General features: G+C 41.3%; 3 protein-coding genes across 3 annotated transcripts; 2 read left to right on the top strand and 1 right to left on the bottom strand.

Moving 5' to 3' along the window:
* Nucleotides 1-10,159: 10,159 nt before the first annotated feature.
* LOC111586628 (tripartite motif-containing protein 16-like) lies at nt 10,160-14,092 on the bottom strand. Its single transcript, XM_023296389.3, has one exon. The coding sequence runs from the start codon at nt 14,052-14,054 to the stop codon at nt 12,348-12,350; it is 1,707 nt and encodes a 568-aa protein (XP_023152157.2). The 5' UTR covers nt 14,055-14,092; the 3' UTR covers nt 10,160-12,347.
* A 37,744-nt stretch (nt 14,093-51,836) lies between these two features.
* Nucleotides 51,837-122,385, top strand: cntn2 (contactin 2). The gene is made up of 23 exons (XM_023264001.3): nt 51,837-52,123; nt 80,335-80,426; nt 87,974-88,115; nt 92,418-92,590; nt 92,758-92,853; nt 93,039-93,251; nt 95,074-95,176; nt 95,420-95,601; nt 95,736-95,872; nt 96,672-96,801; nt 97,117-97,267; nt 99,526-99,653; nt 102,079-102,254; nt 105,221-105,341; nt 106,372-106,530; nt 106,663-106,812; nt 107,842-107,912; nt 110,127-110,358; nt 111,684-111,799; nt 112,460-112,646; nt 114,429-114,541; nt 115,277-115,445; nt 117,806-122,385. Exons 1-23 carry the CDS (start codon nt 51,852-51,854, stop codon nt 117,913-117,915), a joined length of 3,423 nt encoding a protein of 1,140 aa, XP_023119769.3. The 5' UTR covers nt 51,837-51,851; the 3' UTR covers nt 117,916-122,385.
* A 7,745-nt stretch (nt 122,386-130,130) lies between these two features.
* chia.1 (chitinase, acidic.1) lies at nt 130,131-138,067 on the top strand. Its single transcript, XM_023264010.3, has 11 exons — nt 130,131-130,259; nt 131,422-131,451; nt 131,544-131,748; nt 134,505-134,561; nt 134,674-134,839; nt 135,498-135,622; nt 135,714-135,837; nt 135,922-136,104; nt 136,410-136,526; nt 136,639-136,765; nt 137,590-138,067. Exons 1-11 carry the CDS (start codon nt 130,241-130,243, stop codon nt 137,796-137,798), a joined length of 1,362 nt encoding a protein of 453 aa, XP_023119778.1. The 5' UTR covers nt 130,131-130,240; the 3' UTR covers nt 137,799-138,067.
* The last annotated feature ends 6,112 nt before the right edge of the window (nt 138,068-144,179 follow it).

Below are 144,179 nucleotides of genomic sequence, written 5' to 3'. Positions count from 1 at the left end.
TGTTCTGATGTATTTTATCAGATCCAGCTGATGTTCTGCTGCGTGTTCTGATGTATTTTAACAGATCCAGCTGATGTTCTGCTGCGTGTTGTTCTGATGTATTTTATCAGATCCAGCTGATGTTCTGCTGCGTGTTGTTCTGATGTATTTTATCAGATCCAGCTGATGTTCTGCTGCGTGTTGTTCTGATGTATTTTATCAGATCCAGCTAATGTTCTACTGCGTGTTGTTCTGATGTATTTTAACAGATCCAGCTGATGTTCTGCTGCGTGTTGTTCTGATGTATTTTATCAGATCCAGCTGATGTTCTGCTGCATGTTGTTCTGATATATTTTATCAGATCCAGCTGATGTTCTGCTGCGTGTTGTTCTGATGTATTTTATCAGATCCAGCTGGTGTTCTGCTGCGTGTTGTTCTGATGTATTTTAACAGATCCAGCTAATGTTCTACTGCGTGTTGTTCTGATATATTTTATCAGATCCAGCTAATGTTCTGCTGCATGTTCTGATGTATTTTATCAGATCCAGCTGGTGTTCTGCTGCGTGTTGTTCTGATGTATTTTATCAGATCCAGCTGATGTTCTGCTGCGTGTTGTTCTGATGTATTTCATCAGATCCAGCTGATGTTCTGCTGCGTGTTGTTCTGATGTATTTCATCAGATCCAGATAATGTTCTGCTGCGTGTTGTTCTGATGTATTTTAACAGATCCAGCTAATGTTCTACTGCGTGTTGTTCTGATGTATTTTATCAGATCCAGCTGATGTTCTGCTGCATGTTGTTCTGATGTATTTTATCAGATCCAGCTGATGTTCTGTTGCGTGTTCTGATGTATTTTATCAGATCCAGCTGATGTTCTGCTGCGTGTTGTTCTGATGGGAGGCTGCTGAGGGTCTGAGTGTTTCTGAGAACAAACCCGAGTTAAACCTGAAGTTCTGCTCTGGATCTGTTCCACTGAACTCAGACTAACACACAGAAGCGGATGAGCTTCTATGTTGTGGGTTTTCTTGGTGAGACATTAATTAGTTTTGTGGCTTGTTATTAACCAGGCAGCCTGTGTTAAGTTGTGATTATCCCCAGTTGACATGGATGTGTTTCCTGAACAATCACCAGGTGTTAAACACCTGACAGGATGACAAAGATCTATGTGGATGAATCGGGATGTTTATCAGACTGATCAATGGCATGATGAGTCAGACTGTGGTCTCTAATTTTATTTCTGGATTCCATCGTTTCCTCTCAGCGTTCATAAAAAATATGTTTTTTGTTTTTTTTTTTATTGCGACCAGCACATTTCTTTTTACTGTCTGCGGATGTTATTTACATGGATACAGACTTTATTAAGTAGTGATGCTGACATTTTTCGTCAGGTTTTCTTTATCTAGTATCTTTATTTCACACACAGCCACATCTGGTCAGGACGAATCTGAGGACGAAACATCTGGAGACAGAAACTATCAACAGTTCACCTGATTAAACTGGAACAGGTCGGAATCGCCAGAGTTCTTCACATTTTTATACTTAAAAATACTTACTTCGAATATTAAAGCAATTTTGTTCACACTGAGATCATGAGCTCTCAGTGTGATGCGTCTACTTCCTCTAAATAAAACAAACATGTCTTCGCTGTTGTCACAGTACGTGGTGCAGCGTTTGGGACAGAGAAGTGACGTCAAGTCGCCACAAGATATGACTTTGACTTCCGGTTCTGCCGGCAGCTTCCAAATGGGAAAGGCTTTTTCTCTTGTTTAAACCTTAAAATTTGTAAAAACGCAGCGTTTTTTTCTTTCTCTACTTTTTGTTTTTCAAATTTAATTTTTAGATGAAAAAACAGATCGATTATTTGTTTTTTCTCATTTTATTTTGAAACGGAAAAACGAATGAGCGAACCATACACGGATTCATAAGGGTGTCCATGCTCCACTGTCCATCAATGGGGTTTGTGTGGAGCGAGTGGCCTCCTTCAAGTTCCTGGGGACTCATTTATCTGAGGACCTCACCTGGACAGTCAACACAGCAGCACTGGTTAAAAAGGCACAGCAGAGACTCCACTTCCTCCGAGTGCTGAGGAGGAACCACCTGGAGGAGAGACTGCAGGTGTCCTTCTATCAGGCCACCATAGAGTCTGTACTGACCTACTGTGTGACTGTCTGGTTCTGCAGAGGGTTATCAGGACAGCAGAGAGAATCATCGGCTGTCCTCTGCCCCATCTGGAGAACATCACGACCTCCTGCTGCATCAGCAGAGGGAAAAAGATCTGGGCAGACAGAACACACCCTGGCCAGAAGCTGTTCAGTCTGCTGCCATCAGGAAGAGACTGAGATCCTAAAAATGCAGGACAAACAGGGTCAGGAACAGTTTCTATTCATGGTCCCTCAGACTCCTGAACTCCAAGCACCTGTCTACCTGAATGCACAATGTCACTGCTTTCATGCAGTTCCATAACATATTTATCCTAGGCTACTGGTTCTTATTCCATTTTTTCATCTACCTCCCATATTGCAAATATCTGGCCTCCTTTGCACATGTTGGCATTTTTAATATTGTTTTGTTATATATGTACATTTGATTCTATTATTTAATGCTGATATTTTATTACTTATTGCTTGTTGTTATGCACCATCCAGTGGAAGCTATTTATATTTTCATCATGCCATGTATGAAGACAATAAAGCCATTCTAATTCTAATTCTAATTCTGGAAGGACTATCTGACCAAGAAGGAGATGATGGAGATGACCTGGCCTCCACAGTCACCTGACCTAAACCCAGTCCAGATGGTTTGGGATGAGATGGACCACAGAGTGAAGGCAAAAGTACCAACAAGTGCTCAGCATCTCTGGAACTCCTTCAAGACTGTTGGAAACCATTTCAGGTTCTACCTCATGAAGCTCATCCAGAGAATGCCAAGAGTGTTCAAAACAAAGAATCTAAAATATAAAACATGTTTTGACTCATTTCACACTTTCTTGTTTACTACATAATTCCAGATGTGTTCATTCATAGTTTTGATGCCTTCAGTGAGAATCTACAATGGAAATAGTCATGAAAATAAAGAAAAAACATTAAATGAGAAGGTGTGTCCAAACTTTAGCCTGGTAGTGTATGTAGTACATGCTGTTTTTGGTTGAGAACTGATAGAGATATCAACCAGCTATCACTGTCGTAATGTTGAAGCTTCCCTGTTGAGGTATTGATCTAGAGTTTGGGATTTCCTGCTTCTTTTTGTGCATGCACATGACACCCCACACAGTCCCACCAATGGTGTCATGATCCACTGATATAAGGTAGGGATAACGGGTCAAGATATGGAGCAATGCACCTTTTTTTTCTTAGACATGATGTGCAGATAATGAAGAAAACGTCTGCCGACACTGACTTCTTTCCCGTAAAAATACATTACAAAGAAGACCAGCATCGGCCACTAATTTCCCAAGTGCAGAGTCCTCTCCTACATTAACATCTCAGAACTAAAATAGAATTGAATAAATGTGGACTGTTTCAATGGATGTGGACTATTATGTAGTATTTATGTGTTTGCACTTTCAAGGAGCAGATCTCCATCTCGTTATACATTGTGTAATGACAAAGGCATTCTATTCTATTATAACTTGAGAACCTGATGTAGCTTCATTACATCTTGTTGTACCACTAACAAGGATCTCTTTCCAGTCAGAAATGTTACATGTTTGTCGGTAATGCTATGTGAAATTACTGGTTGGAAGAAAGAGATTTACATGCAACTCAGAAGTAAGAAAAAAAGCTGTTAAACACTACTCTGAACTATGCAAGCCTGTGTACAGAGCTAAACCACTGAGCTGACAGCCAGACTCGGGAGAGTGGTCGGGGCTTTGTAGGAGGTGTACGACATGGCTTGAAGGGATTTTCATGTACAGGTTCCAGGTTCCAGATCCGTGGAGGGTGTTCAGAGGTGTGAGCCAAGATCTGGACAGGATGAGTTTGTGAAGGAGGTCCATGCAGAGAGTAGCACGAAGAACTAAACCGAGTTTATACAACACAGGTTAGCAAGGGCAGGACAAGAACGAGAGCGGAGTAACAGCGTTACTGCTTCCAAGAGGCTCAGGAAAGCGATGGAGACAGATTTGTATACAATAATCAGTTTATTTACAAAACAAAAACCGGATGACTGAAACCGGAAATAATCAAACAAGAGCTCACAGAAACAAAGAGCTCAATACAGTCTCTAGGGGCTGGCGGACTAAACTACACTGACTTCGTCAGGGAACTAACCCATGGCAGGTAAGACCTGAGCAGGTAAGCGGAAATTAAAATAGGGTTAGGGTTAGGGTTAGGGTTAGGGTTAGAGTGATGAAGAACACTCGGAGGTGCTTGATCTTGCGGGTCTCTCCGTTGGGGATCGTCCACACACAGATGCCGATGATCACGAACATGTTGAAGGCGGCGCTGCCAATGATGGTTCCTGGACCGAGCTGACCGGCCTCAAAGTTATGACCACACACCTCTATAACAGGGAAATAATGTAGTAACTCAAATACATGGATTCAGTAGAGTGACTACACTCATAGAACAAGATAATCTCAGGGAGAACTATACTAACCTGAACCAGAGAATAACTAGGAAGCACAGGAATGTCAGACTGAAATATTTTCACAAGTAATAAAGCAAAGTATGACTTACTATTGGCAGATACTAGGAACCAGAAACAGAGCAACAAACCAGAACTAAGCTGGCAGAATACCATAGAGCAAGTGCGAGGCCACCAGTAACTACTGTGCAAAATATAAAACAAGAAAAGTACAAAGAGCTAAAGTGGCGAACCAGACAATAATTCAGAAGAGTTACGACGAACTCACTATGAACAACATTTACCAAAACAGTACTATTTACCAGAACTTGTCTGAACGTGCACAGACTGTGACTTAGCTGAGGAAAAGGGCAGGAAGGGGCTGGAGAACAAAGGGGTTGGCACGAGGTGGAATGACTGAGGCTGTGACGGCAGGCGTGCAGAGGAGATACCTCTGACTAGAGGTGGGTAGGTGATCCAGGTGAGTGTCCAGAGGGAAAACATGGTGGACTATGGCGGACAGTCGGAAGGGAAGGTCCAGGTGTACAGGAACGGTAGTGCTCGGACAGGTGGCAGTTCAGACATGGGAAAACAGAGACAAAGGTTACTGAGAGGTTTCAGGAAAAGGCGGCTGGATAGAATGAGTCCGAACTGACTGTCATTCAACTATCCAGCATTGAGTGATGAGAGGCATCCGCTTTTATTGTAGGAGACTGAACTGCTGATTGGCTCTGGTCCACCTGCATGTACTTCTGCTGATTACTGATTACAGAGTGCCATTACCTGCCGCCACAGCCTTCATGCCAAGCACACCTAATAAGGGAAACAGAAGGGGAAGGGGAGAAAAAGAGTCCTACACAGAGCCTGCTGCTGCAGGCCTGACAAACAGAGGCCTGAGTAGACTAACTGTTGTTTGTTCAGTGGTTAGTCAGCCTTTCTCACCATCAACAATGATGAGAAAGGTGACATAAACTTTCAGTGTAATAAATAAAACATTTCAAAAAACCTACAGATGTCATGACAGATAAACCTGTGTGTGCTGTATGTTTGAAACATCTGTCTGTGAGATCTCTGTAGCACAGATATTTTACTGTTCCATTAAACATGATCTACCCCTCTCCTCCAGTGAAAATCAATGAGCGTACATCCACAGCCTGTTCTACCAGTAGACCTTGTACACCACTTTGAGTAATGGTGAGCACCACTTTGATCTGTCTGTGGCCAAGTACATCTACAAATCAAGGAGCTTGCACTTTAACCCATCTACATAATGTCTACAAGGCTTTATTATGAAAGTTTGATTTCTTGCATATTCCTCTTAAAAGCTGCTACATCCCCAGACCCCACACTGCAAATTTTTTTTAGTGGCCTTTCATGTGGCAAAGTAGCCAGACCAAAATTTTATAGTCTATTGATTTATCCCTTGCACCCTGGGATGAAGTGGATTACTTCATTCCCATTAAACTGCCATGACCGCTGGATTCATTTTACACAGACGACACACACAAAACCAGCACAAAGATGAAGAAGCACTCACATTGTAAAGCTAGTTGTGCCTATGATAGAGCTGCAGAGAGAGCAGGAGGGAGTGGTTGCTTTCGTGGTGACATGTTTTATTGAAGATGGCTTGATCCATTCTGCCTTGACCCCCTCAAGGCTGGTAAATATTAATGTCTTGACCCTCCGTCGCGACGGTTCCCGCCATCTCTTACATCAGTGTGTAAAAGCCATTAGCAACCCGATACATGGACTGGCAGTGGAGAGGACGAACGCAGCCATAGCTCAGCATCTCAGAGGAAATTTTGACAAATTATTACATCATCCTTCATACAAGGAACTCAGGTTTCTGCAGGACCTGAGGAAAGGGTTGAAAAATAAATGAAGACTGCTCTGTGATCCAAGTGGACAATAGATGGCAGGGATGTCTTTTTCTTGTGTCAAATGTTTCTGTAATTATCTCCTGGATGGCCAGAACATTATTTAACCTTTTGGCAAAGAATCTTGAAGCATCTTGTATTTTCCTCCTCTGATGTGTAGATATCATCTAGGAGCTGGCTGGTCATTATGCACTCAGCAACTATTGTAAAGCTCACCAAGGTGTTACCAATGTGTCCCATCTGAGTGGAACCTTTTCACCTTCAAATATTAAGGTAAGGCAACTTTGTCTATGTTGCAGATAAAGTCGTTCAAACAAAGTGAAGACTACAGGTATAACTATGCTTCTATAGAGGTGCTTGTTCGATAGGACAGAATCTCTGAAAATGTGTACACATTCAAAGATATGGGGGAGCCTTTCACTCTACCTTTGAACATGGCAGTTCAATAGAGTGCAAATACATAAATACTATATAATAAAAAGTCCACGTCCATTGAAACAGTCCACATTTATTCAATTCTGTTTTAGTTCTGTGATATTTATGTTATTACTGGGGATCTTAATGTAGGTGAGGTTTCTGTGTTAGTACATTCATTCATTTATTTGCTCACTAACTAGTTTGCTCAGTAATCAGACTGTGGGAAATCCATAGGCATATATAATATAAAAAAAAAAAAAGTATCTGCTTTACACATTGAAGCTTGAATGTTTATGTGTACTAACATTGTCATTTGTCATGTGCTATTAAATATATGTTGACAGACCAAATTACCTTCTAAATGAAATTCTGGTTTAGAACTAGAATGTTATCAGAGTTATTCCATATCACCCGCTTTGGATAATGAATATACCAAATATCCTGCCCTAAAATAAACATCAGAGGATCATCAACGTTATTGGAATACATGATATGGGAACCACAAATGTCTGCACAATGTTTTGTGACGATGGTTCAAATAGATGTTTTACAGTTAATGGAATAAGGAAACATTTTGTCTGACTTTGGTGGTACAGGAAAAGAGAGAAGCTCCAACAAGTCATTAGAAACATTAGTAACAACTCATAGGTTGGCCCATAAAGTAGTTGTTTAGATATTTTACTTTTAACCACAAATGTCAGCCAGGTGAAAATTCAGAGGCTCATCGAGTCTGGTGTAAATTCATGATGTAGTTGTTGTAAATATGTTTCAAGTTGATTAGAGGATGTCAGAAAAATCTATGGCTATGTTGGGCCATTTCACGATTGCTAGGTGACAGGAGAAGCAGATTAGGTCAGAAATAAGGTGTGATGAAAATTAGAAGTCCTCTATAGGCCAGACTATCTCATTTAACATCACATAGTTCAGCCTTTACACAGAGATCGCATCCTTCCAAGGGGGTAGCTCATCAACATGACTCACCCCTTCTGGTACTTACCTAATACAATTTTTAAAATCCTCTTTCCTACAGGAAACTTCTGAACAGCAACCTGCCGCACTAAAAATGTTCCAGTTGTTCTGAGATTTTTCTGCAATGAAAAACAAAGTGTTGTGAAACACAGTGTTGGACGAACAGTCTTTTCTCCTGGTGGTCACAAATGCTGTGGCATCTCCAGTGGGAAACGTTACCATAACACTGACAGATGCTCTGCAGTCAAGGCAAGCTTCACACCACTTACCCAATCAGATCAGCTACCTGTCCTGGGACACACACTCCAAACACACGACCGGAGGGACCTCTGATTTAATCTGGTGAAGTGCTAAGGTCGACACCTCCATTTCATTCCAGATATGAATCTTTTTTAGACAGAATCTCTTTAGACTCATTGGAACAGGGGGCAAGGTAACTGCCAAAATCTTGTTTCTGCTCCATCTCCCTGTCCTGAAAATATTATTTATGACCTGCTAATTCACTAAATGCATCTGGATTTATGTCCTGCACTGAAAACCATATTCAGAATGAGCTGACTCACACTACCCATTGTTATTGGATTGAATGGACTTTCCATGGGGAGATGAATGTCCCATGTAGGATTTTTTTTCTCAAAAAGCTATTGTCTGGAAGCCAAACAACTTACCTCAGCCAGATATTCTCTAGAAGGACAAATGACATCTATGAATTTATTACCAGAGTTAAACCTGCCATGTGACACACACAGGAATCTGGCTGAGGTGATCCCAGCCAATACACAGCATGTAATGAAGACACTGTAGATAGTGTGTGAGTGGTGCAACTGTCTTTTTGATGTGTACAGTTTCTCTCAAACACAAGGATGACATGCATGTGATCTCAGGTTAGTTCTGTGATATCCAAATCCAGAATATGTGAACCAACAAATTCTGTTCATTTTAAAAGTTGAGTTACTGGACCAAAAACAGTCCCTTCAAAAGGTATTCAGAACCCTTCACTTCTTGCAGTTTGTAGATTTAACTTTAAATTCACAATTTCTACTATGTCAAATCAATCTACACAAAATAACAATTAATGAGCTCAACTATGGGATGTGTGTAGGCCTTGACTGGAGTTCACCTGTGACAAACTATGTGGACTGGATATAGTTTAGAGAGGCCCACACTTGTAAAAATAAAGACAACAACACCTCTAGTACTTCTGAGATAAAGATTGGTTGTAAAGAGAAGCTGGCATCAGTGGAAGGAAGAGGCTTGTGTGAATGAGCAGTGTCGAAGGCCGGAGCAGCAAAGATCTGTGATGAGTTCACGAAATGTTTGTTAAAGAGTGAAGTCATGCATGATTTATCAGTGACAATTATGTCACCAAATTTCATGGATAGAGGCAGCAGGGGAGAAGTAATTTTGTTTTCCATAGACTTGACTGTTTTCCAAAACTTCTTGGGGTAGGAGCCACAACTTGAGAATTTCTCCGTGAATTGGTTGATTTTGGCTGTCCTGATTACCTGCATGGTTTTATTCCTGCATTGTCTAAAGGCAGTGAGTCTACAGCAGACTGGGAGGTCCTGGCTCTCCATCATAGGGCATTTTTCTGATGGATCAAGTCAGCCAGATCAGGGAAGGACCAGGGGCTGTGTCGATTCTTGGTCCTGAATCTTTTCATGGGGCCATGTTTATTGGTAATTTTGAATGAGTCTTTAAAATAAGACCGGACATCATCAATAGATGGAATTAAGTTAATTCTGTACCAGTTCACAGCTGCCATGTCATGTAGAAAGGCCTGAACATCATATATTCAGTACTGTTTTGTGAATGTGAAATTTTGATTTCTGAAAACTTACTTGAAAGGGTTACCATGGAAATTTTTCAATGAAGCAAAAATTGACATTTTATATAATTGCTTTATGATTATTATTTCTATTTTTTTTTTTTTTTAAACCATAGATTGAGAGTGTTGGAAATGAACCTTCTGCTTATGAGGTATTTAATTTTAGGAACGTACCAAACTTTATGATATCAAAAGAAGTGCAGAATATTTGTATTTATTGTGTTTTTATTATTTATTAGATTTTTACTGCATCTATTACTTCATTTTATTGTTATTGGAACATGTATTGTGTTATTGCATGGTCTAATGTTGCAGCTGGAATGATATAACGTATTTAGACAAGCTTATTCAAATGTAGCATTACATAATGTCATATTTTAAAAACAGAGGGCTCCCTTCTTTGATTGAAGCACAGATGTCACCATGAAGTGAAGCTGCTGACCCTTAAAGGAGAAATCAGATCAAACTGTTCAGTACAATTAGATTACAGCAAGTTCTGGCAAAATGAGACACTTTGTGATACAACTGAAGGAACATTAACCCCTTTAATACAGTTACAGGAGAAAACAATATCAAATATAGAATAATCATTTCAGTGTATAATTGGAGCCTCAATGATAGAACCCAGAATGAATTCTCTGTTCATTTATTGTTGTGTATTTGCAGATTAACATGAAGCTGAATCACAAGTTTGTCGACAGTTCAGAAGCAAAACAAAACATACCAACAAAATAAAAAAAAAACACCAGGTCAGAATATTAAATGACTACTGTCTACAATAAAATGTCATTAATTTCAATGAGATCAGAAAATCCACAATAAAATACAACAGACTCTGTACATATATCCCTGTGAAAGAGAACTGAAGCTGATTTTTCCTTCACCTCAGCTGGTTCCATAAACGCATCGCTAACATGAGATTGAAGAAACATAACCTCAAATTAAAGCAACGACCAGATTCAGAAGGACATTAAAAGTCATCTGCAGTTACATTTTCATCCAACTCTTAAGTTGCAAAATAGTTTCTGAGAAGGTAAAATGTGAAAACAGGGAAATATGTACAATAAAATGCAAAGAATAAAATGTGAATTCAATGATTTCATGTTTAATGTTTAAGTATTTCACCTGTAAAAACTGTGTCACTCTGTTTTTTCTTAACTTTTAGGTGATAAATTCACACAAAACCTTAAACATCGACTCAAATCCATTCAGACAAACTGGTTCATCAACAATAATCTCAGCTGTCACACATGAAACGATGGATTACAGGACCTCAGTTAATGATTATTTAATGCTGATTATTCTCTCTGTGAATCATTTTGACCATAAAATGTCAGAAAATACTAAAACAAATAAATATTTGAATCCCCCACAGCTCAACAATTAAACAGTTTCAATCTAAAACACACAAAACATTCTTGTCAAATATGACAAATAAAATCATCAAATGCTTCAGAAGCTGAAAGCAGATTTTAAAATGACTAAAACATTTAAGAATCAATCAGTTCTGTCGTCATCTCACTGATTACAGTTTTTCTCAGTTGCTTGGTACATCTCTCAGATCAGAATTGAAATTCTCTAAACTACTTGTTCAATCTCCACATTATTGTGTCACTTGTGAACATCAAAAAAGCAGTTTCTCATTTCTTTGAACAAGTTGCAAATGCTTTGGTTCATCCATGCAGATGATTCTATACAATTCTCTGCTGTTTTCTACATTATCAGTTACTTTTGTCATGTTGATCTAAATGTATTCTAATGGGTCTCTGTTGAATAATCTTACCCTCCACAACATTTAGGCATTAGCTCATCGTTTAAGTCTTTACATGCAAAATGGTTGAACAAGTTGTCATAATATGTGAAGGATGTTTCTATACATTTCCATTAGACTTTTTTCTAAATCTGTCCTGAACTGTTAAATTGCTCCCAGGTGAATCTTGACTTTCTCCAACAAAGGGAAATGTGTGAAAGGTTAGGATTTTCTGAAATCACTCAAAGACACAAGAGAAGATATTCATGATGAGGATGAGAATTTGTGTCCCAACAGACAGGAACATCAGGAGGTGTAGGAAGACTGCACTGGAATTCCTACAGCACTGCATGTACAGTTTTCCCTGAGGAGATTGTCCTATGTTCACATTTCTACTTTTGTTTTTACTTTGTGCTATGCAGCTGTTTTCCTTTCTGTATCACAATGATGTGGTCTGTCAACAGATTACAGCACAAACAGTAAAAGCTTAAATGTGAACCTTGTCCAGTCTCTTACAATCAATCTCCCACATAAACTAAGGTGTAACTTACAATTTACAGTAACTGTCATCAAAACTTTATCCATAGTTTCCATCAGAACATCCCTCCAGAGAACACTGTTATAATGACAACATGACTCAGCAATCTGACTGTCTGATCCACACAATGACACCAGGACTGGTCATTCTGATGCCGCTGACATGTTCATTGATACAGATATTTACTTTTTACAGATGAACTAAGGATTCTGAGCCAGAGACCGGCTTTAGCAGGTAATCCATGGTGTTTTGCTATTTGTACGAACTGTTTTGAGAAATGCACTTACTGTTTTGCAAATGTGGAGGATGATTCGAGAAATGTACCAAAGCGACTGAGAAAAACTGTAATGCTGCAACTGCAGAAATGAACTGTAGATCATAAACTTAAATCAGAACATGAACCGACCCTCAGACGCTGGAATTACTCTATCTGAGTTTTAGGAACTCAGCAGTGGCTCCAGAGCTGAACAACCAACCTCCATCACTGAAAAGATAAACTCCAGCATGTAGCGGCTCAGTGAATGTGGTCTGGACTCTGTGGAGGAGAGTCATGGTTTCAGAGATGCTGTAGAAAGACAGAATACCTGCTCTGTGATCCAGATAAACTCCGATTCTGGACGACCGAGGACCAGAGACGGGAGTTTTAGTGTTGTTGTATGAAAATTTATACCTGTTGGGGCCACAACGCAAAGACCAAGATCTGTCATTTCTTCCAAATTCACATTTATCCGAGTTTCCTTTTCTGCAGATATTCTTGTATGCGACCGCTACAACAACTCCTAATCCACTCCACTCCACCTCCCAGTAACAGCGTCCAGTCAGACTCTCTCTACTCAAGACCTGCCAGCTTCCAGTGAATCGGTCTGGATGATCAGGATAACGTTGTTTTTGTTCCCTTAAAGTTGCTTTTCTGTTCCCCGCAGACAGTAACACATATCTGTGTGCTGTGTTTGGATCCAGAGTGATTTCTGTTGAATATTTTAAGAATTCATCTCTAGTCTTTGGTTCTGGTTGTGGTTCTGACAGTAAAACATCTGGCTGAGTGATTGTCAGTGAGATGTTTGTCCAGGTTTCCTTCAGAACATCCTGTAGTTTACCTCTGAGCTCTTTCACAGCTGCTGTCACGTCCTCTAAGTGTCTCTGAGGATGGATGTTGATGCTGGATGAGTGTGTGGACTCACTGAGTGCTGACACTGAGGGGTAGTTGTGGAGAAACTGCCTGTGATCTGGTGTATCTGAGAGCTGCTTCAGCTCAGTGTCTTTCCTCTTCAGATCTCTGATCTCCTTCTCCAGCTTCTCCTTAACTTCTTTGACTCGACTCTCTTCAGTCTTCTGCTGGGATCTGATCTGCTGCTCTACATCTTGGCCTCTTTTCTTAATGAGATGCATCATCTCGGTGAACATCTCCTTACTGCCCTCCACTGTTTTATCAGCAGAGACCCTGATGTCCTCCAGCTCCTGTTGAAGCAGCTTCACATCTTTCTGTCTGTCCTGGATTCTCTGCTGGATGTTTAGTCGACTCACCTCCAGCTCCTTCTGCTTCTTCATCCTTTCCACTGCTGCTGGGACTATTTTGTGGCCTTTATGTTCATCCATTGCACAGAGAAAACAGATCAACTGCTGATCATTGCCACAGAAAATCTCCATCATCTTATCATGACGAGAGCAGATGTTCTCCTGGAGGTTCTTGGAGGGCTCCACCAGCTGGTGTTTCTTTAATGGAGGTGAATCATAGTGAGGTTGGAGGTGATTTTCACAATAAGAAGCCAAACAGACCAGACAGGACTTGACAGCCTTCATCTTCCACCCAGTGCAGACATCACAGGCCACATCTTCAGGTCCAGCATAGCAGTGATCAGCAGCAGCAGCAGCAGCTTGGAGTCCAGTCTTCTTCAGCTCCTCCACTAACTCTGCTAACAGGATGTTTTTCTGCAGATCAGGCCTCCGCTTAAAAGTCTTCCTGCACTGAGGGCAGCTGTAGATTCTCTTCCCACCCTCTCCATCCCAGTGTGTTTTAATACAGTCCATGCAGTAGCTGTGTCCACAGGAAGTAGTGACCGGATCCTTCAGTAGATCCAAACAGATGGAACAAGAGATTTTCTCTGAATTTGGCTGATCTCTTTGCTGCGCCATTTCTCCTCTTGCTCACACTGAGTTTCACTTCCTCATACATGAAACTAGTCTGAGCTCTGATCTACAAATCATGTGTTCCTGCAGTGAACCTATCAGCTCTTCCAGCCGTCTTCAGAGTGCAGATCTGAAGGGGACGAACCAGGAAATGTGTGGTCACAGTGGAGCTGCTGTGGTTGTAGAGCAGGAAGTAGAAATAGGTTATCAGGTTGAAGATGATTCCAGGAAGAGCAGAGAGAAGCTGAGTGTTAACATTTTTACAGCAGAGCTCATTTCTCATTCAACCCTCAGACGGCATTTTAAAAAACTTACATTTCCTCAGCCATAAAAAAAATGCTTGTCAAAAACACAGTGATGAAAATATTAAATGTTCACATTATTATGACACTGGGGGAGTCGCTTTTTTTTAACTGACATCGATTATGATCACAACTGACAAATTCAACCCTTTAAATGCCAGTTTGTTTACGTTATTTCACTGTTATTTATAATGAAAACAAATATGACTTATTTTTAATATAATCAGTGGTAAATTATAAATTCTGTCTTTTGATTATCACAATCAGGAATATATCAAAGATTACTGACATTGAATCTGATGCTTTATTAACAAACAGTCTCAGGAACTTCAAGACATAAAAACTGAAATATTTTTTTTAGAAGTATTTGACTCTGTCAGGCTGGCTGCTGCCAGGCCCAGATAGTGCTCCTCCCTCTCTCTGCCTTTTTTTCCCTCTCAGGTTGGTTCAGTGGCAGCAGCAGGTGTTCCTCATCCGTGATCATCATCAGCTGGTGCAGGAGCAGCTGGGGAGCTGCCAATCAAGCCCTCCTTCACTACAATATAAGCAGACACCACTCACCTCTCAGTGCTGGATTGTGACACAGCCAGTAGCTACACACTGCTTGTTATTCTAGCCTCAGTACCTTCTGGAGACTCTTTAGTAATCCTGTTTGTCCTCCTTCGTTCCAGTTTGGGTCCAACTGCTTCTGCTTCATTCCCTCTGTGTTCTACCACCACCTCCATTTCCAGTTTCGAGCCTGGATTCTCTCACCTGAGCCGTTTTCCTCACACCTGGTGTCCATCTTCAGTAACCTGCTGCTGCCTCCTGCCATTCTCCATCTGGGCTCCAAGCAAGCAGCCAAGAACCACCTGCCAGATATGCTAGATCCCAGTCCGAGCACCTCGCTTATGTTTCTCTGTGAGTTACAGTTTAGTTGTTTATTCTTCCTAGTGTTATTGTGTGGTACGTTTGTAGAATCAGCAGTTTCAGTGATTTTTTTTTTTCCTCCCCCCCCAAGCTTAATGTGATTAGCTTCGCTTTGAGTTTTGTGTGGGTTCTGTTATCATAGTATTTAGAGTTTGAACTTTCTTGCCTGGGTGTTACCCACCATGAGTCAGTGCTAGTTTGTCTTCCTCACCTCTAGTGGTCACTAGTATTTACCTGAAATTAATGATTTCTTTCTGCCTTGAGTGTTTCCTGTTGTACTTCCTAGTCTTGCGACTTGTAGTTCTTTTTGTTCAAGACTTTGCAAATAAACCTTTTTACTTGAATTTTGAATCTGTCTCTTCCTTTTCCTGTGCCTGAGTCACTTTGAATTTGTAACAGACTCTGATCACAGTCTGGGATATGTCAGTGAGCAACATATTTAGTTTGATCAATTATTATTTTGTGCAGCTTCAGATTTGATGAAAAAAAAAATCACTTGAGACCTTAAGGACAATAGAAGTAATAATAGTACTAATTAAAGCTGCAAGCATCGTTGAATGGACCCTCGCACACACAGGTCGGGAGGTGGTGCATGTGGAGGTATGGCAGAAATTTCAAGGAGTTGACACTTAGCTGACCAATGCCAAGGATTGTTCTAGCAATGGTATGTGTAAATATAATGGCTACAACTTCCTGTTACCAATAGATGGTGCTATGACTGACTCATTTTAACATTAATAGTACATCAAAGTGTAAAACATGTCCTTCCCTGTTTTCAGGAGGTGGTGCTATGACTGTGAGCTAATAAATATTAGCATATAGATGTGACCAGGGTAGGACTCTGATCAAACATGTAAAGTTTGAGGCAGATTGGAGCATGTTCAGGCTAGTTAGACAGCATTTCCTGTTTCATTGTGAAGGCTCAAAGTTCATGCTGTCACCATGGCCACGCCCTTTGACTGCTGTGGAAGATATTGATAAATTTTCATCATTAAGTTCTGTTGTATGAACTGGCCATATCTGAGGTGTCTTGGAGTTAACCGTGAAAATTAGCAAAAATAACAAATGTTCCAGGGGTCACTGTGGAGCCATTTTTCCACACATATGCACAAGTCCAAATAAAATATGTAATTTGTCGGCAATTCTGGTGTGAGTACAAATTTTCTTTTGAGCATGTTTAGGCCTCAAAAATGTGATTGTTTTGGGTGAGAAATGATTCATTTCATTCCAACAGGGTCCTACACACTGTCAGTGCTTGGCCCCCAAAAATCAAACCAGAGACAGGACTTAAAGGAGAAATCTGACAAAACTATTCAGTATGATTAGATTATAGTAAGTTTGGATGAAATTAGACACTTTCTGATACAACTGAAGAAACACAAACACCTTTAATACAATTTACAGGTGAGTCACCTGTGAGTCACCCTGGAAATAACTTATTTCCATGGCTTGTTTTATTACTTACATGACTTACTCATGACATTACTGAACAAGAAAAGCACTCAGAGAGCAGTACTCCTCCAAGGCTGCTCAGTCCTTGTATGATTTCCGACAGATGAAAAATATCGTGGTCCTCAGCGGTGGGTTTGTAGTAGGATCACAATCATGTGATCATGTAGTGTTCACTTGTTGTCATGGTTACAGTGACGCTGTGCCACTATCTGGCAATGATACAGAAATCTTTAACAAATCCATGGATCCAGACTATAAGCTGCATCACTGCCAAAATCTAATCACTTGGTCCTGGTGTCATTTCTGACCTTCCCTGAAAATTTCATCCAGATCTGTTATTCTGTTTTTGAGTAATGTTGCCAAAAGGCAGACAGATGGATTCACAGAAGGGCAATCCTTTTTTTTCTTAAACAGCACAGATTTCAGTAACTTCTCCCTTAGTTCTGCCCCTAGTTCTGCTGCTATAGGCCTAGGCTGCTGGAGGACCTCTGTGGATGCACTGAGCCCTTCTCTATCTACCATTATATACAATGGTATACCATAAATATATGTTCCATTATTGCATTACACTCACTCTGTTTCTCCCTGTATCCTTTCTCCGAGTGTCCCCGGTCCCAGAGCTGGATGCTTCAGATCTGTGGTGGTTCTCCCACCAACTGGCCTAATCTCCATCTGTGGGATGCTGCTGCTGCTGACCTTCTTCCAGTCCACTGCTTCCAGCTGCCCATTTCCATCAATGTACTCTGCATCACCCTCGCTTTACTTGATTTGCTCGTCTACTTAATGTTTGAATGTTACTACCAGCTATATATGTAGTATATTTAATGCCAGAGCCATACATCATAACAGTAAACTATGAATCAGTTTCCATGTTAGCTTCTACTTTGTATGTATTATGTCTTATCATGCATGTATCCAACTGTATGTTATATGTTCCTTGTTCCCCACCTCACCCTTCCCCCATCACTCTACCTCTCTACCCCTCTACCCCTCTATCCCTCTATCCCTCTACCTCTATCCCTCTACCGCTACCTCTCTACCTCTATCCCTCTATCTGTATCCCTCTATCTCTATCCCTCTACCTCTATTCCTCTACCGCTACCTCTCTACCTCTATCCCTCTATCTGTATCCCTCTATCTCTACCCCTCTACCTCTATCCCTCTATCTCTACCCCTCTACCTCTATCCCTCTATCTCTATCCCTCTACCTCTATCCCTCTATCTGTATCCCTCTATCTCTATCCCTCTACCTCTATTCCTCTACCGCTACCTCTCTACCTCTATCCCTCTATCTGTATCCCTCTATCTCTACCCCTCTACCTCTATCCCTCTATCTCTACCCCTCTACCTCTATCCCTCTATCTCTACCCCTCTACCTCTATCCCTCTACCTCTATCCCTCTACCTCTATCCCTCTACCTCTATCCCTCTACCTCTATCCCTCTACCTCTATCCCTCTATCTCTATCCCTCTACCTCTATCCCTCTACCTCTATCCCTCTACCTCTATCCCTCTATCTCTACCCCTCTACCTCTATCCCTCTATCTCTATCCCTCTACCTCTATCCCTCTATCTGTATCCCTCTATCTCTATCCCTCTACCTCTATCCCTCTACCGCTACCTCTCTACCTCTATCCCTCTATCTGTATCCCTCTATCTCTATCCCTCTACCTCTATCCCTCTATCTCTATCCCTCTACCTCTATCCCTCTACCTCTATCCCTCTACCTCTATCCCTCTATTTCTACCCCTCTACCTCTATCCCTCTATCTCTATCCCTCTACCTCTATCCCTCTACCTCTATCCCTCTACCTCTATCCATCTATCTCTACCTCTCTACCTCTTCTGTCCCTCTCAACCCTCCTTCCAGCAGCAGATGGGTCCCCCCACATAAAGAGCCGGGTTCTGCCTGAGGTTTTTTTTTTCCTGTTAAAAGGGTGTTTTCCTTGCCACTGTCTCCTTAGGGCTGCTCTGGGAGTTCAGGCATATGGGTTCTGTAAAGCGTCTTGAGACAATTTGACTGTAATTGGTGCTATATAAATAAAATTGAATTGAACTTCTCTCAGATAGTAAAGCTGGCCTAGTGACTCTTCAGTCCAATGTCTGCGACAGTTCTGTCTTGTTCTGAGAGCAGCTCTGAGGCAGCACACAGCATTAATGGATGAAAGTCAGTAAAAACTGACTTGAAAAAACATGGCAAAGGCTTTGCTGTGCTGAAACATAAAACACGTTTATGTACCCAGTTCAGATTTATCATAATGAGAACAAACCAGCACTCTGTGAGTCTCAGTTGGTTTAGGTTTTGGGAGAAAAGGCCGCTTTCTGCCTCTACAGTGTGCTTTGCTGTCATTCCACCATGTCCTGTTATTTCTTTAATCTGTGGAATGTTTGTATTAATCTCAGTTTTCACAGTGGGTCATTCATCTATGCTTTATTTCTCAGTCAATTAGCTGACTTGTGTCATCCATTTGTTTAAAATTCACTAAATCTCTGTCCACCTCAGTCCAGGGAGACACTTCATCCAGAGTTACTAAACCTGATTAGCACAGACAGGGCTGCTTCCTGGTTATGAATGCATCTGTCCACCTTTTAGCCATCAATCTGTGTTATTTGTCTTCTGATGTTACTTTGTCACAGAGAAAACAATAAAACATCTAACATCCCAGCATGTAATGCCACTAATGCTCATCTGTCATGGTGGGGAGTTATTTAAAGGTGGAGCGGTGGCAGCACTAGCAGGGTTGAAATGCACTAAGCCGCCAAAGGCTCAGTCTGTCAGGACTAAATTATTCATGTTGTAAAGATGTCTGGTCAAAGACAGAAGGAGAGAGGTGAGACAGGCTGGCCAGGAAAACCTACTGTACATCTGAGATTTGCACTGGGAGAAGTGTGGATCTGGAGTTCAGACTTTAAAGAAGCTAAAGAGCAGCATGTGTTCAGTCATAGAAATTTAGATTTAGAGTCAATGTAACTTTAAACATCGTTAACTCACAGAACTGTAGTCAGTGTCCTACATTTCACATTGAATTTTTTATTCAGTTCAGTTCTCTTTAAGTGCCAGATCATAATATGGGTCTTATCAAGGTCAAGACCTCACAGTATGATATACAGAAACCCTATAATTCCCCCATTGGCAACACTATATTTCCTTTTCCATTTTATTTAAGAAAACAAAAGGAGACATGCACGGGTTCATTGCATGTCACTGAATGACAAAATATATATGCACAATGTTAAATGTCAGTAGTAGCTGTAGTTTGCTGTTTGTTTTTCTACTCTGGCAACATAAATCTTCATTAAAGGTTTTATGTTTACATTTAGACAACTACAGCATTTGTTTTAATGGAGGAATGTTGATTATTAAAACAGATAAAATGTGAAACCCTAACCTTATTTCAACTCCACCATGCAGCGTCACTCCAACCTTCAGAGGATTAAAACAGATCAACTGTATTCAGTAGTGATGGAGGTGAGTCAGCCTTGTCAGGGAAAAAGAGAACACGTCGCATCCAGATGTTCTCAAAGCTTCTTATTTAAAGAACCATGGAGAGAAATACATTCTTACATTTCACATTTCTTTATGAGGATGGTTTCACAGTTTCATGGTTTCATTTGTTTGTCTTCATGTTGTCCTTGTTTTACTTTTCAACACTTTCTGTCTTCATGCCTTCTGTTCTTTCAGTTTCATTTACATGGCAGTCACTGTTGCATCCAATGCTTTGCTGCTTCAGCAATTCCTCCAGTGTGATTGATTAAAGGTTCATTTACTCCAAACGAAGCCAAATATAAAGTATAAAACAAGGAGACAGGAACAGATTATTATGTCCAATGAAACACGGACGATGACTGTGTGCTTAAGGGGGCTTTATTAACGCCCTCCAAGGACTGGTGCACTGAACACATACACCTTTTCAAAACCCCGGGCACTTTTTAGCCGTCACACTGTCGTGACTCTCACACACCACAGCCTATGGTGGTATGGTGGTATGCCACATTTAACACCCTCTTTTTAAGGGTCCAAACAACTGCAGTAAGGCTAAGAACAAATAAATGTACAAACCATTAAGGCCTGAACGGCCAACCTGACTGGAAAAACTGGGTAGACTGCCGGCTTACCTGCATAGCCTTATGGTTATTCTGCCACATGACAGGCTATGCACTAAACTAAGGTTTAAAAGTCTGTAACATATTCTCTGAGGTAAGGAGGCCTCTGGCAGATCCGGACAGGACGGGTCCTGGCTGCAGAGGTTTGGCCGGCATAATGTCCAGCCGGGGTCTCAGCCTGTGTGCTCAGAGGGTCCTAGTCCCCATCTGTGTGGCTCAAATCAGTTGCAGCTACCTGGTCCGAGGCTGGCGGTGGCGCCACCTTTCTGAGGTGGCTGGCATGCCAGCGTGAGCCGTCGGCCAGGCAGAAGGTAGCTGGTCCCAAGTTCTGTAACCTGCTGTGGTGCAGACCAGAATGAGAGCAGCTTGTGGGACCGACTGGGTGGCCGGATTTGGACCCAGTCCGATACGGTGAGTGTGGGATGTTTCACACGCTGCTTCCTGTTGAACTGCTGCTTCATGCTGCATTGTCACTTTGTCGCTTTATCACCTGGGGAGGGGAGGGCGTCACTGCTGGAGTTTCTCCCACTGGAGGGTGTAGACTGGGCCTATTCAATTGGCGGCCCGCGGGCCACATCCGGCCCGCGGACCCCTCACAACTGGCCCACCCCCCAGTGACCCCTTTCCAACCATCTAAAGCAGCCGTATTCAACTAGCGGCCCGCGGGCCACATGCGGCCCGAAAGCAACCCTCGAGACGACAAGTTCTTACAAAAATTCCAACATTATTGCGAACATTGAATGCAACACTTGCCGTAACCTAGCAACTAACCCACAATGCATTGCGTTGAGGAGACGTGTTTGAAAAGTTAACATTAGCAGTTCTATACAGGCGAAAATAGCAGCATGTCTTTTTCTATCCTGAAATGACAAATCGGCGAGGAAAACCGTCGGTTTAATCCTGCGTGGACTGACAAGTATTTATTTATTTACCACCAAGTCCGAACGCCAAACCAATGCGTTTACTCTGCAACGAGTGCTTTGCAGCGCTGAAAGATTATCATGTCCGAAGACACCACATTGAAAAACATGCTGCGTTTCGGACAAACTTTCCCGAGGGATGTCATGAGAGAGCGGCTATAATTCAGAGTTTGACTGCATCTTACAACCGGAGCTGTACTACAATGAAGCGGACCTGCACAGCTCAGGAAAGGGCCACGAAAAAGAGGCCGTTCACAGACTCAGAAACTGTGAAGGACTGCATGTTGGCTGTCGTGGATGAAGTTTTAACGGACGATAAAGTTAAGACGAGTGTGACATCTGCTATCAAACAGGTCTGACACGTCAAACATTCTCGCCACAGATGTCTTCGAGACATGGTAAGTGCAACAAAGCAGCGTGCTGTAGCAGACACTAAAGATAGTTTTATGTATTTATGTGACTATTTTATGTTCACTTATTAGAAGTTTAATATTTAAGAAATACATTTTGTTTTGACAGTTATTTCACTTAGTTGCACTTTATTATGCACTTTGATGTCAGCTTTATTTCATTTCAAAGGGATAGTAACTATCACTGTGCCCACTGTTTATTTTTTTTGATTATATGCACTGAAGATGTGACTGTCTCAGATGAGACCAAATATGGACAGGGACACACTCTGTTTTTTGTTATTTCCAAAGAAGAAAAATGTCTCAAGTTCTGAAAAGTTACTGTTAACCAAGTTACTTTTTAATGCACTTTGAGATGTAACCAAAACAAAAGATGGTGTTTCTAATCTACACTTAGTTTTTATGTTCATATGCACCTTAACATGTGCTTATATTTACCTATCAAAATGTGTTGAAGTTGTGTGTTTGAATGTAAAATTTAAAGAAGCAGTATTTCAGCACAGGTTTAGTTTAAGTACTGCTCTTCTATTATGTTTATGTCCTTTTGGATGTGGCAATACGTTTATAAACATCCAGTGTCTTTGTTATCTGTTTGTGTTTATTTTAAATGGTTAACTTTGCTCAGTGTCTGCTAAAAACATCCGGCCCAGCTCATGTTCTTAGTCTGAAAATCCGGCCCCAGTGAATTTTTAATTGAATAGCCCTGGTGTAGACGGTCCAAGGGAAGTTGCAGCTCGCATCCCAGCATCAGGAGAGCTGGAGAGCTGCCAGTTGTGTGTGGTGTTGCTCTGTAATGCAGTAAGGTGCTCTGCAGTGCTGATGAGAATGGTAGGCTGTCTGCCATGTGTGGTCTGAGCCCATTCTTGAGGGTTTGATTAAACCTCTCCATGCCACCGTTGGCCTGTGGGTGGTATAGGGCAATTGTGATGTGTTTTATCCCCCTTCTGTCCGTGAAAGCAGCAAAGTCAGCTAAGATGACCTGGGGCCCGTTATCATCGTGATGGTGTCGGGCACACTGCAGCGGGCAGACAGGGAGGAGAAGAAGTCAATGACCACCCTGGTGGTGACGGACCCAGCAGGCAGCACCTCTGGCCATTTGGAATGGACATCATAGGCCACCAGGAGGAAGTGCTGATGTTACTGCATGCCGTGGAGTTCACCGCAGATGTCCACCTGAACATGGGTCCAAGGTGCCTGGGGCCATGGCAGCGACTGCGAGAGTGGAGGCGGGGGTGGGCCGGTCTTACTGCTGGTGATTGGCGCCACACAGTCTTTGACCAATGCCTCCACATCTCGGTCGATACCCGACCACCAGACCAGACCCCTGCAGCGCTGTTTGACCTTAACAATGCCCAGGTGGCCATCGAAAACAACAGCCCGGACGCATTCCCTCAGAGCGCTCAGAACCACTGTGCACAGCCCTCTCACCACACAAACATCATTCCAGCAGGAGAGGTCGCCCTTGACCTGGTGAAAGGGCGCTGGTTCCTCCAGGACTCTGGCAGACCAGCCTTTTTGGATGAAAGTGAGTACAGTGTCTTCTGTGGAAGCTGCCTGAAGCTCTGGCCGGGAAACAGCTGCTTGGAGGGGCATGCGCAGCACGAGGATCAGTTCTGGTTCTGAGGAGTGTTGGGTGACATCTGGTGCAGAGCTGGGTATGGCTCTGGAGAAGAGGTCTGCTATGACTTTCTCCCTGCCAGGCGTAAACTGTGTGGAGATGTGGAGAAGTTGTACGCCTGTAATGTCTCAGACCACCAATGAAGGCGCAGTGGCTTGTGACCTGATCCGGTTGTGGCCAGCAGGGCTGTAAGGGCCTGGTGATCTGTCTGTAGTGTAAAATGTGGACTGTAGAGGTATATATGCTACCACTCGCATGCCCAGATGCTGGCCAGTGCCTCCCTCTCCCCCGCGAGTGCTTCTCCTCAGTTTTGGTAAGTGAGTTTGAAGTGAACGCCACCAGGTGCTCAGCCCCTTTCTGGAGTTGGGACAGGACCACCCAACTGCAGCGTTGGAGGCATTGCAGGCCACCAATGTGGGGCTCAGCAGACTGAAGTTTGCCATGGTCGTCATCGTCATTGTGTTTTATTGGTACCAGAAGTCACCATATTTGCTCACCATGCCAGAGCTGAAGAGGAGTGAGGGGTAGCTCTGAGAACACCATGCTCCTCATACAGTACAAACCTGTCAGCCAAAAGGTAGTTATTCCAAAAACATACCCTTCTTTATCATCTATTTTGCTTTAAAAGGGACAATAATGATGACCAAAATGACAATGTTTAATTTAAGGAGATGTGAAACTAGCAATGGAGACCACAAGCTGCCCAGGTAAAGGTTTACTGAGGCACAAAATCAAATGTCTGGTTATCTGCCATGTCTATACAATTAGCCATAGATGTCAATGTTGAAAAAGCGTGGGCTGAAGTGGATCCTGACATATTGTTCATTGATATCAGCTGCTGTTTTTTGGTTTCCTCCTAACAGATAGGCTATTTGTATACATTTCTTTCCACATATAGCATGCTGATAAAGATGTAGTTGGGGCTAGTGAGGTGGAAACCTGTGTTCGGTCATCTATGAACTACTTCATCTCTCTGTCACCATATGAGGCCTGACCAGCGATGTACTGACTGACTTCTCCAGCGTCTGGTGAGAAGCTATGCATCATGGGCCATCTTCACATCTTAACATTATTTTGGGTAGCAGGTTCAAGCTTTCTCTCATCCATCATCTTCAGCTCATCTCCTTCTCATCCATCTCTCTCAGCACCTCTTTTTCTGTCATTGCCTACTCATTGCTGTGGCTCCCATCTTCTAACTGATCACCAGGTCTTCCTTCTGTTGTGGCAGCATTACATTGTCCATCTGTTACCTTATTTCAGCCTTGAGCCATCTCTCTGTCTCCTTTTTCTGCATTTGCATCACATAATGTTAGTGTGTGTGTGTGTGTGTGTGTGTGTGTGTGTGTGTGTGTGTGTGTGTGTGTGTGTGTGTGTGTGTGTGTGTGTGTGTATTTTCAGTGGAGTCTTTCTAAAGTATTCTTGATTTTTTCTATTACCCAACTGACCAACTGAAAATGAAGGTAGTTGTTACGGGGTGATAGAACTTTGAATCGTTTGACATTTAGTTATTACTACACAGGGCTGTCTCTTCTGTTTTATACTGTACCTAAACTCTCTTAATTTCAAACAGCAGATGCATTTTGGATGAGAAACAATGGCAACTGTATTACGCTTGTATTAAAGAGAAGTCATAAAATATTCCTAAATGTAATGTCAGTGAAATGCTCACTGGCAATGTATTTAATTTGATTTCTAGAAAACATATTTAGTCTTGTTGTACAACATCAGTTTGTAGTTACTGCAGCATTAATACTTTTTACAGTTTAGTTTAGACACAGACCGCTTTAGTACTTGGTGTTCATTTACATTTACTGTACAAAGTGCTTTTGTGACCTACTTCCACAGACAGGTTGTTCCCTCTTGAGCAAAAGATTTCCTTTTGCTCAAGTTTTGATTTTGTAGATTTGTTAAGTTTTAATTGTTTGTCCATTTAATGAATAACAACAGTGAGTTTACTGAGAATTAAAAGTCAAATTGGTTACTAATACATCTCATATTCATATTTACTCATAATGAAAATCCTGCAGAACATTTATATTGTATAATTGACATTTTGTTCACCTTTAAACTAGTTTGATGATTTTTAAACCATGCTGCCTGGTCAGGTATACTATTTAATCTTGTGAGCTCAGACAAGAAGTACCTCTCTACTTGTCAGTTGATCGTGGATAAAAGCTCTGGCTCGGTTTGACTCCGTTAGCCTTCAGTAACGAGAGTAACACAAACAATCTGAATGGTTAGTGTGGCAGAAATCAATGTGAGACAGTGTCCTACTGTAGGAGGAAATGGATCTAATTTGATGTCATGGTGGAGTGACGCCTCCCCCTGCATTATTCACCTCCCCTCCTCCCTGTCTGTCTCAGGGGGAACACACTGACTCTTTAATGAGCTTCACATATACACAGTAGCCAGATGCCAGAGGACAGCCATTAGCTCATATCACAGAGAGGGAAACCCCACCCAACGCCCCACAGACACACCACCCCATCCTCCCCCATCCTCCTCCAACCCCTTCCACTGTCTGCTGCAGCGTGTGGAAGCAGTAAAGGTGTTTGCTGAAACAGCAGTCAACAAAAGCTGCAATAATAATTTTCATTCCATTCATTTGACCAGAGGAAGCATCTTGTTACCAAATGCAAAACATAATCTGTGTACCTCTAGTCATAACGTGGGCTCTGTGGACCCTCAGGGGCCCCGGAGGTGATTCCTGGGGTGTGATAAATAAGTAAATAAATTATAAATAATTAAGTTTGACTATGGGCTGCACAGTGGATTGGTGGTTAGCATTGTAGCCTTGCAGCTAGAAGATCCTCGGTTCATATCCTGATCTGGGATCTTTCTACATGGAGTCTCCATGTTCTCCTGTACATGTGTGGGTTTTCTCCAGGTTCTCCAGCTTCCTCCTACAGTCCAGAAACATGCTGAGGTTAATTGGTGATTCTAAATTGTCTGTAGGTGTGAATGTGAGTGTGATTGTTTGTCTCTATGTGTAGCCCTGTGATAGACTGTTACCTGTCCAGGTGAACCTGTGATAGACTGTTACCTGTCCAGGTGAACCTGTGATAGACTGTTACCTGTCCAGGTGAACCTGTGATAGACTGTTACCTGTCCAGGTGAACCTGTGATAGACTGTTACCTGTCCAGGTGTCTCCTGCCTTCACCCTCAGTCAGCTGGGATAGACTCCAGCCCCCCATGACCCTAATGAGGATTAAACAGTGTATAGATAATGGATGGATTGATGGAAGTTTGACGATACTTTGACAGAAATTATCCCCTGAAGTAGAATATAATCAGTGAGGTTCACTCTCATCACTCCCAGCTCCTGAAGAGAGTTTAGATAAGTACAGCATTATGCACTAGTAGTTCACTTCTTCACAGCTCTGTCCTGTAACAGGAGCAAACTTTCATCCAGATTACAATGTTTGATCTCAAAGGTTCCTGTCATAGGGCTGGATTTTCCGTCCACACCACACATAAGATTCAAGAATTGGAGCAAACAATCCCCCAGCTTTCTCCAGTGGTCCAGAGGATGTTCCATTGCTTGTTGGATCACTGCTCCAGACACCTCCTCCACACCTTTCCAGAGTTGGTTTAGTGATTATGTGTCCAACAACTGGTTTAAAAAAATCCCAAAACTGGTGATTCCACATTCACTGGCACCACATTGTGACTGGTCAGCTGTGTAAAGGTGAGGATGTAGAGCTCTACACCTTTCTAGATCTTTCCAGCCCAGACAGATTTATTTATTTCATTTTCACTCATTTTTAATACAGAAATACAAAAAAAAGAAATAAAAACAGCTAGATGGAAAACTACATATAGTCATTTAATGAATATAAAGTATTTGGCCATCTTTGTAATGTCTTGTGTTCTACATTTCTTGTGAGTCAGTGCAGCCAGTAAGAAGAAAGCGTTGTTGCTGGCAGGTCTCCACCATCGGTCTACAACTATTGCAGTGAAAATAACAACTGCTTGAGCAGCTTTGCCCTACAAACTAATCTTTGGTTTTGGTTTGGTTCAACATTTGTAGAAACTGAAGTAATTACATGGCAGCCCTTTGCCATGCCCCTGTCTTCCCCTGACATTTCAAACAAACCTTTAGTGACAGCGGCTGTAATGGAACACAGAATGTGAATGATTAATAAAGATCACTTAAAGTCTCCCCCCCAATTAATAAATGATGTGCTTGTTTTAACCTCCACCTCCTGCTGTGCCCATCCTCCACCCTCCACCCCTCTCAGCTACACAGACAGTTCACGGACATGGTCCACTGGTACTCAGTGTTTGTTCTGGGTGTCTGCCAGCCATGAAGGAGCTCCACGGAGCAATGGAGGGTAGTTTCTGGATTTTTTAAAAGTCCATCTCTTTTTAGACCTGTCCTCCCCTGTCTTCACCCCAAGTCAGCTGGGATAGACTTCAGCCCCCCATGACCCTAGACGATTAAGTGGTGTATAGATGATAGACAGATGGACTTTGTTCACTTCTTTAAAAGGATAAGGCTGGACTTTATCCTTATTCTATATTTTTCTAAATGTGATCAAATGCCATGAAGCCAAAACCAACAATGTATTAATCTGTCTTTGTCTACTTTGTGATGTCGTTACTCTGTCAGTAGTCTCACTCAGTCAGCCCAATCTGTAGAAAGCAATGATTTGTCTGCACGACACTATTATTCTGCTACAACTTGGGGAAAAAATGCCTCCACTTGTCTGTATTTTATGAAGCCAAACACAGTCTTTGTGGGCGGAGCCAAAGTGTTTTGGTGCTCCTCAAAATAGTGTGGGGGGAATTATTGTGGTGGAACATTGGCATTGGAGCATTTGCATTGCAGAAATGGACAGTCCATAAGAAAAACACACAACAAAAACCTAGCAGGGTTGCCTCAGTGAAGGAGTTTCATTTTCAGTCTGGAAGTTGCTGATGTTGACTGATTGTCGAACAGACAGCGGAAGGTGGTGAGAGTGCCACTGAAACAATGGACTAATGGAAATCTAATACCCACAGCCTACATCTGATGAGTCACACTGCTCCCTGTGACTCTCAGATCCAAAATCACTGGTTCAATTCACTATTTAAAGCCACTCACAACTGTCATTCCTCTGAATGTCTGAGATTACTTCTGATGGACGGTGCCGTCAAAAAGGATTTGCCTCTTCCTGATGTCTTCTGTTTTTGCATCTTTCTCACAATTAAATATGCGATATTTATATTTATTAAATATTATACAGATATAACCCACAAAACACAAAATGCAGTTTTTAAATAATGATTTATTAAAAATTAATTCATTGCTCCCTTGAACCTAATAACTGGTTGGTCCCTTAGCAGCAACGACTGCAGGTAAATGTTTGTTCCAGCTTGTGGTCAGTCTTTTCCATCACCATTGAGGAATTGTGGTCCACTCTTCTTTGCAGAATAGTTTGAATTCAGTCACATTAGATGGTTTTCTAGCTACAGTATCTGAATTGGATTGAAGTCCAGACTTTGACTCTGCCACTCCAGAACCTTAATTTAGTTCTATTGAGTTACTCAGAGGTGGACTTGTTTCTATGCTTTGGATCATTTTGTGCTGCATGACACATTTGTGCTTTAGGTCATGAACTGATGATGGGGGATTCTCCAGGAGGATTTTCTGATAGAGAGCAGAATTCATGGCTCCATTGATTATGACAAGTTGTCCAGGTCCTCCAACTATCAAACTACCACCACCATGTTCAGCTGCTGGCATCATGTTCTTCTGGTGGAATGCTACTCTGGTATAGATACTTCTTACTGGACCGGAAACAGGACAAGTGCAATTTTTCTGTCCACTTGATGTCCTTGTCAAGTTGTGGTCTTCTGCTCTCTAACACTGGCATCAACAACATATAATTTACCATATGGGCTAACATAACAAACCTGTATTGTTGTGTTTCTGATGTGCTCAAAGAACTGGAGTTATCTTGTGGCAAGAGCCAAAATGTATGGAGAAATATGTATGGTTCTGTCCATTCATCTGATCTCCACCTCCATTAACTATTAGTCATGATTTTTTGGCTCGCTCTGACTTTATGTTGATGGTGGATTCTGATTGTAGACTACACCACAAGGGAAACAAGAAGACTGAAAGGGCCGATTACAGGACAGTGGTGCTAGATGAATGATGACAGGTCACAGAAATCACCAGGGATCCGTTTCACGAAGCAGGTTCAACAAACTCTGAGTTCAACCCTGAACTCTGAGTTGATCTACTCTGAGATAGAAAACTCTGAGTTTTCGGTTTCACAACGGCTGATTTGAGTTGGTTCAATCAACTCGGAGTAGTTTCACCCGGAGTTAAGCGCGTGCACCACAACTCTGAAAAGCCAGTATCAATGGAGCGCCGATTCGACGAGTCACCATGGCAACAGGGAAGCGGAGGACTACATCGCTTGAAATGGAAATTTTAATGCACTTATATAGCGAGTTTCAACACATTTTTAGAAAGAAGTGCAACACCTGCAGCTGCAAAAGAGAGGGAGACGGTGTGGGAGAACATTGCTGCCTGGGTCAATGTGTAAGTTTAAATCACAATAATATTACAGGAAAACTGTTTGAATAGTAGACTATTAAGTTATTTCATTTAGGTGCAATCCTGCAGGGGAGAAGCACATGTGGCAGCAGCTGAAGATGAAATATAAAAACATTTTTAAAACAGGTAAGCAGTCGGCATAATCTCATGGAGCTACCTCATTTTGATCATGTTTTACATTGTAAAGTAGCCTAAATATTAGGTGGCTGTTTGACTGTGCAGTGGTTTTATCCCACACATAGCCTAAATGTCTGCATCCATATCATGTTCTGTTAAATAATTAAGCCTATTTAAACTGACAGACTTCTACTCAGCCAATATATATATATATATATATATATATATATATATATATATATATATATATATATATATATATATATATATATATATATATATATATATATATATATATATATATATATATATATATATATGGGGGTCGAGATCTTAAGCCACGTCAAAGGAACCACAATCCCCTGACAACTTCTACAACAATCATTCTGTTTTCTTGGACTCAACTTTTCTTTATATTAACTCACAAAAACAACCACTAACCATCGATGTCAATAACGTGTCTATGAACTGTTGCACAGTTTTTTCTCTTAAATCTCTTACAGACAGACAGCTGGTAATTCTTAGAAAACCAATGCGTTGCTCTGTTACCCTGAGAAATGCTACCTTTATGCTATATCTCACACAGAGGATCAAGGTCAAGTTTTCTTCAATTTTAATATTGCTTCCTTTTGTCTTTCTGCATGTGGAAAAAACCACACAACACGACTTGATGTTGCTGTCATTTTACATTGCTCCATGTATCACTATTGTCTTTTTCTGCTCTTCAGTGACCATCACAGTGTCTGGTTGATTAGAAACCACCAGCTCATCAGTCTGGATCTGGAGTCACACATCTGTCCTTAATCTACTACTTTTGGAGGTGTTCTCTACATTGATTCTGGGACTTCCAGCTCATACTTGGTGCAGACGTTTCTGTACACGATGCTAGCTACTTGGTTATGGAGCTCCCTGTATGGTGAGTGTCTGTTTTTGTGCTGCCATGATTAGGGGTGGGGAGGACAAGGAAACATATAACAGACACTGACATACATGCATGGATAGATGATACACAGAAAGTGATGCATAATGAATACAGAATGAATGGGGATATACAGAAGAAGCTAACATGTAAACTGATTCATAGTTTCCAGTTATGATGTACAGGTCTGGCATTAAATATACTACATATATAGCAAAGTGAGGGTGATGCAGAGTAGATTGATGGAAATGGGCAGCTGGAAGCAGTGGGCTGGAGGAAGGTCAGCAGCAGCAGCATCCCACAGATGGAGATTAGGCCAGTTGGTGGGAGAACAACCACACATCTGAAGCATCCAGCTCTGGGACCAGGGACACTTGGAGAAAGGACACAGGGGGAGTGATTGTAATGCATTAATGGTATATATACTGTATATGCCCACTCTGACAGATCAATCTCTTTACCTCTTATCCTCTCCCTCTCTCTAGATAATGGGATTTAATGGGGCAGTTCCCCTGAGACCCATCCAGTATGAGATGTGATGTGGAGTGGAGGGGTTGCTCATTAATGTAGTTAGTGTGCCTACCATGTGTTAGTCTTGTGACAGAAACTCTGTTCAAATTTAATCAGCATATTTGACTGACAAGAACACATTGGAGTATTAATCAGAGTAAGGTCACACTGTCGACCATCTGCACATGATGAGAGTGGCTAAGGTCTCCATCTCTGTCCCTCCACACAGGAAACCAATACTGACAATATGCATCAATGGACAGCAATAGTGTCCTCTGTCTTACTAGAGAAATTCACCACAAAACCAAATGGTTCTTCAAACACGGTGGCCAATTCTCGTTAGATTTCTGTCATAAAGCTGGAGTAGGTGAGGAAACTAGACTTCTGCTCCTCTTCTTCGCTCTTTTTCAGGCTTTAGATAATCTGGCCCATGACTAGACACCTTCACTAAGAACAAGTTGTTTCTGTGACAGGGCATTCGTATTGGCTCACACAGACTTGTAGATGTCCTCCAGACTCCGGTAAGCCTGCAGGAAAAGTTATTACTTCAGCACTTGTAACAACTGCCTACAGTACAAAGCAACAGAACAAGAGGAAGCTGGTATTCACAATAAACTGAAAAAATACTATTTAAAAATATTGTTAGACAATGAGTATGAGGCCAGAGATCAACATTTCAGCTTTTGTTTCCCGGCATTTACATCTGGATCTGATCCACAACTTAGAAAGATATGTAGAAAGTATCAGTGTCTTTAAGAGTGAATTCAGACAGGATTCTGTTGTAGATCAGTTGAAAATGAAAATCATACAAGTTTGTTTTTTGTATCAGTCATTCCACCTCAGTTCACCAAATTTTAAAACAGTTCACACCTGGCAATCTCATATTTGTTAGATTTTTCCCCCGGGGCCTGGTACCATCTTATTAAGTAAAACGTGTAAAATCTGTAGGAAACATTATTAGTTTTTGAGTTAAAACTTGCTGCCAGATGTAAAATATTTGTATGGAATTTTTATACAGTTCAAGTTACACAGATAGTTTGAGAAAATAGTAAATGTCTTGACTGACCAGAAGGCAGCAGACGGAGGTGTGGATCTTCCTGAAGATGTAGCTGACCACATACAGCGCTGTTACCAGAGTTAGCTGCAGAGCGTCATTGATCACCATGCAGATGAACATGATGTACCGCGGGTTCTCATAGAAGAGACTAAAGTCAGAGACAAACCGGAGCTGAGAGTAGAACAAGTGCAGCTAGAACTGAACAATCTAATTACTATTAAAATCTCACTATTGCTCAGAGGAATATCCAAATTGTAGGAGCTGCGTTTTTCTGATAAAGATGAAAAATGTCACAACCAACACTACCGTTTAAAAGTTGGGGTCACTTAAAAATGTCCTTATTTTTGAAAGAAAAGCAGTTTTTTTTCAATGAAGACAACATTAAATGAATCAGAAATACAGTGTAGACATTGTTAATGTGGTAAATGACTAGACTAGAAACAGCTGATTTTTAATGGAATATCTCCATAGGGATACAGAGGAACAAATCTGTGGATGTTCTCATTCATCCAGGTCATGATAAGTCTCAAGCAAGCATAAGTTATGGCAACTGGACTAACCTCGTGTGAGTCGAAAACGTTTCACCTCTCATCCAAGAGGCTTCTTCAGTTCTGAAAGCCTGGTGGGGAGTACCAGATATTTATCCACCAGGAGGGTGGTGGCAAAAACAAGTGGACAAAGACCCAAAACCAATAGACTCGTTAGGAGTCGTTAGCCTTTGATGGGCGGTCGTTACCCCTCCCAGCCCTCTAGGAGGGTGGTTGGGGGTCACCTGACTGCAGGTGGGACAGATGGCTGCACCTCCTTGGGAGGGCTCTAAGAACGGCGTTGTAAGTGGGAGACAAGTGGTGTCTGAGGCCCCCTCCTCTGTTCAAAGATGGCCGTTCTAGTTTGACATGAATGGCTTCTTTTACCCCTCTCTCAAACCATCTGTCCTCTCTGGCTAGAATGCGCACCTTGTGGTCATCAAAGGAGTGCCCCTTCTCCTTGAGGTGGAGGTGGACTGCTGAGTCCTGGCCTGTGGTCGTGGCCCTCCTGTGTTGTGCCATGCGCTTGTGTAATGGCTGCTTAGTCTCTCCAATGTACAGGTCAGAGCATTCCTCATTGCACTGCACTGCGTACACCACATTGCTCTGTTTCTCCCTTGGAATTTTGTCCTTGGGATGGACCAGCTTTTGCCTCAGAGTGTTGCTGGGCTTGAAGTGTACTGGGATCTGGTGGGTGTTAAAGATCCTCCTGAGTTTCTCTGATTCAGGATATTTTAGAGTTCGATTTTAATACTTTAGAAAATTTCAAAATTATATAGAAGAGGAGGCTTCCTCTGACTGCCTGTCCTTTGATAATTCCTACCAGCTTAAAACTGTGATGAGAGAAGGAATTTAATTCATACTGAGTGATGACTGACCTCAGTAATCTCCTGACCTCATGTCCAGCAGGTCAAAGTTTTCATGTCACATCAGTAGAAATTAGGACTACTGATCAATAGAAAGCAGCTCCAGTGAAAACTGTACACATTGTCCTCTATGTAAGTGAACTGATCAGAGAGACAAAGAAATCGTCTCTGAGATATTGCAGCCAGATATCTCAAATTTAATCTAACTATCTAAAGTCAAAAAGCTTCTGTTTTCAATAGCATCACAGCATCTATAGAACTTGGGGTAGTCCATGTCACTTTATCACTGGAGACCGAACTGTCCCCAGCAGTTTAAGTGAATCATTGCTGAATGTGTCAGTGGAGAACATGCCTCTGTTTTTGTAATTAAGTCATACAAGAGTAACTGTGTCCATCTGTTAGTGAAGAATTCATTCTCCTCCACATGTAAAAGAAATGATTAGTCAGATATCCATCAGCGATGAACATCTGCAAACAGACACTAAATATTCTGGAGCCTCCTGTGTTTCCTTCCAAACCCAAATTCACCCATGAGCTCTCAGTCACTGTTCTCCAAGGACAAACTCCATTTAGCCTAATTGGAAAGCAAAGCCAAAAACAAACAAACAAAAAAAAACTACTCAGGAAAATGAAGACAGAAACTCCAGTAAGAGCCAAAATGGATCACTTAACTGGCCAAATGCAAAGCTGAATTACTGCCAGGTTGGAAATAAGAAGTGAAGACTCAGAACCAACTGGGAAGTAAAAACAGAGATTTTAAAAAATCCATGCAATAGAAAGAAAAGACATCATGATGCTCCAGCTGAGTGACATTCAGACTGAGATGTGCTTCCTTCATATTTGTCAATGATTTACTATAACTACTAACTGTCTTGCTGACTTTCTATCTCCTCCATGTCAGCCTTGAAAACAGGTTTTTCTGTCTTCATTTGTTTTCCTTAGAATTATTTATTTATTTTTGTACCATTTAATGTAGTTCTGGCAGCATTTCTCGGTCCTTGTCTCCTTTGTAAGGCAGGATGGTGAGAGGTTCATGTACAGATCTCTTAAGCTGTAATACCATGAATAGAACTGGTTGAGAAATATTTCAATCCAATCTCAGAGGAAAGGAAAACTGCTTGTCTTGCTGCACAATTATCACTACACACCAAAACATAAACAAAATGACTGTAGATAACCAGTATGCATAAAAGTATTAAACCATCTAGTGACCAGGGGCAGAAATAGACTGAAATATCCTGATAGCTGCTGCATGGATTTTCATGAACTGAATAAACGTTTGTGCACTCTAGAGGTGAATCCTCCTGACTTCAACTCCATCTGGTCCAAGTTTTCACATGTTGGGGGTAGAAATAGAGATTCCTTCATCAAAACAAAGTAGTTCCAGTGAAATCTGTGAATTATCCAGAGGAACAAAGAAAATGTTTCTGAGATATTGTAGCTGTCTTTTGTTTTTTGTCAAAACACAGCTGCAATTAACAAGTTATACATAGTTATATTAGTAGTACACACACACACACACGCACACACACATGCATGCACGTACACACACACACACACACACACACACACACACACACACACACACAAAATTATGCAACTCTGTGGAATCCCAAAGGACAAACCCAAATATAAAGGCCTAATAAATAAAGTGGCAGACCGCTGTGTTAACTTTTAAAACAGATCACTTGGCTCTGGTGTGTGCTGACTCCATAACAGCTCGTGCACTCTGAACACACACAGACAGAACTCCCTGATGCTCCTCCACCATATGCTTTTAGGGCAGATGGTGTGGATGGCTGCTGCTGCCAGTAAAGACATTCTCACAGAGCTGATGGTCCTCTGAGCCTGCAGAGATAAACATGCTGACCTGCACATTCAGAGCTGGAGCTACTTTGGCCCTCAGCATTTACAGTATGTCTCACTGTATGACGGCTGTAACTGTGCCATTTAACACTGCAATAAACCACTTCAGCAGCCACAGTTATGTAGCTGCTTCGTTTTCACCTCACCTGTGTGGGTGCATGTGAATGAGTGGGGCTTTTAGTGGGAAGTACTATAGTACAGTTTTAAGTACTTTGGCAAGTGTTCTCTCTGTCTGTCCATGGACAGATTTTGTCAACAGCAGAACCACACCTTGGCATATTAGGTCATGAACCTCTACAGGTGAGAGTGTAACTGAAGGGCGAGTTCAGCAATGGGTGTGGTCCAAGTGTTACCTTACAGCATGCTAACAGGCACTAGGCTGCAAGATCTGATCATAAGATGGAAGTAGAGCAAGAAGTGGGCACCAAGAATGAGAAGTAAACCTTTGGTTTATGTGCTTCGTATGATATGACAGATAATATTCTTGCTTTGCTTAACGTTTAGTTTGGAACTTCTTTCCCATCCTGAAAGGTGTGTTCTATCTGTTAGACACGGTATCATGTCTTACAATAGAGTCACGTTAGAAAGGAACCTAGGACGAATGGATGGAAGAGGAGACATGGTCATCATGACTGTAGACCATCTCAAAGGTGTTGTCTGAAGATACATGATGTGGGTTAGTGCTGGAGCCAGTCTATTTTTATGGCCGTGTCCAGGCTGAGACCATTACTCACACTGGGGTGCCACAATGTCTCACAGTTTTCATTCAGCCTTTAACACTGTCGGCAAACCAGTCACTCTGTTGGTCATGCTTATCTTTAGCTTATGCAGGCAAAATTGCCTTGTAGAGGAATGTGAGAACTCATGTACAGTGTAAGAAGGTTTTTCATGTAGCCCTCCCTCGTTAGAACTAAAACGGTTGCTTAAGGTGTGCAGTTTTAATAGTTGAGGAAGCTCATGAGATAATTACTTTTTAATTCCATACGATGGGTGCACATGTGACTTCAGTCAAAAGTGTTCTTGTTGTGCTCAGAACACCCTCCAAGTTGAGACATCACATTGTGTTCATTCAGACTTTAGTTTAGGCTCTGGGTCAGTCTTCTATTGTTCAGCAGTGTGTAGAACTTCCCTCCAAAGTTCTTCAAAATAGGTTTCATTGCTGCAGCTTTTAAGGGTCTGTCAAAGAGCTTCAACTAAATCTACAGCTAAACAGTAATTATAGACACTTTACCTGATAAAAACATGTAAAAACAAGTTTCTTTGTTTTATTTTGCATATAAGTCATAAACACCATTCAGTGACTACAATGTGAAATCTTTGAGTTGCTACAATCAGCTGTAATTATAAGTGCTGTCAGTGTCAGGATCTTGTGGTTGGTCAGAGCTACTCGGCTGTATTGGGTTGAAAGGGGGGAAGTTGTTCTATTCCAATATAACCTATCTGTGCTGGAAACAGATATTGTGTGTTGCGCTGCGGTTCTTTGCAAATGGAAGTTTTTTATATAATGTAGGAGATGCAGAGTACTTCAGTAAGACAACTGTATGCAGGACGGTCAGTAAAGTGTGTCTGGCCCTGAAACGGCTTTTACTTATCTTTGTGGTTTTCCCTGGACATAAACCTGTCAGAGCCATCAAGGAGTAGTTCCACAGGATTGCAGGTGAATGATGCAGAGATCTGTTAAATTCATTTTAAATCTTATTCTGTTAATGACATTGTGCTGCAACATCAGACTGGGATTAGTCATTTTAATTTCTTGTAGGATTTCTCAGGGAGTGTTTTTATATTTCATCTTAAGTTCCTGCCACATGTGCTTCTCCCCCACGGGATTGTACCTAAATGAAATAACTTAATAGGCTACTATTCAAACAGTTTTCCTGTAATATTATTGTGATTTAAACTTACGCATTGACCCGGGCAGCAATGTTCTCCCACACCGTCTCCCTCTCTTTTGCAGCTGCAGGTGTTGCACTTCTTTCTAAAAACGTGTTCAAACTCACCATATGAGCGCATTAAGATTTCCAATTCAAGTGGGGTGAAAAACGCAGCCCTCCGCTTCCCCATTGCCATGGTGACTCGTTGAATCGGGGTTCCATTGATGCTGACTTTTTATAGTTGTGGTGCACGCGCCTAAATCCGGGTGAAACTACTCTGAGTTGATTAAACCAACTCAAATCAGTTGTTCTGGAACCGAAAACTCAGAGTTTCCTATCAGAGTAGATCAACTCAGAGTTCAGGGCTACATTCAGAGTTTACTGAACCTGCCTTGTGAAATGGACCCCTGGTCACTAACTGGAGTAAACATACACCCCAGCCCAAAAATACTCATAACCATGTCAAATTTATTTTAAATTGTTTCAATTTTATTGCAAATAATTTTCCAGTACTATTCTACAGGCTAGCACTGATTTAAACAAGTGACAAAAGACAGTAAGGCAGTAAGATTTAGCAACGTTAATGGTAAATCCAAACTATTTTTATGCCTTTGTTTACACCTAACTAAAAGTACTATGTCCAAAATGACTTAGCAGTAATCAGTGGTAAAGCCTTTATTTGTCACCACAGCAATAAAATGGTTCTTATTATTGCTAACCAGCTTTCTGCATGTCTCCGCTGGGACTTTCTTCCTGTTCGAGTTGAATTCTCTTCCTCTCTTTTGACAAATGAAACCCCTGTGTCCAGTCAAGTCCTGTTCAGTCCAAGGCCTGTTTTCTCACTTTCTTTTTTTTGACCTGAGCATAACATTGAGAGGACAAAAACTAACTGTTCAGCTTTAAGCAGAGATTTTTAAAATGTCACTTTCCTTGCTGATATCTCATTTGTGACGATTTGTAAAATATTTCAAAACACTGATCAACCATGTTTCTCAGTTTGGAATAATTCTCTACAATGTGCTTCATCATGGGGCTGCACAGTGGATTGGTGGTTAGCACTGTCGCCTTGCAGCTAGAAGATCCCCGGTTCATGTCCTGTTGGAAATGGTGTATGTAACTTTCTAGCCCTGTTTTGTGCGTAAGCAAGCTTTATAAATGAGGCCCCTGGGCATACTACGGCCCGCGGGCTACATCCGGCCCGCCGGATGACCCTGACTGGCCCGTATGAGGTCATTGGAAAATATTAAAAGTCAATGCAAATACATATCATCACAATACATGCAAGCAATACGCCTGCGCTGCTTTTATTTTGAAAGATCTGCTAAGTTACTCTTTTTTCACACGACTTTAGGCCATAAGGTCACACGCGACCTTACATTTTTCGTGCGTGATTTCCATAGTTAGCATAAGGCTTATGCGCTGATTGGTTTGTTGGTGAGCTTCAGCCCGGGACGATGTCAGCTAACGGCAAAAAAAGAAACACTGATTCCGAATACAGAGTTTTTAACAAGGCATGGACTTCCAAGTATTTCTTCACTGAAGTCAGAGGTAAAGCTGTGTGTCTAGTTTGTGGAGAACAGATCGCGGTGCTCAAGGATTATAATCTGAATCGACATTACGAGACTAAACATGGCGGAGAAGTACAAACATTTGACTGATGCAGAGCAGGGAGGATGTCTGAAGGTTTGCTAGCTAAACTGCTAAAGCAGCAATGACTTTGTTTTACCAAAGCTCACATCAAGGGATGCAGCAGTCAAGACGAGTTTTCTAATATCCTACAAAATCGCCAAAAACAGTAAACCATTCTCTGATGGAGAGTTTATAAAAGAATGTCTGGTGGACTCTGCAGCATTTATATGCCCGGAGAAGAAAGGAGCGTTCGTTAATGTGGCCCTTTGGAGGCAAACCGTAACGAGGCGGGTGGAGAGCATCGCCGAAAATCTGGAGCTTCAGCTGCACAACAAAGGGGACGATTTAGATGTTTAGTCCTTGGCTCTGGACAAGAGCTGTGACGTCCGTGACACAGCCCGGTTACTCATGTTTGTATGTGGACTTACAAAAACCTGTGAGTTGGACAAGGTGCTGAAACATTTGGGATCTGAGAGCAGAGATTCAAGAGTTTTGTGAGAAGAAAGGCAGAACATCACGGAGCTCTCAGATGCAGACTGGATGGCAGACCTTGCTTTTGCTGTTGATGTGACTGCACTAATGAATGAACTAAATACCAAGCTGACCAAATGTACAGTCTGGTGACTGCTTTTATGAGAAAGCTGAAGTTTCTCTCCAGCCAGTTGGAGGGCAACATTCTCACCCACATGCCTACACTGAAGGAAGTCACACCATCAGCTGATCACCTCCACAAGTACTCATCCATGTTAGGGCGCTGCATGCTGAATTTTCAAGACTATTTGAAGACTTCAGAACAGTTGAGCATGAAATGCACATGGTTTCCTCTCCCTGCAGCTGCAGTGTGAATACTGCACCCAGTGATGTCAAACTTGAACTCACTGATCTGCAGTCTGATAAACTACTGTCAGAACACTTTAAGTCAGGATCACTGCTGACTTTTTATTGTTCTCTCAAAGAGGAGAGCTTTCTAAACTTGAGGAGGGATGCTCAGAAGATGTTGGTTCTCTTTGGATCCATTTATATATGCAAACAAACATTCTCGGTGATGAAGTTCAACAAGTCTACATAGAGATCCTCTCTAAGCGATGATCACTGAGTGCTGTTCTTTGCATACCCAGCACAGATATTCAACCTGACTTCAGTGCACTTGTTTAAGCCCAAAACAGGCTAGATTTCTCTCACTGAACAAAGAAAAGAACTGAGGTATGCAAACAAACAAAGCTAGATGCATTTAATGCTTTTTTTTATGGAAAGTTAATGTGGTCGTTTTGCAGATTTTTGAAAATGTTTTTGTGAATATTTGTTAAATAATTGTGTTCTGTGTTCCACATTATTGTAGAATTATTGTACATCATTGCATTGTGTAATTTACTGTTTTTATTGAGATATATTGAACATTGCTGTAAGTGTAGTGGGGAGCTGTTGTCTTTCTTTATGCTTCACAGTCATCTTAATGTAGATTTAGAAAACTGACAACACTATAATGGTGCAAGATGTTTGCAGTGTTATTGTACATCCAGCAGCTGTTAGTCCAGATAAGCTGTAGCAGTTACCTCATAGCGTTCACGATGAACAAAAACTGACATGATAAGGCAAGTTTCAAATCTCTGCCAACTGATGGTCACATTGTTGTAGAATAAATTCTGAGTGATGCTTACTTACTTCGTTTGTAAAAACAGTGACTGCTGAAAAGTAATTAAAGCACTTGGAAAATCAGTTTCACATTTTAAGTATGTCTTTATGACAGTAAATATCTACAACTCAGTAGGCAGCAATCATAGTTTGAATGAAAAAACAAAATCTTTCATTAAATAGTTGTGTTCTGTGTTCCACATTTTCATTGTATCATTGTATTGTTTCATTTACTGTTTTTATTGAGATATATATTGAGCAGAGCTTTTAAGTGTATTGGTCCGGCCCTTAACAACCAGCAAAGTTTCTCATGTAGCATCATATGAAAATTAATTGCCCACCCCTGTATTAGAGACTTATTTCTGTAATGTGAACAAAATTATTAATTTCATGCAAAAGCCTCAAATGTTAAAATGATGATTATATATTCTCCAATCACTGGGGCTGAATCTCCCCCAGCACTGATAAACATCTGTGGGTTCGTCTTCAGCGGACCAGGGTGAGGAATGAGAGCTCATCGGGGTAACAGCTTCAACTCTGGGTCACAAGAGCCTCTCAGATTTCTTAGCAGGCTTTTAGCCGTCAGTAACTTCCGCAGTATTGATTCTGCTGCTCTGACCAACAGATGGATGCTGCCTGAGGGAAAGCTGAGTCGGGCTTGCTGCCGTTCACCACTTAGGACTTTGATATACTGTAAAAACTGAACAGTGGTGGACTGGACATGCAAGGTGTCAAAGTGGGCTGACGAAAGTCACTCTTGGGTGATAGAATGAGTTAACGATGCCTAGAAAAGGTAACCCTAACCCCAGCTGTGACTTTCATTGTACCAGCATAAGCAGAATATGTTGACATGCCACAAGAAAACATACAGGCGTATGACAACCTGGACAACGGCTGCATTCCAGTTTGGTAGTTCAGCTCCAGGGTCCTGGTATTGTTCATGCTGACTCACTGACTTGGCTTATATACAACCACAATGACAAGAAACCATTATTAAAGTTAATAATTATCATGGAAAGAATTTGTAAAGAGTGCTTGCTTGTCTTGCCAGAGAAATCTAGTAAGATAGTTTAAATTTAACATGCTAAAATGAAATATAGAATCTTCCACAGGTGAAAATGTGGGTGACTGAAATAAATGTAATTTCCATGTGGGTGGTCTTATGTCTCCTTCAAATCAGGTCCTCTCCCAGAGGCCTGGGAGGTTGAGGGTTCTACAGAGTATTTCAGCTGTTTCAAGGACTGCTCTCTCATCTCAGGTGTTGTTCCAGAGATTAGCTGAAGCCACTCTCCAGTTTGGGCATTACAGCCCTGAGTCATCCGATCTCCACTGGTGGTGAAGAGCAGTCTGGCCTTCACCTTCCATATCATTTCTAGCTCCTCTCTCAGCCCTTGATATTTTTTGAGCTTCTAATGATCCTTCTTTCTGATGTTGCTGCCACTTTACATTGCTCCATGTATCTTTATTGCCTTCTTCTGCTGTTCAGCGATCATCACAGTGTCTGGTTGATTAGAAACCACCAGCTCATCAGTCTGGATCTGGGGTCAAACAGGATCATGGCTCTGTCCTTCTCTACCACCTTTATAGGCGTCTTCCATTTTGATCCTGGGACTTCCAGCTCATACTAACCTGTTGTGTGTCCATCGTTCAGCACTCATGAGTTAAGTAACATAAAGCATGTCGCAGACCCGCATGAGAATCAAAGAACGTAAAGCAGCGTCATGCCGCAAAAACCACAAGACGGAGTTTCTTTGCGAAAAATCTATTTTTTATTCTTCTTTATTTTCACTTATATAAATTTAGAGTATGCATAGTGACAAGAAAACACTAATACAATCGTTGCAGGCTATTTAATGATAAATTTGCTGTAATAATTGATAAAATTAGGTTAGAAACAATAGAAACGATAGAAGAGAAATGGCATGATAGACACTTTTCTATCGTTCTCACAATATGTATCGTCATATCGCCCAGCACTATCCTGATCTGTTTCACTTGTGTCTTGTGAAAAACCTGAATCTTGTCTCTCAGTTAGTTCCCTAGAGAATGAGTCTGAGTTTTGCAGAGAGAATCTGCATTTACAATATACAACAGAGGTAATTACACCCCTGTGCAACATCATTTCAATGTCAAATGATTCAGAACTGTCACCTTAAAGTGATGTATTATTTGTAGTTGACAAGTAGTTCCTCTTTAGTTTTACTTTAGATAAACTATCTTTAACTATATTTTAAGTAGAAACTCACTGTGACAAAAGTCAATATACTTGTGATTATTAAAACTAAATTGACCACACCTATGATTTCCAGTTGGTCTAACTGCATGGACATGGTTATAAATTGACCCATGAACACCACAGTTTTGATGTAGAGGAAATGAAAACTTAGATTGTGAGACCTCACAGGGAAAGAATAGAATACAGGACAATTGGTGACCAACCCAATGTGAATGGAAACACAGTTACAGCAATAATGGCGAAGTATAGAACAAGCCGTAGCACAACTAACCAGAGCTGCAACGGTTGTCGTCCTAAAATCGTGCCACAGGTTGTGCACTATTTATACAGTCTGGCCCTGACCAATCAGACAGGGAAATGCTTTAGACTTTTCACAATGGTTACCTGTGGAAATCCGAGTTGCTGTGACAGCTCAGACATTGTGAAGGGTATTGTGTCAACCTCTATGAATGCCATTCAAAAAAAACTAGACAAATAGTAAACTATTGTAGTATTTGACACTACACTGCAAGATGAAACTTTGTTAATGGACTTTAAAAGAAGCCCGATGAATGTCGGGAGCACATTCTTCAGTCAGATGAGACCAGGATGAACCCAGTTGTTGACACAAGAACAGGCGGTAATGAATCAACAAGGGTCTCATTTACAAAGAATATAACTTAATCAATTTGGAATTGAGAACTAATGGGAGGATAAATGGGCTAGGGGAAATCAAATTTAATTTTAAAAAGCAGCGAAACTACAAAACCAAGAAAAAGCACTGGGGAAAACAAAGACAGGTCATGGACCAGCAGGGAAAATGGGGAATCAGTATCTATGGTCTGACAGAGTGGAAGGTGATCCTCTCAGCTGTCTGTAATCCCTGCAATAATCTGAAAAGCTGCACACGAGCGGACTGCCAGGAGAGAGGGACAGAGACAGAAGGAGATGAAGACAGAGGGAGAGGGCCAGGCAGGGTCTGAGGCTGGGTGAGGGTTTTGACAGAATCATGACCAGGGGTCCGTTTCACGAAGCAGGTTTAGTGAAAACTCTGAGTTTGTTAACCCTGAAATGAGGGAAACTCAGAGTTTTCTATATCAGAGTAGATCAACTCAGAGTTCAGGGTTAAACTCAGAGTTTGTTGAACCTGCTTCGTGAAACGGACCCCAGGTGTCCCTGTGAATAAAGAATCATCATGAAACCTTCTTCATTCACCCATCGTCTCTCTGACTTCTCCAGCCAAACTCCAGCAGCAGTTTTCCAGTGTGTTCTGGTTTTTGATACACATTTTGTTTTTAGTTAAAATAAACATATTTTTCACCACACACACTCACTGTCCCTGTTTTGAGTCAGGCTCTAAGACTGACTAATCAGTACATCAAAACACATCCTTTATGTTAGAACTGCTCAGTTTGTTGGACAGCATACAGTGGCTACCACTCAGAATTTTGGAGTCACTTGTGTCCTTATTTTTTAAAAGAAAAGCAGTTTTTTCCAATGAAGACAACATTAACTGAATGATAAATCCAATGTAGACATTGTTCATGTGGTAAATGACTATTGTAGCTGGAAACAGCTGATTTTTAATGGAATATCTCCATAGAGGTACAAAGGAACATTTCCAGCAACCATCACTCCTGTGTTCTAATGCTACATTGTGTTAGCTAATGGTGTTGAAAGGCTCATTGATGATTAGAAAACCCTTGTGCAGTTATGTTAGCACATGGATAAAAGTGGGAGTTTTCATGGAAAACATGGAATTGCCTGGTTGACCCCAAACTTTGTAACAGTGCTGTATTTATATAATGATCTATTTAGTAAAGAAGTTGCTTCAAGTCTTTCTTGTCTCACAATATACATAAAATATTTTGAGGATGTGCAGTATTTTGTGTACTTTGTGAGCCAACTAGACGACACAGCTACTCACTGTTGCAGACTGAGTAAATAGACAAATTAGTATAGCAGTGTGGTCTGATATGTGGTCACTGTTTAATACAGTAATCACTGCTTCTCTGAACACCCAGAAGCACCTCTTACATCTGGAATAAATAATTAATTAAACAAACAAAAAAGAAACACATCAACATTATCTGAACAATTGTAACTGTTAATGTAGTGTGTATTTTTACACAACAACCTGTTATGAAAAATGTAATAAAATGAATGGTAACGGTACAGTCACCAAGGTACAAAACAAAAACAGGAAAGCATATTTTTTACTGTGGTATATAAGTAATTTAGAAATATTTAAACTAAAAATCAGACAAATTGTTTTCTCAAAAACATCCCATTAATGAATTCCTGAAATGCATTCAATAAATGTAATTCATGTCTTTTGTGGGTCAAATGTCAGCCAGAAGGGCCTGAAACTGTAGATCCTGGTAGTAGAACGTAGTAGTATAAATAATATAAATAGTATGAATATAAAGGACACAACCATCTGAAAACTTCATTTCATCATGGCCACTTCATTCCTTTGTCACTGTGGTGTTTTAAATTAGGCAACATATTCAATTCATTTTCTTATGCAGCACATCGCTCTTTATAAGTCTCATTTCCACACACACACACACACACACACACACCCATATATCATGGTGGCCAGCCTGGGGAGGATGACATGTGACAGCTGGTGGATGATTTGTGGACGTTCCTGGCTGACTTGTGTTCATGCAGAGCCCAAATGAAAATGAATTGGACGACAGGGAGCACAGAGGTCAGACAATAGAGGGGTGTTTGGGTGGTGGTGAGGTGGGGGAGGAGGGCTGGAAACTGACAGGGGTGACGGGGTGAGCTAGTGAGTCTGTCTGGGGTAACCAAATACACAAAGGAGGAGCAGTGCAGGGGACATGAATAACCCATACATTTATTCCATGACCAGTCATTTCCACGTTATGAATGTTTGTGAACAGTAGCCAACAGTCTACTAATATCTGGAACCAAACTACAGTCTGAATTTGCAGCTACATCTGACACTATGCATTACCAGGGTACTTTGAAAGTCCTCACCTGGTCTCACCACAAGGATTATTCTTGCATTATTTTTGACAATCTGGGTCCACTGATGTTCAAACTTTGCTGTTCCTTCACAGAAGACAGTCACATCTTGAGCTTTTAGATGCTCCTTAACAGCAGCAACAACTCCACCATCACTTTGAAAACATAAACATCATTAAGTTCAACCCCAAAATGACAGCTAAGCTCCTTATTTCCAGGTGAGGCTGATAACTTCTTGAAGGACCCTTTTGCGTTGAAACACTGAAGCCTCGTAGCCTATTGACCACTAAAGATTTGCATTGAGTCTACTTACTGGTTTGAATGGTTTGTTGTTGAGTTTCTCACAAACTGTTTAACATCGCCAGTGCTGCAGTTGAAAATTGGTCATTTTGTGAACTTGACTATTTTGTAAATATTTAGTCTTTTTTGTCCATAGCATTAATGGACTACATCCTTAAGTTACTTGTACAGTCTTGTGATGCACTGTGATGAAAGATTTAAACTGAGTTTGTCTGTAGATAGACTGCTGACGTGCTTTCTTAATCTGCAGCATCTGTTTCAAAATGACAAACTAGACATGTTGTCAAGGTGATGAAGATGCCTTCTTCATTTGCTTATGTGGTGTCTGTGTGTCATTTAGCTGCACCTTCAGTTTCAGTTATTAAGTTCATTCTATATGGTACGTTTGGCAAGTCCGTCCTGTACTGATACCGTAATTTCCGGACTATTGAGCGCACCTGAATATAAACCGCACCCAATAAATTTAAAAAGAAAAAAAGTTTTGTACATATATACGCCGCACCTGACTATAAGCTGCAGGTGTCCACGTTGTAACGAGATATTTACACAGAAAGATTTTTTAAAAAAACTTTTAATTAAATGCATGCTTTTTTTATATATATATATATATATATATATATATATATATATATATATATACATATCATATATATACATGCAAAACAAGAGCCTAAATGATTGTTGATTAATTTAGTACATATCAGTGTCCCTTGAGTCACTGTAAGTTGATTAATGACTAATTATCCAGCCGTTCCTGCTGCCTCTGCATGCTGTCTGCTGCTCTGTGCTGTTAAAAGACGACCCTGCCTGTCTAATTGGTGCCACTTTGTGTGTTGAATGTTCTGCTCTAATGACTCTAAAGATGAAATAGGGAATTATAAAACCAAATCAGTGTTCGTTATGCATACTAAAGGTGTTACTCTCACTCCACAGGAACTCTTACATTATGGAAGCAGTCAGGTTCATTGTTGTTGTGATGTTCTTTTGTTCTTGTACTGGTACAACGATACAGAGGAAATTTAGACACAGCCATATATTACTGCAGTTCCATAGTTCCATCTTTCAATATTCAGATCACATTAATAGATATGGCTAGGAATTATTGGAGTGAAAATGATGTTTCTGAGTGGAGATTGTTAGCTTTTGTGAACATTTGATCATCTTTGATACAGTTCCTACAGATGAAGGCGAGATCTTCAACAACTCCACAGGGAAAATTAGTTTTTTCATAATAATTTTTTGGTGGAAAAATAATCACCTGGTCTCAGAAGATGTATTGTACACTTTAGTAGAAATAACTCCTTGACTGTCCACCAATCTTTGACATTGGCTTGCTGATATCTTTGATTACTCCTCCATGGTGGAGGGTTTCCTGCAGCTGCAATATTATGGGATTTCTTTAATGTCCTGCCTGTTTCAAACCCCTAAAGGCCTGTGCTTTGTCTGCTCATTCACTGGAAAACATGAGGTATTTGGAGGCATCTTTTTGCATCAAATCAGTCTCCTGTTGGGTTGAATTTGTTAAATGACAGTTGATTTAAATCTATTCCACTTGTTGATAAGTTTCTCAGAGTGGAATGAATTACTGCAGGTAATTTATAGAGGTTCCACTTGTCACTCTATAACAGAGGCTCTGATCCTGGTTGGGAACACCCAGCTCTAATGTGATGAATTTGAAGGTGTAGTAAATGTAGGAGTGGACTTGTGTGTGTTTTATGTATTCATTTAGATGTGTGTAAAATTACTACAAATACTACAACACTCCTAGAATTAACGTATCTTACAAAGAAAACAAAAACTACCTTAGATATGAACCTGATGAGCCTTTGGAGAAGACTTTTATTTTATATTGACATGTAGGAGCTGTTAAGCAGGAAGATATGTTAAATGAGAATAGAATAGAATAGAATAGAATAGAATAGAATAGAATAGAATAGAGTTTATTGCAATTTGCACAGGTACATCACAGTACAGGTACACTGGAATTCTTGTATGTGACTCAGTCAAAAAAAAAATTTAGCAACAACAACAAAAAAGAAGAACCCTGAAATAAATCACACTAAAGCACATTATCAGTGCAAATATTAGCATAAATAGATTTTTAAAAAACTTAGCTACCCTTCATTCATTTACTAATACACTATCTGCTGTAAGTAATATATTATGAAAGTTTAGAATGAAAAAACAGTATTTACTGCTATTACTGATGTATGCGATGCTAATAAAATTTAAAGCAAAGTTGATGTCAACAAAGTTAAATATCAGCAGCTTTAGGGAGCAGTTCTCAAGCTTTTCATTCCTTCCAGTGGTGCCAGTCCCTGAAGATGACCTGAAACATGTGAAAAATTTGTGAAAAATTAACCACACAATGTAAATTTACCGTTAACTGCCATTCAACCACTGCTACTGAATTCTACATTACTTTCATGCTATTATCATTTTTATTTACTATTTTTGTATTTTCTTTATGACAGTTATGTTTAATGTGTAACGAATTTTGTTGTCTTGCTTTCTGTTTGACCATAGAAGATAAAAAATCAAATGAAATGAAACTGAGTTTTAACACAGTACTTGTAGGATGTACGAGGGTGGCTGCATGTGTGATATCAGCCCATCTATCAACATGCACAGCTTAATTGGAGAACCCTCTTTCTCCTGGCTGGTCCCTGTGGAGCCGGGGGTGGAGGGAGGAGGGAGGAGGGAGGAGGGAGGAGGGAGGAGGGAGGAGGGAGGAGGGAGCCAACACCTGCTTCGCTTCACGCAGCCGAGGCAACAACAAAAGGAGAAGCAAACTGCCACGCTCAGTCTGAAAGATGAAGGCCGGTCTAAAGCACCAGAGGAGCAGGGGGGCTGTTTGGCCTTCAAAATAAAAGCTTCTGGTGTGTAGCTCAGTGCCCGAGACCTGATTGGAGGACCTTTTCTTTGTTTTTACAGTATATGAATGATCTCTGTGCAACCAACACGTGATATATATATATATATATATATATATATATATATATATATATATATATATATATATATATATATATATATATAATATATATATATATATATATATTTTTATATATATATATCATAAGTATCATAAGTATCTAGTACTTTTGCTTTTGCTTCTTTTTATTTCCCCCCTTTTTGCCTTCATGCTAGTGCAACAGGTCCACTCTGGACTTGGGCTTCATCAGATTCTCTCCTGGATTGCATGCAGTCATATTTGGTGATGTGAGACAGAATTAATCTGAATGTGATGAATGGTATTCCATTATGAACAGCTACTGGGAACATTGTCCCATTGGCAGTGGCCAGGATGCTGGGCAGCCCACGGACTGCCAACACATGGATGAGTTTGTCTGTGGTTATGTGGGCTGGTATGTTGTGTGCATGATTTTACTTTCTGGTCCAGATCAAGATCCATCTGATGTGGGATCTTGCAGGGCTTTTCCTTATAGACACAGCTGAGGGAGGTACCATAGATGCAGACTCAGTTCTGTCATTTGGTTTCAGAACTGATTCCCTCCAGAACATTGAGCTAACCTTGTAAAAGGAAAGTCTTGACTAGGAAAAGAACGACATGCCTCTCCATCCACTGCTTGATCTAGGCTGCCTTTACAGGTGTCTGACAGCCTCTCCAGTGAATTTACAAAGCTTTGAAATAGTTTAAATGGCAGGAAAAAAAACTAGCATCAATCCAAAGCCACACTTGTGTTATTTCCATTCAACAGTAAGGTACTAACAAAAGCATCAAAACAGAGAACCGGACAGATGAACACCACTATTTCTAGGTGTTTTTGTAAAGTGTTAATATGTTTTGCTGCCATTTATAAGTCCTATGGATTTACTACTGATTTTTTTGATGAAATGATATAGATGTGCACACATATTCCTGACACATCTTGCCATGTTTCATCAGCCAGCATATCTACTTATATATACATTCTAACACCACCTGTATACAACCAACCTATATATCACGTAAACAGCAAAACTCAATAAAATACAGTGAGAGGAACAAACACTGAAGAAAAACCAAACCTCCAACAGTACATGAATACCACACATAATAACATGATTCAAACTGGCTTTCCTTTAAGCTATGCTGTGGTTTACACCACCACTATGTCAGAATTTTAAAACTTTTCAACAGCTTATTGTCTCTCTGAAAAATAAAAACACTGAACTAATAGAATGTAAAAGGGTGAAATCCTCTGTGGGACATGTACTGAATTCCTTTTTTTTCATTTTAAGTTATTTAAACATTTAAAACAACAGTCATCCTTCCAAAATACTTTCTAGTAGAAAATAAGATTGGTGTTAGGTATGAACCTAACAAGTTGAAATATTGGGTTAAGAGCCTACATTGTTATTTATGGGTGAGTAATTTAAATATTCAGCATTAAAACATCACATGAATGATTCAAGACACTTCATCTGTCTATAAAACATATTAGGGCTAAATCTTTATTAGTCCACCAAGGAATGCGGTGGAGTGATGTGACAGTTGGCCTGTCTGTCTGTCTGTCTGCCTGTCCGTCCGTCCGTCTGCCTGTCTGCCTGTCTTTCCATCCATCTGCCTGTCTGTCTGCCTGTCTGTCTGTCTGTCCGTCCGCCCCTCCGTCCGTCCATCCGCCTGCCTGCCTGCCTGTCTATCTGTCTGTCTGTCTGCCTGTCTGTCCGTCCGTCCGTCCGCCTGTCTGTCTGTCTGCCTGCCTGTCCGTCTGTCCGTCTGTCTGTCTGCCTGTCCATCCATCTGCCTGTCTGTCTGTCCGTCTGTCCGTCTGTCCGTCCGTCTGCCCGTCTGTCTGTCTGTCCGTCCGTCCGTCTGTCTGCCTGTCTGTCCGTCCGTCCGTCTGTCTGACAGGCGCCTGTTTGTCTGTGCAACATTACTCAAAAACAGACTAATGGATTTGGATGACATTTTCAGGGAAGGCTTTAAAACTACAAAATTACACATAAAAACCTAACAAATCCGAGGGTTCCCTATGAGCAGGCTTTGATACCGTGTGTGCAACTTCATACTGTGTGCTTTATGTGAAATGCTGAGCAGGTTCCTTGGAGCAGAGCTCCAGGATGAGGCCGGATGTGCTGCTGCTGGATGCTGGCGGCTTGACAGGAGAGAGGAGCGCAGAAGGAAGGGAGGGAGGGAGGCTGGCCGTCCTTCATACAGCTCCGGTAGAGGAGGAGAGGAGAGGAGAGAACAGAGCATCCCAGGAAGGAGGAGAAGGAGGGAGGACACACCGAGGCTCCTGGCAGCATCACCGCCTCCTGCGCTCCGTCCGCGGCTCAGAGAGAAAAGCTTCTTCTCGAGGTAAACACCACCTTTCTCCACCTTTCTCCTCCTTTCTCCACCTTTCTCCACCTTCTCATTCCTCCTGCAATGCGGCGCTGTTTGCACCGTAAGCTCAGAAAAACACGAGGGTCTGTGTGTCGTTAAGAGGTGGTCTGTTTACCGGAGAACGGACGGGATTCCGTTTATTAGTGTTTTTGACGCAGCAGCAGCAGACAGAAGCACAGGACCAGATACAGAGCCTGGTCTGCCTCTGTTCGACAGGGATCCGTTCACAGTCTGCCTGTTTAGCAGCATGTAGTGTCCGCTGTGCTTCAGTAGCATTTACTGTTAGCTACATCCACACATTTGTCCCGATGAAAGCCTTATTTAATGCTTCTGGTCTGTAGGAGCATTCTGTGCTGCTGACAGTCAAATGTTATTGTTCAGGTTTGTGATTCCAGCCTTTAGCTCCACATGCTGGACTCCTCCAGGTTCCTCCAGGTTCCTGCAGGCTCAGGGCTGCTGCTGGGCTGAATCAGGGCCTGGACTGAGCAGAACCCCTCCAACTCATGGTCTAATTGGCTGTAATGTAGGAGGGTTAGGGTTCATTTAATATGAACTGATGACTGCTCCCTGGGTTTACTGCATGTCATCCTCCTGCTCTCTTTCCCCACATTTCCTGTCTAACTTCACTGTCCCAATCGGGAAGGGCAAAACTAAGAAAAAGAACCAAAAAAAAGGACTAATGATGTTTTCTGGAGTATGGAGACGTGAAAAGGCTGGAGCTGAGTGTTACCATTACTGGTCCAGTCAGTAAACTGTATGTCTTAGAGGTGAACAGTTAGCAACCTGCAAACTGCAAGTTAGGCTGAATGATGTGGTGCAATTAAACAAGAAAATGAATAATTCACTTTTAAATCAAAGAGATTGAAACTTTGGCACTGAATTCTTCAGGGTTTTGGGCGTCCTGAAGCCAAACACTGAGGCTGCCATCAGTACTGAGTCTGAGTTCTGATTCCTGTCGTCCGTTTCTGGTTCTCTTCACGTCACTAAATATCATTTGAAAATAGTTTTTTAAATCTTTCTGGAGATGTGAGCATGAAAAGATCTGAGGTAAAGATTCCGTCCATCACTTCTCACTGACCATGCTGAGTAACAATTATCTTCTAAAACCTCTGAAGGGTCTGACACTGAGGCTGTCTGTAACGGATCCATATCCTGCTGGTCCAGCTGCTGTTTTATCTTCTGTTTGGTTGTGGCCAATACGACTTCCTCTATTTATACTTTCTGTTTGATGTTTTTTAAAACGTTTACTTGCCCTACTGACTCTCTAGCACCGTGCTGTGGGGATGTTATCCAGTCAGTGAGATGCTGTCCCTGTTGGTCCATCATGTGTCTTTGCCCCTGAGAATGGAGCTTTTGGAGCAGAAATGTTTGATGCCGTTGGCCTTCAGAAGTGTATAGAATTTTCACAGTGCAAGCTGCTGTTCATTCCTCTAATCAGTCTTTATGAGTCTTGGAAAAAGCTAGAGCTCCTGAAGTGTGGCAATACTCAGCTTATTCTTGATTTTGATCTAATACACTATAAAATAAAACCTTTAGATGAGATGTACATGGGTCTCATTTTTACTTTAAGAAATGTACTTGACATGACAAAACTAGTCAGAAATTTGAACTCCACTTAAAACATTGTGGAAAAATGTAAAGACTATTGAATATAAATATGAATTTTTGAAACTAAATACTTGTTTTCCATCTTGTCAGCCGTGAGATCAATAAGTTTGATCTCTGGGTTTCAGTGCAGAGTCAGTAATGTGTTTCGTCCTGGTCATCACCACAGGTTGGAAGCAGGGGAAACTAGTGGATTAGTGCTGCTGAAACAGAAGAAAATACATGTTAGAGCTGTCTTATTTCCATGTTGAATGTATGAAACTCTTGGTGGTTAGCACGATCGCCTTGCAGCTGGAAGATCCCCGGTTCACATCCCAGCCTTCCTGGGATCTTCCTGCATGGAGTCTCCATGTTCTCCTGTGCATGTGTGGGTTTTCTCCAGGTTCTCCAGCTTCCTCCCACAGTCCAGAATCATGCTGAGGTTAACTGGTGATTCTAAATTGTCAGCAGTTGTGAATGTTTGTCTCTATATGTAGCCCTGTGATAGACTGTTACCTGTCCAGGTGAACCTGTGATAGACTGTTACCTGTCCAGGTGAACCTGTGATAGACTGTTACCTGTCCAGGTGAACCTGTGATAGGCTGTTACCTGTCCAGGTGAACCTGTGATAGACTGTTACCTGTCCAGGTGTCCCCTGCCTTCACTCTCAGTCAGCTAGGATAGACTCCAGCCCCCCATGACCCTAATGAGGATTATTCGGTGTATAGATGATGGATGGATGAATGGATGAATGGATGGATGATAGATTGATGGTTGGATGGATGGATGGATGAATGGATGGATGATAGATGGATGGTTGGATGGATGGATGGATGGATGGATGATTGGATGATGGATGGATGATGGATGGATGGATGATGAATGGATGATGGATGGATGGTTGGATGGATGGTTGGGTGGATGATGGATGAATGGTGGATGATGGATGATGGATAAATGATGGATGGATGGATGGATGGATGGAAGGATGGATGGTTGGATGGATGATGGATGATGGATGAATGATGGATGGATGGTTGGATGATGGATGTTGGATGATGGATAGATGGATGGATGATGGATAGATTATGGATAGATGGATGGATGGATGGATGGATGGATGGATGGATGGATGGATGGATGGATGGATGGATGATGCATGGATGATGGATGGATGGATGATGGATGATGGATGATGCATGGATGATGGATGGATGGATGATGGATGAATGATGGATGGGTGGGTGATGGATGGATAGATGGGTGGATGGATGGATGGATGGATGATGGATGGATGGATGATGCATGGGTGATGGATGAATGGATGGATGATGGATGGATGGATGGCTGGAGGATGGATGGTTGGATGATGGATGGTTGGATGATGGATGAATGGATGGATGCCACTGATGTCACATACAGTGATATAAAGTGTGCGCGTATGGTTTGTTTCATATTAATGTCACTGAAAGGAGAGCTTGTTTACTGTCTTGTGTTGCAGACAGAAATGGGCCCAGAGTGTCCATCTGGACAGACTTTCACTGCCTTCAGATGGTCAGTGGGTGTTTCTCAGAGCTCCTACACTAGAACTCAGAGGTGAAAAATAATAGAGAAGAATTCAGAGATGTTCATAATGGTCAGCTGAAGTTACAGCGACTGGAGTCAGAGGTATGATAATGATTTTAGGAGTGGGCAGACGCTGAAAGCAGCTGTGGTTGGATCCCATTTTAGAGGCCCATCGTGTGGAGATCATGATTACATGATATTGTTCTCTCAGAAAACATCTGTTAATTGTTACTAATAATGGTCAGTAACGTGTCGGCCTTCACCCCTCTCCTCTGAAGCTCCTTGACTTCTGCTCTGTTCTCCCCTGTGTGGCCTGGTTCTCATAAGGCTTGACTCATGATTAAACTAGCTGACCAGATCATTAGTTTACACCTGCTCTGATGTAATCCTGAAGTCATTAGGACACCCTGGCCGATGAGGCTAAAGCTAATGTTGATATTTCAGATTTTAAAGAGGAGCAAAGTACTCACGTTCCCAGACGGGGTCCAGCCTCAAAGAGTGCTGGTCCTTTCTGACTCCTGGATGTGGACTTCAGGCATTAATCTGCCGTCTCCACTGCATGTTGCATTTGGCCTTCTTCTTCCCTTCACTACCTGAAGCAACATGCCAAACCTCCAAGCAGCAGCCTATGCCCTCAGAGTGACAAGTTTTGCCAGAGATTTGGATTGAGTAATAAATCAGGCCTGCTTGGTTCTAGTTCAGGGAAGCAGATTGTAAAGACATCACTAATAATGAACTGAAATGAATGAAAGACAGCAGACGTCTATCCACATGTTGATACAACAGTTTTTAACTGCTGACACATAATGATCACTGCAAATCATGATGTGTGTTCAGTGGAATGTTTTAAAGCATTAATATAAACTTGGTGATTGTGTCTATGTGTAGCCCTGTGATAGACTGTTACCTGTCCAGATGAACTCTGCCTTCACCCTAATGGATGGATGGATGGATGGATGGACGGATGGACAGACGGACGGACGGATGATGGATGGATGGATGGATGGATGAATGGATGGACAGATGGATGATGGATGGATGGATGGACGGATGGATGATGGACGATGGATGGATGGATGAAGGATGGATGGATGGATGGATGATGGATGGATGGATGGATGATGGATGGATGGATGGATGGATGGATGGATGGATGGATGGATGGATGGACGGATGGATGATGAATGGATGGATGGATGGATGGATGGATGGATGGATAGATGGATAGATGGATGGACAGATGGATGATGGGTTGATGGATGTTGGATGGATGGATAGATGGATGGATGGATGGACAGATGGAGGATGGATGGATGGATGGATGGATGGATGGATGGATGGATGATGGATGGATGGATGGATGGATGGATGGATGGATGGATGGATGGATGGAGGATGATGGATGGATGGAGGATGATGGATGGATGAATGGATGATGGATTGATGGAGGATGGATGGATGGATGATGGATGGATTGATGGATGGGTATCTATAAAGGATATTCATGTAAACACTGATACAGAATTATCTGCAATAAGCTGGTTGCCAAACAATATAGAATACTTCTGTATAAAATGCCTCAGCACAGCGAGCTTAGTAGAAGCAGATTTCTTTTACTGAGATGATGAAATAATTATGTCTTGATTGCAACATAAAAGCTATCCATCTAAAGGTTAACTGAAGTAGTGATCCTGACTTGGGAAATCGTGATATTGAGATAACAAGCTTTTAAAATGTATCTGATTGGGTTTGGGTTGTAGTGTTTTTTCTCCAGTCTGCTCCTCAGACCCTTCCCGTCTCCATATGAAGGCTGCTACTGATCTGTCACTGAATGGACCAAGCTCCATGTTCCTGTGGTACGTTCTGAGTGTTGGAGTGGAACAGTGAAGCCTTAAACTTTCACTCATAGAGGACTGGTGTGAGTGTCCATCCAACTCAACAGCTCTTTGTACTCTAGTAAGGGGTGAGACCAGAGGGGTCAAACTCAGCCTTCTGTCAGACAGCTTCAACCTCTACGCTGCCAAAGTGTCAGATAGATGCAGAGATAGGAAGCCAGCTGGAAGGATTCTCTGTTCTGCTCAAAGTCATCCTAATGATAACTGGACCAGTAGATCTGTGAGGGAAATGACAAGTTCTGAAGTGAGAAATTCCAGAGCTTCCTTTGTTCATTGATTCATGTTCTTACAGGAAGCAGATGGCATTTTACATTCATCCCCAAAACACACACTTCTGTGCTCTCTGTGTTGTAGGGTAAAACAAAACTTTACTTTAGGTCTTATTCATGAAACTCTAGTTCTACTCAGCCCACCTCGTCATCCGTGGCCCCTGCAGCTGGTCGAAGTCCCTGTAGAAAGCAGGACCCCCAGGTTCAGGACCCCAGCACCTCTAACTCAACATCCATATATTTCTAACAGCTTTAAGGGGGTCAACCTGTCATAAAGGTTGAGTACAGAAGTTAGGGTCGAAATGCAGGTGATGTACAATAACATTTTTCAGGATGAATCCGTGTTCCAGTAGGATGTGGGTCTGCTTCTAGTAGAGCAACAGTTTACTGTAGATTTAGTTTTTAGGCTAATTTGTGCAGCTTTGGTTTTTCAGATTTCTCTTTAATTTTATGTTCACACCTGAAGTGTGCTGGGGATTTAACTGACAGAACAAGATGAACTGAACTGGATGAACTGTAACAGACGTTACTGATAATTTAAGATGTCCTTATTCTCAGTTCAGCCCATTGTTGTGAATGTATGTTGTGTTGAATTGTGTTGCTGGTGTGAGTCCTAAATCATCACACTTTTCTACTTATTTGTAGAAGTATTTTACTGAAGTAACATCACTTTACCTCTTTTACTTTCATTACTGAAAACTTTTGTGTCTATATCCTGTCCTTTCTGTCTTCTAGGGTTTGTTTAATGAATGAATGTGAAATGTATGTGAGGTCTAGTGATAAGGAAAACTGTGTGTGAAGTATTTTATTTTAGAATCATGTGTTAACTCCCAGCTCTGTGGATGCATATACAGTATAGGGTTAGGGTTAGGTAGGGTATTACTGCGTCTGAGATGACCTGCCAGAAGGGTTTAGGTTTCTTTGAAGTGTTGAGTCTTCCAGTAGGTGGAGTCCAAATTAAAACCCAGTCAAGCGCTACCTAACTACTAATAGCTGGACAGCACCATGTAGCTATCACACTGATAATGTTAGTTAGATAATGTTTGAGCTTGTTATGATCCAACCTCTAGGGTCAGCTGGATGTAACAAAATCACCAGATGTTATTGGTTCAGGTAAAGCAATTTATTGCTCAGTAGCAAAGAAAACAAAACTGGTGGTTGCAGCTAAATCAAAGAACCAAATAAAACCAAACAAAGGCTAACAGAGTTCACAAACTAGCTAAACACAAAAACAACTAAACTCCCTAGCAAAACCAAAACCCAGTAGCAACACGCCCCATAAGTAACAGAAACTAATCCTAGCAGCGCACAGAACTAACTAAACCAAAATGGTGCCTCTAAACACAGATATTTAACACACCATACACAGAGACTCAAGTTATGAATAGTTTCTCATAAAGTTAGCGGACTGCTAACAGAAGACTGGAGGCTCCTCACCGAATTAGCAGCCGCCAACAGAAGATCTAAATGTCTGTAGTTACCCTTCAGTGGCTACAGAACCGACAGACCAAACAAGAATACAAGTCAACACAACGAGTCACCAGGGCAGACTGGTTAAAGCAAACCAGCCGCCTCCACTGAGAGGAGTGGCAGGTGGCTGCAGACTAGTGTGCCTCAGGAGACCTGGCACAGCGGGAGCGATGAACAGCAAAGGGACTCCAGTATCATGGCATATGATTGGCTATTATGAGCCAGGGAGGATGCCTGGGTGGGGTTTATTTAGTCAGCTGAACTTTACACTTGGTGGTTTGCAGCTACTGGATTTATGTGAAAGTATCCAACATTCCATGTAACAGTTCTGTTATTGCTGTTGATGTAGTGTCTGTCACATGTACATACTGCATTATAGCGTTTTCTTGCCCAAGCCCAGGTACCTTCATGCCCCCTCAGTGTCTCTCCGCTAGGGCTGGACCCGAATATCCGAATATTCGGTCATTGTGGTAACCGAGTAGCTGCTTTACCGTCGTTAAGCATTGGTATATCACAGTCTTGTGGACTGTTGCTGCTTTTGATTGGCCACTTGGCTGGCTGTATCAGCTGTACCTACCAACTCGCTTCACTTTGCATGTGTTTGTAAACAGAAGACAGTGCGAAGACGGAGATATCCATGTTAATGCTAACGCTGTCAGACTCTGACAATGAACATCTCCTCTCCCCCCTCCTGCGTGGACGAACTGAATTTTCAGATATTCTTCATTAATTGGGCCCAAATATCTAGAGTCCAGAAGTTGCTGTTCAGACCAGCCCTCCTCTCTATCTGCTGTGATATGCTTGTACTAATCATTTCCTCCAGTGGTTATCTAAGTTTTTGACTTTCTCTTTTCTGACCTGCTATCTGCTTCACTCCGCTTTGACTTTGGACCAATTAGAACAAAGTTCTCTAGCATTATGGAGTTTGTCACATAGCAAGATGTTTCCAGTATGTTGAAGACATCAGTGGTCATAATGTTGGACCTGATTAGTGTACAGCTAGCTCTACCTGTAGCCTGTAGGTAGTGTAGTAACTCAGGATCAAGCTTAGGAACCACTCATGCTACTGTACTCTAGTTTTTACAGTATTCTAGCATTAGGGAAGGAGTCATTCCCAGTACATTTTAAAATCCTGACACAAAACAGTTGCTTGTGTGTCTTGGTTTACCACAGGGTAGGGGTAATATGAGCTGAGGTATGGAGTATATCCAACCAAATACGCAAATCATACATTTTTTTTTATCACTCTCAGGCCTTTCGCTAAAGTCACAGCAGTCTGTCTACAGAATCTGATCTTTTAAAAGCGCTGATCTTGTGCAGTTTGTCTCAGTGCTATGAACACTGTCTATTTCTGTCATAGTCCTTGTTTGATTTTTTCTTAGTTCTCTGTATTTCTTTGGCATCATACAATCTGTCTTTAATTCTCTTGCTGCCAGTCAAATGGACTTTTCAGACTCTCCCTTGGCTGCTGGCTTTGCAGCTTTTTCACATGTTCTTGTGGCATATCGCTATCTGTTGCTCCTTCACAGGCACATTTCCTTCACAGAACCACAAATTTAACACAACTCCCTAATCCAGCAAGAGACAGAGTGTAAAACCTCAGTACTCTAAGACCCACCTGCACAGTGTCCAGACAGGAACTCTACTTAGAAACATTTAATTTTTCTTAAATAATTGGGGTCATTTTGTGGTTGAGTGCATATACATAGAGAATAAACAATGTTTCAAACAGCTGAAATGATGACTTTGTACTGTGACGGTTTTCTTTTTTAGGAGCATAGTCATATGTTTTGCTTGGAAGGTGTTCAGATCTGACTATACACAGATCATACAGAACTCTGTGGTGCTGATTTGAATGGTCATACTTGTCTTTTTCAGTGTTTCTCTCCTGGTCCTCATACTTTTTGCTCAACAAATTTCATGAATTGTGAAAAACAAACAAAAAAACCCAAAAAAACAAAAAGCGGTGTGTCTAAAAATTGGGGTAGGTGATGATCAGTTTCTTTCAATAGCACCGATTCAAAACATACCATCTAAAGACACTCAAGATCATACAAAATTATACAGAGAACCCAACAAATCCAATGTTTCCTTTGGATTCTCATTGAGCAAGCATCTAGCAACAGCTGCAGGTGTTTAAGAGAATTATTGGGACATCAGATAATAAGGAATTACAGTAGTCCAGGCTAGAGGTTATAAATGCGTGGACTAATTTCTCAGCTCCACTCAGACAGGATGTTCTGGGTTTGACAACATAATGTAGGTGAAACAAGGCTGTTACACACTTGTTTTTTGTGTGAGTTAAAGAACATGTCCTGGTCAAAAATAACTCCAAGATTCATCACAGTAGAACTGGAGGCAGCGCCACCCAGAGGAACTATCTGGTTCTACCAGAACACTCTGGTAGATTAGTCAGAGAACGTGAGAAGCATGGAAGTTTTTTTTCATATCAAGCAGCGAAAAGGTCATAGCATGATGTGTATGAGTTCATTTGCTTTACAATGCATGTAATATGAATACCACCCTGCAGTCGTAGCTGTTTGTCCTCAGGTCTCTGCTGTTTAACTGAGTTCAGTCTGCGACTTTACTGGAAAGCAGCAATTGAGATTCTTAAAATTTGGTGCTTGTGCAGTCACACACATACACACACACACACACACACACACACACACACACACACACACACACACACACACACACACACATGCACAGTCTGTCTCACTGAGCACCAACACTGTGTGACCTGAAATCTTTAATAAGTCCACTTTATGTAAATATATCCGCCTACACTGCAGGAACCAGGCGCTGAGCCGTTCCATTGAGCTAGATGAAGCCAAACAGCCAAAGTGTGTGTGCTGAGAAAACCTCTAGAGTGTGAAACTAGACAGAAAACATGGACAGAGAGATCATTAACCATCAGCGTTCTCTGCCAGTTCTACGTCTGTGACACTGACTCAGTGCTTCAGATGACTTGGTGTCAAACTCAGTCCTGTCCACATCAAGCGTCCTTTCACACCTTGGACACAGAAACCTGCAGCAGTCACAGTACTGACAGAAAATTAAATATGTCAAGCTAAAATATTTCATAATTCTGAATATTTTAATGTATCCATTTTTAATTTAATCACCTTGCTTTAGCTATTTATCAGTACCCAGGTATTTTAATGTTATCAATGCACATGCAAATAATTAAAATAGACTAAATAAGAATTAAGGCTAGATCTTACCTTGATGCATTTGAAGTAAAATCTGTTTTTTAGGAAAACTCTCTTCATTCTGTGAATGGTGAGTGGTTTGTCTGAACATGTGGAGCAGACATCTGTGGTGAATCTATTCATCAGGCTTGGATCTGATCGTTACGTATTCTTTGTTAAACCCACTGATTACTACATGGCTGGACTGAGGGCTCAGTTCCCACACCATGTCTGCAGACCGGCTCTGAACCTGGTGTTGATCATATTATGTTTGTGTGGAATTAGAGAATTATAGGCAGTTTACGATTACTGATAATTAACTGTTGTTTTCTGGTACTGATATGACTGATTAGTCTTAGAAATTTGAAGAGGAGGTGACAATTCTATATGAGGTAAGGCATCTTGGAAACAAACTTTATTGATCCTTAATGGGAAATTATTTGTAACAGCATCATTTTAACATAAGCAACTGAGACAACAGAAGGAGGAGTGAGATGGGACTGAGCTGACGGAGGTCCCAGAGCTGCTGGAGGACAAGCTGGAGAGGATGAAGGTAGAAGTTTGAAAATAACCTTGGAGTTTCCAAGGTCATCAGACATCATTTGGCAATGTCACTCCCATTTTATGTTTTATGTTTTTAATTGGTTTTTAGTTTAAACGTCTATCAGACTTTGGCTAACGTGTGTCTTAAACCCACAGTTACTACTTTAATAGGAAAGATATCATGTTGAAATAAACCTAAATTACCCTTTAACCTGGAAAATCACCATTCGCCCATCAAAAACTCTGTGCACATTTCAGATACCACCAGAAGTCTACCAGAGCCATTAGTATCAGCTGTTTCTCCATACTGACAGTTGTTTATTAGCTCCTACAGTCCATGCTGTCGTTCTTTTCCAATCACTGCTTTGTCCTGCAGGACTCCAGACTAACTTCTTCCAGTTGATGCTTTTAGGTGGCTGCTGTGTGCTCAGACAGGTGTGTGACCAAAAATGACTCTGAAATGAGTAAAATACTTGTTCTAAAGTCAGAATTGTTCTAAATGAAATGGACTGATTTTGTCTTCATGTTTTCTCTGAGAAGAGAAACAAGCAGAGCATATTTTTTAATGTAAATACTGCCACTGATGGTGTTCATATAATGGTGGGAAGCTAAAATAATTTTTATTGTGATTTAATAATTTAATTTTTCATCCATACTACTGCATTAGCCATTATAAATGAATGTGTTGCTCTTCTTCCATCCCCGGTTCAGTCGGTGTCTTCCTGCTGTCCTCTGATCATCAGGTGTGTCTGACTCTCCCTCTCTGCCTCCTCATTCCTGTTTAATTTTTAAAATGATCAGCTACAGATCACTTCATCTTCAGAAACAGCTGAACAGCTTGTTGGACACATCAGGTGGAGACAGACTGATGAGGTCCTGGAAGAAATAAAAGTACTACTTCCATCAGTATGCCAGTACCTGCTACACTGGTTAAAATCACACCAATTGGAGCGTGATGCCCATCATTCACTCACGCATGAAACCACTTTAAATTTTAACTCACACTCTCAATAAAAGGTCACATTTGGTGACAGTCTGGAGCCCTGTGTGCTCATGGCTGGCTGAGGATTGGCTTTTTTCTGGTACTTAAAACACTGATGATAGTGAAACATGAGAATGAGGCTGCTGTTTATTTATTTACTTTAAAAGTAAACATAGATTTGGATTAGAATCACTCAGTTTGATTTTCTATCACAGCTGTGACCACTGATCACTGAGTTGGACATAAATACAACAGCTAATAAAGTTAATACAAATGGAACAACAGCAACGATGGCCAGCACTAGAACAGCAGAGATCTGATGTTCAGCTGCCTTCAGGATGTATGAGCAATAAATGGTTCATTACAGAACTATTAATCCAGTAAGGAAACTAATGTCTAAAATGTACTGAAGAGACCGGCGTCCGGTTAACGTGTCCACAGTCTGGACTGATGGTCTTACTCATCTGTTTTCTGTAATTCCATTGTGGTTGAATGAATGAAAAGAGTTCTAAAAGAAGCTCAGCTCACACATTGTGTCCCTCTGTCTTCTTTCCTCTTGACACTGGCGGTGTGACAGATGAGCAGATGATCAGGGACAGACGGACCAGTCTGATCAGGACTGGTTCCCACAGGGAGCCTGGCAGCACCCACTGATGCCTGACTAGAGTCACGGTGTCTGGACCACCATCTCTGGGGAACCTGGGTGTCTCCAGAACTTATCTATCCTAATATTCTCTGGATCCCTGCTGGCTGATACAGAGACACAAAGATAAACAGGATCATCCACCATTACACTTTAGCAGCCAAAACAATAAAAATCCACTTTGGGGCTGTGAATAAAGCTTTTGTCAGTACAGTAGGATTCAATTCTATTCTTTTAAGTTCAGTTTTATTTATATAGCACCAATTAGAATTCGGATTGTCTCAAGATGCTTTTAACACCCTTTTAACAGGAAGGAACCTGGAGAAGAACCCGGCTCTTTATGTGGGGGAACCCATCTGCTGCTGGAAGGAGGGTAGAGAGGGACAGAAGAGGTAGAGGGGGAGGTGGGGGGCAAGGAAACATATAACACACATGGACATTTATAAATCTGTATTCTTATTTTTCTGTACAGGAACCAGCAGAAACATTTTGCTTTGATCAGGGAGCAGCAGAAACAGTCTATGTTCAGGAGCAGCTGTCCCTGTTAGTGAGGTGAAAAAGTCCACAGCTGGGACTGACTGAAGAAGACTTTTTAGTCTGTGACGTCCATGTTTGGACTTCTTTTTTTTAGACCTTTTTAGGCTTTAATATGTAGGACAGTGGAGACTGACAGGAAACGTGGGTCTGACGCGAATCCATGACTGCTGCATTGAGGACTATAGTCCTGGTTTATAACGTCACACATTAAACCTTCAGTGATGCAGGTTGAGGCTCATACTGCCGTCATTCGTTGATCCTGAGAATGTTCCTCAGACCAACATCTTCCACTAAACTAATCAGAATACAGTCTGTAGATAACTACTTCACTGCAGCATTTGTTAGCTTGTCTTGTTTTAGTTTATCTCTACTTCCAACCAGTCTGAATCCTCCCTCCACTGTTAGTTTAGAGACGTGATGACGTCCATCCCAAGTCCAGATCAGCATCCAGCCTCCTGTGATCCATGGTTAGTCTGTCTGTGGATTCAGAGGCAGGGAACAACGGACTTTCACAATAGTAACAAGAAAAAAAACTGTTAACGTGCGCTAAAATAATTATCGACTTTAATAATTAATTAATGCATTAATAATGTGTTAACTTGCCCAGCCCTAATATTCAGTATACTATAATCACCACTCAACAAAGCTCTGCAGCTCCTAAACCCAGAGGAATGGGGGGTGACATCTTAAGGCTCAGAAAGATTTAAAAAGTTCATTTAGTGCCATGTTTAATAGTAGGATCACATGTGTTGGGGGATTCAGGGTAAATTTTTGGACTGATTTTCTTCTCTGAGACATTTGGTGAAAGAGAGAAAGAATAAGTGAAGTGGTCTCTTAGAGCTTTCAAAGGCCAGACTGTCCACCAGTGGGGTGGGTGGACCGCTGACCTGGGATCAGCTGTAAACCAGTCCTGTCTGCAATCAGGACAGGAAGTCAGAGGAAACACTGATGACTACTGAGAGGCAGCTCTTAAATCTGAGGTCAGAAGTCACAGATGTGCTGTTCATAGGCCAGAACTCTTCCCATCTAAAACACAGGAGTAGAACACGAAGCTGGAAGGAGAAAGTAGGAGCAGAGTGGACACTTGTTTATACATATATATTATGTTTTTCACAGTTTCATGTTGAAGAATTTTGCATTATTATATTCAATTAAAACCATTTTTGTAGACAAAGAATTAAAGTATGATTTCAGTCCACAGGTCTTCATGGAGTCACATGCAGCTTGGACATGAGCTGGATCACATAAATATTCCATCTTGGAATAATCTAATACAGTGACTAATACATGAATAATTTGGCTCCATAAAAAGTCCATAAACACAAAGATATTTGCTTTATTTAAATGTAAGATTAATCAAAACAGAAGATCATGTTGAATTTTTGCCTAAATAATGACTAATAAAATAGTTGGATTGTTAAAATGGGCATTGATTAAATCATTAAAAGCAGCTGACTAATGAGCAGTTTCTGACTCTCCCAATACAGATGTGTCTTTTTTAATTATTAATGCTTTAAGTTTAGATCATTTTAGGAACATGAGCATACATATAGATGGTAAATAACCTGGTTACTGATTACTGCATGCTGTTCATGATATATGCTGACACACTTATAACTGTTGACCTTAAATCCAGCTCTACACTCTCAGTATGTCTTCGATTTGAGTAGGTTCTGCCTCGCTGTAGTGTCGGTCACTGTGTGTGTGTGTGTGTGTGTGTGTGTGTGTGTGTGTGTGTGTGTGTGTGTGTGTGTGTGTGTGTGTGTGTGTGTGTGCGTGAGTGTGTGTTTGTGTGTGTGTGTGTGTGTGTGTTGGGGAATGCCCCTCAGTAAATGGTTCTTTGTTTAATGAGGGTAGAGGTGGCTAGAGGAGGTAATAGAGCCTCTATTGTTCCCTAATGATCAGACACACACTCAGATAATAGAGGTTTCTCTGCATCCTGATGAAGTCAGCCTCAGCAAGCATGAAGTCATCCCTGCTCCCAGCGCCACACTCTCCTTATTAGTGCTCGAGAAGCTAATAACTGTTTGAGGATTTTATCTCAGCGCTCCACAGTTCAGGACTATTTTTCTGCTCTGCCTCCTTCAGCTTCATCTTTATGTTCCAGCAGGTTAACTGGTTCCAGTGTGATTGCTCCGAAACACATTTATTGTTTCAGTAACTGTTAGTGGTTCGTGATGGCACCCAGAAGTTAGATTTGTATGACAGACGGGACACCCACTGGACACCCAGAACCCCTCCTCCACACAGGTTTGGATCGGTATTTCCTTTTGTTTTGGAGGGAATATGTAACCCTACCCTGATTGATCTGACTTTTATAGACACGCTTCTTATTTAGCTCAGAGTTCAAGTTTGTAGAAAAAGTTTTACAGACGTTGTTCTCTCAATGCTCGGATTAGGGAACCAAGTTCTAGCAGTGTTCATTTGAAGTTCTGCTTGAGACCCATGATAAACATGTAACTATAAAGACATCAGTATGCTTCAAAATGAACCATTCTTATATCTTTCCAGAACCAACAATCTGCCACCTACTTCAGGTGATCAGGCAGTGATTGTGGAGGTGAGGAACATAGTGTGGTTTGCCTTCTCTCTTAAAATGTTCTCTTTTTCTTTACTCACTAATTCCAGCATTTTTTGTCCTCATGAGTACAACCATACCTCAATACCTTCAAAGAAATGGAAGAGGTGCTATTATTATTATTATAATTACACTATATTATATTATTATTGTTATACGTTTTCCCCATTTATACAGTTCATTGCGTTTTGCACCTGTATTCGTGACGCAGGATTTTTCATGAAGCGTCCTGCACCTTCTGGGGCATCCAGTCGTGTGATTTATGGAGTGGTTGAGGATGTTGGTGAAGAGTTCTGTCAGCTGGTCTGAAGTATCGCCCTGAGATGCCGTCTGACTCCAGCTGCCTCGCTTATGTTCATGCTGTGCCGTCCTGACCTCATTGGAGTCCAGAATCAGTGTTTGGTGATCTACTTACACTGGTGGTATCTGCATCAAAACGGGCACAAAACCTGTAGAGATCCTCTGCTGATGAGGAGTTGCCGCTTTCAGCATGACTGTCGTTAATTCTTTATCTGCTGTGGGTTGTATGCCATGCCACATACATGTGCTGTTGTTGCTGGTGATCATCAGTTTTGTGCTGGTCCAGCTTTAGCTTGCATTAGGATGTAAATCACAAAAACACAAAGGAAATCCTCATCTTATATGAAAGGGTTGCATTTCACTGTCAGATATTCTGTGTCCGGTGGACAGAGTCTGTGCACCAAGACTTGTTAATGTAAAAACAAAGCCCACCTCCCTTCTTCTTGCCAGAGTCAGCTGTCTTGTCCCCATGATGTAGTGTGTAGCTCTAAGACAGTGTTAAAATGCAAAGGTTCTTAAAACTCCACTGTGAAGAAATCCTCAGTCCTCGCTCATCCATATTGCTGAAAAATCTTCATGCATCTGTGAGGAGAAAAGTCTGGAGTGGTGGTTTGTGTGGTCCAGCCTTTAACCTAGCTTGCAGTGTAGCCCGCTACTAGGCTTCTGGCTTTCCTCTCTCCTCCACCAGCATCTCCCTCCAAGGATTGTAGCACAAACTGAGTTCAGCTCTGGTGATATCTGCTGGTGCTCCAGGAGGTGGTTGAATAGTACTGAAGTTAAGGAGCCTGATTCACATTATACTTCCTTGATTGTGACCATTGCACATGTCACTGCGTTGATGCGGAAATTGTATGAGCCAATGTTAGAAGATACCACCTTTCTCTGTGTATTTGAATGGTGTGGAAACAGAGTGGTCTAAAACACTTTCTTAGTTTTTGAGAGAAATGAGTTGCAAGGTTTGAGTTTTCAGGAATGGTCAAACATTCAAAGTGCTACTGTAATGCTATATTTGGATTGTGTGTTAGAAAATCCACTAAACCACTGTAATCTAGACTATGAAATATGACAGAAATGATATAAAACTCAGTTTGTATCTTTGTCGTTACACCACTCTGTTTCTAACTCCTTCATTTTATGTTTCTGAGAAGCCTGGTCAGTAGAGGTCAGACTAAGGCCAGGCAACACTGTAGTGGAATACAACTCTGTGGACTCAGCACCCATCAATAATACATTAAAGAAAGATGAACTCAAAACCAGACAGATTCCAGTAGTTTTGGAAGGCTTTGTCAAATTCTTCATGAAGATAAAAGAATCCGATGGACAGACTGAAGGAGAGTTCTCCAGGTTTAGTCCTAATAGAGATTTTACTCCTTAGATGTGAAATCAGCCCTGTGCCACCAGCAGTGCACCACCCAGCTGAGTTAAAGACAATCTAAAGACATGAAATAAAACATCTTTTTCTTCCAGCTCTAGTGCAATGTCATTGTCTAAGTCAAAAGAAGCAGATTGTTAGTGCAGCTGATGTGTAGACAGCTACAGTAGGTTCTTAAAATTCATTGAGGGGGTTCTTATGAAGGTCAGCCTCCAAAGAAACACAGACATGCATAAATCATGATCTGTGGAGAGGACTGGAAACACAGACGCCTGCAGGTTTTACAAAGACTGCAAATCACTGAACTGTCTGACATTTTGATTCTGAAATAGACACAGAGGTCCCTGACAGCAGATTTAAGTATTCTCAGACAGAAACCCCAAGATGGAATCAGAAACAGTCAAACCTTCAGACATTTGGTCCAAATGCAAAATAATTCTTTGTCATCTCTTTTATTTCTTTGTTGCTACACAACAGTGATTGATGGGAGAGGTTTATCTCTGGTATCTCACTTTGCATTTCATTAAACACAAACACACCCTCTACCCAGCATCTATAAGATCAGTTTGGCTTCTTGCTGACCATCTGCATTTGGTTCAGGTTTAGAAAAGATGGTAATTTTGGTTAAATTTAAATAACCACATTGTTATTCAAGTCACTGTGAACTTTCTGAACCTGTAAGTGCTGCCACAGCCTCAACAGAACCACTGTAAGATAAATAAAGCTTTAAGTTGTTCTTTAAGCTCAGATCTTTTGGGGACCAACCCCACATTGTTGATGAATATTTTACTGATACATACAGCATCAGTGAATTTCCTCATTACATAGAAAATAAAATGTCTGTTGTAATTTGTTGTAATTGTAATTCTTCAGAACTGTTTCCTGTTAGAACGTGTTTTTACAGAAACATGGTTTGAAGAACCCAGTCTAATTTGGCTGTTTATAAATGTTAGACTGATGCTCTCCTCAAGTATTCATAACTCTGTCCTTCATCTTACTCTGAATTCTTCTTTCTTACCCTTTTCCTTTTCATTTACTCACTTTCCTACTCTCCTCTTCATTTTCCTTCTCATTTCTGAAAGTAATTAATGCTTCTTTTGTGTATTTTCTAGCCCTGTTATTTTTGTGACATTATTTTCATTTTTAACGGAGGCTGCATTCATCAGGGGCTCACTGCAGGAACACCTTTTAGGCATAAGATGGATCTAACTAACAGGGACAGGAATGTAATCAGAACACCAGCAAACAGCTAAATGTAAGCCTGCTACACTCTGACAGGGTTCAGAGTAAAGCTGTGAGTCTGGGGTTGGAATCTGGAACAGGAGGAGGTTAGCAGAGCAGAGCAGAGCAGAGCAGGAGGGAGTAGATCGAGGCTGGACATCACAGAGGCAGGCCAAGACACAACATCCAGATTTATCCCTGAAGGGCTCTGAGGTCCTACAACCCCCAGACTTTGTTGTCGCAGTGCAACATGGGCTGCTCCTGCTTCATTAAGCACTGGGACCCGGTGTGCGCCTACAATGGCATGACGTACGCCTCGCCCTGCCTGGCTGGCTGCCAGACCTCTACCGGCACCGGCAAGGAAATGGTGAGGACGCGACTTCAAGTTCCTCCAGATTGAGTTGAAGTCACATTTATTTCTCTAAGTCTCACCACATTCATGAGAGACAGTGTGAAATGATTAATGGAGAGTAAAGGAGAAAAACAAAGAAAACAAGGTTTAATGAAAATTTGTGAGACGTTTCGTGGTAAATTGTGTCTGATGTGCTGTCAGTGCAAAAAAAACAAAGGAAACCCTATCAAACCTATTAAAAGTCACTGTATGTCACGGAGGTCTGGAGCTCTCAGTGACTCCTATAACTCTTCATTTTCTATGATGGGATCATAGTTTTAATATAAGTTGATCATAGATTTATTATAGGTTTTCTAAAAATATGACATTAAACTATGATCTAAAATATCCTCAATCAAAAGTAAACATTAAAGCTAATATTTGGTTAAATGTCCCTTTTCCATTTTCAGCTCAACTAGGCTCTTTTGTTAGTGGTCCACCTCGTTCTTGTTGCATCTTTAACCACTCCTCTTGACAGAATTGTTGGCTGTCTAACATTGACTTGTTTCTTCAGTGCAGTCCACAGATTCTCCATGGGGATTTTCCACAGACTCCAAACAAAAAAAAAAAAAAAGTCCTATTACCATCAGCGCTTCCTGTAGTCACCACAGTTCTGTTATCACAGCTGAACTTGTTTCATGGCTCTTCTCCAGGTTGTTTTTTCCTGACTAGATCCTCGCTGGTGTTGGATCTACGTCTCTTTGGATAAAAATGTCTGACAAATGAAACTGTAGAATTGTAGAATGCCAGGATTTTTGGGAGACCAGTCTACACTCTTAATTCTAGCCTTATTTAGTCATTTGTTTTCCATTTCTTGTGTGTGTTTGGGGTCACTGTCTTTTCTCAGCACCCAAATGCTTCCACTACGCAACCTTCCTTCTGATGATTTTAGGTTTTCCAGGAGAATGTGGAGGTAATCCTCCTCTTTACTTACTTTGTGTAAAGCTCCATGTCCACTAGCAGCAAAACAGTCACAGGGCATAATACTACCACCACCATGCTTGATGGTAATTTGGTATTTGGGGTTAAAGGCCTTACCTTCTCTCCTCCAAACATGGTTCTAGTCTGTGGTGGTGACCAAAGTGTATAGTGGCTGGCTCTTTGTGTAGCTGCTTTTTGTCTTCTTCATTTTGTTTGTGTGGTTAAAGGAACGTTGTGGTTCTTGTGTGGACTTCTACCTCATTAAACTTCCTTTTTATAATCATTTTATTGGATCTAGAGTAAAACCCAACATTGAGTTTTGAGTTCTACTGAATGAACTGTTTAGAAGAAGACTGATCAGCAGTGGTGTCCTGTTGTTATATTACCGTCTTTGTTCAATATAATAGATGGAGGGACTTTTGAAAAAGTTTTGTTCTGTAATTTATTTGTTAGAATATTGGAAATTTGATGTTATTCTGTGCTCAGTCAATAATTTACTTGGTGTGATTTGTAGCTACCGAGTTAGAACAGGCAGGTTTTCATATGGAAACTAATCATTTGTGGGGTTTGACTCTTAACTCAAAAGTAACTTGGTTAAACAGTGCTATATGTCCTTGTGGCCGTAGGACTCTTCTCCAGAAGGCCTTTTCTTTGTCCATGTGATCAGCAGCAAACTTTAGTAGAGCCTTGGGTTAGGGTTAGGTTTAGGGTTAGGCCTTAAGATGTCGCTTTAGAGGACTTCCTTCCTGTATGGCAGCCTCTCAGCCCATGGAGATGGAAGTCACACTGGACTGTGCACGCTGACAGCTGTGTTCTGATTCATTGCAGATCTGTTTTCTGGAGATTCTTGGTTGACTCTTGAACATCCTGACCAATTCTCTCTCAGCAGCAGGCGATAGATTGATTTTGTCCTGATTGCCTTTTCAAAGAGCTCCTCACACTTCCCCACTCTGTGGATGAGTCTAATGAGTTTGTCAAACGACTCAGAGGAGTCAGCAGGTGTAGTGAATTAGAATTACTCACAAGAAGTTCAGAGAACATTTTTATTAACACAACCTTCTTCTTATAAACACATTTAGCATATGCATATGTTTGGCTGCCAGTCATTTGTATCTTCCAAGAAATTATCAGACATATCAGTGCTGTTTGATAAGGACAACATCCAGCAATATTAAGATAAAGATACTTTGTCTTATTTCAGTCCAAACACCAGTCTTCTGTTAGTCCACAAATCTGTTGCTGCTTCGCCCCTAGTTAATATACCACAGTTTATATCCTGGCCTTTTTGTTTTTTCCATCTAAACTTTTGACATGCACACAGTAAAACTGTTCCAACATTTCTCTCTCTCCTGACTTTGTGGACCAACATGCTGTGCATTACCACCAACTGATAATCACATTTATTCTGATTTTCTTCTTTGCCTTTCTTTGGTGGTCGCTGAAAATAAACCCTGCAGAGTCTGAACCCCTCCATTTGGATGATGCTGTGTTGTCCTAATGTGTGTGTGTGCATGTGTGTGTGTGTGTGTGTGTGTGTGTGTGTGTGTGCGTGTGTGTGTGTGTGTGCCTTAAAGGAGTGTGTATCCCTTCAGCAGATGTCCACATAGCTCTAATGTATGGCCTCAGGTGCTCAGACTCCTCTATGGATGATGAAGTTGAGAGAAGGAGGCAATGTGGTGAAGGACAGATGAAGGAGTGTGTGGTTGTTCTACTGCTGCCTTCAATAGTCCCTCAACAGCCTTGGCTTTAAAGTAGAAAATGAAATTAGAAGGGAGATGAGGAGAGACGGCAGCTACTTCAAGTGACTAAAACTGTGTCTGTCAAACCTTAGAAGCGACACACTGTTGGAGGTTTTACTGTCAAACAGCTGCTTGTGCTGCCACTGAAATCAGTCATTAGCTGTATTCAAGTTGTCAATACTCACAGGAGGAAACAATGCATTTTTTTGTGTGTTTATGTTGTTGTGCTGCGACAGTTTTAAGACAGTTAAACTTCTGATCACATTAGAGATGAAAATTGTAAGTCACAGCATCTCCTTTTGGGAACAAGTTGTGGAACAAATCTATGAAGAGAAACTTTCATCTATGAATTTTCCTGCTCAGCTCTGGATCAACACACTTTCAGTTCCTTAAAGGGCTGCAACAACGAATCGATAAAATCGATAAAAATCGATTAAAAGCGTTGGCAATGAATTTCGTTATTGATTCGTTGTGTCGCGCGACACATGCGTCACTCAAAGGAAAAATAAATTCAATGAAACATGACCAACACGGAGAAAACAGTTTGACCGAAGTCCTCAAAAGTGTGGCAGCATTTCACGCTTCACAAAACAAAAACATGCGTAACATGCAAGCTTTACAAAAGTAATACGTGATGGAACAGGAGCACCACGATGATGATGCAGCACCTGAAACAGAAACACGTTGGAGTCTCTGATGAGGATGAAGGAGCTCAACAGCAGGTAAGTCACTACATTATCCTACGTTTGTTCTGTTTTAAGTGAGGAAACGTAACGTTAGTCTCTCTGCTAGCTCTTCTGATGCTAGCGTTTGTTTGTTAGCTGATTAATGACAGTAATAGGGCACGTGTGTGTGTGTGTGTGTGTGTGTGTGTGTGTGTGTGTGTGCGCGCACATGTGAAACTTTTTATTTCACTTTAATCAGCTTAAGCAGTGTTTCAGTATGATTTATAAATAAACGTAACTTGCCCACAATGGTGGTAATAATTTAAAGACTAAGCCTCAAGTTTTAATTTTCTCACAAAGTCTGAGTGAAGACACTGGTCTGTGTTGGAGTGAAGCAGGATGAACTGCATTTAGACCAAACAGGGGTTAAAGTAACTTCTTACATCTCAATTTATGTAATGAAGCATTTTTTATGGTGCTTGAAAAAAAAAAAAAAAAAAAAAAAAAAAAAAATATATATATATATATATATATATATATATATACATATAATGTGTGTGTGTGCGCTTTGTGTTTTGCTCTTTGGACTACTTACTTGCCTTAACCTAATACTGCAAATAAAACAAGATAATTACTGAGTTATTGTAAATTGTGCTATAATACATACTCAAACTATACTATCTTTCTCATTTCATCAACAGCAAACAATGACAGGCTTCATGATGAGAAAGACATCATGTCCACCACAGCAAGCATCTGTCCTGACTGACAGCATCCTCAACATGATGGTCCCTGACATGAGGCTTCTGTCGATGGTTGAAGACAAAGGCTTCACTACAATGATCTTATTTGCTCTGTCAGTCCAAATCTTCTCTTTCTGAATAAAGCGGCGGAAATTAAAAATGTGTCGGTTTTTTTTATCCGATTCATCGAAAAAAATAATTGGCCGATTAATCGATTATTAAAATAATCGTTAGTTGCAGCCTTAGTCCCTTTAAAATGAATAATGCTGAGGCAGGCTTATCACAGTTTATTTAGCATTTTTAAAATAAGACATGGTCAGTTTTATAACTGGATACCAGATCCCAGCCTTCACAAAGAATCCGAAGCAGCCCTCCCAGCTGGTTGGTCGCTGTAGATGCTGAGATGAAGGGCAGAGGAGAAATGGATGCTACGCTGGAGGAAGGTGCTGAGTTAGAGAAAGTTTCTCTGCAGATGGAATTTAAACATTTCAGCAGTTCACCTGAAGACAGAATAAGAGTACAAGTGACAAAAAACATTTGCTAATGGTGAAAGCAGCCAATAATAGTATGAAAGTCCCATTATAGTTATAGCCCCTAAACATGAATGTATTCTATTAAACAGCTCTATTGAAACTGTTACAGTGTGGGGGAAAATGTGAACCCAAAGTGAGAGCAAATGACAGGCAGACTGTAAATAAACAGGTTTTTATTCACAATAACACAAACCTACTACTAACACCACCTAAGACCAGAATTCACTACGGGTGAGGGAGGGGGGAGGTAGGATCCTGGGGATCGGCAGTGGGGATCGATAGTGGGGATCGGTAGTTGGGATCGATAGTGGGGATCGGTAGTTGGGATCGATAGTGGGGATCGGTAGTGGGGATCGGTAGTTGGGATCAATAGTGAGGATCAATAGTGGGGATCGGTAGTTGGGATCAATAGTGGGGATCGGTAGTGGGGATCGGTAGTTGGGATCGGTAGTTGGGATCGATAGTGGGGATCGGTAATTGGGATCGATAGTGGGAATCGGTAGTGGGGATCGGTAGGGGGATCGGTAGTTGGATCGATAGTGGGGATCGGTAGTTGGGATCGATAGTGGGGATCGGTATTGGGGATCGGTAGTTGGGATCGATAGTGGGGATCGGTAGGGGGATCGGTAGGGGGATCGGTAGTTGGGATCGATAGTGGGGATCGGTAGGGGGATCGGTAGTGGGGATCGGTAGTGGGGATCGATAGTGGGGATCGGTAGGGGGATCGGTAGTTGGGATCGGTAGGGGGATCGGTAGTTGGGATCGATAGTGGGGATCGGTAGGGGGATCGGTAGGGGGATCGGTAGTGGGGATCGGTAGGGGGATCGATAGTGGGGATCGGTAGGGGGATCGGTAGTTGGGATCGATAGTGGGGATCGGTAGGGGGATCGGTAGGGGGATCGGTAGTTGGGATCGATAGTGGGGATCGGTAGTGGGGATCAATAGTGGGGATCGGTAGTGGGGATCGGTAGTTGGGATCGATAGTGGGGATCGGTAGTGGGGATCGGTAGTTGGGATCAATAGTGGGGATCGGTAGTTGGGATCAATAGTGGGGATCGGTAGTGGGGATCGGTAGTTGGGATCGATAGTGGGGATCGGTAGTGGGGATCGGTAGTTGGGATCGATAGTGGGGATCGGTAATTGGGATCGATAGTGGGAATCGGTAGTGGGGATCGGTAGGGGGATCGGTAGTTGGATCGATAGTGGGGATCGGTAGTTGGGATCGATAGTGGGGATCGGTATTGGGGATCGGTAGTTGGGATCGATAGTGGGGATCGGTAGGGGGATCGGTAGGGGGATCGGTAGTTGGGATCAGTAGTGGGGATCGGTAGGGGGATCGGTAGGGGGATCGGTAGTGGGGATCAGGCACATGCCAGTGCTGACGGCATCCAGTGGAGATGCTGGGGCTGGGTCGACCGGAGCAGTCGGGGGTCCATGTCCTCTATCTGGGGGATGCCATCTGAAGTCTTCTATCTGGAGGTGCCTTGGTGGGGTCCGCGTCCTCTCTCTGGAGGACGGCTTGCTCTGGGTGGGGTTCCAGTCCAGGTCCTCACTCCGGAGGAAAGCTGAGGGCAAAGGTAGGCTGCTCCGACGGGTCAGTGTGTCGCACCGTTGTTGCAGAGCTGAGGCAACAGGCAGGATGATCCGACATTGACTGCCGTGTGAAGCCGGGCTTTATAGTCGATGGTGGTGATGGGATGGAGAGCTGCACAGACCGGAGACACACCAGCAGAGGAGTGGACAGCCAGAAGGGGGCGGGGCTAGACAGAGGCCATAACAGAAACAGCACAACTATGGCCAGAAAGGCCAGAAATGTCTTCAGTGCAGTTCAATCCAGATGTTATGGCAGATTTAAAAAAATGACGCTGGACTGATTATCACAGAAATAGAACAGTAAAATGTAAATAACTTAGACCAGTCTGCTGAATGGATCTCAGTTACTGGCTCCTCTGTTCACTGTTTCTGAGTCATGCAGAGTTTATTTATTCATCCAGTATGCTTCATTCTCCTCTCAGTCTCTCTTCTGGTCTCTAAAAAGGTTTACTTTGTTTAATTTCCTGGCAGAAACACACATGACACATGATGGGTTCATGGACTGTTAGAAATGAGAAAATCTGACAGTTCTCTGACTCTGATAGACGGTATAATTTTAAAAAAGAAAACCTGCCTTTCAAACCCATTGATGGGTTTCAGGTTTCAGAGCGTAAATATTCAACAGTAGTTATGTTATTGTGGACTTTTTCTAATATTTTAAAATCATAGCATTTAAATAGTATTCATTCTAAAATGGAAAAAATGATTTTGAAAATGTTTTGTCTTCCTTCATTTGAAGACCTAGAGAGAACTAGAATTATTCTTTTAGCTTACAGACATATTGCTGCTATGTGTTAGCAAACTTTAAAATGAGGTTTATTAAAATGCTGAGATTGAAACAAAACATTAGATTTTGTGCCAGAAAAGTCAACCGATAGTTTTTAGTGTTCATGACTGATTGTTTCCTGTCAGACTTTAAACAGTCATTAGTTCAGGAGGTTCATCTCCAACAAGCTGCTTCATTAGAGACAACACCACTGACATACTGTTATCTTTTCATTTTATGGTTTATTTTCCTGGCTCTGCCCACAGTTAAACGAATAGCAACCACAGAGGAGGAAAGAGACTATAAATATATAAAGAGATGTTTTTTTTCCCAGACTCATGCAGTTTCACAGCTGAATATTGTATAGTCATGAGATGATCACTGGAGTTCTCTCTACCTGCCAGTGGTTTTGGTTTTGTGACTGATTGTGTATCTTTTTAAACAGTATTACTGGTAGTGAGCATCAGAAGAACTAGAGTTAGGCCAAACTACTTCCTGAAGAAGAAGCTGCTTGTGTGACTGGTGGTCCCAGTATAATGGAATATTACAAGCATTGTTGTATTATTCTCCACACTAATGCAAGTTTCAGTAAGTTTTAGTTGCTGGCTGTAAAACAGGATTTAAATGAAGGCCTGAGGCAGCTTTCCCATAGAGAGAAGCTTCTCATTGGTTAGTCCAGAGCAGTGGTTCTCAAATTTTTTCTGTCGGGCCCCCCTTTGGAGGACAAAAAACTTTCGTGCCCCCCCAATAACTTTGTGCGTATATATATATATATATATATATATATATATATATATATATATATATATATATATATATATATATATATATATAAATAAAAAAACTGTGAAAACATGACTATGCAGGGCTGTGTTATTTTATCTGATTCCATTTTGTTGTTTTTCACAGTAAAGATCAGGGGTGTCAAACTCATTTTAGTCCAGGGACCACATAAAGCCCAATCTGATCTCCAGTGGGCCCCACCAGTAAAATCACAGCATAATAACCTATACATAACCACAACTCCAACTTTCCCCTTTGTTTTAGTTCAAAAAAAGTACATTCTGAAAATGTTCACATTTAATGAACTATCTTTTTACAAAATATTATGAACCTGAAATTTCTTAAGGAAAACAAGTTCAATTTCAACAGTAGCCTATTATGCTTCAGTTCATCATTTACACATGCATTGTAACTGCCAGATAACAGTTTATCTACAAAAACACAAAACATTCAGTCACAGGTATCTGGAACTGAACAATCTAGTATTTTACTTCATGATCAGAACAACTTGTCAAGTTCTAGAAATTATTTTAAATTTACAGTTTTACAAATTTACAATTTACAGTTAATGTTGTTGTAATTTTTATCATTTGTAAAGTCGTCCCGCGGGCCGAAATGGACAGTCTGGTGGGCCGGTTTTGGCCCACAGGCCGTATGTTTGACATTGCTGGTAAAAATAATCGGAGGAGATGAGCCGAGTACATGACTTGATCGAGTACGCTGGTGTTCCGACTGCACATTAACGATACGTTCTCCCGTTCTCAGGAGTCTGTACTTCAGAGTCTGAACGGCCAGCGCATATACCATAGGTATATACAGAAGATCATTATTATTATTATTATTTATATCTATGGCATATACAGTCTATGGGGTCAGCGCAATTTAGTATTGTTGTACGCCGCGAAAAACAGGCCGACGTTAAAACAATAGTTCAGCTAATTAGTTCTGTGTTGAAGGACCTTTTCCTCCCAGTCGCTCGCGCCCCCCTTGACATGCCTCTGCGCCCCCCCAGGGGGGCGCGCCCCACTATTTGAGAAACACTGGTCCAGAGACAGAAGACCTCCAGCAGCGGGCCGTGAGCTGGAATCTGCTGCTGTAAATGTGTCTCTAACATCTCTGCTGGCTCATACTAACAGCTGTGACGTCTGATCACACATAGAAATAACTGTTTTTACAGAATTCAGCTCTCACACCTGCAGTCGTGATGTCAGAAGAAGTGTTTCAGTATTTTAGGAGCAGTTCGGTGTCACACTTTTATGAATATCTGTGCTCCCAGCTTGTGAAGAGCACTGAGCTGACTATCCTCTGCCTTATTATGGGATGTATCTGGAGCTGTGTGATACACTGCTCTCTTTTTAAAACTCCATTAAACTCCAAGCCGATTTCATGGCCGATCTCTGTTTCCCCACTCATTTTAGTTTATTTCACTCTTGCTGCTCCTCTCTCTATCGCTCTTTATATTAGAGTGTGATGGAGCTTTATGTGAAATGAGTTTGTGGTCTAATTTATTTTGAGACTGTTTTGAATTCATTTGGAACATCTTTGACATGTATTTCCTTCAAGGAGTAATGCAGTAAAGGTACAGTTTTGGCCTAAAACCATCCAAATATGGGTTTAGGTACATACAGTTTTAGTATACAAGTTGTTAACTGTCTGTGGGAATGGATTGTGTCTCAGTGTACAGATGTTATTACTTATTATTAATGCAGCATTGGACACATTATTTTATTATGATGATAGCAGTGATTCTAAACACGCTCCATGTTTAACGCTAATAGAGAGTTTATTGTTTCTTTTAATTAGTAATGGATGTCATCTTTGATTGAATTTGAACCAGTAATTAGGATTCCTCCCAGTGGAGTTCTCATGGAAGCAATCGTTGTGTTTTGTGCTCAGATACAGTGAACACGTTTCCTTCTGGATCCAGATGATGGAGCTCCTGCTGTGTCTGCTGCTCCTCGGCTCAGTGGTCCTGGAGGAGGCTGTTGGTAAGTCGTACTTTACACCTGGATGTGTTGCTGTGTCAGTGTTTAGGTTTAAGGCTGTGGTTTTACCGTGTCTTTAAAACCCCAGAGCTCTCTCTAATAGAGTTCATCTTCAGCTTTCTAGTATCTGAAGTCCAGCAGCTCCTTCACTGTTCCTCTCCCTCTGTCCTGGTGTTACACACATCTGAGCTAGGGCTGATGGAAACTAAGCATGAACTCTGTTAAGAACATCAGTATTTATAGAGGACTGCTTCCCTTTTACAGTACAAACAGCCCTGTGCAGTGTTACCTGGTTGTCAAATTATTCTAAACTGTATCACCTTCCAGCGAGCATTATTTCCACGTTAAACAGTATTTTCTCTGATATCACATTCAGCACAGTTTAGATTTCATATATTCCAAGTACAGAACCCACAGTAGGAACAGAACACCTTTCATTCCTTAGTTTCACATCTTTTATTTTGTTGTCCTGCATGTCTGCCTTGTTTTTGATGAGAGACTCAAACCTTCTCAAAATGGAGGATATCAGTGTTGCATACATTTAAGATAACATCTACTTTATTCATCTCGGAGAAAATTATTTTGCCAGAGTACAAGAAACAATAAACAAAGGTTAGTGGAATATACACAATTACACAGAGGTTAGTAGTAAAAAAGAAATAACAAATAACATAAAGTATTTCTGGAGAGATTTTCTGTCACTCTTTGAGACTATTTTCTTGAGCTGCTGTTTGCCAGAAGGCATTCTTAGTGTGGTCATAGTGTTACCTTTTTTCTTATTTAGAAACTCTGAAGGGATTTTGGTACATTCACATGTATTCATGGAGCATCAGTAAATACCATCTTCAACACTTTTTGAACTCATGCAGCCCCGTGTCAGTCCTTTCCCTCCACTGTCTATCAGTAATATGCTTTCATGTTTATCAGGTTTACACCAACCCTGCCATGACCTTTCTGAGCCTAACAGTTTATCCTGGTGTCATCTGACTAAAGAACGTTCCCCCATTGTTCATCAGGCTTTCATCATATTGTTGGGAAAGTTCTGTCTTGCAGTTGTGTTCTGAAGAGCAGACTAGATCTTTTTTCTTGGACTCCCTCTGTTCAGGTTGATGCTAAGCCAAACCCTTCACGCTGTCTGAGTTGTCCCAGAATGCTGAACTGATTTCTGTTGATAAGTCCAGAGCTAAGTCTGAAGCACTGAGCTGTCTGTGATGTAGAGGTGATGGTGGAGCTGCTGCTTTATCCATGGTGTCATTCTAGGAGCTGCAGCTCTGAGTAGTGGAACTTTGCATCCTGATTACTGCTGAAGCTGTGTTTTGACTCATTTTAGATGATCACTGATCATCCTGTAATCTTTTCCATCATTGGTTAGTGTCATAATCACATATTTCTATTAATCTTCTTTCCCATGTGGAGCCTGTTGGAGACAGACTGGACTCAGTTTAGTGATCAGAGGTGTGTTCACCCATACTGAGTTTTTATTTTGGGAACATGCAAATATCGAGTGTATTTACATGTACAGAAGTCATATTAGACAGTGGAGTCATTTAGTTTGTATAGTCTAAGAAGGACAATAATAAGGACAGTGTCTACTCAGATGTGACTGGATGAACAAACCAGTCATATTGGGTTGTTTTTCATAAAATATTATCTCTGATATTAATTTGCAAATTCTATCTGCTACAGTGTCTGCTCTGTGAATCATCTAATCCTGTTCTGATTTTCTGCATATTTTTGTCTGTTTTATGGCTAGATGGTGGTGAGTCTAGCAGCCAAATAACACAACAAAGACTCAGACTCTGACCCACATTTACCTCCTTCTGAATGTTCCCTCTATATAGGAAAGCTGAGACACATTGCGTTGCATCACATGAAGAAAGTACCAAAAAAAACCAAAAAACGCCCAGCATCATCCTCCAAATTTGAAACAATTTCCTGAATGGATTATTGTTAATCAATAAGAACTGGTCCCGGGATCTTTCTGCATGGAGTCTCCATGTTCTCCTGTACATGTGTGGGTTTTCTCCAGGTTCTCCAGCTTCCTCCCACAGTCCAGAAACATGCTGAGGTTAACTGGTGATTCTAAATTGTCTGTAGGTGTGAATGTTTGTCTGGATGGATGGATGGAGGATGGATGGATGGATGATGGATGGATGGGTGATGGATGAATGGATGGATGGATGAATGGATGATGGATGGATGGATGGATGATGGATGGATGGATGATGGATGGATGATGGATGGATGGATGGATGGATGGATGGATGGATGATGGATGGATGATGGATGGATGGATGGATGGATGATGGATGGAAAGATGGATGGATGATGGATGATGATGGATGGATGGATGGATGGATGATGGATGAATGAATGGATGGATGATGGATGGATGGATGGATGGATGATGGATGGATGGATGGATGATGGATGGATGGATGGATGGATGGTGGATGGATGGATGATGGATGGATGGATGATGGATGGAGGATGAATGGATGATGGATGGATGGATGGATGGATGGATGGATGGATGATGGATGAATGGATGGATGGATGATGGATGGATGGATGGATGATGGATGGATGGATGGATGGATGGATGGATGGATAGATGGATGGATGGATGGATGGATGGATGGATGGATGGATGGATGGATGGATGATGGATGGAGGATGGATGGATGGATGTTGAAATCACTGATATGAAGCAGACATTTTTATTGATTGCTTTTTGCTGATAAAACTGTTTCTAAACAGTGACACTTAATGTTTGCTGCAGTCAGCTGGGATACATCAGGAATGTGAAGAAGAGATAAAGCAAACACCAGGTTACTTGAATTAATTCCATCAAGTCTACTAACTTGGCTAAAAAAAATAAAGACCTGGTTTAAAATTCTACAGTTGGCCCCACAGAATGAGCAAATTAAACACAGTGACCTCGCTGCTGTCTTCCAGAACAACGTCAGAACAATTCCCAGTTCTCACTCGTTTTCTGTAGTCGATCTGCATCCAGCTGCTAAATAGCTGGAACACACAAATACTGCTGCAAGTCCAGTTATTGTGTCAGGATATAAAATGTATTTCTACTCAGAGCAGAGCGTGACGGTACATTTAATCCCTTCAGTCTGAATGTTGTTGGACGCATGTCTTCAGGAGTCCTGCTGCTACAGCTGTTCTCTGACACACTCCTGGCCTGTTTGCTTTTAAAAATCGCAGTTTTGCGTTTGCATAGGTAGCTAAATAAACCACACAGCCATCAGACGCCCTTTTCACAACTTCCTGCTGCAGACTTCATCAACATGTCCTCCAGAGTTAGCAGATAGACAGAGGTGTGCTGGTTTTTAGAAGCTTATGGGTGGACAGCAACACACCTTTAACTCCACCTCATTAAACAGTAAGAGGCTCCACTAGAGCTAAGAGGTACCACAGCAAACCAACAATACATTTTCTTATATCTAAACAGCATTTTGTCTTCTTCCTTATTGGCCAAAATCAATACAAATATTAAATAACTAATTATTAATTAGAAAATCAGTTCTATCAGTCCAGATGAATTAGTCCACTCACAAACAGGGAATCGGCTACAGAGACTCAGATGTTTCTTGAACCAGGCTGTGTTTATTTCTTCTGTAAAGCTGGACATTTTAAAATGGGGTCTCTGGTGTCTGACTCACACCATTGGTCATTTGAGGAACTGCAGTGTTGTGGCTTCATTTTTCTGTCATGGGGCTACTGTTTGTGAAGACAGCACAAGTCCAAAGGGAGGTCCTGCATTGCCCTACACTTATTTCCTATATGCCTGCAAAGTAAACCTTTTCCTCATCTATCACAGCTTGTAAGGGAGATATTCAGAAATTACTTGGTTTCAGCACTGGTTCTGTGTCATCACCAGATCCACACAGTGAGTGTCGGCCAGAACACCACTTGAGGCCAGTTTCTCCAGAGAATAGGAAGAAAAAAGCAGAGACTTGGTTGATTGTTATTTACTTGCAGTTGTGGTTGTGGTTTTTCTATAAGGAAAGGAAATAATAAACATATCTTCATAACTTAAATGTAAATACACAATCTTCCTCCAGTAAGACAAGTATTACAAACAGAAATGTCAATAAAATGCTCTACAATCATGAGCTTATCCATAAACACCAATTACTCATATTGCCGCTATTTAAACTTATTAACATAGAACTTCCTGTCTGACGTTTCAAAGTAAAACACTCTTAATATATAAACATGGACACGCTCTAATTCTGAAAACGGAAGTGACGCTATCTGTGCACAGCGCAGCAGCAACTTAACACTCATAACGTCAGACGGAGAAAATTAACTTCTTCTCATCACATTCCTGACTTAATAAAGTACAGTTCAGTTACAGTTTGAGCCAAAGAATAAATAAAGAATATGAACATGACAACAGCATTAATTAGACACAACATCACACATATTCCTTAGAAAATACTCACTCTCTCATTCTAACGGAGGGTTTCTCTGCAGACTGTTAACTCATCAATCACCCATTCCTCTGTCAGCATCACTACATGACGTCACTCCTCACACCTGTCTCACATGGGCGACGCCCCTGAAAGTCCACAAAGACACTAAATCTGACAGAAAGGAAATCTAACATGATGTTAACATGAACTATTTATAACTTTGGGGCATTTTCTACACAGCGGGTCATTCATGTAGTTTGTTCCAGGCTCATTGTGGCTCTGTAGGTTTGATTCAATGATCATCCCTTGAAAGGTCAGAGTTTACCTGCAGGTATGTAGGAAATAAGTCTACAAGCTCAAACTATCTCAACACACGCCACCAAATGATGGGAATATTTCATCTGGTTTCTCGTTAAAAGAATAATTTAAATAGTTGCCACCAAAAATGTGTGTGCTCGTTTGTAAGAGATGGAGAGTTGAATACGATGGCGTGTTCATCTGCTGGCTAAAGGCCTGATTAATATGTGATGATTGTTGTTGGAGACAGTCTGTGGAAAGGATTCCATTTTTCACTAGAAGAACCTTTCTTTTCTCTGAGCCCAGGCACTGAAATAAAGGCTGGTCGTAATGAATGATAGATGGTGATCCAGGGTAAGTCATGTTGGAATTAACATGCTCTGCCAGTGTAGTGGAATGTGTGGTCACGCGTGTTCAGTCCCTCTGAAACACAAAACATTCTGCAGAAAACAGCCTGTTCAGTGGTGAGCTGAATAACGTAATACTCTCACATGGATGTGTCTTCAATGCTGTCAGTTTAAACAAATGCATGGATGTAGGTAAGCTAAATAAACCTAAGCTTTTATTATGTACAAACATATATACACATGCACACACACACACACACACACACACACACACACACACACACACACACACACACACACACACACACACACACATTTTATTTGCATTTTCATTTTTTTGCAACAGCAGACTAACGTAAGATAAGAGCTAGGACTGAACTGTGTTGTTATTGAACAGACTACAACAGAATGCAGTCTCTGCATATCCCTGCTTAAGAGGCTGAGGTTGCAGCTCAGGGTCAGCCTCATTATGAGCACCCTGGAGCCTTTCTGCCACTTCCTAACAGCTCCGTACCACTTTCAACATGGCACAGGTCTGACCTGCATGGCATCACATTAGTCAGTAAGTAAGGAAACTTGTACAGTTGTTGAGGAAGCGATTGAGGTAACACCTTCCAGCTCCAGTATTGGTCCAAAACATCCCAGAGCTCCAAGACACAGTTTGCTCCCAAACTCACACCTTTATATATTTCTTCTTCACTTTGCTCTACAATTTCACATCTATTGCAAACTGAAACGTCCATAAAAATAAAACTTAAATGGGATGAAAACAGAAACTAACAGCTGAGATTCATGAGATTTACCAATAGTGAATAATAATGAATGATGTCGAGGTTTACAGGAGATGAAGTTTAGATGTTTGTTAGTTTGCAGGAGTCTTTCCTGTGAGTTCATTAAATCCCTACAGCATCAGACAGCAGCAGCTTCATTAATTATATTAATTATTTCTAATTATAAATTATTCTGACACGAAGACAAGGATCAGGATCTGACAGAAAGTCACACAGGATGCTTTTCATCACATCAGACAGATGAGCTGTCATAGAGCCTCACTATACAAGCTGCTGGTAAATCATCTGTTAGGTATAGTCCTGAGCTCTGTGTTTCAGTGATTCAGTGACAGGAAATTCAGTTGTACACACACACACACACACACACACACACACACACACACACACACACACACGCACACACACACACACACACATATATGTATATATATGTGTGTGTGTGCGTGTGTGTGTGTGTGTGTGTGTGTGTGTGTGTGTGTACAGGAGGTCCTCAGTTTACGACGTCCTCGACCTACAGCGTTTCATCGTTAGGTCAGAACTGGCTATGTGGAACTAGTTGAGGAGTGGAGCGGATGAATACATCGTCACACGGCGCTATCAGACGGCTTTGTTTCCATTCTCTGGTTGTACGTGATGAAGAAAATAGCACACCTTTTGGTACTAGTGTCACATGTCACCCCCTGCATCTATCTTTGTTTATTGTTACTGTCTGTCAGACACCCTCCCCTTAACTTTTGCTGTCACACCTTCCATTTGCATTTGTATGCCAGATCCTTTGATTGAATTGCTCCTTGTTCTTTTTGTCTTACCATCTGTTAACCAACTATATGCAAATTAACCACTATTCCCTTGTGTTTACATACGGCCCCCTCCCTACCCTCTGATCCACCTTCTGACATCCCTATAAAAAGAGTACTCTCAGAATGCTCTGGGTTGGCTTCCTTTTACAGACTCATGCTCTGTGTTGGTAAGTCCACCGTATACCGGAATACCAATAAACACCCCACTACAGCAAACTCTGCAGAACTAAGAGTGAAATTTCTTCAACATACACCACCGACCAGCATGGGTCAAGTTGTAAGAACAGGTCAACATATTGTAGCGACCCTCTGTGATGAATGAGTGAGACTTTATCTGGTTCTCTGCTGGTTTATTGAACCTTCACACAGGCTACTGTGGACCGTAGCCAACGCCAGAAGAACTAGAAAAACCCCATAACTTAGCTCCAGAATTAGCCACCGTTCCCAGCTCTCTCTACTGCTGACTCTCAGCCAATCAGAGGTGAGCTAACTAAACATGGCACGTTCACTGACATTAGGTAAATCTGGAACTGAACAATAAACATTGAAACGTCAACATCAACAGCAATATCAGTCTGTTACAATATTCTGTTATCTTCTAGTAAAATGATTCATACATGCATGATAGTTGTTGGTATTCATGACTTTATGAAGAAATGATCGATATCTTGATGCACGGAAGGTGAACGGAACAGAACAGAACCTTAAAAAAACGTGGGCTACAACAATCCGTTTCAGAGAAGAGATGAACTGAGGGACTCCATGAGACACCAGGAAAAGATCATTATTCTTAAATCATGCAAATATTTCAGTGGAACCTCAGACTAAAAGTGTAATTGTAAACTGTGCATCATATTTTCCTTTTAAAACTACTTTTTCCAGGTGGAGATGTGTGTGTGTCCGGACATGACAGTGGGCCAGTGTTTGAAGAACAGCCCAGCAGCTTAATTTATCCTGAAGGCCTGACGGAAGGAAAGGTGACCCTGAGCTGTCAGGCCAGAGCCAGTCCAGCTGCTTCCTACAGGTAGGTCACACATCTCTCTACGAAGAACACTTAACCAGAGTCCAGACAATGGTGAATCACAGAGAGCAAAACACATCAGGACAGTTTACCGGGTTCACAAGTTCCTCTAAAATTATAAACAACCAAACCACCTTTTCTTCCAGCTCAGAGCACGATCCTACCAGGGACATGAGAGAACAAAACAGGATGTGTAAACAGGAATATCGGGCATTAAACTGCCACATAATAAATGTTCCCCTTGTCCCATTTTCAACCTAAACCTAACCTCACCTGGTAAAGAACACATCATGCAGCTGGAGAACAGCTCAACACACTTCAGTACAGAGAGATTCTAAACTGTATCGCCTTTCAATGACTGCATTACTTTAAATGATGAAATTTAACAAAGGTCTTTTATTAAACAGACAAGAAGCCACGCAGAGGCAGCAAATCTACTGAACCTTATTCAGAACCAAACTAAGCTAAAAAAAAAAAAAAGGAGAATTAGTGAACTAAAAGACATGAGAGGAACCCCCAATAAAACTACAGCAACCATAAACCAAACTAGCAACAAAAACGGGGTACTCACAGGGCAGGTAACTAGGCTAGGGGGCAGACAGGCTCGGGGTATTAGCGTCTGGGGCAGGAAGCAGGCAGGTGATGGCATCCAGCAGCCACATCTCGTTTAGACAGACTGGCAGAGTCCACAAGTGTGGTCAAAGAAACTTCACGGCTTAAAATGAATGATCAAAAACACCCGAGACCAAGTCACAACAGACTCCTGTCCGATGCTACCATCTGGTGGCGAGTGCAGGGATGAGCTGTGCTGTGTTGGTGCAGTGATGAGTTGCAGGTACGCCGACTCCTCAGCTGCTTCTAATGCGCCAGGATTACATGCAGTGGCCAGGGAAGAACAACCAATCAGGAGAGAGAACAGGAAGATGAGAGACAGAGCAGTGGGAGAGAGAGACAGACAGAAAGAAAAATAGACAGAAAGGGATCTTGACAACATTTGTCATTTCCAGTCAGATTAACTGATGAACATGATTCTAAAATGAGCTTGACCTGCAGAACTTTCTCAGATTTGGACCTCCTAAAATTAATTTGCAGGGGATCTGGAAAATCTGATTGTGAGACTTTCCAAAGATGCAAAAGGATACAGAAGAGTTAGTGACCAACTAATCACCAGGCAAAACAGTCGCCACAGTAATGAGGAAGAACAGAAGGAGCCATATCACTAATCAGGGTATCGTTTTCTGACACCACGGGCAGTACACCGTCACTAACTGACTGTTACTGTCTCCTGCCTTTGGCTTCCCCATGTCTTTTTTCTTTCTGCAACTGGTAGCAAACTTTTGTCAAACAGGCATCTCTGAAATGAGAAATATGAGAAATGCAGCTAAACACTGAACAGGAGCTTAGTTTCTGTTGTCTTCACCCTGAGCTCTGGCTGACCACTCTGAACATCTGCTCTCCATAGCTACCATCATGTGCTGACAGCAATAAAAACTATTAGTATGAACTTTATTTGTATGGCACATTGTGCTTTACAACAAAACTAATGCTACATTAGTTTTAAGGAAAACAAGTTCACACAACTCATTACGTTCTTAAACATTCAATTTAATGTAGTCACATTATTACTTTTATTTATTTATTTTTATTTAATTAGTTTTTTTGGCCTTTTGTTTGCTATATTGGACATGTTAGTAGAGAGACAGACAGGAAAGTAGCGAAAGACCTGCAGTAAAGGGCCATGAGCTGGAATCAAACCCATGACCACTGCATCTGGGACTATAGCTCCTGTTTATGGGACTATAGCTCCTGTTTATGGGACTATAGCTCCTGTTTATGGCACTATAGACCCTGTTTATGGGACTATAGCTCCTGTTTATGGAACTATAGACCCTGTTTATGGGACTATAGTTCCTGTTTATGGGACTATAGCTCTTGTTTATTGGACTATATCTCCTGTTTATGAGACTATAGCTCTTCTTTATGGGACTATCACCACTGTTTATGGGACTATAGCTCCTGTTTATGGGACTATAGACCCTGTTTATGAGACTATAGCTCCTGTTTATGGGATTATAGACCCTGTTTATGGGACTGTAATTCCTGTTTATGGGACTATAGTTCCTCTTTATGGGACTGTATTTCCTGTTTATGGGACTATAGACCCTGTTTATGGGACTACAGCTCTTGTTTATGGGACTATAGACCCTGTTTATGGGACTATAGCTCCTGTTTATGGGACTATAACCCATTTATGGGACTACAGCTCCTGTTTATTTGACTATAACCCCTGTTTGTGGGACTATAGCTCCTGTTTATGGGACTATAGACCCTGTTTATGGGACTATAGTTCCTGTTTATGGGACTATAGTTCTTGTTTATGGGACTATAGCTCCTTTTTATGGGACTCTAGACCCTGTTTATGGGACTATAGCTCCTGTTTATGGGACTATAGCTCCTTTTTATGGGACTATATACCGTGTTTATGGGACTATAGCTCCTGTTTATGGGACTATAGATCCTGTTTATGGGACTATAGACCCTGTTTATGGGACTATAGCTCCTTTTTATGGGACTATAGATGTTATGATCCTGCTCCAGCCTCTGCCCTTCTTCCTCCTTTTCTCTTTTCTCCCATTGTTCCTCATCTGTTTGTTTTGACCTGTCTCTCTCTGGCTCCCTCTGTCTGTCACCTCTCCCTCATGTCTCTCTCTCTCTCCCTGTCTCTCTCCCTCCTGCTTCACCTGCTTCTCCTGCCTGCACTCTGTCTTGCTGATTGCTACAATTAGTTTCAGCTGCAGCAATCAGTTCACACCATTCACCTGTTCTCCACCTCACCTCCACTATTTAAGCTCTGCCTGTTCATTCACTCCCTGCTGGATCATTGACCCACATGCCCTCTGTTTTTGCACTCTGTTTTCACCTCCATTGGATTTCCTTCACCCTGGACTCAGTTGTTCTTTTGGATTCTCGCTAGCCCTGTTTTGTCCCCAGCCAGTAGCTCCAGTCTCATCTCCGTTCACCCCAGATTCCCCGAGCCTGCTTCCCTACCCCTTCTGTTCAGTTCCCCCATTTTTGTAAGTACCCCTCTTTTGCTTAGTTTTGTTAGTTCTAGTTTAGTGATCTTCCCTTCTTAAATTCATAGTGTTGTGGAAAAAACTAAGTTCAGCCTTGATCGATCGATGTATGAACTAAAACTCTGATGAGTCCAGAAATGTCTTTGTCTCTTTATTGAAGCTTCAAAAAAGGAACAGGTGACATTGCAGCGAGAGAGGAACTGCAAGTGCGCTCCTCAAAAGGAAACAACCCATTTTATACTTTCAGTTGTACATACACACACATAGAAAATTGCTTATCTGTCTTAACTGCTTGCAGAGCGGTTTTTCTAAGAACTTAGGTAACAATGTCAGGATGTTCAGACAGCCCCCCCTTTCACCCCCCCTTGGAACGTCTCTGTGGTTCGTTCAGTCCTCGCTTGAACAATAAGTGTGAACGCTTAGTAAGAAGAAAAGCGAGGTTCAAGTGGGGGCAACATCCGTGGCTGCTACTTCTAGCGCCCCTTTTCTACCATCTGGTATGTCTGATAGGAAGGTCAACAGACATAGCATTCTGGCTGGGTTAAGCAAAGTTCAGCAGTACCACAGGTTACCCTGCACATGTGTTACATTACAAAGGCACAGAAATCTATTTCTTCATTCATCAATATCAGACAATATATGTATGTTTTCAGATAGCAAAGCAACTCTCTAAATGATAAGGCTTCAAATAATAAAATTTCCATTACAATAGTGTTTGTTAGTGGTTTGGTTTAGTCTGTTTTCCCCTCGGTTTTCAGTTTCCCCATTTTGTGAGTATCCCTCTTTAGCTTAGTTTTAAGTCGGTTCAGTTTGTAGATTTCCGTTTTTATATTCATAGAGTTTGCTGTTAGAGTTTAGTAGTTTTGGTTTGGTTCTTCCCCCCAGTTCAGTTCTGTGTTCCTGTATTGATTAGTTATTTAGCGAAATAAATCTCTTTCAGTTATTCATTTGTCTGTCAGTTTCTGTGAGTCTGCGCTTGGGTTCCCCAGCTCCCCCCGTAACAATAGACCCTGTTTATGGAACTATAACCCTGTTTATGGGACTATAGTTCCTGTTTATGGGACTATAGTTCCTGCTTATGGGACTGAAGCCCCTGTTCATGGGTCACCTGCTCAACCAGTTGAGCTATCTGAGCTATCCTTAATTGTTTCTTTAATGTGGTCTAATCTCAACACTTTCCATTATCTCTGATTTTCCATTGCATAACTTTGTCCTACCTTTTGTCTTGCAGGTGGCTTCTGAATGGCACTGAAGTCCCTCTGGGTTTGGATCGATACACGCTGGTGGCCGGCACCCTGGTGATCAGCGGCCCTGAGCCTCTCAGAGACACCGGCTCGTACCAGTGTCTGGCCATCAACCGCTGTGGAACCATCATCAGCAGAGCAGCGAACCTCAAGTTTGGTTGTGAGTGAGAAAAGATCTCTGAACTGTTGACCTGTTTGAGCTGCCTGAGTGGGTCAGTGTGGCAGTGTTCAGTGGTGGACAGTTGTTTAAAGGATTTCCTCTTTTACTGTCTTCATGTGATAGTCATCATTTTCTTCATAATCTTTTGCGTTTGTATGTTGCTCCAGACCTTCATGACTTCCCTCCAGACAGCAGGAGTCCTCAGACAGCATATGAGGGTGTAGGAACTTTCTTGGCCTGCCAGCCTCCACCACATTACCCAGGTATCCAGTCTACTTCAGGAATTCTACATAACATGGAAAACCTGATCAGTTATAGACTAGTTTATAGTACTGTGAGCAACTAGAAGATGAGTGGAAGAGAAACCTGGCCACCTGCAGGATGACATTAGGTTCAATCCAAGCTAGCAGGTATTAAAGTCACATGCACTGGTCTTTCTCTTCTCCAGCTCTGTCCTACCGCTGGTTAATCAACGAGTTTCCCAACTTCATCAGGAAGGACGATGGGCGCTGGTTTGTATCACAGGTCACCGGGAACCTGTATGTGGCCAAAGCAGAGCCCAATGACACTGGGAACTACTTCTGCTTCACCACCATCAACATGGACATTAGCACCAAGAGCACCTTCAGCAAGGCCAACCAGCTCACTGTACTTCCAGATGGTATGACTGGTCTACACCTGCACCATATATATATGTGTGTGTGTGCATGTGTATATATATACAAAACCCAAAACCAGTGAAGTTGGCACGTTGTGTAAATTGTAAATAAAAACAGAATACAATGATTTGCAAATCCCTTTCAACCTATAATCAGTTGAATATACTGCAAAGACAAGATACTTAACGTTCGAACTGGTAAACTTTGCTATTTTTTGCAAATATTCGCTCATTTGGAATTTGATGCCTGCAACATGTTTCAAAAAAGCTGGCACAAGTGGCAAAAAAGACTGAGAAAGTTGAGGAATGCTCATCAAACACTTATTTGGAACATCCCACAGGTTAACAGGCTGATTGGGAACAGGTGGGTGCCATGATTGGGTATAAAAGCAGCTTCCCTGAAATGCTCAGTCATTCACAAACAAGGATGGGGCGAGGGTCACCACTTTGTAAAACAAATGCGTGAGCAAATTGTCGAACAGTTTAAGAACAACATTTCTCAACGAGCTGTTGCAAGGAATTAAGGGATTTCATCATCTACGGTCCGTAATATCATCAAAAGGTTCAGAGAATCAGGAGAAATCACTGCACGTAAGCGGCAAGGCCGAAAACCAACATTGAATGCCCGTGACCTTCGATCCCTCAGGCGGTACTGCATCAAAAACCGACATCAGTGTATAAAGGATATCACCACATGGGCTCAGGAACACTTCAAAAAACCACTGTCAGTAACTACAGTTCGTCGCTACATCTGTAAGTGCAAGTTAAAACTCTACTATGCAAAGAAAAAGCCATTTATCAACAACACCCAGAAATGGCGCCGGGTTCGCTGGGCCCAAGCTCATCTAAGATGGACTGATGCAAAGTGGAAAAGTGTTCTGTGGTCTGACGAGTCCACATTTCAAATTGTTTTTGGAAACTGTGGACGTCGTGTCCTCCGGACCAAAGAGGAAAAGAACCACCTGAACTGTTATAGGCGCAAAGTTCAAAAGCCAGCATCTCATGGTATGGGGGTGTATTAGTGCCCAAGGCATGGGTAACTTACACTTCTGTGAAGGCACCATTGATGCTGAAAGGTACATACAGGTTTTGGAGCAACATATGCTGCCATCCAAGCAACATCTTTTTCATGGACACCCCTGCTTATTTCAGCAAGACAATGCCAAGCCACATTCTGCACGTGTTACAACAGCGTGGCTTCGTAGTAAAAGAGTGCGGGTACTAGACTGGCCTGCCTGTAGTCCAGACCTGTCTCCCATTGAAAAGGTGTGGCGCATTATGAAGCGTAAAATACGACAACGGAGACCCCGGACTGTTGGCCAACTTAAGCTGTACATCAAGCAAGAATGGGAAAGAATTCCACCTGAAAAGCTTCAAAAATTGGTCTCCTCAGTTCCCAAACGTTTACTGAGTGTTATTAAAAGGAAAGGTGATGTAACACAGTGGTAATAATGCCCCTGTGCCAATGTTTTTGCCATGTGTTGCTGCCATTAAATTCTAAGTTAATGATTATTTGCAAAAAAAAAAAAGTTTCTCAGTTTGAACATTAAATATCTTGTCTTTGCAGTGTATTCAGTTGAATATAAATTGAAAAGGATTTGCAAATCATTGTATTCTGTTTTTATTTACGATTTACACAACGTGCCAACTTCACTGGTTTTGTTTTTTTTTTAATATATATATATATATATATATATATATATATATATATATATATATATATATATATATATATATGTATGTATGTATAGTTTGTGAATTAAGGAACAATGTAACAATGTAAATGGAAGATAAACTGAATATTTACAGTTGTATTTTATTCCAGCCAGTCCCAGGAAGTCCACTCCCAGTATTAAAGTGCGTTTCCCAGCAGAGACCTATGCCCTGGCTGGACACACTGCCCAGTTAGAGTGCTTTGCTTATGGAAAGTAAGTTTCCCAAATCACTGCTTCGTCTGTTTGAAGGTTTTTTTTGGGCTGCAAATATATTCAGCTTGAGAAACGCTAAAATGTATGTTTATCTTCCTCTCAAACGTCTAAAATTGGGATTATTCTCCTCTGGCTGGATTTTGAAGCTGCTGTACCACATCTTCTGACTGACTTTAACTCCATCAATCAATCAATCAATCAATCCATCCATCCATCTCCTCTTTTTGTCTCTTCATCTTCCAGTCCAGTCCCAAAGCTTCGATGGAGGAAAGCTGATGGTTTGATGCCATCAAAGGCAGGCTTCTCTGTTGAGGGTCCCACTCTCACCCTGCCTGACCTCTCCTTCGATGACGAGGGTATTTATGAGTGTGAAGCCTATAACTCAGAGGGAAGTGACACATACCAGGGACGCATCAATGTGCAAGGTGACCAACTATAAGCAGCTGGACATGAATATTGTTTTGTTTGAAGGTCTGATCATCAGTGCTCATTGTTCACTTCCTCAATGCACTGTTAATAACTTTAGATCTCTTTTGTTGTATTACTTCTGTTCCCTCAGCTCAGCCAGAATGGTTGCAGGTGATGAGTGACTCAGAGGTGGAGATCAGCTCAGAGCTTCACTGGAGCTGTGTGGCTGCTGGAAAACCACGACCTTCCATACGCTGGCTACGCAACGGACAGCCAATCAGCACACAGGTACAGACAACGCAGCCTTTATGTCTATCTCATTGCACGTGTCATTTGTTACAGACAAATAATAAACCACTGCAGCCAATGAGACTGTTCCTATTGAACGCTCACACCGTAACTCAGAATGTCAGAACGTCAAAATCTAGGAAGTGTCCTCCTCAGCAACCTCTGAAGGTGATAAAACAGCCAACAGCTAATCAAAATTGGCAACTGGTGTCTCATGTGGCGTGATGTCAGCAATGTATTGAATCTGAATGAACAATATATCCAAGCAGCTACAGGTCACTGTTCCACAACCATGTTCCACATACGTCTGCAGACCACAGGTGGCAGTAGCACCTCAACGCTGGCCAGAGGTAATGCTGGTTGTAGGATTAGGGTTAGGGTCCAGGCTAACCCTAACCCTAAGGCCAGAGGTAATGCTTGTTGTGGGTTTAGGGTCCAGGGTTAGGGTCCAGGCTAACCCTAACCCTAAGGCCAGAGGTAATGCTTGTTGTGGGGTTAGGTTTAGGGTCCAGGGTTAGGGTGCAGGCTAACCCTAAAGCCAGAGGTAATGCTGGGTGTGCTTGTAGCTGATGTATCCTTTGCTGTGAAAAGTGAAACAATCCAAGTTGCGTTACTGTGGACACCTTTAGTGAAATCAGCTTACATCATGGAAAAAACACCTGGCAGGTAAATGTGAAGATGGTTTCTGTACTGGTTAAAGTAGGATTTACTGTCACATGTTCATTCCTGCCAACTTTGACCATTTCAGCACAGTACATCTTCCTTAATTCTCTCTTTTTCTATCTACCTGGACTTTCAGGACCGGGTGGAGGTGAACGGAGCTCATCTTAAGATCAGTAACCTGGCCCTGGAGGATTCTGGGATGTACCAGTGTGTGGCTGAAAACAAGCATGGCACCGTCTACTCCACTGCTGAGCTCAGAGTCCAAGGTAGAAGATTCAGTGATTTAAATTAGAAACTGGCACAAAAGGAAGACTGTTTGTGCTGTCCTTTATTTGAAACAATATTTAACATAGTTTTTTATGTATTTTTAATGAAAAAATGATATTTTTTCACTTCCAAAAGGTCAGTGAAAGTATCCAGTTACAGCCTGAAAACCCCTTAAATGTTGAGGAAAGAACACACACTGATAACCGTTTCTGTTGATTGTTTTTTCATGCAGATGGAAGTATTTGTCATGTAGTTTAACATGTATCACTCTAATGCATCAGATGAACTGCATTCTGACTCCCTCCTGCTTCCAGTTCAGGCCCCAGACTTCAGGCTGAACCCAGTCAGGAGGCTGATCCCGGCTGCTAGAGGGGGGCAGGTGATGATTGAGTGTCGTCCTCGAGCCGCCCCAAAGCCCAGCCTGTTCTGGAGTCGGGGGACGGAGCTTCTCACCAACAGCAGCAGGTAGTCAGCAGCTAAAAAAAAGAAAAAAAGAAAGCTGGTCACTTTCAAATCAAACAAGGCAGAGAAATATCACAAAATCCCTGACATACAGAGCAGAGAGGACTCAAGTAGGGAAACAAAATAAAATGTAAGTTTTACAATATCTATTAGGTAGAGGCACAGACTTTTCTTTATTAATACCTGTGGACACTTGGAAAAAGGTTGGAAATGTTGATTCCAAGTTTGATCATTTTTTGTAAAATAATCAAAAAAATATTTTTTTTTTCTCCTTTTTATGTCTGTTGCATTGTAACTGTCATATTGTGCAGAACATGTAGTTTAGAGTTGTTTGAGTTCCCTCTGCTTCTAGAGGTGTAAGAGTATCCTAACCCTAACCCTACTAACCCTACTAACCCTAACCCTACTAACCCTAATCCTACTAACCCTAATCCTATTAACTCTAACCCTACTAACCCTAACCCTACTAACCCTAACCCTACTAACCCTAACCCTACTAACTCTAACCCTACTAACCCTACTAACCCTAATCCTACTAACTCTAACACTACTAACTCTAATCCTAGTAACTCTAACCCTACTAACCCTAATCCTACTAACTCTAACTCTAGCCCTAACTCTAACATCTAACCCTAGATCTCTAGAAATCTACCTGTGAACTCATCTCTGTCTGTTTGTGGTCAGCATGTCAGTCTGACATCCTTTCAAGGATCAAAATTCTCAGAATAGAGAGGATAACATTTTTTTTAAAAAATGATGCTGTTTGAAACCATTAATGAGATCCAGCAGCCCAGAATGAACCTAACGTCTGAATTTAAGTCAAACTGTATACAGTAAAGTACAGAATACTGTGTTTTGATCTAACCTGTGTTCTGTAATCTATCGCTCATTGCTGTGATCATTTACTGTAAATCTCTGCTGAGATAATATCACAGCTTTACAACAAAACCCAACATGGCTAGCAGAACACAAATGATTCTACATAGAGATATCTAAACCAGTGACCTGCAGTGAGCTGGCTCAGTCCAGGGTGTAGCTAGCCTCACTGAAGGTCATCTAGGATAAAGCAGGTATAGATAATACCTGGATGGGTCTAAAATGATTTAGCAGTGATACAGAACTGCATTAAAATGGCCTGTACACAGAGATTTATCAAAGACTGCATACCAGTTCAGGCTGACAGTCCCAGCTGCAATCCTCCAAATGGTTTTAAACTAAAGCTAAACCCAACAGAAACCATGTTATAGCTTCATAGCTTCCTGCCATAGACTGGAGTGAAGTGCAGCATCTGAATAGTCCAAAGATACAGCCTCATTTATTTTGATAGCGGTATGAGGAGTTCGGTCTAGTATTTCCTTAGGTGGAAAAGACCATACTATAGACAGTCATGTGAAAAAAAGAAGTACATCCCATTGGAACCTTTTTCAGCATATCTGTGCCCCCAAACTATCCCTGGTGGAGGTCAGGTGTTGGTGTCACAGTCTACAGTCAGAGAGACGCTGCACACATTTAACCTGCATGGGAGGCCTGCTGTCCAAAAAAACACAAGAAAAGCAAAATTACAGTTTGTAAATTAACACAGAGGTGAAAAGCAGGTGTTTTCAGGAGAACCTCAGACCAGCTGTAATCACTGTGGTAGAAATGGTTTGAGGTTTCTTCACTTCCTCAGTGACTGGACAGCCTGCAGTCATTAATTCTACTGTGAATTCTCGTGGATTCCTTTTGTACTCTATTGTGAAGCAGCGTCTGGTTTCCACACCCACAAATCTGAACAACTGGGAGCTAGAAATGAAATGTTATCTCACTCAAAGTTCACTTGAACAACAGAAGTTGTGAATAAACAGAATAATCTTCTCAGGCATTGATTTAACTAAGAGTTGTACTAATACAGAAATGTCTGAAGGTCAGTGGATGAAACCTGCACAGCAGCCGGGATTATGTGGTGAAAAAAGAGTCCAGGATGGAATAGAAGGAATTAGTGGGATTGTGAACTATGAAGGTTAATGTCACAGCACATGGATGGTGGGCATCCTGACAGGAACACAAACAACACAAAAGCATCACAGTAGTTCTTCCACAAGCACTACTTTTGAAGATCAGATTTTATCAACAATAAGTCAACACTGATTGTATTTAAGGACAGAGTGAATAAAGTTTTATTGGACTGCATTACCTGATAGTTCTACTGTGTTCCATCCATGCACTGATTGATAGCAGGACTGTCGTCACTCCTGACCTCGTGCACACTCATGTCTTCTCAGAGTGACAGTAACTCCAGACGGCATCTTGTGGATCCACAACATCAGCAGAGCAGATGAAGGGAAATACACCTGCTTTGCTGAGAACTACCTGGGAAAAGCCAACAGCACTGGACACCTGTCAGTCAGAGGTACACCCACTCACTCACTCACTCACTCACTCACTCACTCACTCACTCACTCACTCACTCACTCACTCACTCACAAACCAACATCACATCCCAGAAGCTTTGTGGTCTGGAGAGTTGAAGTATTAATCTACAGACAAACATACAGTCAAGTCTGATGCCGTTGATAGTTTTTTCACTGTTTTCTTCTTCAGAAACTCTTGTGTGATTGTGACTTTGTATTGTTATGCTGAAATATTCATCTACTGCTGATCTTCTACAGACTGGGAGTGATCTTGTCAGCCTGTATTTTGGTATATGCACAGGAATTTATGGTGCCATCTGTAAATGTCAACCTGCCAACAGCTTTTGCGCTCATGCAGCCTCATATCATCACACTCCCACCTCTATGCTTCACTGATGGAATAAGTATTCACTGTGGTGGTTCTGACCAGGTTTATGCCAACAACTAGAACCCATCTGAGCTGAACAAATTCTGATCAAAGAATATGCTCCTAATATTTACGCTACTTTTTCCCGTGTTCTGTAGGGAAATTTAATGTTGCATTTTGGTGCCAAAGAGCAGTTTTTCTTGTACATGGTCCTTCTAGATTGACGTTATGAACCGTCCTTCATGTTGTCTGAAATGGCATCAAACATGGTATGTTTATCCCGGACGGTTCCTCTGATGACAGAAAGTGTGAATATGCATATGTACTGTGGAATTTGTGGAAAGAAAAATGAGACTTTAGATTTATCTAAACTTAGGATTAAAGTTTCTGTGTGTCTTTCATGGGTTTCACAGAGAGAAAAGCGGGGTAGTTGTTTCATTTGTTTCCTCCTCCACAAACACTGAAGTTGTGAAGTTCTTCTTCAGTACCGGTCCTGGTGACCTGGTGTCATAGATTAAGTCCAGACTTTGGGATCATCACTCTGGTAATGTTAGAGTGCCTTTATTGTTCCGTTTTGAAAGTGATTACTTCATTCTACCATAGAAAGGTCTTAGTGTAAGAAGGAGAAGAAGGTCAGGAGGTCACTGTGAAGTATGCGATCTCTTCCCCAGAGCTGTGGTGTTCTTCTGAATGACATGTTGTGTTATGAGGTGCATGGTGGCTCGGTGGTTAACGCTGTCACCTCACAGTTAGAAGATCCAGGTCTTTGTTGAGTCTCCATGTTCTCCCTCTGCCTGCATGGGTTTTCTCCAGGTTCTCCAGCTTCCTCCCACAGTCCAGAGACTGAGGTTAATTAGTGATTCTAAACTGTTGGTTTCAGTGTTCTTGGTTATTTGTCTCTTGTGTGATCCGATAGACTGGCGTCCAGCATGAACCCTGCCTAAGTCAGCTGGGATAGACTCCAGCCCCCCGCGACCCTACAGAGGATTTAACCCCTTGACACTTGTCGCGAATTTGCATCATACCACATTCATTCAGACTGCAGCATAGATAGCGTATCGATTCCCCCAATGCCAGTTTGTGCATATTCAATACATATCTCAGAACCTTTGAAAGCACTGGTTTCTGGTAGAACCGGTCAGAGTGAGACCTAAATTATTATATATCTGTTATTATTATTATATATCTGTTCTATGTATAATAGACAAAATAACCATCTCCACATATTTTAGCATCAGCTGGAAAGCAAAAACACACAAAAAAGTTTTTTATTTAATTGTAAATAAATGCAGGAAACTTGTCATGAATGAACTTGTCAAGGTGGTTCACTACTACTCCAAAGTTCTCTGCTTGGCTGCCCATAGTCAGGGACACCTCCTTGGGTTGCTCCAGTATTAAATATGAATAAGCTCCACCTGGTGGCACCACCAAGTACTACAGCTTCAATACATGCTCAGACATGCATCTCCTATGTTTTTAATCAGGTAAATAACTATTAATCGTGAACATTTCTAGTACTAAATTAGTCTTTTACTTTATGCTAAGGGTCGTTCAAATTTCTCCTCATATTCTAGGACTTTTCAGACAAATAATTTGGCATTTGCAAGAAGTGACACCAGCATATCAAAACCAGTCTCATGTGAGACTGAAGGAGTGGTTGTTTCAGCTTAGCATAAAACTTTCCATAAGGCTCACTAATAAACATTTATCAGGTTTATTAAATTAGCACATAGAATATAAAAAGAGTCATTTTACATATCTGATAAATGCATAAACAAGATCCATCACATTACTTTGGGACATTTAGAGGAGCGGCATGTTGTTTGAACTGAGCTATTCCAGAAGTTCTCCTCTGTCTTTAGTGTTGTGGTGTGCTAAGCTAACTGCCTCCCTGTTCTGTCACCATTTTTAATGCACGGGCATGAGAAGGTTACTGATCTCATCCAACAAGAATGCAGATGAACGCATTTTCCAAATGTTAGGCTCTTCATTTAGTCTTTGTATCTGAAGACATCTAATCTAGCCTGCTTTCATGTGGACTGCTTCCTCTCCTGCAGATGCTACTAAGATCACGCTGGCACCCTCCAATGCTGACATTAATCAGGGAGAGAACGTGACCCTGCAGTGCCATGCCTCCCATGACCCCACCATGGACCTGACCTTCACTTGGGCCCTCAATGGAGTCCTGCTGGACTTGGAGAACTCTGCTGGGCCATACCACCGGGTGGAGGGGGTGAGTTCTGTCGTGCATGATGACGAGAACGTTGTTCCGATAATTCCTTGTGTGTATCCTGGAAGATCAACGGTTCTATTTGTTCTGCATGAAGTTTGCAGTGTGTTTCAGCAGGTTGGTGACCAGTGGTATGAAGGTTCCATTATCTGCTTTTTAGATCCATCAAGGATTCGAAACATCAGATAAGACTTGTTGAGCTTTAGCAGTACTGATGTCATCTCTGAGGTCAGCTTTAAGGGTCGTTATTGGAAGTAGTTCTCAATAAAAGACTGAAACACCTTTCTTACGGCAGGTTCAAAAGGCTCAGGAGCAGGAAATGAAACAACACCAGCATGAACATTTTAAAAATGCTTTTATTCACAAGAAACTCAATACAGGAACCAGAACTAGAATCTTAGACAAAGAAGAACTAAACTACTACTAGAACTAAGAAACAAAAACCATCTAGAGGTACGGAGGAATAACTACATGAACATGGAAACTGAAACTAAGGTTAACCCACGTATGTAACACCAAGGTAGGGAAACAACTGAAAATACAAAACTAACCCAACCTAGACTACCAGTAATTATGAGCTAAAACCCCAGACTAAAGCTATCCTTTGCAGAGCATAAAATACATTAAGTTAAATACGGAACGCTGATCATTTAATTCAGCGTATTAACAATACAAAGAGTCTGGTGATACTAGGGCTTGGAGACTTTGCTGATGAGCTGAGAACAGTCCTTTTGGTTTGGCTTCATCCAGAACTCTCCCTCCCGGTGTTCACCATGTACTTGGTAAGTTTGTATCAGTAGAACCCGGTCGTGGCAGATGTTTCCAGAGAAAGTCCTCTTCCCAGGTGTACGTTGATGTTCCCAGGTTAAGCTGGTGACAGGTGGAGATCCTCCGGAGAAGAAGGCAGAATCCGTGGTAGGGTGGAAAACCAGCAGAGGAAGGAACCCAGGCAACTCAGCAGGCAGGAATCAGCTTTCTAAACACAGAAAACAGAATTACTGGCAATTCTAGGCTGGTGGCAAAGACAGTTCTACTCCCAGCACTAACTGGAGATTCGACAACGGTCCAGCTTTGAATGACTGGTGCCATCTGCTTTTATGGAGACGTTCAGAGACCAGTCACTCAGCTCCACCTGCAGCTCATCTGCTGATTACAATGTAGCACACCTGCTGCCAGCTTCACCAAGAACACACCTAGGAGACAGAGAGAGAACAGGAAGCACTACCACAGTCCACAGCCTTAAGCTGTGGCTGTGACAACCTTACTGCTTCTTTAATCTTCTTTTTCTATCTGACTCTCAACAGAAATAAACACCATGGGGATTTTAGTGATCTTATGTTTCATTTTACTTTTTCCACCAAATTTAGAAATCAAATTGTGTTTGCTCAAAGTTCAATCCAGCAGTTTTACAAAGAACTTTCTTGATTCCAGTAGTTTTAGTGACGGCCTGTTGCCTCCTCCAACCTGGGAAGCTCAGAAAACCGTCTTCCAACAGCATGAATGGATGTGCTATTCCAGAGAAGCTGAACTACTAATGCAACCTGAACACTTCATGCCAGCAGCAGCTATCAGGGAATTAGCTAAATGTAAACCTGAAGTGAAATCAGTCAAGGAGAGAGAATGGTCTGTTGCCTCCACCCCTTCCATTTTAGGGGGCTGTTTTGCTGTTGCCCCCCTTGGCCACCTGCTGTCTCTTTGTTTGCAGCAGTGCAGGTTAAACTGAGCCACAGTGGCTTTCACTTCCATACTGGACAGATCGATATCCCATGAATTTAACTGAATTGGTGTTTTACTGTAATGATTGTTTTTGTGTATTTTCAGCACTGAACTGCTGCGTTTGGGGCAGGAGGACAGAATGTGTGGAATGAAGTCAGAATGAGCTGCAGTGTTTGGTTGATGATGATGATGAGGAGACTTCAGTCTGTTCAACAGAGTGGCTAATAAACATATCAGCCACTCAGTGCATGTTAGGAGGACACAATGGTAGAACAGTTCACAGCTTAATTTAGTTTGGGCTGTTTTTTGAATTGTAGATGTTAAGAAGATATTTGGAATATCACTAGACTCTGCTTTGCTTTAATGGCTTTGGCCTAAGAAGTGTTTATGTACCAATGTAATGAAGTAAGGAAATAAGCTGCTGTGTATTAGTGTTGAACTGGTTGTGTTCAGGAGCTCCAACACAAAAAGCTTCTCATCTGATCTTTGTTTCTTCATCTTCTGAGTAGCTTTACATCCTACTACAGTCTGGTAAAGGCTGCTGTGTTCACTAGTCTTATTCCTGCTCTGAAATGTTAGTATGGTTTCCTTGTATTTGTTTGCATGAGTGTTTGAATTTTTAAATAATTTTCTTAATCAAGAAATAAAGTACCAAAGGCAGCTCTAAATATGCAGAGAGCTAATGTTGACTCCAATCAGCAGACCTTGGTCTCATAAGAAGTCTGGCTTGGTTTTTTTTTTTGTTTGTTTGTTTTTTTGAGCTTATGTCAAAAACAAAAACACCAAGCTTCCCAACATTTTCTTCATTAGATGGAGAACATTACCCACATCTACCTACAGGTTAGATATTTTATTTTAATTAGTTGATTTCAGCGTGGCAAATTTAACATTTCTCGCTCCATTAGCATAGAGCCAGGAGGGAATCTATTCCCTAGTAAACTGTCCATTTAATGTTCTTGGTCCTTTATGTCTGAATCATTAATGCCACCATGATAAGACGTGGTTATTAGCTGGTTAAGGGCCTCGCTGATAATTAGCTTCTGTAATCTGGTGCTAGCTATTTCCACACTAAAGTTCTTCTGCAGCATGTGGCTGTTCTTCTGTGTTTACAATCAGTTTGGTTTAAAGATATTTCCAGTCCCTCTATGCACCAAACCATTTAGAAGAAAACAATCTTGTTGTATTCTGACTGTTATATTGACTAACAGTGTTTGACTCATTTGCTTTTGCTCTCCTTCATTCTGCCCTTCCAGAAGGAGAACATTGGCGACCTGTTAACGGTGAATGCTCAGCTGAGTCAGGCGGGGATGTACACCTGTACAGCTCAGACCGTGGTGGACAGCGCCTCTGCTTCAGCTAAGCTAGTGGTTCGAGGTGAGACGAGTCACACCCATCTGGTCATGTCATGTTCTCATGAATACTGCTGTCACTATCAAGTGAGGTCCTGGAATAGTGTAAAATTAAGGGAGAAAAAGATGAGCAGAGGTCAAAGTAGAGAAGATATGACATCAATGATTTCAGCTTTTCCCTCGCCATCCCTTCATATCTACAGATTTTAGTATGGACTCTGATGAAGAAAAATTCTGTCAGAAAGCCAACAAATGTAGTTAAACTGGACTAATTCTGTCAGAGGAAGGTCAAAGATGCAACCAGCAGCTTGTAGACGGCTACCAAAAACACCTGAGGAGAAAATGGCCAAGGGATGTTTAAAAACATTTCCATGCTGTATTGGATTTTTTTCAAAATTTAAAAGACCTTTAATAAATCTATGAAAAAAAGAGAAAATTCAGTTACAGGAGTCGTTGGACTGCCATGATATACACGGTCTTTACAAGTCTATGTAGACTTTAGTTCTTAACTGTAAATAACACATATAAGTGTGGTTATTATCAGACTGACAGCCCATAATCAGACATTTCAGCCCTTCTGTTTCTATTGCAGCGTAGGACCCTATAGCTTCCCTCTCGATGTCAACTGTGCCAAACAACGATAAATACTAGTCACTGGACATAATTCTAGTTCTATGAGTAAAACAAAACGGTGAGGAGTTTTTATTGTTAGCCTAAATGGTAATTTTTTTTCAATACATTACATTTTAAAAGCAGCAGAACACATCTAATCACATTCAGTGATTTTACAGTGCAGTTTGATTAGGTTATACATAAAATGACATTTCTGTCTCATAATAACATGGATGTAGTGACTTGTAGCCTTTGTAAACTGTGTCTTCTGCTGTTGGTGTACTGAGTAGCGTTCTGTACAGGACTGGGCTGCTAGTTGTGAATGATTTAGTTATAAATACCGAAATGTTGCTGATTAAACTCCTACTATGTTAGTTCATAAATACACCCTGGCATAAGGATTGTTAAATTACTTCACAGTAACTTGTCTCTACTGTGTCCAGGCCCCCCAGGACCTCCTGGAGGTCTACTGGTGAAGAACGTCGCTGAGACGTCGGTGGAGCTCCGATGGAGTCGTGGCTACGATAACCACAGTCCCATTGGAAAATATATCATCATGGGCAGGTCAAGTCTCTCATCAGAGTGGAAGAAGATGAGGACAGGTGTGTAGCTGTGGCCTTAAACTAAATGACTAATTAGAAAAGTTGGCTTTCAGTGGATACAACCAGTAGACTGATATCCACTGACCTTTTTTGATTATTGCCTGTCAATGAACTCTTGTGTCATCACATCAGATCCAGTGAACATTGAAGGGAACGCTGAGTCTTCTCGTGTGATGGGACTCATGCCCTGGATGGATTATGAGTTCCAGGTCATTGCCAGCAACATCCTGGGCAGCGGAGAGCCCAGCATGCCATCCCATATCATCCGCACACAGCAAGCAGGTGAGACACTACATCTAGACAGCTTTAAACTGAATGATCGCAAGAGATGCAGCAAAATTCCTAAAGGAACTATGAAAATATTTTAATCCACACATGGTTTTCTACAACACTGTCAGTCACATTCACAGCTGAGCTCAACCAGCAGCTGTTCTAGGAGAATGAGGTTTGATGCTGGTAGCAGCTGAGGGCTGGGCTTTCAGACGTCTGGCAAGGTCATTGTTTCTGACTCTACCCAGCACATTTTCAGTCAACACTGACATGAGCTGACGACATTTATTGCTCATTATTTATTATAAATGTATTTATAATTATTACTTATTTATTGCTCTGAATAATCTGTCTTCGATAAGAAGCTAAACAAAGTAGAAAGAGTCAGAAGAATAATAGAGAAATTCTACAAACTCATTATTCCTTAGGTTAAAACTGTAGAAATTTCACCACATAGTATAGTATTCTGATAATAACGTATAAAGCTCATAAAGAAACTCTGCCAGTCAATGTCCAGAAAAAGGGAACAATCTAGACGAAGAATCAAAAGAATCTGAATCACAGCAAGATTTAAAATGTAATTAAAACCAGCGTATTGTTAAAATACAAAGAAATGAAGAGTTTCGTATGAGATAAGCTCTGATAGTGTCTGCAGGCCTCAGACTTTACAGTCATTTAGTTTGTTTTTATGCTCATTGTAACTTATTGTTTGTTATAAAGGGACCAATTTTAGAACTTTATTTTTCTTTCTGCTCCCTTTCATTCAGAAGTTGGAAACTTTTGCTTATGTTTATGTATTGAATTTTTTTTTTTTTTTGTTCTTTTTCTTTTGTCAATGAATGAAATAAAAACTAACTAAAGATGCAATCACTATGATGTATTAATATGTAATTTAACATGATTTTATTCTGAAGCATTAATAAATCATTATCAATGTGGTTTGTGGGTGTGATCAAACTAAGATGATAATTTTTTCCACTTCCACTCCGTCTTTGTGGATTATATGGTGTAGATCATGTTTATCTGTGTTTGTATGTTCAGCTCCCACGGTGGCCCCCAGTGGACTGGGAGGAGGAGGAGGAGACCACCATGAGCTCATCATGACCTGGACGGTGAGTGGACAGCTCAGAGTCTGCTTAATGTCTTACATAACATTTAGAATCATTTTAATGTTAGTGCTGGCTATGTTAAACTAATGCTTCATCTGGTTTTAAATTAGCTTGACTTTTTCTGCTTTTTCACATTCATGTGGTCTTTTCTTCTCAGTTATTGTGTTTCAGTAGTTCAGGACTCCTTCCTGTCTGTCGTACTACAGATGTGTATTTTGTTCTAATTCACTTTAGGTTTCATTACACTGACTTCTAATAACTCTTTCAGAAAGGTTGTGGTTGTTTAAGACAAACATTTAAAATGAACTGTTAAAGTCAAAGCAGCCAAAATATCCCAGATTTTAGTCCTTAACATGGAAAAACACACATGTAGCTCTGCAAACACCAGTGATTCAGCTCCAGGGAGACTTTTATTAGAGCTCCATGTCAAACATTTTATCTCCACACTGAGGGATTTCAACCGATACTTCTGATTGGTCCAGTACTTTAATGGTTTTCTTAGTGGTACTTTTTGTACTGATGTTTTGTTGCTTTGTTTTGTTTTTTAAAGAGAAAAAACTACACAAAATAAGAACAGAATAAAGACTGCTTCATTTTCTCTTTTGCACTGTATTTACATTAAAAGATGGTCACAGTTCTGTGGACAGTTTCACAGGTTTTACCCCCAAAATCAAATATTCTGCAGTGAGTTTCATTAAACTGTCCAACAGTATATCAGAATTTAAAGCTCCATCTTGAACACGTCAGGTAAATGTCAGTACATTGTGCTGATAGAACCTCTTCATTTTTGAGTATAAAAAGAATGCAGGACTTGGTCAGTATTTTTACTGTGTGATTTTAATAGTTTAGTGAAGAAAACAGTTGAAGTACTTCTACCTCCACCACCAACACTCAGTCAGAGAAACAGTGAAAATAAAGTCAGAGTTTGTCTCAGGTCACTAACTCCTGCTGCTCTGTGCAGAAACTAAAATTCTGAACAACAGTTCAGATGATACTCTGAAAACTGAATTTATGAACACAGTTTAACAAATGGTTGGAGAATACTGACTTTTAATCAGTAGCCTATGTTCTGCTAGCTTTCATAGCACCAGGGGTTAGTGAGGGATGAACTGAGGAGTCAAACAGAGCGCTCCTCCGTCTGGATGTGAAGAACTTTTACTGAAAGTTTCCACAGATTGATGGTGTTGCTGCTCTGACATGCTGACATTTTCTGCATCAGCTGTAGTGAACTTTAATCAGACTACTGAACATTGGTCACCTGTTTGTGCTGCAGGTAGTGATGGAGAGGCTCCGCCCCTCACACACCAGGAGTTTTAGATTTAGAAAGCGACAGTGCATCATGGGCCCGTCAGACACATCTTCTGGAGATGAGACAGAATGTGCGACACAACAATCCTCTTACTTTCTACAGCACCATCATCAATCTTCCAGTATTTAAAATATCATCCCAGGGCTCGGGACCCTGATCAAACCTCTATTTAAACCTGTTCAACTCTGTCTTTCTCAGCCCAGACTGAGATTGCTGAAGCAATGTCACTTGATTTATCACCATTATGAAACAATGAAACATGTCAATTTTGTCTGACTCTTCACATAATCCCAGAGTGAATTGGGACAGGTCAGATAATCTGATAATACTGCGTGATATATGAGAACCTAAATATCAGAAGTGCTTTTACTAGCAGTTCTCAAGTTGTAATCATATACAAAAACCCTGGAACTGGATCATTAAAAGATGTCTGCAGCACTGACAGCAGTCCAGTTGGAACAGATGGCTTGTTGTTCTAATACCTCCTCTACCTTACTCCACTGTACGTGATTGAAGACTAAAACAAGCCTTTAAGTCAGTCACTATCTTCCACACTTACAGCCTTTTCTGAAACATGCATGACTGTTTCTTTGAAATATCACAAGTTGCACAATTCATTTCACTTAGGAGCAGCTTTAGATAAACCTTTGACAACTTTTTTTTGCAAACCATACCCTATGGATTTTGTCCCCAGTCACTTCCTCATGTAGTATTTGAGCACAGGACTGCTGGACCACCAGCATAGACAGAAGCAATGACTCATACGAACCTGATGCTTTCTGTGAATCTTTCAACAATGTTTGCTTTAAGGAAGCTCAAAGTTTAATACAATGAGAAGTAATGTGTCAGAACATGGGGCCTGATTGGAAACGCTGTCTTCCACATTAATTCTCTCCTGTGTCCTCCAGCCCATGGCCAGAGAGTACCAGAACGGGGACGGCTTTGGCTACATCTTGGCATTCAGGAAGAAAGACACGTCATGGACAGAGGTGCGAATTCCCCACGTGGAGTCATCTCGATACGTCTACTACAACGAGAGCCTGACGCCATACAGTCCGTTTGAAGTGAAGATTAAAGCTTACAACCGCAGAGGAGAAGGTCCATTCAGTCAGATAGCTGTGGTCCACTCTGCAGAGGAAGGTGAGTCACTGGGACCTTTAATCAGGTTTTCACACAATAAACCACCCCCATTCTAAGCAAGATTCTCACCCCAAAATACAAAATACTATTAGTCAGTCTGCATTTTACCCTGTTTCTGCACTGACTTTTTAGAGATGCATAAATAAATGTAAAAAATCCAAACTCCTTAGCGTTAGCTTGTTGTGTCAGCTGGTCAGACAGCCTTCATTAGAAAGCCCATTCTGTTACTGGGTAAAGCTGTCTAGAGCTGGTCAGCCTCACACTCCTTTTCTTGGCTGAGAAGAGAGAAATGTGGCAAGGTGTTCTGCTTTGGACTCTATTTAAATGGAAATGCTTGCTTTCCAACAAACATTCCACCAGATCAACTCCCTGCCTTTTTGCCTTTTTTCTGACTAACTGTTCAACTGAAATAATGCAGTTATTGAGAGATGATACAACTTCATACAAACATCATTTGACATTAAAGTGATATTGCATAAAGGTGCACTCACTTCTGTCCGGATGTTAAGAAAGTACCACATAATAATGTCTGAGATCAAAAGCTATGCCAGTAGGTGTTATTAATGAATTATTTAGCAAAATACTTTGAACTCTTGTATGTAGAATATACAATAAAATGAACTGGATGATATACAGTACCGTTCAGTGAAGATAACATGAAATGAATGATAAATCCAGTGTAGACATTGTTAATGTGGTAGATGACTATTGTAGCTGGAAACAGCTGATTTTTAATGGAATATCTCCATAGAGGTACAGAGGAACATTTCCAGCAACCATCACTCCTGTGTTCTAATGCTACATTGTGGTAGCTAATGGTGTTGAAAGGCTCATTGATGATTAGAAAACCCTTGTGCAGTTATGTTAGCACATGGAGAAAAGTGGGAGTTTTCATGGAAAACATGGGATTGTCTGGATGACCCCAAACTTCTGAATGGTAGTGTAGATAGCACATGTTGGTATTTACAGTAATGACAAAAACAATGTAGCAAAAGCAATCACTGCTGGATATCTAAGAGGGAATTCTACACACTGTTTGAAGATTTCTACTCAGTGAAGCCACTGGACAAAAGGTGATATCGGTAGAAAGGCTTCTTATTACCCAGACACACTGACATGGATATTAATTAGTATTTTAAAGAACGTCCATCATCAGTGCGTCTGCTGCTGGCAGTCAGGCTGTGTCCACATCTGCAGTATTTTGTGTCTCCACTAGAGGACAACCTCAACGTACAGGAGACTGACCATATTCTGTCCCCTCATGAATGCACTGATGGTACACTGAACACTAATGACTAACCTCTGACCTCTGTCCACCTCCTCAGAGCCAACAGTGGGACCTCTAAACATCAACGCCACAGCGCTGTCCGCCTTTGAGATCCAGGTTTCATGGGAACCTGTCCAGCAGCTGAGTGCCAGCGGCATCCTCCGAGGATATGAGGTGATCAGCTGCACAGATACACATCTGGATGTTTGTTCAACAGCATTTAGTGGAAATAAAATAGATTTTCAGTAAAATTGAAAGGTGCTGTTGATGGAAAACTTTAAGTTTTCCATTAGTAGCATCTTCAAACCAGAAAGCAGGATAACTGGAAGATTTTTTCAATAAATGGGCATTCAACTACTAAAATAAGGAAAGGGTGAAATGCACAGATAATGACATTTAATTCTCATTATTTTTGCTTCCTTAAAACAGACTTTATTATCTCAGATCCTACAGCTGATGACAAAGAAGTCCTGTGTTAAACTGTGGTCTCATTGGTGGTGTAATTTCAGTTTTTCTGGAGAGACTGTTGGAGTTGTGGTCATTTTATGAAAAGCCACAATAGTTCACATCAGCTTTATTGATTCTAATCCCTCAGAACAAGTGAATCACTTGATTAGTGGTGGGAAAGCTGATGTCAGCATGTTGAAGTAGCTGATTAAGAGCTGAGATAGTCACTTTCATTGTTGATGAAGCTCATTAGACCACCATCAGACAAACAGTTCATGTGTTGCTGCGTCTGTGAGGAGGTCTGAACATCTTCATGTAGCAGACTGAGCCCGTACAGTTCTGCAGGGTTTCAGGTCTGTAAGTAGATGCCTTCCTGTGTGTTGTCAGATCCGGTATTGGAGACAGCATGAACGGGAAGCAGCAGCGGATCGAGTGAGGACAGCAGGACTGGAACCAACAGCCAGGGTGTCTGGACTGCGACCCAGTACTCGATACCATGTGGCTGTTCTGGCATACAACAGCGCTGGCACCGGGCCGCCCTCACCACGCACCACCGTCACCACCAGGAAACCCCGTATGACTGCAGAACCTTCACTACTCATATGTCTACTGAGTCCTTCACTAACCTCCATCCATCATCGATCTATTCATCCCTCCATCCATCCATCCATCCATCATCTAACCATCCGCCATCCATCCATCCATCATCGATCTATTCATCCATCCATCCACCATCCATCATCGATCTATCCATCCATCCATCCATCTATCATCCATCTATCATCCATCTATCATCCATCTATCATCCATCCATCCATCCATCCATCCATCCATCATCCATCTATCCATCCATCCAACCTCCATCCATCCATCTATCCATCATCCTGCCATCCATCCATCCATCCATCCATCCATCCATCCATCATCTATCTGTCCATCCATCCATCCATCCATCCATCCATCATCCATCCATCCATCCATCCATCATCCATCCATCCACCATCCATCCATCCATCCAACCTCCATCCATCCATCCATCCATCATCTATCCATCTATCTATCCATCCATCCATCATCAATCTATCATCCATCCATCCATCCATCCAACATCCATCCATCCATCCATCCATCCATCCATCCATCCAGGCTAGTGTGAAAGCAGTAAACTGGTTTTGAATCCAACCATCAGGACCATTTAATAAAGGAGGATCTCTGTCAGCCACCAAACAAACTCTTGCAGTCCAGAATGGAAATTGTTATTGTCAGTGCTCAGTATTCTTTATTATATATTTTTACCTCACCTACCAACAGAAGTATGTCTCACTGCAACATTCTGCTTTAATTTCAGCAAATTTTCCATTTTTTTTATCCTTATTTATACACAGTATTTCCAGTTCTATACAGTTTCTTCAGTGGTTCCAACATACCACTGAATAAACTGTAAGGATTTTCCTGTAAGTCTGAACAATAACTGAATATATGAATACGTTCCTTCTCTGAGCAGAACAATCATGTGATCACTGAGAGTAGTTCCTATAAATGACTTTTCCAGTTGGACATCACCTGATACGTGCCTTATTAGGCCCTCTGAGTGAAGATGGAACTTTACAGCTTCTTCCAGTGATGATAAATACACCGTTACAACTACAGGTCATCAGTGGATCATTATGTTCCCCTGAAGAACTGAACTACAGTTGTGAACAGAGAGGGCAGATGGTGGAGTTTACTGAATCTGCATGTAAGGGATCAAAGTGAGCATCTTTGAAGCTATAATCATTTAAAACCTAAAACATAGCTCTTCTCCTTCAGAGACTTACAACACTGAATACAATGATGATTACTCTCTCAAACACTAACATTTGTAAGGCTGTTCCGTCACTTTATGTCATTCATAGACTGCTGTAACCCTAAACAAGGATGTGAAACACCTTCTTCAGGCATGTCCTGTATGAGGAACAGACTGAGGTTAGAGGACTCTATAGACCTCTTCTTCCCTCCTCCAGGCAGAGGTTATCTCTGTTAGCTGTAGGAAGGACAGTAGGTGTTTAGGTTCTGAATGTATTCAACAGAGGATTAGACACCACAACCTCTATTTCAGAGCCTGGAGCCACTTCATCATGTTCCAGACCTGTCTAACTCTAACCCATATATCAACATGAATCAATACTCCAGTACACATTATCTTATTAGAGAGATATTTGGGATTTTCAGTTCTGTCCACCTTTAATGAAACAGTTTAGTGTGAAAGGTTTAATGATTCAGTTTTCTCTAATATACACACAACGTCCATCACCCTGTTTTCGTTGTATGTTATCAGTTTTAAAATATTTGTTCAATGCCTGTGTTTCCCTTTTAGCTCCAAATCGTCCTCCTGGCAACGTGTCCTGGAAGGCTCACGGCTCCTGGGTCACGGTGAGGTGGGACCATGTGACCGCCATGCACAACGAGTCAGCTGTTCTGGGCTACAAAGTGAGTGCTGTCAAACATTTTACCTCAACACAAGCTTGAGTCTGAATGGAGCAGCTCCAACATAAAACATGAAGAGAAGCTGATCTCCTCACAGACAGGCTGACCAGTTTCATGAAGCTGATCTCTGCCTGGACTTCAGTTTGTCCTCTTGGACTGTTGGGTTTGTCATTCTCTGAAAGTGTCTTCTCCTCTGATCACTAAAGTGACAAGAAACCTGAGCTCATGACAGATTTTAGTGACAGAAAGTAAGACCTGAGTGGCTCTGAGAGAACTGACTTCCTTACAGTTATCACCAGGCAAGCTGCTTTACAGCACACTATGTAATTATCAGCTCTATTGGGACTGTGTGAAACCTCTATTTACACTTGAAGATAAATTGTTCATAAGCTCTACCTTCTCATTATCTTTCATTCAGAGACTATAGATTTGACTCAGCATCTCCTTGTGACTAATTATCCTTGTTCATTTTTCATTCTTGAGTGCTCATGTTCCTGATATTTTCCTTTCATAAGTCTCATCATGACACGTGTAATCTCCTCTCCATGGAAGATATGAGAAGCACTAAAAAGGCTGTATAACAAAACCAAAGATCATGTTTATACAGTTTGCGTCAGTTTATTTATGAGGAGAACATAATTATCAGAAGATAGATTAGTTTATCTGAACTAATAGTACCATGATGTAAGTCTCTTGATGTGTCTAAAACAATAGACCTGCTGTCTTCTGTGTCCTCAGGTCCTGTACAAACACGAGGACCAGGCAGCTCTGAAGTTTCTGGACAAGGCGAAGTCTTCAGTGACCCTGCCGCTGCCCAAAGACAACGGCTACGTCGTGTTGGAGATCCGGTCCTGGGGCGAGGGGGGGGACGGGCCAGCTCATGAGATTATCGTGTCCCGAGACTCAGGTGAGCAATCAGCCAACATCAGCGACTTCCTGTCTGACAGAGGAATTTTAGAGTAATACTGCTTATTAATTCACCTTTGGCCGTTGCGCTGTACGATCTACAATCCCATGATCCACCAGTCCTACAGACAGGATCCACACTGGAACCAACACATCCAACAATATCTTCCTCATGCCGGGATCATATAGATGAATACTCAACTTTAATATACCAACATAAACAACTATATGTAACCAGCATAGTCTAAACACTAGTCCTAAACCTCTAAAGAGGGCTCGTAGTCCTTCTGTTCTGCCACAGGGTGGAGGCACCAACCATGAGCCACATGGTCCCAGCTTCTTCTGCTCAGGAACGTTCCCTGCAGTTAAATCAGTGATTGTGATGCCAATGTCTAGTACTCTGCAAAGTGTTTCCGCACTTTTACTCACTGCAGGACATTTGGTCAGATCAGAATGAGAAACAGCCCAAACACACGGCCAGAGTAACAGTACGACTAACCCAACTACCTTAAATCCACAGAAGACCTGTAGAAGGTTCCATAGGGAGCTCAGTGACCTTCCTGCCAAGTACCTTAAAAACAGCTGACGGTACTGAGGAGAACTGGTACTACTTTAAAGGAAATGTCTGCTCACACCAGGTACTGATCTGATTTGGAGTTCTTGTCTTTACTGCGCTGTGTGTGAAGTTATCTGATGACTTAATAATTTAAAAGCATTTTCACTGCCTGATGGTGCCTGAAGCTTGTATACACCGATCAGATGGAGATGTCCCGTGGACTCGGTGGGTCCTGTGGGTTCTGTGGGTTACAGGGGGGACCTACCTAGATCAGGCTGATCCTGGACCATCCCATCCATCCATCCATCCATCCATTATCTATACACCGCTTATTCCTCACTAGGGTCGCGGGGGGTGCTGGAGCCTATCCCAGCTGACTCGGGCGAAGGCAGGGGACACCCTGGACAGGTCGCCAGTCTGTCGCAGGGCTACATATATAGACAAACAATCACTCACACATTCACACCTACGGGCAATTTAGAGTAATCAATTAACCTCAGCATATTTTTGGACTGTGGGAGGAAGCCGGAGTACCCGGAGAAAACCCACGCATGCACAGGGAGAACATGCAAACTCCATGCAGAAAGATCCCGGGAAAGCCGGGACGCGAACCAGGGATCTTCTCGCTGCAAGGCGAAAGTGCTAACCACTACGCCACTGTGCAGTCCTGGACCATCCCACAGATGCTCAATAAGATCTGGATCTGGGGAGTGTGGAACCTGGGTGAGCAGCTTAGCTCCTCATGTTCCCCGGGTTCTCCTGAGCAGGTTTTGTGGTGTGTCGGGGTTTGTTGTCCTGCTGAGGGTGGAACCTGGCTTCAAGGACTGCTGGTACCATGAGGGAAAGGGGGGTTGCTTGACCTGCATTGTTTAGGTGGGGGGTACATGTCAAAGATCCATGTTTTGAAAGCCCAGAAAGAGTGTGTAGTTTTAGTCATTCTAATAAATTAAAAATGTTCAGATACTTTCACCAGTCCTGTTCATCAGCAGCTGTTCTGATCTGAAACATTAGCAGAGAGAATGAGAAATACTAGTGTAGATGGGACACCACTGATCACTGTTAGATTTCCATTTGATTCTGACCCACAGTATGACCCTCATGGGTGTCTGAAAAGAACAGGAACAAAGTTTTTCTGTCTGTGAAGTCTAGTGTTCACCGAGGCTGTTATGGTAGAGATAAGAACAGTGTGGTATTCATTAGATTGATCATAAACGTGTCAAGTGTCTAAACTAGTGCAGGACACTGAGCTTCATGTTCATAATGTGAAGTAATTTGAGTTGGCTGGTTATAAAGAGGAGGTCAAATGTTAAAGGTCATCTGTGAGGCTGACAACGTCTTTGTAAAATGAATCAAAGACAGAAGCAGTAAACAGACCTGATAAACTAAACACTGCAGCGTCACTGGACACAATGATGTGAGTATTACAAACATTACATGGCTGGTTTCATTTTAAGCCTCCGTACAGAACTTTATCATAGGAGTTTTGGTTCTTACATCAAAATGATGATTTTTAATACCTTATGTTGTAAAATATTCACTAAATGTTTGTTCGTTTAGTTTTCTCTTTCCATTTAATGAAAGAAACAAACGATTTCTGAACATGAACACATGTAGAGCTGTGCCTGAATAAATGAGATTAAAACTGGTCCAGTATTCATTTCAGTCAGAAACTATCTGACCGTCTGACATCTTAATGAACTACAGATTCATTAAGCTGATGTTGTTATTGATGCTTTTCTATAGGCTCCAGATGTGTTCAGTCTGCTGGGAGTATTTCTGTTCTACTCTGTCTGTGTGCCTCACAGGAACCGGTATGATGGTCCAGAAGGATTCCTCCTCCATCCCGTCCAGTCATCCTCTCCTCCTCCTTGCTGGCTGGGCTCTCCTCACCCTCTCATCGCTGGCAGGCCTGTGATCGCAGCCGGTCTGTGGACTCTAACGGTGGCTGGAGTTTGAAGCTCTCCTGTGTCTCAGCTGGTGTTGTGGGTCAGGACGGGGTCCGGTGCAGGGGGTGGGGGGGTTGGGAATGAGTTTCTGTTTTTTTTATAATAAGAACAAAGAGGTGTTTTTTTATAAATGTCAGAGTGGGTTGAAGGGGAACAGTATTAGTGTTCCGTTGTCAGTATAAACCATGCCTTATGGGGACCATCACATCATTCCTGTCTTCTCCAAACTGTAGCTGGAGAGACATGGGCTTCAGGTCTAGATTACTCATAGAATCAGTGGTGTGTATAGCCTGTACAGATCCACATGTGATGTGTGTGTTCACACTGGGAGCAACCTGAACTCTACTGTCTTGTTATAATGAATGCCAGTTGGTCCATGTGTCACTTCCTTTGTGGAGGAATGTCTTTCACAAAAATGAGTAGAAAGTAGAATTGTCCACAGCAGAGCTTCAGGAGCCAGAAATCACCAGCCAGAAACAGACATTCATATTATTAAGTTTTAAATGCTTGGTCACACCTCACAGCTGTCCATGAACACTAGGGAGTAGAATCACAGCCGAACGCCTCATTCTAACTATCTCTGTGTAGATTTAACTGGGAGTCCAATCCTTCATTTGGGAATTAGTTACATTTGTCTCAGGTACATTGAAAGTTTGCAGTGGTTTCTGGACAGACCAGCTGGTGTCTCAGAGGTTGGAAAACTAATTTATTAACAGACTCTTCAGCTGCTTGACTGTTGATGTGCAAACACTGCAGAAGTCTAATCAACAGGAACTAGTTTAGTCAGTTTGCCACATGCTAGCTGTGTAACATACATCCCAGAATATCCCACTAAACCCCTCACTTATTCCTCAGCATGTACAGTGCGTGTGTTTGTGTCTCAGTAGTGCCCCATGTGGATTTTCCATAAAACTGGACAGTAAGAACCCACATAACTACCCTCTCTCCCATCATGACTGTTTCTATCATTCAGAAAGAAATTCATGTCCTTCCTTGAATAACAGGGAGCAGAGTCAGTAAATCACACTAAACTATGGAAATTAAACCAAACTGTGTAGGCGAAGGAGAACAAGTAGGAAACAAATTCTGCCACTATTTTCTTAAACTGTTCATCTGTGCAACTAGCAGATAAATGGGTTGTTTTTAATGAGGCCCTGTGGTGTGAACTCCCAAAGTGGAATGCTGCTGTTCCTAAAACCAGATAATTAAAGTCATAGTTGAAGTTTACCACTTAACCATCAGCATTTTTACTAAAAGTGTCTGTTCAGTGAAAACAGTCTGCAGAACGCAGTGATTCTACAAATATATGTCTCGACAGAAAAGGAAAAAATACCACTTTTAGTAAGGAACTATTGTTGCTTTAACATCTTAAAACAGTTTATCCTGTATGAGGCTCTGTGCTTCTGTTAAAGGAGGGAGGTTTCATTTAAGTCCATTAATAAAACAACCATAAAATGTCAGTGACCTCAGAGATTTCCTTGATTGTATTCACAGACTGCATCAGGTTGCATCAGCAGTTTCTTCTACATGAACCAGTTTGTCACCAGTCAGATGTGACTGCTGCAGTTCTCCTGTTGGTCTTCTGCCTTACTGGAACAGGTTCTGACTGCTGGTCTTGTTGCTCACAGTTTGAACGCAGAAGATCACTAAACATCCGACTTCAGTAAACTTGCAGCTGTAATTAGAGCAAATGTCAGAACCGCGTCACTGCTCCCAACGAATGTGTCCATTTTTTGTTAGTTTCATTTTGAGGGAGGTGAAATTGGATTGATAAACTGGAGTTTTACATGATTAGTTTACATTATTTGTGCCTGTTTCCATTGAAAGGTTCTGCCAGCGTATAAAAAATTCTTGTGTTTATTGGATTTTTATAGCAGCTTTTCTGCTGATGGGCTGATATGAAAAGAAACCTGATAGACGTGAAAGAGGCAAAGTTCTCAGAGTGCAGTAAACAGATATCAGGATCTGTCAGCTCTTGTGTAACATCCCCGCTTCACTCCAGTTCCAGGAAGGATGTCTGTAATTTCTGTGATTCATAAGTACAGACAGTAGACATCAAGTGCTTACAAATCAGTGTTACTTTGTGTTGCCTTATTTATTGTGTGCTTGTTGTTGATGAAGCTGGTTTCTGTAACTCACTTACGTTTAAAGTGGAGCTGATGCTTTGGGTTCAGGTTGGTGTCTTAGAGGCAGGAGCTGTATTCAGATTTCTATAATTACAATAAACCCACAAATTACACCCCCCTGTCTATTTTCCATTCAGCTATTACTGTATGCTATTCTATTCTCAGTTCATGTTAGTGCTACAGATCTTTGGCAACGTAGTAAACATCCATCCATCATCTATACACCTTAAAACCTTTATTAGGAGGCTGGAGTCTATCCCAGCTGACTGAGGGTGAAGACAGAACACACCTGGACAGGTAACAGTCTATCACAGGGCTACACACACAGACAAACACATTGTTCTTGTTGGAGGTAAATAAATGTTTTTAGTGAGAGTCATGGTGGTGATGATAAAGATCTTCCTCTCCTGTTCTAATAGACCAGATTATTTTCAGGATTTCATCTTTTTCTGACCTGAACCCTCTTGTGCTGTACTTTTATTGACCTCAGTCTTTGCCAAACCTTCTCAAAGTAAGCAGGAAATATGAGTTGTTCATTTAATTAGGGACCCTAACTAGCATTCAGTCACATGTTTGTCCCTCCATGACCTGGATCAGGTACTAATCACTGCTAGTCTGTCACTAAAGGCCTTCCTAACATCTTATTCAGTAGTAGTTCTTTTCCAAACAGTGACTTACTAAGTTTGTCCACTCCATTCAAACACAGTGATGGTCTGGCATGTAGAGCTGTGGTAATGTTTAAGCCAGCTACTAATAATGACTGAGTCCAATCACACGGCATTTGATAGTTTGAACTCTGAGGACAAAAAGATCTCATCTAGAGATCATTTATCCGACGCGTTTTCAAGCATTACTTCCTGATTAGTAATCCTGTTCACGATTGAATCAATGATAAAAGATCCTGTTGTTGTGTTTAAGGAATGATCACAGTGTGGGTTCATGTCAGCTCTATATGAAGGTACAATAACAGTCATTAGTAGAGAGAATAACAGTAAACTCTATGAAAGTAAGTCCAGTCTAGTCACCGTTCCATGCAGTGTGCACACTTCTTTCTAAGGATATTGTACCTTGAGTTTAGGCTGTCCCATCCAGTAGCATGAAAGCTGTCTTTTGTGGTTCCTCCATGGACATTTATTATCAGAAGAGAAGCCGTGATGTATGGAACCAAACCGAGCAGAGGCTGGAGGACCTGAATGACCAGAAACAACCCCTGGAGGCCACTCAGTGGACCTACGGCTCATAATAAGCTGCTGGAGCAAACCATTCATGTTTTATAGAGACCACGTTCATGTGAGGACAGTCCCACTCTCAGCTTCTTAGACATTTCCAAACCCAAAGCATCGCAGGTTAGTGAGCGACAGGAAACTGCAGAATGAATCATTTATTTATACAGATTCACCATTCTGTTGCCTGGTCAGCATGGATGGGTTTTCTACACTCACACAAATAAAACTACAAAACGAGAAAAAACAGAAGACTAAGTACTATAGGCGTGTTTAAAAGGGACAGAATCTGTGTGGGTTTGAGAAAGAGGACTGAAGTTGAATCTAACTGGTTGGATCTAAATGAACGTTTCTTCTTTTACTAATTGAATTTTAAAGTTTGCTTTATTGTATTGGAATATTTGAATGGTCTGGACAACCAAAACATTTCTGTGTTAACGTTTTCCTTTGCAGGTGGTTGAATGATAGACCACTTGATTTTACAGGGGTGTGTTTTTTATTTATATGTCGTTCATATTTTACACCAAAATGCTCTTCCTTTATCATCAGACTTAATTTAGTTTGGGTTTGGAGAACCGAGGTTGAAGGTAAACTTCAGTAAGCAGTTAGTCTGGAAATCACTGAGTCCACACATGTTGAATTCACTCTGTAGGCAGATAGCTGTAGATATTATCTTTGCTGTTCACATCCTTACATTCTGGAGGCTCATCCTGGTTTAATCCCCCTTTAAAAACACAACTGTCACCGTCTTTCACTAACATGTTAAACATCACAGCGCTGTTTATTTCTGGACATGCTTTCAGAACCACTGAATGACGTCCTGGTTTGTGTTCTTGTGCTTTATTCTGTACAAAGTGTTCTCTCGACGCCTTCAGTGTTCCCTGCAGAGTGTCTGTTCCCCATCACTCAGTGTTCTGTCAGATTCACATCTACTGCTGGACTCTCAGATTCATCCCTCCATCAGGTGGAGCCAGCGAGTCCGTGGTTCATGTGGACTGAAATGTGACAGATCATGTTGCAGACGTGATTAAATGGAAACGGAGGGACGCTGATTGTAAATATGATTTCAAATAAACACCTTTTGATTGTATTTCAATAATGTGTGCAATTACTGAGTGTACACTAAAACATCATTTGTTGGATTTACTTCATACAGTTTTGTCAACAGTCTCCACTAAACTGAGTTGTGTTGGATCTACTTTCTTCTTCTTCTCTCAGCCTGTCCCGCCACTGCTGTCGGATAGCCTCCACATACGCGTCCACTCTTGACGATTTTGTGCCACTTGCATCCATTTACTTCCCGCCTTTTGCTCGATATCATCTCTCCATCTACGCTTTGGTCTTCCTCTCGTTCTTCTTCTGTCCCTTGGCGTCCATTCTGTTGTTTTCCTGGCCCAGTTGTTGATGTCCATTCGGGCGACATGTCCTGCCCACTGGCCTTTTGCCTTTTCCACTTTCCAGACTACATCTTCCACCTTTGTCCGAGCTCTTATATTTTCATTTCTGACCTTATCTTTTATTGTGATTCCAAGCATTGCTCTTTCCATGCTGCGCTGGGCTACAGCCAATTTATTCTTTAGATGTTTCGTTAGTGACCATGTCTCTGCTCCATACGTCATCGATGGTAATATAACTGTATCCATGATCTTCTTCTTCATACACATAGGTATCTTCTGATCTTTTAAGAAGGAGCTGTACTGACCAAATTGTTTCCAGCCTGCTGTTATTCTTTCGTCGATTTCTCTAGCCATCTCATTTCCTGGTGTTAGCATCCTTCCCAAGTATTTGTATTCCTCAACTTCTTCGAGCTGTTCGCCATCTATAGATATTCCATTCCTTCTCGTTCTTCTCGCGACTTCATTGCACATAATCTTTGTCTTCCTTTTATTCATCTTCATGCCATCTTGCTTTCCTTCTTTATTCAAGTCGTTTAGCAGTCTTCCTAGTTGTTCTTCAGATTCCGTTAACAAGATGATGTCATCTGCAAATCTCAAATTGTTAAGACGGTCCCTATTGATGTTGATTCCAGTCTCATATTCTATCCTCCTGAATATTTCTTCTAATGCCGCTGTGAACATCACTGGCGATAGTGTGTCACCTTGTCTCACTCCCTTCATGACGCAGATCTTCCTGCTCACTGTATCAGTTCTTACTTGTGCCGTACCACCATCATATGTTTCTTTCAGGATGTTGATGTAGATATCCTCGACCCCGTGCTGTTTTAGCGCCTTGAAGACCGCCTTGTGCTGAATGGAGTCGAAGGCCTTCTCATAGTCTACAAATGCCATATAGGTGGGTATGTTGTATTCGTTGGTTTTCTCTAGTATTTGTACCACTGAATGCAGATGGTCTATGGTGGACTGACCTTTACGGTATGCGGCTTGTTCTGGCGGTTGCTGCTCATTCAGGGTTCTGTTTAGTCGGTTTTTCAGGATCTTCATGAAAAGTTTGTACACTTGGGACAGCAAACTGATGGGTCTATAGTGGGCCTATTCAATTGGCGGCCCGCGGGCCACATCCGGCCCGCGGACCCCTCACAACTGGCCCACCCCCCAATGACCCCTTTCCAACCATCTAAAGCAGCCGTATTCAACTAGCGGCCCGCGGGTCACATGCGGCCCGAAAGCAACCCTCGAGACGACAAGTTCTTACAAAAATTCCAACATTATTGCGAACATTGAATGCAACACTTGCCGTAACCTAGCAACTAACCCACAATGCATTGCGTTGAGGAGACGTGTTTGAAAAGTTAACATTAGCAGTTCTGTACAGGCGAAAATAGCAGCATGTCTTTTTCTATCCTGAAATGACAAATCGGCGAGGAAAACCGTCGGTTTAATCCTGCGTGGACTGACAGGTATTTATTTATTTACCACCAAGTCCTGAACGTCAAACCAATGCGTTTACTCTGCAACGAGTGCTTTGCAGCGCTGAAAGATTATCATGTCCGAAGACACCACATTGAAAAACATGCCGCGTTTCGGACAAACTTTCCCGAGGGATGTCATGAGAGAGCGGCTATAATTCAGAGTTTGACTGCATCTTACAACCGGAGCTGTACTACAATGAAGCGGACCTGCACAGCTCAGGAAAGGGCCACGAAAAAGAGGCCGTTCACAGACTCAGAAACTGTGAAGGACTGCATGTTGGCTGTCGTGGATGAAGTTTTAACGGACGATCAAGTTAAGACGAGTGTGACATCTGCTATCAAACAGGTCTGACACGTCAAACATTCTCGCCACAGATGTCTTCGAGACATGGTAAGTGCAACAAAGCAGCGTGCTGTAGCAGACACTAAAGGTAGTTTTATGTATTTATGTGACTATTTTATGTTCACTTATAAGTTTTATATTAAGAAATACATTTTGTTTTGACAGTTATTTCACTTAGTTGCACTTTATTATGCACTTTGATGTCAGCTTTATTTCATTTCAAAGGGATAGTAACTATCACTGTACCCACTGTTTATTTTTTTGATTATATGCACTGAAGCTGTGACTGTCTCAGATGAGACCAAATATGGACAGGGACACACTCTGTTTTTTTGTTATTTCCAAAGAAGAAAAATGTCTCAAGTTCTGAAAAGTTACTGTTAACCAAGTTACTTTTTAATGCACTTTGAGATGTGACCAAAACAAAAGATGGTGTTTCTAATCTACACTTAGTTTTTATGTTCATATGCACCTTAACATGTGCTTATATTTACCTATCAAAATGTGTTGAAGTTGTGTGTTTGAAATGTAAAATTTAAAGAAGCAGTATTTCAGCACAGGTTTAGTTTAAGTACTGCTCTTCTATTATGTTTATGTCCTTTTGGATGTGGCAATACGTTTGTAAACATCCAGTGTCTTTGTTATCTGTTTGTGTTTATTTTAAATGGTTAAGTTTGCTCAGTGTCTGCTAAAAACATCCGGCCCAGCTCATGTTCTTAGTCTGAAAATCCGGCCCCAGTGAATTTTTAATTGAATAGCCCTGGTCTATAGTTTGCTAGGTCTTTCTTATCTCCCTTCTTGAAAATTAGTGTAATAATGGCGTTCTTCCACTCCTTTGGTATCTGCTCTGCTGTCAACACTTTGTTAAATAACTCTTTCAGTTTGTCCCGAACGATTTCCCCTCCAGCTATCAGCATTTTTATTACAATTTGATCTTCTCCTGGCGCCTTGTTTTTCTTCATACTCTTCATTGCTTTTTCAATTTCACAATCTATGATTGTTGGTGCTTTCTCTGATGTTGTTCTTATGAAGTTTTGGGCCGCATCTTTGTACAGGTTCTCGTAGAACTCTGCACACCTCTCGATAATCCTCTCTCTGTTAGTGGTAATAGTCCCGTCTTCTTCTTTCAGTGCTGGTATCAAAACTTTGCGGCCTTGATTGTTATTTGCTTTTTTGAGTCCTTTTCTACTTTCGATCGCTATCTTCACTTTCATGGTATTGTGTTCCCTGAGGTCTGCTCTCATTTTCTTTCTGATGGTCTTACACAATTCAGTGTACTCTACTTTTTCACGGGTGTTTAAATTTCTGCTCGCCATCTTTCTTCTTTCTTTCAGTAGCTCTTTGGTTTCTGGTTTCAGTTTCTCATCGTGATTTCTTCCTTGTTTCCCTGCTACTTCCAGCGCACACTTTTTGATGGTTTCTTTGAAGCTTTGTACCATCTCATCTATCTCTACTTCATTCGATAGCATCTCGAAGTGATTTTGTAACTTCAGCTGGAATTCATTTTCTTTCTGCATTAGTGCCTCAATGTTAACTTTGATTGTTCTTGACCTCATCATTTTCTGTCTCTCTAATCTTACATTCATTTTGATGGTACTTCTGACCATTCATTGGTCACTTCCGATATTCACTCTTTGGACGACATCAACATTATGGACAATGTTCTTATTTGCTAGTATGTAATCAATCTCATTCTTTGTTTCACCATTTGGGCTTCTCCATGTCCACTTCCTGCTCTTCCTTTTCTTGTAGTGTGTGTTTGCGATCTTTAGGTTCTTTGATGTTGCGAACTGTACTAGTCTTGTTCCTCTTTCATTCCTTTCTCCTAAACCAAACTGTCCGACTGTCGTTCCATTGCTCTTATGTTGTTGTCCAACCTTTGCATTGAAGTCACCCATGATGATCTTAAAGTGGCTCTTGTTCTTTTCCATAGATCTTGCAATTTCTTCGTACAGCTCTTCAACCTCTTCGTCGCTGTGGCTAGACGTTGGTGCATAAACTTGTATCACTTGCAACTGGTACCTACTGTTCACTTCCATTGTAAGTGATGCCACCCTACTACTCTCTCCCTCATACTGCACAACTCGGTCCTTGATGCTCTTGTTAACCAAGAAACCGACACCTCTGATGGACCTCTCCTCTTCTCCTCTTGTGTACAGCACATGTCCGCTTGGCAGCTGTTCAAGTTGTACTCCTTTTCTCCTTGTTTCTGCTAATCCTACTATCTCCCATTTGAAATTTAACAGTTCTTGCTCGAGCTCCTCTTCCTTCTCTTGGTCTTTTAAAGTTCTCACATTGTAAGTGCATACATGTAAAGTTTGTGAAACCCGGGGATTCTTCGCACCCTCTGCCTTTCGGCTGCCGGGGACTGAGGGCCAAATCGTCTTAAGCTTTGTCATTGTGGGTTTGAACCATGACTCACCACGCTGGTTCAGTGCGGATTGGTGAGTGGAGGTAGTATTTTTATTGAGACACCATCTCTAGCTAGCTGGCCGTTGGCTCACGGGGAGCTCTTTCGCCCTTTGACAGGTTTTGTTTTTAGTCCTGCTGGGTTGCTAGCCACCCTCCTCATCTACACCGAAGTGAGATGGGGAAGCCGGTTTCGTCGCCGACCACCCGACCATGGAACAGGTAGTACTGGTTTACATGGTACCAGTAGCAGGTGCAACCTGACCTGACAGACGATCTACTTTAGTAATAGCATTAATGTGACAAGAACTACATTGTGTCAAATTAACAGCATGGCACTGAATCATTTCAACATTTAACAGGTCTGTGTTCAGAAAACTAAACTGACAAACAAAAATTCAACATCATGCTGTTTCTTTTGTCTATTAGTACCAACATGAAGACATTTTGTTGCATCAACTGAACTCACTTCAGTCAATATAAACTAACTGTTGGACCTCTCAGACATATTAAACCACACCTTGTAGTTCCAACTTAGCTGACTTAAATAAGTGGCATTATGTTTTATTTAATTGGCTTTCATGGTTATAATGACAGTAATTTAAAGCAGGTTTACTAAACCTGACATGATGTCAACAACTTCCACACAGTGCAGTTAATTAAATCCACATTAAAATGCTTTGGTTCTGTGAAAAATCACATTTATTATGAATGAATCCAAACATGGGCTGCACAGTGGCGTAGTGGTTAGCACTTTCGCCTTGCAGCTAGAAGATCCCTGGTTCGCGTCCCGGCTTTCCCGGGATCTTTCTGCATGGAGTTTGCATGTTCTCCCTGTGCATGCGTGGGTTCTCTCCGGGTACTCCGGCTTCCTCCCACAGTCCAAAAATATGCTGAGGTTAATTGATTATTCTAAATTGCCCGTAGGTGTGAATGTGAGAGTGATTGTTTGTCACTGTATGTAGCCCTGTGACAGACTGGTGACCTGTCTAGGGTGTCCCCTGCCTTCACCTGAGTCAGCTGGGATAGGCTCCAGCCCCCCCCATGACCCTAGTGAGGATTAAGCAGTGTATAGATAATGGATGGATGGATGGAATCCAAATATCCATCATGTTTACTGACTGACACACAGAGATCACAGTCATGCTGTTATTTTATCATGTAGAACTTCTGATACCACTGAAAATGAATAAATGGAATTATTTATTCATTCTCTAGAGACTAAGTAGTGTTTTAGAAAAGTGTCGCTGTTTTCTTCAGAGGGTCATTAGCATGGAGCCTATAAATATCACCAGTACTTTAGTTCCACTTTAAACACTAATTAAAAGCAGGTTTTTATACATTAATGCTAAAATCTAATAAACAGCTCAGCAACAGCCAAGACTAACTATATTACAGAAGTCCTTTAATGAAGGTTGTGTTGATTTAATAGTGTGAAGACTTTAGCTGACTGGTGCTGTTATTATTGTGTTATCATTGTGTTATTATTGTGTTATTATTTGTTGTTATTGTGTTATTATTGTGTTATTATTGAGTCACATACCTCCGTCCTTTATTCGATCATCACTGATATAAATATTGTGGGTCCAATAATTGAAATAACTCTTAATAAAACAGCTGCTTGACTGTAAAACTGCATCTTCCTAAATAAAGTGAAGTGATTGAACACCTCTAAAAGCTAAACAGAGCACACTGAGCTTCATGTTGCACATTAACTCTGTTATTACTGTGTGTTAGTTCTGTACAGGTGTTCCTAATAAACTGATCTGTACCCGTAGTGGAACCATGTTAGATTTTTATTTAGTTCTTTTTTTCAGTATGGCAGCATTAGACACTATTTTCCCTCAATATGATGCACAAAGGCTTAAAAATAGAATGTGAAACAAAAACATATAAGTTAAAGGTTCTGTCAGTAAGAAAAATAATTTTTTAAAGGTCAATAACTCATCTGTCAACATTTTGAAGCTTCATCACCAAGCTGAATGACCACATGGATTTCTGGTTGTCTGAACTCTACTGGATTTATTTTCTCCATTGTGGTTGAAAATCCAGAAAATAACACCATTCATAGCCTGCATTACTGGAGCCACTGCTGTCCTTTGATTGTTACTAACATATTCCCTCTCTAGTCACCAACATTAACTATCAGTTGACTTCAACCCGTTAGTGAGCAGAGAGCAGATCTTCTAAAGCCCTGATCAGGTGTTTTATATGCAGCAGTATTCTGGTTTAATAACAAAGAGTCTTCTGGATCAAAGATGTGCTGATAGCTTGTAGAAAACATAACTGGGATGTTAACCTGATCATCAGCAGTAAACTCATGTTGATGGAAACACTCACAGCTCTAAGAGATCATCAGCAGCAGGACTGATCCCAGACCAGAGCAGAACTCCTGTTCACACCATGGATCCAAACAGTGGACAGAACCCAGGAGGTTCTTTGGATGCATCAGTTTCAGGTTTTTTATGTAGCTACAGTGAAGAATCAGCCTTGGAGCCAGGACAGTTACCTTAAAGTGAGCTATGCTTGGAGTTTCTTAGTCTTGGATCCACATAATTAAAGTTTACATGCATGTCCTCAGTAAGCTGAGATCCTGACTTTCATTAGTCGGGGTTCAAATCCAGATTACCGACAGAAAGCGGGTCCATGCAGGCTGTCTACATCTGTTGTCTCCTTATTTAATAGTCATTATTTCCTGTTATTAACTACTCTGTCTACACTGATAGCCCTTATCACTGCAGGCCCTTAAACTGATATGATCGCTCATTTCCCAGCAGGTCCAGTTCTTTCCTTGTGTCACGTTGAAGTCAGATTATTAGGTACGTCAACCAGACCCCCGCCACACTGAACCCTTATCAGCTGCACTTTGCCACCATCTATTAGTCATTAATGAGTCGAATATAAATCTGAGCCACCTCCAGGGAGCTCTGGACTCTGCTTCTGTTCCTCTTGAAGAAAGGTAATGAGTTCATCTCCAGTATGGATGCATTTACTTTACAGGGGCTTCATGAGCAATCAGAGGATGTTTGTTTACTATATTGTACAATATTGTAGTATTCAGTGAATTGTTCTGATTACAGGAGAGGCGACTTAAAGTTTTATTCTGTCTGTACCTAAAAGTTTTCAGTTTCCTGCCATATGAAAGGCAGAAAAATGTGAATAAAATCAGCATCATTTAGATTCTAGTTGATTTGATTAGCTCAGGAGTGGAACTAATGCCAGTAGTGTTCTTAGTGTATATTAAATGTTCTAAAGTGACTGTTTGATGATCATTCAGAGGTTCTTTTCTGCAGCGGGGCATTGGTCAACTCTCCAGACAGCAAAATGGCAAAACTCCTCACAGGTAAATACTGTCTGTTCAGTCAATTATTCAGTCATTCATTTGCTCATTATTTACTTCAGAAAAACTACAGGAAACTGAGTCTATTGCAGACATCTTAGCAAGGATTTATTATTATTATTATTATTATTATTATTATTATTATTAATAAACAATAATATGCATACCAATACTACTACTACCACTAAAAATAATAATAAATTTTACAACGCCTGGCCAAAAAAAGTCTCTACCTGGATTTAACTCAACAGACAGGTCAGATCCTTCCACTGGATAATTACTGCAGTGATCACAACAACTTCTTTAACTCTAGCTGATGCAGGGAGGAGCTTCTCATTTCCTAAACAACCATGTTGGAAGAAGTATCCTGTGGTCATGGAAAGGATGTTAATCTGTCTCAGAAGGGTCAAATTATTGGCCTGCATCAAGCAAAGAGAACAACTAAGGAGATTTCCCAAACTACTAAAATCCAGTTAGGAAGCGTCCAACGCATCATGAAAACCTGAAGGACAGTGGAGAACCATCACCTTCAGGAACTAATGTGGTCTGATGAGTCCAGATTTACCCTGTTCCAGAGTGATGGGGGTATCAGGGTAAGAAGAGAGGCAGATGAAGTGATGCCCTCATCATGGCTAGTGGGGGTTAGGGTTATGATCTGGGGTTAGTCAGGTTCACCAACGTTATGTTCCAAAAGAATGAGGTCAGCTGGCTACCTGAAGATACTGAATGACTGAGAACCTTTGGGATGTTCTGGAGAAGACTTTGTCCCACTCTCCCATTATTATCAATAGAAGATCTTGGTAGAAAATGAATGCAACTCTGGACAGAAATAAATTCTGTGACATTGCAGAAGCTTATTGAAACAATGCCACAGTGGATGGCTGCCATAATCAGAGCTAAAGGCGGTCCCATCAAATATCAGAGTGTGTGACTTTTGTTTTTGGACAGGCAGTGTGTATTTATATTGTACAACTATGTAGTTTTCACAACCAATATGCCAATGTGTTAATAACTGATATCAGATTCTTCTTTATGTCTCTCAGTAAGGTTATCTTGGTTTTACAATCACTGAACACCAGGTGGTGGTTCATCCTGTTCTTATTTCTGTTTCATGCCATTGTTTCTTCTTTCTTCATGTTCTGTTTTCTCTGTTTTTTTTGTGCAGCTCTCGGTGTTCTGCTCGTTCTTCACCTCGGTACGTTTCTGCTCTGACAGACTCTTCTTCACACAAACACCTGCAGAATGAATACAAGCTATCTCTGCCGCTCACTCTCCGTCTTCTCTCAGCTTCTTCCAGTAAGCTGGTGTGCCACATGACCAACTGGGCCCAGTACAGACCCAGCACTGGCAAATTCACCCCACAGAACATCGACCCCTTCCTGTGCACCCACGTCGTCTACGCCCTGGCCACCATCAACAGCTTCAACCAGATCAGCCCCGTGGAGTGGAACGATGAGCAGCACTACAGCACCCTCAACAACCTCAAGAACATGTGAGTTTACAGCCACAACGATCAGCTGTTCACTACCAGAATTCAGGTTTAAAATACGTTCATTTCTAGGTAATAGTGGTCTACACCCATTTGGAAATCAGGTTCACATTCAGCATTTCATTCAAAGCTGTGTTTAGCTTTTAGAACAATATGTAGAACTAGAACTATTTGTGTCCATCCTGGTATTTCCAAGTTCACAATGTGTGACTTAAAATATCTCATTTAATCATATAACTTCTAAAAGGACAAAGGAAGAAATAATATATTTACAACATTTTCTAATTCTGCTGCTAGGAATCCAAGACAAGAACCAAAAATCAGACTGGACAGTGTTTGTTATGGCATTAAAAATGTTGTATCTATGTGAGGAGTTGGGGTTAGAGGGACTGTCCCCATACCAGCTGTGTCTGAAGATTAGTAAAGGGCCGACTACAGCCCAGTAAAATCCAATATGTTTATATACTGCTAGCAACACACTGCAAACACAACAGAAGACAATAATGAGATGACTTTGGGAAGACAGTCTAAAACATAAAATACATCTGACCCTCGTTGTTCCTCATGTGTGTTTTGCTGCATTCTGTAACTGCTATCGTCTACTTTGTGTTTAGCAGGCCAAATAGATCATTATAGTGCAGATAAAAGCAAACACTTACTGTCAATGAAAAGATTTTCAGAATCTAACCTTTAGGCAGTGAAGTTCATTTTGTACTAAAATAAATGAAATTAATGAATGAAAACAGTAAAAAACATAAATGGGCCCCATAATAAGAGGAGGTGTAGATAGCAGGGGCATTTTCTGGGACAACTTTATTTTCAGAAAAAGAAACATTCATGCATGAGAGGCATCAGGAAGTGTTTGCATATCCATACTATAGACCAGTACCAGGATTCACATCCAGACCGCCCTCTGCTGTTCAGGCAAAACAAGGGTTTGGTTGAAACTTAGTGAAAGTGGTGTTTTTGGAGTGACTCAACAGAACCATTAAAAATGTCTTTATGTTGTCGTCACTGCAAGTGGATCAGAGATCAAATATATCAGTAGAAATTCTACACTATAAATCTGTATGTACAGCCTGAGCCATCAAAAAATAGACAGAAAATTCTAATCTTTTGGAACTGAGATATTTATTACGCCTTTTAACAAAATCCAAAAGGAAAAATTTTGCCATATCAGTTTGTTGATTATTTTTTGGATCAAATTTGATCCATTGGGCATTTTGGCAACTTTCTGCTCACAACAATCTACAGTAAAACTCCACGTGCTCCAGTCTACTAATTAGCACTGAGTGATCTGACACACTTTGGAACAAAATATATTATAATAATAAATAAAGTTAAGAGAAAGAACAAAACAAACTGCAGGGAGCTTTGTCTCACACTGAACATCTGGACCAATCCCATAAACCTGCTCCATCTCCTCCTCATCCTCATCTTCTAACTGCTCCAGGTCACTCATGTTCACATAAAGTATCTCGTTGAGGACATTTTCAGTGTGGTGAATAAAGTACAGCTATCATGATTTTAGAGGAATTGTTATTGTAAAAATACTCCAAATGCATTTGAAGATGGCATTTCATTCATTAATTAAGTTAATTAAGTAATTAAAATAGTGTGTGTTTGCATTTTCATAGGTATAATGTAGATTACATTACAAAAATGGTATATGACGATTCAGGAAAAAGCACGTTATAAACCTGGAGGATCACATCTGATACAAACATTTTAACAGAAGTTAACTGAAATATAAACAATGAATTACTTAGTAAATATGCATTCATTCAATGCAGAAAACACTTATTTAAAAAAAATTGTAACAATTTAGGTGTTATTTTTACTTCTTGAAAATTAGCAATTCTCCTGAAAAACGTGGACGATTTCATGAGAGCAGCCATTTAGAAAAGAGCTGCCTGTAGTGGAATGATGATACACCAGGGGGCAGAATACATGGATCAGGTTATATGCAATACAATCCACTCAGTCCACTGGTGTTGAAGCTTCACTAGACCACAGGAGAAGGTCACATCTTGATCCTTCAGATACTCCTCAGCAGCATTAATGACTCCACCATCGCTCTGAAAACAGGGAACACACAGGTTCAGTCTGGAAGCAGAAGTCAGGTGGTGCAGGTCGGGTTAGTGAGGTTCATGGAGCTACATTTTCCTGCTTCTGTCTCCTGTGTGGACGGACTGATTGTCCTGGAGCTACAGCTTAAACCTTTCCTCTTTTCTCTGATTGCTTTAAACATCTAAGCTTTTATGGACACTGATATAAGGCTTTATAGCACACAGTTAACCCACAGTGGGAGTTACACTCCTTGTGTTCAGATGAGGCTGAAAACTTTTTGAAATACCCTCAGATGCTAAAACAGTGTTTATCACCTTGATAGAAAAAGGTGTTACTTTGGGATACAGGCTGATTGAACCAACAAATAATAAGGACAAATGAGTGTTGTACCCCAAAAAAAGCCCAGGATGTAATATCTGCCGTGTAGAAGCATTAAGTATGGACAGAGTTATGTTGAGCTCAGAGCTGTCTGAAAAGGAAACATCCCCAAGAGTCTGTTTTTTCTCAGCTACTTTGAGAAATGTTTGCAACAGCGAAGAACCATTTGGATCTTGGAACTACAAGAACCAACTAAGAATAATTAAAAATTACCTAGCCAGCCAGTGAAGTGGTAAAAGTTTTTTCTTCAGCATATGTTTGGCTGTTAAGTTATTCAAAGTTACATCTATGTTATCTCTCTCTGCTTCTAGCAATCCTGCACTGAAGACTCTGTTGTCTGTTGGAGGCACAACCAATGGACTGAGCCCGTAAGTCCAGCTTTACTATCCTTAAACATTCAACTCAGAAGTGGAACATCTTCCTCTGCCACTGCTTTGCCAGAACAGGGGTCACACTTTGATGTTTTTCCTGTCCCACCAGGTTCATTGCCATGGTTGCCAAACCTGAGAGCCGTGCAGCCTTCATCAGGTCTGCCATCAGCTTCCTGCACACTCATAACTTTGATGGGCTGAACCTGGCCTGGGAATATCCTGGACAAAATGGCAGCCCAGTGGAGGACAGGGAGAGGTTCACTCTGCTGGTTCAGGTAAGGGTCGTTCAATGCAGCATCGAACCTTAGTGTTTTCTCTACAATCTTATTCCTAAAGAAGGATTTTTCACAACCTTCTAACAACAAAAATAGAATAAAATAAAAAAACAAAAACTGCTGTAATGTGGTGTACTGCGATGGTACAAATGTATTGCAAGCTTTTGTTTCTGGAAAAATTACACATCTCCAGTAAAATGATACAGTACTTGCAGCTTTAATTGTAGCTCCACACATGTTCACTGCCAAGAGACCTAAAAATATCCAACCCTCACCAAAGTATTCCATAAAAACATGGGACTCTTTCAGTAATAATGAATGACTGAAGATACTGCAGTGAGATGAATCATTCCCAGTCCTGTAGTAAGAAAAAAGAGAGAGTTCTGTTCTCCAGGTCCAGTGTCTGGTGCAGATGGGAGGATAGAAGACAACATCAGCAGAGTGGAGGGGGGCTGGGAGTGTGCCAGTGTAGGAGTTCAGTCAGGCAGGAGGTTGTGGAGAGCTTTGTAGGTGAAGAGAGGGATTCTGAAGTGGATTGACTGTGGGATGGGATAGGGTGTGGGAGTGGGAGTGGGAGTGGGTGAGCAGGCAAGCAGCAGGATTGTTGATGTGATGAAGTTTGTTGAACCTGTGGTGTGTTGGTCTGTTGTGCCTACAGGAACTATCCACAGCCTTTGAGGACGATGCCAGAGAGAACAGGAGGACACAGCTGTTGCTGTCAGCCAACGTTGCTGGATTACAACAAACCATTGACCAAGCATACGAAGTCAACAAGATTTCACCGTAAGTAAAAAAACAAAATAAAGGTTGTATATATTCTGTTCCTTGCAATAATACAATATAAAATATAAAATAAAATATTCTAACTCAACAGTCACTTTGACTTCATCAATGTCATGACCTATGACTTCCATGGACACTGGGAGGCAGTGACTGGACACAACAGCCCACTGTACCAGAGCCCCGTGGACACCGGCTCACAAGCCCATCACAACATAGTAAGAACCAAACCAACACATCTCTACCACTCCAAATATCAGAAAACTACACTCTGTCCGACTCATCTCCTCATTCTTTTCCAGAACTCTTCTATATCCTACTGGCTGTCTTTGGGAGCTGAGCCTGACAAGCTGCTGTTGGGTTTCCCTACATATGGAAGAACCTTTCGTCTCAGCAGTGGTTCTAATGGCCTGGGGTCTCCAGCCAATGGCCCTGCAGATGCAGGACCCTACACTCGCACTGCTGGTTTCTGGGCTTTCTATGAGGTAGAGCACCATCATAGAAAGCTCAGCTTAGTCTGTAGTAATTCCCCTGATGTTCCAGTAAAGTCTCACTGATCACTAGATCCATGGGGCCAAAAGTCCAAGAAACACCAAATTCAGAACAGAAAATGTCTTGCAGTTACTGCTGCTTTTACCATCTAACATAGAAAATGACTTGTGGTCATGAACATTTATTCACAAAGAACACGTCTCTGAACAACTCAGTGGATCCAGAATCAGAAATATAAAAATCAGAGTGGAGTTAGTAGAGATAGTAAACTGATCTGTTTATGTTTCTGTGTATCCAGATCTGTGATTTCATCACCAGTGCTACTCTTGGATGGATCCCTTCACAGCAGGTTCCATTTGCCACCTATGGCAGTTCCTGGGTGGGCTACGATGACAGGGCCAGCTATTCCTCCAAGGTGACCAAGAGCTGCAGGAACAAGACAAGTTTTACTTTATCTGATCTATTCCATAGAGTTGTAGTTATTATAACATTTTAATCATATTGTTACCTCTGTGGTTGTCCTGTAGGTCCAGTGGATGACTGCCAACAAACTGGGAGGAGCTCATGTGTGGACGATGGACATGGATGACTTTAGTGGATCCTTCTGCTCAGCTGGAGCTTATCCTCTCATCAACCACCTCAGGATGTCGATGGGTAAATACTGCAGTTCAGCCAACTCCATCCTCTGTAGTCAGTTTTCCTTTCTTATTTTGTCGTCCCGCTGAGAGTGAAGACAGGTCAAAGTGGATTTCAGTGTGTAATAAGTGTTAATAGAAATGTGGATTTCAGTGTGTAATAAGTGTTAATAGAAATATGGATTTCAGTGTGTAATAAGTGTTAATAGAAATGTGGATTTCAGTGTGTAATAAGTGTTAATAGAAATATGGATTTCAGTGTGTAATAAGTGTTAATAGAAATGTGGATTTCAGTGTGTAATAAGTGTTAATAGAAATGTGGATTTCAGTGTGTAATAAGTGTTAATAGAAATATGGATTTCAGTGTGTAATAAGTGTTAATAGAAATGTGGATTTCAGTGTGTAATAAGTGTTAATAGAAATATGGATTTCAGTGTGTAATAAGTGTTAATAGAAATGTGGATTTCAGTGTGTAATAAGTGTTAATAGAAATATGGATTTCAGTGTGTAATAAGTGTTAATAGAAATGTGGATTTCAGTGTGTAATAAGTGTTAATAGAAATGTGGATTTCAGTGTGTAATAAGTGTTAATAGAAATATGGATTTCAGTGTGTAATAAGTGTTAATAGAAATATGGATTTCAGTGTGTAATAAGTGTTAATAGAAATGTGGATTTCAGTGTGTAATAAGTGTTAATAGAAATGTGGATTTCAGTGTGTAATAAGTGTTAATAGAAATATGGATTTCCATGTTGGTGCACCTTTTTTGACATGCCAGGAAATGTTAGTTTAGCCTGTATTTATTCTGTGAATAACTTTTATTTCTTCATGTCTGATCACACAGGCTTCGCTCCAAAGCCCACCACCACTGCAGCCCCCACCACCACCCCAGACCCCATAGCTGCGTTCTGCCGGGGACGCCCTGATGGGTTGTATGAGAACCTTGCTGATAAGACCACCTACTTCCAGTGCTTCCAGGGAAACACCTACCTGCACCGCTGCCAACCTGGACTCATCTACTGGGACTCCTGCAAGTGCTGCAACTGGCCCTGACCACAGAAACATGAACGGCAAAAATACAGCGAGTCCATGCATGTATCAGACGGAATTATGTTTCAGATCAATCTTTTCACAGCTTTCCCTGGTTAACCTTTGTTACAACAATAACTCTGTTAGCTAGCTCACTGCTCTCTTTACCACAATAAAAATTAAACTTACTGACATTGATTACTTGTACCTTTACCTTGTTTCAGAGAAAAAGTGGAAAGTTTCTCTACATGTTTCTTGTATATTGAACATTAAACTTTACATTACCAAAAGAATTCCTAATTAGTCCAGTTTCAAGTGAATGTTGCTGGTGTGTTTCCATCCCTTGCATCCAAAATAATGCAATGTATCGCTATGTTTTCGTATGCCCTGTATGCCTCTCCATAGACCAGCCCTATTCAATTAGCGGCCCGCGGGCCACATGCGGCCCGAAAGCAACCCTCGAGTGGCCCTAAAGCAACTGCCGAGTGATTGGGACTTGGGTCCGAGAAAAACAGAAAAACATCTTTCAGTAACACTGACAAGTTCTTACAAAAATTCCAACATTATTGCAAACATTGAATGCAACACTTACCGTAACCTAGCAACTAACCCACAATGCATTGTGTTGAGGAGACGCGTTTGAAAAGTTAACATTAGCAGTTCTATACAGGCGAAAATAGCAGCATGTCTTTTTCTATCCTGAAACGACAAATCGGCGAGGAAAACCGTCGGTTTAATCCTGCGTGGACTGACAAGTATTTATTTATTTACCACCAAGTCCGAACGTCAAACCAGTGTGTTTACTCTGCAACAAGTGCGTTGCAGCGCTGAAAGATTATAATGTCTGAAGACACCACGTTGAAAAACATGCCGCGTTTCGGACAAACTTTCCCGAGGGACGTCATGAGAGAGCGGCTATAATTCAGAGTTTGACTGCATCTTACAACCGGAGCTGTACTACAATGAAGCGGACCTGCACAGCTCAGGAAAGGGCCACGAAAAAGAGGCCGTTCACAGACTCAGAAACTGTGAAGGACTGCATGTTGGCTGTCGTGGATGAAGTTTTAACGGACGATAAAGTTAAGACGAGTGTGACATCTGCTATCAAACAGGTCTGACACGTCAAACATTCTCGCCACAGATGTCTTCGAGACATGGTAAGTGCAACAAAGCAGCGTGCTGTAGCAGACACTAAAGGTAGTTTTATGTATTTATGTGACTGTTTTATGTTCACTTATCAGTTTAATATTTAAGAAAGACATTTTGTTTTGACAGTTATTTCACTTAGTTGCACTTTATTATGCACTTTGATGTCAGCTTTATTTCGTTTCAAAGGGATAGTAACTATCACTGTGCCTACTGTTTATTTTTTTTTGGATTATATGCATTGAAGATGTGACTGTCTCAGATGAGACCAAATATGGACAGGGACAAACTCTGTTTTTTATTATTTCAAAAGAAGAATAATGTCTCAAGTTCTGAAAAGTTAATGTTAAGCAAGTTACTTTTTAATGCACTTTGAGATGTGACCAAAACAAAAGATGGTGTTTCTAATCTACACTTAGTTTTTATGTTCATATGCACCTTAACCTGTGCTTATATTTACCTATCAAAATGTGTTGAAGTTGTGTGTTTGAAATGTAAAATTTAAAGAAGCAGTATTTCAGCACAGGTTTAGATTAAGTACTGCTCTTCTATTATGTTTATGTCCTTTTGGATGTGGCAATACGTTTATAAACATCCAGTGTGTTTGTTATCTGATCTGTTTGTGTTTATTTTAAATGGTTAACTTTGCTCACTGTCTGCTAAAAACATCCGGCCCAGCTCATGTTCTTAGTATTAAAATCCGGCCCGAGTCAGTTTTTAATTGAATAGCCCTGCCATAGACCATAATAACATAAGAGCCCATGCAAGGGAGATATTAGGAAGTATCTTGGTTTCAGCACTGGTTCTGTGTTATCACCAGATCCACACAAGGAGTGTCGGCCAGAACACCACTTGAGGCCAGTTTCTCCAGAGAATAGGAAGAAAAAAGCAGAGACTTGGTTGATTGTTATTTACTTGCAGTTGTGGTTGTGATTTTTCCATAAGGAAAGGAAATAATAAACATATCTTAATAAACTTAAATCTAAATATTCAATCTACCTGCAGTAAGACAAATATTACAAACAGAAATGTCAATAAAATGCTCTACAATCACTAGCTTATCCATAAACACCAATTACTCATATTGCCGCTATTTGACATACAGTGGGGATCGAAAGTTTGGGCACCCCAGGTAAAAATTTGTATTAATGTGCATAAAGAAGCCAAGGAAAGATGGAAACATCTCCAAAAGGCATCAAATTACAGATGAGACATTCTTATAACATGTCAAAAAAAGTTAGACTTTATTTCCATCATTTACACTTTCAAAATAACAGAAGACACAATAATGGCATCTGCAAAAGTTTGGGCACCCTGCAGAGTTTATAGCATCACCGCCCCCTTTGGAAAGCTGAGACCTGACAGTGTCATGGATTGTTCACAATCATCGTCTGGAAAGACCAGGTGATGTCAATCTCAAAGGTTTTAAATGCCCACCTTACCCCAACAATCAGCACCATGGGTTCTTCTAAGCAGTTGTCTAGAACACTGAAACTGAAAATAGTTGATGCTCACAAAGCAGGAGAAGTCTATAAGAAGATAGCAAAGCGTTTTCAGATGCCAATATCCTCTGTTCAGAATGTAATTAAGAAATGGCAGTTATCAGGAACAGTGGAAGTTAAAGCAAGATCTGGAAGACCAAGAAAAATATCAGACAGAACAGCTCGGAGGATTGTGAGAAAAGCAAGTCAAAACCCACGTTTGACTGCATGATCCCTCCAGAAAGATCTGGCAGACACTGGAGTTGTGGTACACTATTCCACTAGAAAGAGATACTTGTACAAATATGGTCTTGATGGAAGAGTCATCAGAAGAAAACCTCTTCTGCATCCTCACCACAAAAATCAGCGTTTGAAGTTTGCAAATGAACATATAGACAAGCCTGATGCATTTTGGAAACAAGTTCTGTGGACCGATGAGGTTAAAATAGAACTTGTTGGCCACAATGAGCAAAGGTACGTTTGGAGAAGAAAGGGCACAGAATTTAATGAAAAGAACCTCTGTCCAACTGTTAAGCATGGGGGTGGATCAATCATGCTTTGGGGTTGTATTGCAGCCAGTGGCACAGGGAACATTTCATGAGTAGAAGGAAAAATGGATTCAATAAAATTTCAGCAAATTTTGGACGCTAACTTGATGCCATCTGTGAAAAAGCTGAAGTTAAAGACAGGATGGCTTCTACAAATGGATAATGATCCTAAACACACCTCAAAATCCACGGTGGATTACATCAAACTGAAGGTTTTGCCATGGCCTTCACAATCTCCTGACCTCAACATCATCGAAAATCTATGGATAGACCTTAAAAGAGCAGTGTGTGACAGACAGCCCAGAAATCTCAAAGAACTGGAAGACTTTTGTAAGGAAGAATGGGCCAAGATACCTCAAACAAGAATTGAAAGACTTTTAACTGGCTACAAAAAGTGTTTACAAGCTGTGATACTTGCCAAAGGGGGCAGTACAAGGTATTAACTCTGCAGGGTGCCCAAACTTTTACAGACGCCATTATTATGTTTTCTGTTATTTTGAAAGTGTAAATGATGGAAATAAAATCTAACTTTTTTTGACATGTTATAAGAATGTCTTATCTGTAATTTGATGCCTTTTGGAGATTTTTCCATCTTTCCTTGGCTTCTTTGTGCACATTAACACAAGTTTTTACCTGGGGTGCCCAAACTTTCGATCCCCACTGTATATTAACATAGAACTTCCTGTCTTACATTTCAAAATAAAACACACTTAATATATAAACATGGACACACTCTTATTCTAAAACTGGAAGTTATGCTAGCTGCACACAGTGGAGCAGCAACTTAACACTCATAATGTCAGATGGAGAAAATTAACTTCTTCTCATCACATTCCTGACTTAACGTCACTAATCACCCATTCCTCTGTCAGCATCACTACATGACGTCACTAATCACCCATTCCTCTGTCAGCATCACTACATGACGTCACTAATCACCCATTCCTCTGTCACGCTGCCCAGGTGTCATAAGAAAGGCTTAGAGGAGGATGAATAGCAGCATAACAAACATGGTCTTGTGCTGCTGACCTGATGCATCATCCTCAGTCTTGGAGTGCTGTTTGGTCTCTGGTCGTAGCTGGAAACCCAGCTCTTGTCACCAGTGATGATCCTTCACATGAAGGTTTGGTCAGCTTGACACAGAATGTGATGTTTTCTCTCTGTGAGAGCTGTAGCGAAATTGCAGATGTGCAGCTACAAGTTTTCAGAATGGGGCTTCCAGAGAGCGTTGGAAACATGCAGGAAGTGGTGGAATGGTGTTTTGCTGCACAAAAATACCTGCTTCAAAGGGGAGACCAGCCAAACTAATATCATGTGCGGTTTTTGTTCTTTATCAGCACAGTCCCTGGACTTTTTAATTGCACTTTGTTTGTTTTGGGGGAAAAAAATCCTCACAAAGGTGCAAAATTTAGTGAGAATGACATGCTCCAAACTTACATAGCTAACTTCTGCAACCAGCTTAATGACCTCAGTGCAGGTCTTCAGGTTCCACAACAGAGACTCAATCTGATAAAAAACATGAATCAAGAAACCGTAGTTGTAGTTCACTTACCTGAACAATGATAACGTTGATGCTTTCCTGTTATTGGATGATTTCCAAAGACTGCAACAATGTTGATATGTTGAATGTTGTGTCCCTTAAAGCCAGATAATGTCTGATAATATAGAGGAGTGGTTTAAAACAAAGTTTACAGCAAACTCAGCCATTGAGTCAGTTTTTATATTTTTATATATATATATATATATATATATATATATATATATATATATATATATATATATATATATATATATATATATATATATATATATATATATATATCAAAAAAACTTTTATTTATATAGCACATTCAAGTCAAAATGCTTTACAGGGCAAGCAACAGATAGATAAATGTTAGATATTTATTTTAATGTGCATCCGTGAACATGCTACTGGTGGGACAGAATTGTACCGGATTTCAGCTGAAGGCTGCTGTTGTGTCCAAAATGTCATGAGACATTGACATTTTTACTGTGATATACCCTCCATTGTTGTTAGCTATTGTTTCAATAAATTGTTTCAGATGAGGAAATCACTATTGCATGCTTTAACTTAAATGCCCTACTTTCATCATATAATATCATTATAGCATGAACTTTTTACATTTTTCATAAATTTCAACTGAAAGTTGAATAACTTCTTGTGAGCAGTGTACGTAGACATGTCATGTAAGCACACTTCAGTAATGTATCTGCTGCATTAGCAGTTTATCTATCTAGCTTGGTGTGACAGTAAAAAAACAACATATGCTGCTGACATGTTTAAGACAAAGAATCTGGTTGAAAAGCACAACTGATTATCTGTCAAAATGTGCATACATAGAAATGTGCTCTAAACACTGAATAAAGTCTCTGTAGATTATAAACAAAATGTTGTGGTACAGGGGGATTTGAACCCAAAGTGAGAGTTGCACAGAACAGACAACAGGCAGACTGTAAATAAACAGGTCTTTATTCACAATAACACAAACCTACTACTAACACCACCTAAGACCAGAATTCACTACGGGTGAGGGAGGGGGGAGGTAGGCTCCTGGGGATCGGTAGTGGGGATCGATAGTGGGGATTGGGGGGGAGGCACACGCAGACGGCATCCAGCAGAGATGCCAGGGATGATGCCGGGGCTGGGTCGACCAGAGCAGTCGGGGGTCCACGTCCTCTATCTGGAGGACGGCTACGAAGTCCTCTCCCCTCTCCCTTCGCAGAGGATCCAGGTCCTCTATTCAGAGGACTCCTGGGGAAAAAAGACAAGCTGCTCCGGGAGTACAGGGTCGCACCGTGGTTGCAAGCTGTGGCAACAGGCAGGACGATTCGACATCGACTGCCCTGTGAAGACGGTCTTTATAGTCGATGGTGGTGATGGGATGAGCTGCACTCAATCCGCTGATCAGCAGCTGTGGAGAGCTGCACAGACTGGAGACACACCAGCAGAGGAGTGGACAGCGGGAAGGGAGCGGGGCTAGACAGAGGCCGTGACAGAAACATGCATCACTCATCACAAATTTATTTTTATTCACCCAAAGCGCAAGTGTAAAAATACAAAACAGGTGAAGTTAAATTACTAAAAAATAAACGAATTTACAAATAAGCCTTATTTCTAGAAAAGATCAAAAGTAGTGGACAATGCAGTTTATTTCTGGGACAGTCGCTCCACCACCGACACCGTACGTCCCATCAGTCCAACCAAGGTG

The sequence above is a fragment of the Amphiprion ocellaris genome, chromosome 5, assembly GCF_022539595.1.
Source record: "Amphiprion ocellaris isolate individual 3 ecotype Okinawa chromosome 5, ASM2253959v1, whole genome shotgun sequence".
NCBI classification, from domain to species: domain Eukaryota; kingdom Metazoa; phylum Chordata; class Actinopteri; family Pomacentridae; genus Amphiprion; species Amphiprion ocellaris.
This window is presented reverse-complemented; position numbering and strand designations above follow the sequence as displayed.

What these genes read in the sequence shown, in the direction of transcription:
- LOC111586628 (XM_023296389.3), bottom strand. Translation starts at nt 14,054, where the DNA reads ATGGCGCAGCAAAGAGATCAGCCAAATTCAGAGAAAATCTCTTGTTCC.
- cntn2 (XM_023264001.3), top strand. Translation starts at nt 51,852, where the DNA reads ATGCTGAGCAGGTTCCTTGGAGCAGAGCTCCAGGATGAGGCCGGATGT. An exon ending in AGCTCATCATGACCTGGACG is followed by an intron (nt 107,913 to 110,126) that starts GTGAGTGGACAG and finishes TGTGTCCTCCAG; the next exon opens with CCCATGGCCAGAGAGTACCA. An exon ending in GGTCCACTCTGCAGAGGAAG is followed by an intron (nt 110,359 to 111,683) that starts GTGAGTCACTGG and finishes CCACCTCCTCAG; the next exon opens with AGCCAACAGTGGGACCTCTA.
- chia.1 (XM_023264010.3), top strand. An exon ending in GGTTCACTCTGCTGGTTCAG is followed by an intron (nt 134,840 to 135,497) that starts GTAAGGGTCGTT and finishes TTGTGCCTACAG; the next exon opens with GAACTATCCACAGCCTTTGA. An exon ending in GGGCCAGCTATTCCTCCAAG is followed by an intron (nt 136,527 to 136,638) that starts GTGACCAAGAGC and finishes GTTGTCCTGTAG; the next exon opens with GTCCAGTGGATGACTGCCAA.